This window comes from Mesoplodon mirus, assembly GCF_964341445.2.
Source record: "Mesoplodon mirus genome assembly, chromosome: 12".
NCBI classification, from domain to species: domain Eukaryota; kingdom Metazoa; phylum Chordata; class Mammalia; order Artiodactyla; family Ziphiidae; genus Mesoplodon; species Mesoplodon mirus.
Window position 1 is genome coordinate 21,366,879 of NC_138988.1, and position 111,814 is coordinate 21,478,692.

Below are 111,814 nucleotides of genomic sequence, written 5' to 3' on the forward strand. Positions count from 1 at the left end.
GGAGTTCCCTTGTATGTTATTTGTCATTTTTCCCTTGCTGCTTTTAATAATTTTTCTTTGTCTTTCATTTTTGTTAATTTGATTACTGTGTGTCTCGGCATGTTTCTCCTTGGGTTTATCCTGTATGGGACCCTCTGAACTTCCTGGACTTGGGTGGCTATTTCCTTTCCCATGTTAGGGAAGTTTTCAACTATAATCTCTTCAAATATTTTCTTGCGTCCTTTCTCTCTCTCTTATCCTTCTGGGACCCCTATAATGCGAATGTTGTTGCGTTTAATGTTGTCCCAGAGATCTCTTAGGCTGTCTTCATTTCTTTTCATTCTTTTTTCTTTATTCTGTTCTGCAGCAGTGAATACCAGCATTCAGTCTTCCAGGTCACTTATCCGTTCTTCTGCCTCAGTTATTCTGCTATTGATTCCTTCTAGTGTAGTTTTCATTTCAGTTATTGTATTGTTCATCTCTGTTTGTTTGTTCTTTAATTCTTCTAGGTGTTTGTTAAACATTTCTTGCATCTTCTCGATCTTTGCCTCCATTCTTTTTCTGAGGTCCTGGATCATCTTCACTATCGTTATTCTGAATTCTTTTTCTGGAAGGTTGCCTATCTCCACTTCATTTAGGTGTTTTTCTGGGGTTTTATATTGTTCCTTCATCTGGTACATAGCCCTCTGCCTTTTCATCTTGTCTATCTTTCTGTGAATGTGGTTTTTGTTCCACAGGCTGCAGGATTGTAGTTCTTCTTGCTTCTGCTCAAGCGTTTTTATACTAGGTTTGAAGAAGAGTGGAAAGTCATGGGGAAATGTGACAGGACAGAAGGGTATGAGCAAAGACAGTAAACTAGGGGAAGCTGAGCAAGGCCTGTTTGTTTGGATTCATCTTGGTCCCTCTGTTTTCAGAGGTAAGGATGTTCCTATCACAGGAGGGTCTTATGACCTGCTTCAGGGGTGAAGAGGAAGATCAAAGAGTCCTTCCTGCACATGCTCTTTCTCAAATTCCTTCAGCTTAAAATATTCAGTATGTCAAGGTGCCATATTTGGGGTAGCATGTTGTGAACCTCATCAAATGCAAAGTTTCCTAAGGTCTCTGAGCCTGATCTGTAAAATGAGTGGCTTGCAATAGTGCTGTGATTCTCATACTCATTTATAAATCAGAATCACCTAGAGAGCTTTCCAAAAATACAGATTCCTGGATCCAAACTTGAGAATTCTGATTTAGTAGCTTCTGGGAGGTGGGGGTCCCAGGGCATCCATGCACTTAATAAACCTCTGCCAGAGATTCTGATCTGTGATGCCCTATCTGGCTGTAAAAAAGTAAATCGATTATCCTACAGCTTGTTACTTTCTCTTGACATCATAGCTGGATTCTGATGTGAGAAGCTGCTGGGGTGGCCGGGGAACATCATTAAGAGAAAGTGCAACTAAATCATCTGTGTGTCAAATGAGGCTAATTACACCAGCAAAACCCGCCCTGTCAGCATATGCATGAAACGCGTAGTGGAAGCAGCTGGGAGAGATGTACCCACTTTCCCAACTCATTCAGCAAGATGGAAGTTAGCTGAAGCAGCACCCCTTACAGAAATTTCTAAATGTGTGTGATCATCAAAAACATTTGGTCACCAGAATAGAATTTGAATCTGAAAGTTTAGAAGCAACAATTCCGATCATTTTCTGAGGATAGCTTCAGATTTACATGCAAATGGTGGGTTTTCTATTTATACACATTTCCATCTAAAAGTCTCTGAGTTGCTCTCTGTAAGAACAGCAAGATTTTTTAAAGCTCTTTTGTTTATTGCTGTTAATATAATGGTTTCTGTCATGGAAGTGGTTTATTAAATGTATTACATTTTACAGTTGCCTTTGTTTTTCTTTAAATGTTTCTGTGGTCACCCATGAAATATGAGACTAGTAATATATAACATCTATTGAGGGTTTTACTCTGTGCCATGCACCATCCTACTTAATTTCCATATCTATATCTAGTTCAGTATCTATCTGTATCCTCATTTAGTTCCCTCATTAATTGAATATGATAAATATTACTGTCAGATCTCTTTTATATGATGAGGAATTTGGGTTAAGTTGCACAGTATCACATAGTTACTAAGGAGTGGAACTGGGGTTTGAATCCGGCAGACTAATTCCAGATCTTCTGCTTTTATATTTATATCAGTATTTCCCAAAGTATGAATTTTGGAAAGTAATTACACAGGGTATTAGTGATTTTTAAAAGAAAAAAACCCCATGAATTAACTAAATAAGTTTGGGAAATATTGAGCTAAATAAATTGATTTCTTTCACATACAATTTCTCAGAGTCTCTAAAAGTTCATGTGTTTTACAAATCTCTAGAAGACAACTGCAGAATATAACATTTCCAAACCTCCGTGTACACAAAACTCTTTTTGGTACAGTCTCTTTAGACCACTGTTTTGCAAGCTCAGTCTCTGAAATGATGGTCTGCAAATCAGTTGTGTAAAGTGGTCTACCTCGCTGCCTGCTGAGGCCAAGCTTTTATTTCCCTGTTACAGGACCAGGATGAAAGGAATCCTCACAGGGGAGAGGTCAATAGTAAGCTGTCACTATGCATCTGTGTTCTTTATTTTAAAATGATCATTCAAGTAAATTGGTAATATCTTTCTGGTGAATAGTTTAGCCATATATATGAAAAGCCTCTCAATCTTGGGGTGTTCAAAAAAACCACTGGAGTAGGAAGAAAATAGTAGCACGTCCAGTTAAAACTTCTCACATTTAATTTTTTTGCATATGTTTTGTTATATAGATGTATATATAAATTTAAATTCATTTATATTTATAAATGTTATAAATATATATTGAAGAATAAGTTGACATATACTGAAGAATAAGTTGACAATGTGTATTTTATATTTCTGTATAAATATAAATTATGTATAATATTGGAATAGTAACATATGTATATAATTTGCAAATAATTTAATATATATGTATTGGGGATGGGTAATAATAATATTGAGAGGATCACTTAGCCATACATGTAAAAAGCCCTTAATTTCCTCATATTCTTTGACCCAGCAATTTCACTTCTTGGAATATATTCAATTTATCCTAAAGAAATAACTTTGCATGTGTATTAATATTTAACTACAGGGGATATTTATTGAAGAAGTGCTTGTGAGCATTGAAAGCAGTCCAAATATCCAATAATTGGAGATTGGTTACATAAATTATGGTACTTCCATATAAAGAATCTTAACAGGGAGTTATTAAAAATTATGTAGTAGTAGGGCTTCCCTGGTGGTGCAGTGGATAAGAACCTGCCTGCCAATACAGGGGACACAGGTTCAATCCCCGGTCTGGGAAGATCCCACATGCTGTGGAGCAACTAAGCCGTGTTCCACAACTGCTGAGCTTGTGCTCTAGAGCCAGCAAGCCACAACTACTGAGCCCGTGTGCCACAACTACTGAAGCTCGCGTGCCTAGAGCCCGTGCTCCGCAGCAAGAGAAGCCACCGAAATGAGAAGCCCATGCACCGCAACAAAGAGTAGCCCCCGCTTGCCGCAACTAGAAAAAGCCTGCGTGCAGCAATGAAGACCCAACGCAGCCAAAAATAAATAAATAAATAAATAAATTTAAAAAAATTATGTAGTAGTAGAATATACTATAACCTAGAAAAAAAGCATGACTTTGTAAGTCAAAAAACAGATGACAAAAGATTATTGAGCTCATATGACTGGAAGAAGGGACTGACTGGAGTGATGAACCAAAATGTTGACGGTAGCTCTTAATGGTGCAATAAGGGGAAATTTTAAATTTCTTTATGCTTCCCTGTGTTATCCTAAGTTTTGTACAATAAATGTATATTTCTGAATAAGCATTATGTTCATAAGTTTCAAAATCTGGCAATTATAAAAGGGTATACAGTAACAAAGTCTTTTTTCCTAGTCCTGTCTCCCAGACAACCCATTTCTTTCTCCAGTAGCATCCATTGTTATTGGTTTCTTGTGTATCTTTCCAAGGATCTGTTGATAAAATCTGTATATATACATATATTCTTTTTACCCTTTATCACACAAAGAACAGCATACAATACACTGTTTTGTAGTTTGCTACATTGAATAATCTTGAGCACCTATTATTTCACCCATGTGGAAGTATATCTGTAGGATACATTCCTAAAAGTGGAATGGCTGGTCAAAGAAAAATGTACATTTGTCATTTGGATAAATATTGCCATATCGTCCTCTGAAGTTATGAAAAAATCTTTTCATGATTTCTTCCAGTACTTTAATGGTTTGGGTTTTTTTTTTAACATTTCAATTCAGATCCCTTTAAATTTTTATCCTGGCTTAATGGATACTTAATAAGAAAAACAAATTATTTAAAACATTAAACTCCTCACTCATAGTGGAAATTCAAGGGCTCGTTGTCCCCATCTGTTAGATCACAGGATCTAGATGCAAATAAGGACATCTTGCAAAGGTTCAGTTTACGCAGCGGGTAACATAGCCAGACCTCTGCTCGGCTGTGTGCAGGTTTATTTCCTTCCAGAGTCTCATGGTAGTGAAGAATCAAGCCCTGAGAGCTTGATTTCCACCTGCAAATGAATTTTTCACTTCAGTAGAACTCAGGTCGCTGTTTGGATTTTCCTCCTGAAATATTGTAAGTCGCTTTCATCATTTAGATAAAAAGAAGTGGCCTCCCCTTGCAGTACTGGGATATGTGTGTATGGGCTGCATGACTTAGTGTAGGACAGTGTGAGAGCACATAGGAAGAGAACTAATTTTACTCCTACAGGGATTCTGGAGACCTGTTACTCACTGGCAAACCTAAGCAGCTGTACTGAAATGTCAGATGGATTTGCACAGCTGACTCAAGTTGCCGAAAAGAGAGGAGCATAGTAATTCCATAAATTGACCCTCTCCAGCCAAGCCCTGCTTAATATAGTTACGGCTCGAGCTTAGCGGCAGTCACTCCTAGAGGCTCAGCAAACACCACTGGGGTTCTTGGGGGAAAAAAAAATCTCTCAAGGTGGTATTGACCTGGGACGCTTGGTAACTGGGGGAACTTCTTGAGAGTTTTTTCTTTTTTAAAATCTTCTTTGATTATTTCTCCTTTTCTAATAAAGTATAGAAAAGTATAGAAAAGAATCATGTCGGAACACAGCAGGAATTCAGATCAAGAAGAACTCTTTGATGGGGAGATTGATGAAGATGAAATCTTGGCCAACTTGTCCCCAGAAGAGCTTAAGGAACTGCAGTTGGAAATGGAGGTGATGGCCCCTGACCCCAGGCTTCCCGTGGGAATGATTCAGAAGGATCAGACTGACAAGCCACCAACAGGGAACTTCGACCATAAATCTCTCGTTGATTATATGTATTGGCAAAAGGCATCCAGACGCATGCTGGAAGACGAACGTGTTCCTGTTACCTTTGTGTCATCCAAGGTAACCGGGGATTTGTATACAACAGAGAAATGGCTGCCTGGGCTGGGCTGGCACGTGTCCCTGTTGTAACTGTCATTTCTCAAGACTCCATGTTTTGTCGACGTTTATAGATAAATCAGAATATTTCATCCTACGCCAGATGGGAACTTTCTTTAACACTTACATGGTATAATTGGGAGGAAAAAGTGGTAATTTCTTGTAAATATCTCTTTAAAAAAATTGCCACGGGGTTTCTTGTGCAGGAAAGCCTATATTCTGTAGGCATGATACTTAGTGAATTAACTCATAACCCAGAAGCATTTGTCCTTTATGCTTTTTTTGGCTCACAGAACCCTTTAAGAAGCTGAATAAGGCTCTCCGTTCTCTCCTTCCATCACATGCATACATATACAATGTTTCACATACAATCTCAAGGGTGTCACAGTCCCCCTGAAGTCCAGCCTCATGCTCTGCAATTAAGCCAAGTCAAATAATCAAAAAAATCCAGTATTACCACAGTGCATTGGATATCAGTGGTGAATATAGAAGTTGATGCTGTTAAGCTGTTTTAAAGATAGTTCTTTCTTTAAATATGTTCCTTATATGAAAAGTAAAATTGTGGTCCACTCTGTGGACTTGTATATCAGCACATTGTTTTAAATGTTTCACTTAAAAATGACTTGGCAAAAATAAGACAGAGATCCCCACAGGTAAAGTCTCTTATAGTTATGCCTGCTAATATTGATATATCTTGTCACATTACCATCATGCTGGCTATAATTTTAGGAAAGTTATAAACTGATTTCATGGCCAGGGGAATTTAAACATGTACTGCACTCAAGAAAATGAGTTGCTGGCTTGATCAGGTTAGAGTGTAAGGTACAATTTGCAGACGTTTTACAACTAGAGTAAAAGCCAGTTCTATATGAACACCAATTTCAGAGGAAAAAACAAATTGGGTACTTTTAACACTTTTTCTTCCTTTGGTATAATTTAAACAGCTTGATAGTTGGCTCCCCCTGCTGAGACAAATGAGAAATGCAAAGGTGAAGGCTTCAGAGTTAAGGTGTCATTTGTCAATTCCAACCTATAATGTTATAAGCAGTAAAATCAAGTTCTTATTTTTTTTTAATTACAGGTTTATTTTTTATTGAGATAACATTGGTTTATAACACGATGTAAGTTTCATGTGTACAACATTATATTTCTACTTCTATATACCCTACAGTATGCTCACCACCAAAAATTTAGTTTCCATCCATCACCATACAGTTGATCCCCTTTACCCATTTCATCCTCCCGAGATCAAGTTCTTGCTCAGATGAGCCTCTGTGTCAAACTGCTACATCAGCTTTCAAAATGACACCTATGAGGTACACATACTTTATGGGAAAATGTGCTAATTGATGTGCAAACATTTAATAAACATTATTGATATGACTGTCATTTTCCTTCCCAGACTAAGCAGTTGTTTCTAAATCTCTACTAATCCTGTCCCCTTTTGTAGCTGGCTTTGCCTCCTAGACACTTTCCTTCCAAAGGAACTGGACTATAAAGCCTGTCCCTGGAGTATCCAGGGTAGTTTTCCCAGAGCTGAGCAAACAAAAATCAAAGTTTAAGGGTTTTATTATGTTCCAAATATCAAACTGCTCTCATTTTCCCCACAGTATCTTATTTTCAGGGAAACTAGTTGTACACATTACATTAGATTGGCAAACATATTATGTAAATTTTGGTTAGGGCAATAAGGAAATTATTGTGTAACACAGAGCTATTGAATACAAAGATGCCTATTCAGCTATATACAAAATAAAGATTTCAATGAATGGATAAATCCATAAGGTTTTCAAAACAAATAATTTTTAACTGCTTCTGGAACTGAACCCCATCTTTAAAAACAATAGAGGGTCTGAAAACAAAATTAACTAGGCTTAATTTTAATATAGGGGATGAGAAAAACACAGCCAAAAACTGTGTTCATGCATGTGTGTGCCTATAAAAATTTATCTTTATTTTTGTTGTATTTGCTTGAAAAACTAATATGTGTACTTGGTTTTTAAAAAAACTTAGTCTAGAATTATATAATGTAAAAAGTGAAAATCCCCTCAATCCTTCCTTTTCTCAGTTATCTTAATAGTTACCTCTCTTCCTCAGAGATAAGTACTTACTTGGTAAACATTACAAGTCTGTTTTTTCTATACATTTATAAACTTTTATATAGTGTGTATATATGTATACACATAAATATGTAAACAAATGGAATATTATACCTACAGCTTATTTGCTTCCTTTTTTCACTTAGTAATAAATCTTATTATCTCCATTAGATACTTCTGCTCTTCATATTTCTATGTGAATAAACCCTCATAACATGTATTCTAACCCTCATAAACTTCTCTTTTAGGGAAAAACTCAAGAACAGCATGAAGAAATAGACAAAAGTAATAAAAATGTGTCCCAGTATTTAAAAGAAAAGCTTAATAATGAAATCACTGCACATAAAACAGAATCACAGGGCAGTGACAATGTCCAAGAAACAAATAATGACGATAATGAAGATGATGTGGAAGATGAAGAAGATGATGCAGAAGATGAAGAAGATGATTCAGAAGATGAAGAAGATGAGGGAAAAGAAGGCAGTGAAGAGAGTGATGAAAAAACAAAAAGAGAAGAGGAAGGTGAGGTAAAGGAGCAAATCAGAAATGGTGAGAACAACAGCCAACAGGTAACTGATAAAGTAACTGAAGAACAGAAAGACAGACCAGAGGCCCAAGAAAAAAGTGAGAAAAAAATATCAAAATTAGATCCCAAGAAGCTAGCTCTAGATACCAGTTTTTTGAAGGTAAGTGCAAGGCCTTCCGGAAACGAAACGGACCTAGATGGGAGCTTAAGGCAAGTGAGACAAAATGACCCTGACATGAAGGAACTCAACCTGAACAACATTGAAAACATCCCCAAAGAAATGTTGCTGGACTTTGTCAATGCGATGAAGAAAAACAAACACATCAAAACCTTCAGTTTAGCGAACGTGGGTGCGGATGAGAACCTAGCATTCGCCCTGGCCAACATGTTGCGTGAAAACAGGAGCATTACCACTCTTAACATCGAGTCCAATTTCATCACAGGCAAGGGAATCGTGGCCATCATGAGGTGTCTCCAGTTTAATGAGACACTAACCGAACTTCGGTTTCACAATCAGAGGCATATGTTGGGCCACCATGCTGAAATGGAAATAGCCAGGCTTCTGAAGGCAAACAACACTCTCCTGAAGATGGGCTACCATTTTGAGCTTCCAGGTCCCAGAATGGTGGTAACCAATCTGCTCACCAGGAATCAGGATAGACAAAGGCAGAAAAGACAAGAAGAACAGAAACAGCAGCAACTCAAAGAGCAGAGAAAGTTAATAGCCATGTTGGAGAACGGGTTGGGGCTGCCACCTGGGATGTGGGAGACGCTGGGAGGACCAGTGCCCGATTCTGGGACGCAGGAGTTCCTCCAGCCTCCTCTTCCTCTTCCTCCTCCTCCTCGACCTCCCAGCTCCCACGCAGTCCCCTTCAGTCGACAAAATGAAATGATGAAAAAGCCATCGCACACCCCGAAGTACAGGACGGACCCTGACACCTTCCGCATGGTAAAGCTAAAGAGGATCCAGCGCAAATCTCGGATGCCGGAGGCCAGAGAATCAGCCGAGAAAACCAACCTCAAAGACGTGATCAAAACACTCAAACCGGTGCCGAGAAATAGGCCACCCCCGCTGGTGGAAATCACCCCCAGAGATCAGCTCTTGAACGACATTCGTCACAGTAACATCGCCTATCTTAAACCTGTAAGTAGGAGGAGGGAGAAATGGTGAACACACACCACAATAAATGTCTCCCAACTCTCTTCCCTGCTCATTTTGACACCAGGAGATTGTCCCTAACTGAGGGAAATCCGTCAGCATGACCGGTAGATCTAAATGATTGGTTATCCTCAAAGACACACATCTATATAACTTCTGTAACGATGATACTAATAGCTAACATCTATTGGGCACTTACTATGGGCCAGATTCATTATGTGAATTAACTCTTACAGTCACTTTAACAACCCTGTAAGTCAGGTATTATTATTCTCCCTGTTTTATAAAAAGGAAACTGAGGATTAGAGATGTTAAAAAACACGTCTAGGAGAAACAGCTCAGAAGTGGTAGAGTTGACTTTGAAATCCAGTTCTGAGTCCAGGGTCAAGCTTTTATTCACTCCAGCCACACAGAGCTGACACAAGCAGAGATCCCCAGGGACCTGCTGCAGGAAAAAATAAGAGTGAGGCCTAATTAGGCCAGTGTTTGTAGATGAGTGTTTCCATAGTGCTTGAAAAAACAGTTCTTTTTTAGTAGATGAATGGAGACTATCTGCAATTGCAATTATACTCTTTATGTTTTAGGTGGGTGGAAAATAATAAACTTAAGATTGATATCTCCATGAATAAATGGAGCTTTAAAATATTTTACTATTATTTCAGTTTTCATATTTACTATGATTCACTATTACTGATGCTGATAGGTGAAAATGTTCTATTCCTTGCAGCTTAAGTTATAGAAATAAAGTTTTTTATAGTCATTACTATGGGGGCATTTATGGAGGCTGAAAGGTGCGTGTCCAAAGGCCACAGGTGGTTGATAATTAACTATTGTTTTAAAATCTAGTATGTAATTTAGCCAAGATATTACATTGACAAAATAGTCAATATATTATCTCATCATAGAGAGTCAGTTTTTGTCAAGATGTTTTGAACAGATTTCCATGTAAGCTTGTTCTTTTTCTGCTTTTAAAGAGCTTTATATTCTCAAACAATAAAGGGAATTCCCTGGCGGTCCAGTGGTTAGGACTCAGCACTTTCACTGCCGAGGGCCCAGATTCAATCCCTGGTAGGGGAACTAAGATGCTGCAAGCCGCATGGCGTGGCCACAAAAAAACAACAACAACCCAATATAATTGGTTCTTATTCATATATACACATGTATGTTCCTTATTCCCATCTCCTAGTAATGCACAGTTGACAACATTTCAGCATTTTATTCTTCTGAATCAAAGATGACTTTCAACTGTGATTTAGAGGGACTCTGATTCTTCTTGGGGCAGGGGTCAGGGTGAGAGCACTAGAGGTCACATGAGATCAGGCAAGAGACCTTTGCCTGCCCTTGGGCACAACATCAACACTTGTTGTACCTGCTCTTCTCCAGGCAGCCAGACCTCTGTAGGGGGTGGTTCAGGGTGTTGTTTTGAGAGAGGCTAGTGCTGTCACTCTTTAATCAGTTGTCAAGGCAAATCCAAGATGCCTTGGTGGCTAGACAGTCAGAAAATGACATTAGGAGAAATCTTTTTTTTTTTAGCGGTACGCGGGCCTCTCACTGTTGTGGCCTCTCCCGTTGCGGAGCACAGGCGCCGGACGCGCAGGCTCAGCGGCCATGGCTCACGGGCCCAGCCGCTCCGCGGCATATGGGATCCTCCCGGACCGGGGCACGAACCCATGTCCCCTGCATCGGCAGGCGGACTCTCAACCACTGTGCCACCAGGGAAGCCCAAGAGAAATCTTTTTAAAATCTGCATTAAAGGTGGCACGTGGATTCAGAGTAGACAAGAGAATGAAGTTTAAATGATCATCTGACCCCACTCCCTGCCTTCTGAGGGAATGTTCTGCTGAGCAAATCGGCTTTCCCTGGAGTTGGCTCCATTTTATCCATCTGCTTACCCATTATTGCAATAAATATTGGTGTAGTGCTGCCATGTGTCAGGCGCCACCAGCAGGGAATAGGACAGGTATAGTCTTAATTTCATGGAGCTTACAGTGTTGGTTTTATCATTTTTACAGTCAAGACACTCTGCCTTTTAGTCAAGTGAGAACACTTCAGCTTGGAGTCTAGATTCTAGAGCAAAAGGCATTAAGGTAAATTCATGATAATAATTACCAAAATGCCACACCCTACTAAGTAGTACATTTTTCATTTTCAATAAATTCTAAAGTGCTATCAGGGTTTTTTAAAATTATTTATTTATTTATCTCTGGCTGCGTTGGGTCTTCATTGCTGCGCTCAGGCTTTCTCTAGTTGCAGCGAGCGGGGGCTACTCTTTGTTGCGGTGCGCAGGCTTCTCAACTGCAGTGGCTTCTCTTGTTGCACAGCAAGGGCTCTAGGCGCGCGGGCTTCAGTAGTTGTGGCTCATGGGCTCTAGAGTGCAGGCTCAGTAGTTGTGGCGCACGGGCTTAGTTGCTCCCTGGCATGTGGGATCTTCTTGGACCAGAGCTCGAACCCGTGTCCCCTGCACTGGCAAGCAGATTCTTAACCACTGTGCCACCAGGGAAGTCCCAAGTGCTGTCAGTTTTGAGTTGTGTTTTGTTTGTTTTTAACGTCCGCTAAGGAAGAAAAATATGCAGCCAAGTGAACTCTGACACGGTTTGTGAATGGTGGTCTTGCATATCAACCTTTGCTTTGCAATGTCTTTTATCTATGCAAGGGACTGGCATCTTCTCCTGCTTTCAGTTGCCTGGCTTGGCTTGCAATAGACATCTCTTGATATGTATCTCAGATACAAAATGTCATGCAATTTCATCAACGTGGTCCTTTAAAATGCTCTGCAAGAAAAATGTGAAAATGCATTGTCCAACTGACAAAAATTCACTTGACTGACATCAATTCGCTCCCTACTGCTGTGTTTTTGTGCCTTGCTGCATACATAATAAATGTCTGCTTTAATGCCGACTCATAGTGTAATCTCTCTTAAAAGACATTTTTTATCTTTTAATTTGAAATCATTTGAGACGTGTGGAAGTTCAAAACAGTAGAAAGAATTCTTACAAGCCCAACACATTTTGTCATATTTGCTTTGTCATTCTTTAAAGGATAGTTTAAATGGCAATACATTTGCACGTGTGCAATTCCAACGGGGCACAGAGCTCAGTGGAAGTGCTAATGGTATGAAAAGCTATACTGTGTTTGTGCTCCCACCTGCAGCCAACTGTTGTAAAACACCGTCGACTGTAAGATGCTTTCTGATGTCAGGGCTATGGAAACATGGAAAAATATGCATCTTAGACTCAGTAAAATGCTGTAAACGCCATCAGTGGTGATATCACAAGATCCCAGCAGAAAGGGCTATTTTTGGCTGGTCAAATGAGACACATCCCCCCTCACTTGAAGGAGATGAAACTAAAGGTTATGGGGTTTTTTCCCCCAACTTGTGTTGGAGGATAGAGATGCTCTCTAAATCCCTGGATTTTCACATATGAAGTTAAAACCCAATTTGGAAATCTTATAATTGTTTTTACTGATGCTCCTAACTAAAACATTGAATATCCATAAATATACTTAGAAATTATTTATTTTTAAAGGAAAAATGATTATTTTTTTTCTCTCATGGACTTGGAGATATTATTTTTCTATTTTCTAGAGCATAGCTCATGAGGTAGTTTATATTTAAAATTTGTATTTTTTCCTTTTAGTGTTTATTCTCTCCCCATCTCATGCTTCTGGCTTGGGATCCCTGAAACGAAGTTTCTAGCAGAGAATGAAGGGAAGTCTATATACTTGCTTGGCTCAAATGCTACCTCTTCCAAAAAGCTGCCCATTTAATTCAGTTTAAGAGAGGTGTATTCTGGGGGCCAGGTATTGAAAATAGTGGACTGTAAGCCCGATTTGCAGGCCTGTTTTGTTTGGCTTGGGTATTGTTGTATGAGTTATAAAATATCACATGATAATATGCAGATATCTGGCAGCATTTGAAACATCAGATCCAGCCACAAGGGGCCTGCATGTGCATGGCACTAATAAGCTGGATCTGTATTGACTTCTCCCTTGAGATAGGTAATGGACTCTCCAGTTTTTCCTCAGTCTCCACCATGCCCTATTGCCTAATCCCTGGCCTTTTTCATTCATTTACATTACTTATTTGACTGCTGTAGAATTTTTTGGTTTGTCACATTGTTCTTATTGTTTTTAGCTATGTTTTAAAAGTCTTTGTCTTGTCTAACTGAATTTATTAATCGCTTATTTATTTCCCTCTGAGTTGATAACTCTGAGTCAAGGTGATGCCAGCCCAAAACAAAGACATTAGGCTTGTACAGGCTTATTCCTCCCTGGTAAGTGTATGATTTCCTTTCCTCTTTAAAAATTTGGTGGTCTGCTCACTGCCTACCATCCCAGATGAGTATCTGTACTTTTCATTGAGATAAAAATCTCATCTGCAGCAACTACTTAATTTACTGAGGTCAACTGCGTTTATATTATATGCAACTTTTGGTGCCATTCAAGCAAGGTAACTATTTTAACATTCAGTTAATTTTACTTTGGGCTCACCTATGTGTGTCTGGACTGGTTTCACCTCGGTGCCTAAAGACATGATTAAATTTCTCCTTCAGAAAGATTTCAGTATAATAACTTCCCGAGCAGCCTTAATTAGCCAAAAGACTCCGTGACACATTAGCAGTTGTTATGATTACAAAAATGTAAGAACATAGACTCCTGAGTCTTCATCTCTGGCCAGTTTTTCTTTGCCTCATTTATAAAATATCCTATTTCTTTTGAAGTAGGGTCTCTAGATTCTGTCCTTTTGCAGTTTTCTCCTTTTTCACATCTTAGCTTTTCCCTTTGTTTCAATTATCACATAATCTAGGACAATCCCCGAATTTCCCTTTCCCTTTAGATCACTCAGGGTTTTCTTAGTACCTTCATTCAGTCTGTCCCCAAACCAAGCTTTTCCTTTCTAGATCTAGTTGTTGTTTCTGGTTCCCAATTTTCCATGCTGTCTCCATTCTCTCACACATTCAAGTCTAAAGCCTCAGAGTTCCCTTCAGTTCCTTCCTTTTTTCTGTCCCTTTTTTTCCTTAAAAAAAAAAAAACCCCAAACCCAGGAACCCAAACCTATCAGAATCTCCAAGAACCAAGGCCAAATCTAGATCAGAGCTTTAGAAATGTTATACTCTTGATAGAGGGAGTCTCCACAGGAGAAAGCAATGTAACATTTCAAACTCATCTCAAAAGAGCATAAGTGGACTAGAATTATACAGACCAGGAACTTCCCTTCCCTAATACCTAGTGGAAAAAGAGTTTTTGATGTACAACTTTTCTAAAGTCTGTGATAGTGATTCCTAAATTTTAGCATGCATCAGAAGCACCTGGAAGGCTGAATACAGATTACCGAGCCCATCTCTAGAGTTTCTTATTCAGTAGGTCTTGGATGGGGCCTGAGAATTTGCATTTCTGACAAGTTCCTTGGCAATGCTGATGCTGCTCATTTGGAGACCACACTTGGACAACCACAGTTCAGTGACATCTATGGCAAACCATACCTCCTGAATTTTTCCCCTGAAGGACCTTCTTTTCCTCTCTCTCCACAACACTTTGCTCAAGTTACTTATTTTCTATCTCTGTCTTTCAAAATAGATCCAACAGGCTCGGCTCAAGTATGGCTTCTTACAACAAAAGAAAGGAAACCAAACATCAGTGGTGAATACCCTTCCTGTCTCTTTCTACTGCCCCTCACTTGTACCTCTCTTTCAGCATCTTCCACAGGGTTCCTTAGGTTGACAGCTCTTACAGGCACAGTGTAGGTCTCCTAGTGGATTCTGTGTTCCTCAAGGTAGGTCTTCCTCATCTATGTCCTGGACACCCATCGAGGTGTTGGTCCAGAGCAGGAACTGCAGTCGAGTGTGCTGAACTAAACAACCCCTGCTGAAATGGGTCTTCCCATCCTGCCCAATTGCTCCCAGTCTCTGTGGGTGTATGTATGTGTGTGCGTGCACTGTGTAACGCTATACACATGCACTTTTTTAAAAAGCTAATTTTAACCAACAGGTGAAGGGGGAACAGGGCCCCCCTAACAATAATGCGAGTTGATTCTTGTTTGTTGTAAGTTTTATATCTTTGTAACATCAGATCTAGCTATCTTTTCCTTTATGGTTTCTGTCTTTTGTGTTCTGCTTAGAAATGGCTTTTTTGAAACTTATTAAAATATTTGCCTATCTTTCTTGCTGCTTTTAGAACTTTTGGTTTTTAAAAAATATTCCATATTATAGATGAATTAAAGGGTTAGATGTTAGAAGTAAGTAGGAAGCAAGAAGTCTGCTATTTTATTTCTTTGCCAAGTAGCTAACCACTGATCATTTAGTGACCCATTCTTTTCTCCAGTGATCTGAACTGCCAGTTTGGGCATATTTTAAATTAGTTAATATGTCTCTGGGTTTACTATGTTGGGGCATTGCCACGTTTCACTTTTCGAAGTATTTTTATTAATTTGGAACCCTTCTATGCATATAAACATATATCAGGAATAACATACTATAAAATATTTTTTCCATTCAGTAATACAGAGAACACAGTTTTGACTATTTGTTACAGCTCTGCAGTTATTGTAAATAACTGGCATTATATATTTTGTTTATTGGTGGTGTTCACTGTTGGTGTTCTCCTTGGGTGACCGGTTACCGATCTGTAGTCACACCCCTCCTCTCCTGAAAGTCTGACACTAGGGAGGGAGAGAGTCAGAGCACATGGAGGACCCTTTGGTTTGAAGGCTGTGCAGGTAGCAGCAACACATCCAAAGTTCTCTCCAATGGGCAGGATGTTGGGAAACCTTTTTACGCAAAGGTTGTGGGCAGAGAACTGTCTAAGAGGGTCCATAGTAGATGGCCAAAATGGTTCCTCACGTTGGCAGGTGGACACGGGCCATAGAAGGAGAGACATTTTAAAGTCATTATTATACAAACTCTGAGTGTCCTTTGGACTCTGTCAGTGTTCTCTGAAAGGCACATCCATGATGGATGAGTCATCCTCCTAAAATATAACAGCACTTGAAACCCATTAAGAACTTATCTTATCTTTATGTTGTTCCTGTGAAACAAAGCTCAAAGTTGATTTGCAGTCAGACTTATGCTACTCTTTTGCAATTTTTTTTGCCCTTGGGCGTTCTCCAAATACGGCTGTAATATTTGGTGAGTATCACATTAGGAATGTGCTTTAAAGAGGAAAGACCAGTTCTTAAAAGAAAATACATTTTATATTCTTATGGTGGTATGTGTTTGGTGAGTATTTCAATACTCAGGAAGGCATTGAAATCAGGCAGATCTAGGTTCAAATCCAGCTCTGCCACTTCCTAGCCCTGTGACCTGAAGCAAATTGCTTAATCTCTCTGAGCCTGTTCCCTCTTTACAAGGTGGTCGTAAGATGAAATGAGGCAGTGTTTTAAAAAGAAGTGTTAATGTTGATTACTAACTTGTATTACTTAACCCTTATATTAGCCTTGTGAACAAGATACTGTTACTGTCATTTTATAGCTGAGAAAATTAATGCCCAATACCATGCAACTAGTAAGTGCTAGTTCTAGGATTTTAACCAGGCAGAGTCCAGCACCCACCCTCTTGTGTATGTGATAAGCTTTACCGTGTGCTCAGAACCCTTGGATCTGTCCCGGCATCAGTAAATGCCCACTTCATGGTGGCTGTGGCTATTATTGTTGTTTTATCATGATTTGAGGGGTCTCTCTGGCCAGAATTTCTAATCCGCTTTACACCCTTTGAGGCATGTACATTTTGTCATTTTTGCTGTAAAACACTTGAATATCTAGCATTAATTTTTCTCCTCTTTTCAAATGCTTAAATCACAGGTGCAACTGCCAAAAGAACTGGCATAAGAGGCAACAGAATAATCTCGGAGAAGAAGGAATTGACATAATGACTCTTGGATTAGAGTTTGGAGACTGTTTCAGCAGCATACTTCTGGATCCAGGTGGTGGAACTGGGAACATTGCTAACTGATACGCGTATTTTGTAAAAGGCTTGGCCCGTGACAAAATAGGGGCTGAAAAGGCAGGGGGAAGGAGATAAAATATGAATATTCAGGGCAAGATTTTCTACTTCCAATCAGTTGGAGTGACTTAGGTGAAACTGAGTCTTCTAGCAGAAGTTAATTTTTTCGTAAACATTTGCTTTATTATTGCTTTCTTCTGGTAAATAACAATAAATACTATAGCGGTGTTAACTATTATATTCCCATTTTTTTCTCCTTCCGTCTGTTCTGCTGTAATTCATCACACAGTATCTTAAAGGGAACAGAATATGTTTCACTCTGTGGAAATGTGAAGGGTGAATTGAACTCCAGGCCCTCCAGATGCTTTGAAATGGGAGAAATGTTAATTGCCTCCTCTTCTCTGGAGAATCAGTTGCGATTTCCGGTTTCCAACCCTGCCTAGCTTTCTCTCTTGGCCATTTTCCTGTGTGTTGGGATATACTTCTGATAGGGGTGCCTGTGAAGAGCAGAACGCTTAAGCCATGGGACGTGGAGAAAACAGTGTTTCCAGAAAAACTAACAGGGAAAACAAATGCTGCTTATATATAAAAACTTCCCTGTTTCCACACATATAGAGACAATGGGAGACAGCATGCTAGTTTTGTTAAAAAAAAAAAAAAAGAAAGAAAGAAAAAGAAAGAAATTATGAATAATATATTTACTGAGAAGCTTTTGGTTTTAGCTAAGTATGTATATATATATATACACACCTAGATATATTTTTAAGTTTAGTCTGTGAATGATCTTGATCTTGTTCTTCTAAAAAATGTAAGGGGGCTTCCCTGGTGGCGCAGTGGTTGAGAATCTGCCTGCCGATGCAGGGGACACGGGTTCGAGCCCTGGTCTGGGAAGATCCCACATGCCGCGGAGCAACTAGCCCCGTGAGCCACAAATACTGAGCCTGCGCGTCTGGAGCCTGTGCTCCGCAACGAGAGGCCGCGATAGTGACAGGCCTGCGCACCGCGATGAGGAGTGGCCCCCACTTGCCGCAACTAGAGAAAGCCCCCACACAGAAACGAAGAGCCAACACAGCCATGAATAAATAAATAAATAAATAAATAATTTAAAAAAATAAATAAATAAAAAATAAAAAATAAAAAATGTAAGGAAACTTGCTATAGGATTAACCTTGAATTCCTTATCTATCATTCAAGGCCCTCCATTGCCTGTTTTCAATTTAGTAATTCAGTCTTATCTGCCACAGATTCTTTATACTATTCTTTCACCTTTGTTTTGTTTTTTAATTTTATTGAAGTATAGTTGATTTACAATGTTGTATATATACTATTCTTTTTTAAAAATTAATTTATTTATTTTGGCTGTGTTGGGTCTTCGTTTCTGTGCAAGGGCTTTCTCTAGTTGCAGCAAGCGGGCACCACTCTTCATCGCGGTGCATGGGCCTCTCACTATCGCGGCCTCTCTTGTTGCGGAGCACAGGCTCCAGATGCGCAGGCTCAGTAGTTGTGGCTCATGGGCCCAGTTGCTCCGCGGCATGTGGGATCCTCCCAGACCAGGGCTCGAACCCATGTCCCCAACATTGGCAGGCGGATTCTCAACCACTGCGCCACTAGGGAAGCCCCTATACTATTCTTGATAAAACATTCTCATGCTTTTGCTTTCATTGACCCTCCTATGGAGTATCCTGAGAGACTCCACAAAAATCTTCCAGACAATTCCATCCCCAGTGTCCTTTCTTTTTCCAAGTTCCTAGAGCCCATAATTATCCATTCAAGTCTTTAGGTGCACAGAATCTGAAATTTTGTACTGAAGTGGCATGAACCTTAGAAATCAGGAAATCACACTTTGTTGCTTTTTCTGTCTTCATCACCTGAGCAAATAATTGGCACCTGCCTTCTTTCTCTTTTTATATAATCATAGGTGGTACATCACAGGCAAAACAGGCTAGGAGAGAATGGACTTAATGGGGACAAACAATATATTATTTTGAAGGACAAGCCATGGGAAAGAAATATGGTGTTTCCATTTTTTAAAGATAATTCAGTGGGTACAAAAGTATCCAAATTTAAATAGTTATAATTTTCAATCAAGTAACTAATTTTAGAATGCCCCAAGGCTGAGAGTTTTGTTTTCTCTTACTTTACCATTTCTATAAAGCATCCTTGCATACAAAGCCAGATGGTTTAAAAAACGCTGCGATAAATAAAACTTTTAAAGTGCCTAGCATATTCTGCGTTTAAGGTGCTAAACTCTGATGGGACAAAGCACTCTGAACATGTTTAAGCTTAATGTGTATCAGTGGTTGAAGTTCTGGAAGCTCTTATGTGTTTGCTTATACAGCAACAGTATTAATAAATAAGCCAGGAATTTCAGAAAGTGTGAATACTCCTGAAAGAGGACGTTACTTTTAGATGTGCAAAAAGAAAAGATGATCCAGATTCAAGTTTACTGCCTCATTACACAGGTTTTGTCAAGAAACAGGTGAAGCCATTCATATTATGCTTTTTTTCTATTCACCCACTCCCACCCTAAAAATCTTAACTGAAAATTTTAACTTGTTTTTAAAGTAAATAATTTATAGCATTTCCATGCTAGAGTTTTCTATTATATTCTGACCACCAACCATTAGTAATTGTAATGAGTATGTTTTTTTCATTCACGTCATCACTTTCTCCAAATTTACTGCATTTAGTCCACAGATTTCACCATGTAGAAAATGCGTCTAAAATAAGTATAAGCCCATGTCAGGTTTAAAAAAGGATTCCATTAGTATTCGGTTTTATTCTGGCTGGAAATTAATAAAGTATTAAAGTTTTATTAACAGTATTTGAAACACAAGCTGTTTTTTGCCGCAGAGAGAATATTTGCATGCTTATAGGGCTGTCACTGAGTTTCTCAGACATTTAACTCAGATGTACAGTAAATAAAATCTCACCCCCCCAAAAAAAATCTTTGATAAATTTTATTCATATTTGGCTGTGGGTACAAATTCCAGGCCATGTATGTGAAGTCATGGTGATATCGCTTTGCTAGAGAGAAAGGCTACAGGTTGGCTAAGAAATTAAAATGCAAGAAAAAAGCAGGAGCGGCATATGCATTGCTTCTTATTCTAGGATATGCAGGGTCTCTTCAATAAGTACTGCTCCAAACGTCTTCCTAATTCCATGCTAGGGAAAGCTAAATATTTTCTATTCATCTATGAAATCACTCAATTGGCAAGGAAAACATGTTGTATCATCTATTTCTAAATACATGGAAAGTGAAAGGAAGAAAGAAAATATAAACTCATGCTATCTTAATTCTAATGTCTAGCTATAAAAACATATAATTGTACCAAGTGCTATCTAATATTTTTATGAACTGCAGAAGCTGATGATCACTCCCATTTTTGAAGGTCTTTTTGCTTGGTCATCTAAAGATGCTTTTCAGATTTCAAAAGATCAGCTATTATTATCCTCTTTCTGCCCCTAAGGAATTAGTAAAATGCACGTTCATTTCCTTCTTTCTAAATGTTCCAGTTAAAAACTAAACAGTGAAGAAAAAAGGGAAACATTATCTTGGACACCTTTTTGTCATTATAACAACAAAAACTGTGCAATAGAAACTCAAGTTTTATTCTGATTTTTTTGTTTGTTTTTTAACAAGACTGTCAAGAATAATACAGGTTACAGAGCTGTAACCTCCTTAAAGAAGATGATATTTAGTTTGCAACAAATGCCTTCTAGTGAGAACATATTACTAGCACTTCAAAAATTTACAAAAGGTTGACAAAATATTCTCCTAAACAGCTAGCTTTATAGTTATAAACAAAATAGAAACAACTGGTTTATCCACTGCACATCAAACAGGAGGCAAAGTGATCGAGATCATCTTTGATTTTAAAGAATAATAAAAACTACTTTATACCCCACATATTATAATCCTAAGGAAGGAATATTTTTGAAGGATGCTGAGGGGGATTAAAACAGGCTAATGCATGATATCATCTCCTTCAGTAGTCTTTTCATTTACTCATATTGCCTTGATCCTTTACAATTACTTTTTTCCTACAAGACAACCATATTGTTGCTGTACAGTCCATAGCTCTTTTCTTTTATTCCCCTTAAGAAATAAGTGCGACCCATTTCCTATCAGCTTTCATAAACACACTTGAAACTTCAGACATAATAGGAGGGTGGTTTCTTTCAGTATGAGGCCTTTTCTCTGTAACAGCAGAGATGAGAACAGGGTGGCCTCTCCGTGCGTGCTGCCATGGATAGCTGGATGGTTTGTGCACCTCGTATTTCAAAAACACAAACGGAAAGTAGGTCTGGACAAGGACAAACTGCAACTCGATTTCTGCTGCAACCCTATCGGCAGGTCAGCTCTATTTACTCCTTCACTTTACTGATATAGTCAGTGAACTTGCTGATGTTTTCTTCCTGCTGTTCTAGGGCATCCAGGACAATGCCCATGGGCGTCCTCTTCAGACCGATTCCCTCCATTTTATTCTCCAGTTTGTTCTTGAGGTTCCGGAGTCTCAGCGATGCGTGGATAAACATCACTACAGGGAAGTGAAACGTGGTTAGCATCAAAGCAATGGTTCTCTGTTTCCCTTCACACTTGTAGCAAAAACTTTCTCTGTTAGCTACAGTCCAGTCTGGTTCTCTCATTGACCCAAGTCCCCACATGGATCCTTGGACTTTATATAAAGTATTCTTTATGTGTGCAGGAAAATGTTGTGTCCAGCAGGAAGGACCATAATCTGGCTGCCACTCTCTTCCCTTCACTCATGGATATCATTACCTTTCAGATGCTACTTAAATGCCCTGAAATTCCAAGTGAATCCATGCGATTCCAACTTCACTAAAAAGCAACTGAACACTAAGCTTTCCAGAAAAGAGCTCATGCTCAGTTCAGGGATTACCTGTATTTTGTCCCTGCAGGAGGCATGCAGGTGAAGTCCTCTTAGGAAATGTCTCCTATGGGGCAGTTTTCCATAGTGTTGGATATAGATGTCTAGATAAAAAGCTAAGGGTTTTATGGGCCTTATGTAACCTGGTGTTCCCCAGATTTGCCTGAATATTAAGAATTACCTGAGTTTGTTTATAAAGATTCTCTGGCCTCTCTCCTGGACCTTCTGAACCAGAATCTTAAACGGATGGTCCTGGGGGTCTGTATTTTAAACAGACACACTGGGTGGTCTGCACCAGCAGTTTTCAAACTTCTGTGTGCATACAAATCACCTGGAGAGACGGTTAAGTAGGCAAATTCCCAGTCTTCACCACCTAAAATTCAGACTGTTAAGACTGAGGTAGGATGCCAGAATGTAACATTTCAGTAATCATTGTGGATGCTTCTGACGTAGGCGATTTTGGACCTTCATTTTGAGAGGCACTGATGTGTGTTCTCTCTGGAGGCTCCTAATCTAGAGTGGCCATTAGAAACACTTGAGAAGCTTTCTAAAAATACAGGTTCTGTGGGCACCGCTGTGGACCCAAAGAATCAAGATCTCCAAGGGATGTAGCTGGCAAATTTATATTTTTAAAAATCATCCTGGATGATCCTCACAATCATCAAAGTTTGGGAATCACTGATATTGTCTCATTTCCTTCTGTTATAGACGAGTGAACTACAGCCCATAGAGGATCACTGGTCCAGATCACATGGCTGGTTTCCAGCAGGCCTAGGAATAGAAACCTGGACCCTTGACTCTTGACTTCTGATACATTTCATTACCGTGGCTTGTGTTTTACAAGCTGTGCATTTAAGCAGAATCACTGAAATACTAAGCCTGTAGCACATAAAGAAAACCTGAAGAGCATTTCAAAAAGTCTGAATTTACTGATTCAATTATTTTATCCAGTAAGGTATGAGATTCACATATAAATATTCTGGGCTTAATCTAACAAACCTTAAACAAGCAATTGATTTTATTTAATGGTATAGCGGCACACGTGAAATGCTATTAAAAGTTAAAGGGATATTCCTGTCACTTAATACACTATAATTTTAATCGGATTTCTCTTGATGAGACTGGAATTTTATCTGTTCTCTATTTCAGGCTTCAAGTGCTTGGGAATGTCGGTAAACAATGCATGTAGACTTTAGAAAATGTCTATTTCTCTTCACCAGAATTGGAGTACTTGGTATCTATATTCTGGGCCAACTTAAAAACTTTCAACACTAATTATGATCTTCTGAGTAAGTAGAGAGTAAACATCCATTTCTCTGTCACCACAGGATGCCTGGCATTGAATGACTGAGAACAGATATCAGAAAAATCTGGATTCCAGTGCAGGCTATACCACTTTCCTGCTGTATGACTTGCGATCCGTATTTGTTTTGTTTACTGTAGTTGTGCAATTAATGGACTATTAGGCCTTGATCTGCTGTTTCAGAAAATTCTGATAATTTTGTAGACCTGCCAACACACCTCAGAAACAGGTTAGGTTCTTCCCACTGAACGATCGCGCCTACCTTTCTTTATGATATAAGGAAAGGAAGACCCAGGTTCACTTACACAGCAAAGGAAAAGTGATACCAAACACAAAGACCATGACTCCCCCAAACATGGATATGAGGAAGTAGCTGGCTAGCATGACCACCATGACAAACGTTGTGGGGTACTGCTTCTTCATCCGGCGGAGGATGTCTTTATTCTGGGCTGCCCACACAAAGCCCGTGAACACCAGCACCACCACGATGCCTCCAAGAATCATGTTGAAGGGGCTCAGGAACCTGGGATATGAAAAAAGAGGGAGCCCAGGTCAGGAGGAAGAAGATGAGGAAGAGGAGGAAGAGTAACAACGAAGTACTTACTTAAGCCTTTTATGTAAGTTGTCTCATTTAATCGTATCTTGATGAGGTAGATGCTATCAATTTACTTCTCAAAGGAAAAAACTTAGGCACAGAGGTTAGAAAATGGTGGAGCAAAGATTCACACCGAGGCAGTGTGACTCCCACCAAACAGCCCGTCTCAATAGAGGCCCAGCATTTTAAAAGACTAGAGCCCCTCTCTTGGATGGGCTGTCTTTAGCTTTTATACATTCTGGGCTCTAGTACACGTTGATTGTATTTTCTGAGCTCCAAGGGCTTATTTAAATCCTCCTAGAAGCTGCCATGCTAGATGAATGTGGAGTACAGGTCACACAGTGGGCTCCATGAGCCCGATCCAGTCTGCAGTCACACTTGTGTTTGGACTGTGCAATAATTTTTCAAACTTTTACTTGAATCCCAATGTGTTTTTTTTTTTTAAATCCATAAATCTTGGGATTTCTTGCTTCTCCTGGAAACAAGAAAATCTCACAAAACTGGGCCCAGTTTCCCATGTCAGCCACTGGCTGGAGTGCCTTCTCATTTAGATAGAATAAATGCTCTCCATTTAGCCTCAGCCCTCACCCCCCATCCCCAATATCTATGGCATCTCTGACACAGAGGCCCCCAGTGAGCTGCCATTAATATTGTTTTTCTAATAGCTGCCCTGCACTGCTCTCTTACATAAGGTGCCTGGCCCATGGAGGCATTTGGGTTTATGACTCCTGGCATAGAGAGGCCATTATAATTCTTTAAAAGGCCCAGAGTATCATTAGGAGATGGGTCATCAACTGAGATTAACAAGCATAGAACCTCCAGTTTCATTGTTACATGAAGCAAAGGTTACTCTACTATTGATAATGGGGGAAACACATTATAAAGAGGAAATTTAGATCAAGTATTTCATAAGTGAGAATGACTGGGCATTGTAGCCCCACTCAGCCCAACCCTCCCACCCCACTGTGTGTACAGAATCCTTAACAAGACATTTGTGGTCAGCAAGTATGATGAATTACTAACTTTTTACCCTTCTAAGAGGCTAATGAGCATTTTGCTTGGGAAGGACAAGGAGGGTCAGTGTGTTATCATCATGCTCTGAATATTAACATCACTGATTTGGAAGACAGGATAATGAAAAGTGATGCCCAGAGCTTACTTCCTCTGAAATAGAACAGATGAAGGAGTCATATTCATATTGGGATGCATGTTTAGGACAATTAAGATTCTTTTTAAAAAAATGCCTTTAAATTTTAGCTCTGATTCTGCCTCCTGAAACACAAAAGCTATTTTAAATAGTTTCAAATAGGAGTGAAAGTATTGCATATCTTAATGGGTGAAATCAGGGACATAAGTTATGTCAAACTTCTTTGAAAAAGTAAAAAATTTTTACCAAAATGCATGGAGTTAAACAGTGGTAAAAGTAGTAGCACGTAACTTAAAATTAACCCCTACAATAATAAGTTGCTTATTTCATTCAGAACTCTTGCAAATACTTATACCCTTCAAGGCAAAAATCTCCTCTTTAGACTAGTCTAAGGAAGTGAATAAAAATGCAAAGACTGAATTGTAACAGTAGTCACACAAGTGGTATTTATGATTTATAACCTTTAGAAACAACCTATGTGGCCAACAGTTTACTAAATGGTGGCATATACAACTGTCTTCAAAAAGTCAAAGTATACTTAATAATGTGGGAAGACAATAATATATTGATTGGGTAAAAGCAACAATTTTCTCTGGTAGGTGGATTTAGCACCTACATTATATAACTCAGAAGTAGAAATTTTTGCAATTCGTGAATTATTTTGTAATCAGAAATAAAATGAACATATAAAAAATGAAATATAAAGACGTAAAAGGGGATCTCCCTGGTGGTCCAGTGGTTAAGAATCCGTCTTGCAATGCAGGGGACACGGGTTCGAGCCCTGGTCAGGGAACTAGGATCCCACATGTGGCGGGGCAACTAAGCCCGCATACCGCAACTACTGAGCCCGCTCACCTCAACGAGAGAGCCTGCACGCTGCAAGCTACAGAGCCCACGCGCTGCAATGAAAAGATCCTGCGTGCCACAGCTAAGACCCGATACAGCCAATAAAAATAAATTAAAAAATAAATTAAATAAAAAATAAATTTAAAAAAATAAAATAAAAAAAACTGATCTTTAAAAGAAAAAGAAAAGAAAAAAAAGACTATGGGATGGTTAATTCAAAAAAAAAAAAAAGATATAAAAGTAACTGCTCCTCAGCCCCACAACGCCGGCTTGGGACAGGCCAACTCCAACAGTCCAATCTTACTTTGCCTCATCTCTCCAATAACATTAATGCAATTTCAATTCATATGCACAGCCAAGCTCTTCCTTCTCCCATCCAAACCTTGGTTTCCTGCCCATTCTCTAGATCCTCTTGTAACCAATCCACCACCCGCCCCACAAGCTTTCCCACCATCCAGCACACGGGCTAGTCTATCTGTCCTCCTCCCTCAGTTTTTTATTATTTAGGTCTCTTCATCTCTTTGTTCTTTTTTCTTTTCTTTTTCACAGTTTTATCTGGCTTATACCCTGTCTCCAGCTTTGACCCTGGAATTGGTTTGGGAAAGACAAAAATTTCCTTATAGGTCTGGGGAAGGGAAGACTTGGACAGGGCCAAAACGAAATCCTCTTTACCAAGTGGTAGGGAGAGTGGGTAGAGAGGCTCAGAAACTCTCACCGATTAATAAATTTCAATTCTAGCACCAAAAAGATTCCGAGAGAAATGATACCAAAAGACTCCGGTAGTTATACTGGGTAATAGGATCATGGGTAATGTATTCCCATTTGCTTATTTCTATTTTCCTATTTTTTCAGTAGCCATGTATTACTTGAAAATTAAAAAAAATTGATATTTAAAAAGAAATGGGGGAAAGGTGCGTGGAGGAGACAAACCCTTTTACACAGCCTTGATGTTGACAAAATCAACATTAACTCAAAGAAGCACAGCAGAGGGTTCAAGTTTAGGAAACTCCTTTGCATAAGCTGCAAATAGGAGATGGCTGGTGGGTGGCAAAGTGTCAAAGGTCTCCGGCTCAGTTCTTCCTAGAATATCTGTTAAAACAATAATTCACGAGGTGTAGCATATAATAAAATGTATGCCAAGCTGTTTCTATTTTTCTCGGGATAAGTGAGGTAGATACCTAGGCTGAATGTCTAAATAAAGCCCAGGACAAAGAACAATGAAAAATCCAGGCCTGACTCAAGCAATTCCAAATTTGCTTTTCACCTGTTCCTGTTGCTCATGTTCAAGGGAAAAGAACAGAAGTGGTTTTAGCTTACCACATGCCCAGCCATGATCTGTAATTAAACCAAAGTTCCAAGCTGGAAAAAATGAACAAAGTTACTTGGAGCAGAAATGATTTTCTTCCTTACTCCGCTTAAGGGCAATTCCATTCTAAGAAAGGGTAAAATGCACACTACTCCCACTGCCCAGGCACCTCCCTCTATTTTGGAGCAAAATAAAAGAGACCACCCTCCAGAGATTAATTTCATTTTCCAGTGAGTGCAGGAGTTTGGGAACCAGTTCTTGACTGAGATGAGTAAAGCTGTTGGGTTCTTAGTGACGTCAGTCACAATGAAGCCCAGGGACCTTTAGGACAAAACTTCCATAAATGTGCCACCCCAGCTTTCATGTGGACAATTGCCATTGGGCTCGATGGGTGCCATTTCATTTTTTGGTAGTCTGTGAATGAGAGAGAGGGAGGAAGGGAGGAAGGAAGATAGAGGGGAGCAAAGGAGAGAGGGAGAGAAAAGAGAGCGAGATCGTGATTTTCTATCTGTTGAAAATAGGACCTAGTTTTACAAATCAAAAACAATGTTTTTCTATTGTGAGTTAAAAATATATACTTACATACATATGTATCCTATCCAATTAAAAAGTTGATAGATAAATGTAATAGTTAAAAATTCTGGTGGAATCACTGACAGTTGTATAAAGGTTTAGAATCCCATCACAGAATCCTGTAGCAGACTCGTCAAAGAGGAATCATCCCAGTCCCATTAAACAGATGCATAAACTGAGGCCCAGGGCAGTGAAGAAACATAGTCAAATGGATCCAGGGGGAGAAAAACAGTGCCAGTTGATGTAATTGTGACAGCAATTCATAATATAACCCATTCTGTGTTGTTAACCAGCTTCAGAGATCTCCCCCCTCAACCATTTTAGAACCCTATCCTTCCAGTTGGGGTAAGCAGCTAAGGATCATTCTGGGAAATCCATGAGCATTCTCCTTTCTCTCTAAAGGAAGGCAGCTATGAGCAGCTGTGGACACAAGTCCTAAACTTGCCAACATGACTCAGCTAGCTATAGCTATAATTTCAGCACAAGTTGCTAAAAAAAAAAAAAAAAAAAAATCTTGGCCAACCGCAGAATTTTAGAGCTAGGATGGATCTTGGAAACACACCTCATTCTACACAGAAGCAAGGTAAGGAATAGATAAGTTAATAAATTTGCCCCAAGGCCACCAATTGCAGTGCTGGTGATAAAAGTTTACCCAAACAGAGATCTTCAGATCGACTCAAGTGCACGTTTGGTAATGCCTGCCATGCTGTGATGCCAACAAGAGCCAAAGAGGTGGTGAAATGTTTTCTGAGCAGCAGAAGTAGCTTTGCACTGAGTTCCAATTTTCTAACCCAAAAAAGCTATTTTGGCAGTTTGGTTCCTGAGGAAGCCTGACTCACCAAGAAAGGGGGGAACAGTTTACTCACAGTGCACTTCTCTAAATTGGTGATGTTTTTCTGAGGTTCTTAAACAACCAGAGGGGTCACTGCCAATATGAATCCACCCATCCGTTTTCTTGCTTCTCATCACTCTTAGGATCAAAACAGGATTCTTTCCACATTCTACAAGGCCCCTCAGGGTCTGGCCCCTTCTTGCCTCTGCAGCCAGGGTATGTAGTTTGTACCTGGGACAATGGGGCTGAGCTGAGGGCGTAAATGGGGCCGGAAATTCAGGTCACACTTCACCCACCAAGCCTGCAATTTGGCTTAAGCTGCATCTCCCAGGACGAAGGGACAATTTTAATCATCAGTATAAGGGATGGCTAAGGGGTACAGCATCTCTGCCTGTCAGCTTTCTCATACCACCGCCTCCTGATCCTGCACGCCATCTGCTGGCATTCCTATCTGTCTCTAGAACTTACCCTGCCCCTGGCCATCACAGGCCCGAGCACAAGCCGTTCTTTCTGCCTGATTCACTCCTATCTTCTTCGAATCTCAGCTTAATCAGCTTTTTCTCAGCCTCTCTGACCACATCCTGGCACCGTCCGCCTCTTCTTCATGGCTCTGAACCCAGTGGCAGTTTGATATCTATTTGAATGAATATTGGATCAATGTCTCTGACTCCCATTAGAGACTAAGTGCTATGAGGGCAGGGACCGTGACATTTTCTCCCCAGCACTTGGCACAGTGGCTGGCACAGAGCAGGAGTTCAGTACAAATTTGTAGAAAGAAAGAAAAAGGGGAAGTAAGAATCTAGCACATTTTCATGTTATTTAAAGTAAGCTCAGCAACTTTCTATGGCCACGAATTAAGTGACAAGAGATTTATCTTGGACAAATCGCGATGATTCTCACCGTACACTAAGTATTACTGTAGAAATGGTCCCCGTCTTTGTACCTTCACAGAGTTGTGATGAAAGGAACAAAACAAAAACCGAAAGTAAGAAAAACTCCTATGCAAACATAGGAGATAATCAGATGAAATCACAGGGCCCTTGGGCGCTCTGGAAGGAGGAATCTTTGTAAGTTCTGTCACTAGTGCTGGCTGGGGGCCAGGAGGGAGAGTGGGTGGGACAGAGAGAGATTCATCCGCCTGCAGACCTGTCTATACAGGCCCTCTTGCTCTTGGATTCCTCAGATAATCCCAGCCCGTCTTCTGTGGTTATTTTGGTTTCCCAACACGGCTTCCTTCCTGGCGGCTTCCTTCCTGGCAAGAACTATCTTTGACTATAAAGGATAAATGGAAATGTACAAATCAGTTTTGAGTAAATGTGATCAGTGTCTCCTGGACCTAATGATCACAGGCAGTTAAGGTGGGGCAGGGGTCAGACTCTTTTGTCGCAGAAAGGTTAAAGTAACCTAACCTTGAGATTTTCCTAACCAACTGAATCGGCTCAGCTCATAGTATTTATTGTGTACTCGCTGTGTACTGAATACTTATCACACCGTGTGTATTGGTCCCATCAAACTAATCATATCCAAATGATCCACTGTCTTGGTAGCAGGTGGCATGTAAAAAGTATCCATTCTAAGACATATGAACCTCCGTGTTTTCTTTTGTATTTATCAAGCTCATTGCTGGCTTTATTTATTTATTTATTTATTAAAAAAAATTTTTTTTTGGGGGGGCGGTACGCGGGCCTCTCACTGTTGTGGCCTCTCCCGTTGCAGAGCACAGGCTCCGGACGCGCAGGCTCAGCGGCCATGGCTCACGGGCCCAGCCACTCCGCGGCATGTGGGGTCTTCCCGGACCGGGGCATGAACCCGCGTCCCCTGCAACGGCAGGCGGACTCTCAACCACTGCGCCACCAGGGAAGCCCTGGTTTTATTTTTAATAAACAACAACTTGGACCTGGGTTAGAAGCCATGAGTCTCACCCCTCCCCTAGCCATGAAGCTTCAAATAGTCACTATACAAGGAACTAATTAGGCTGCAGCAGATCCTTTTTAAACTTTTTTTACGGCAAATTTCTAAAGTTAGAGAGAATGGTATAATGAACCCTCATGTACATTGATCACTGCCTTCAACAATTAGGAACCCACAATAATCTCACAATAATGCTTTAGAACTCAAGGGGAAAGATATTTGTTTACAAACTGTTCTTTCTGAATGCTTTTAGTGGAGTTGATTAAATGGTTGTCACGTGGCAAGTTCTTACAGCACTGTGGAGGGAGGACAGGGCTTTGGACAAATGCTAATGAGCCTGGTGACACATGAACTCCCTTCCTACAAGCAGTTCCTGTCTATTTACCTACCACTAACCCCAATTTCTGCATTCCTTTTTGTTTCCTGCAGACGAGGACTTCACTGGTGGGATACAAAGCAAAGTAGTAGAAGCAGGAGCCAAAGCCCCAGTTTTCCACTTCAGATGGGCTTTCTGTCTTCCAGGTGTCTCCATTTCGCGAATGCTCCCCGGGAGAAAAGGCCAGGAAATCCTATCTATTTATGGTAAATGCTTGCAGAACGGAGATGCAGCCTACAGGTTTTTTCTTAAGATCACGGGCACGGAAGTGTTCCCTGAAACAAGAAACCAAGCTCATTACAAGAGCCAGGGGAGGATGTTATAAGTATTCTGAAGCTGAGTGATTCATTTGTCCAAAAGGAAAATAAAAAGTCTCCAGTGGTGCTGCTGAATTTGGTATAGGTCCAGTTCATCTTTTAGAATTGCAGTTCCTGTACAGAGCTCTCTGCCCCTAGTAAGGTGATTGAGAGCTTTTGTCCTCTTAGAAAGGGGAAAAAAGAAACCCCAAATCCACCTATTTACTTGAACATTTACCCAGAATCATTGTAAATCCTTATATAGGGAAAGGGGATAGAAACTACCATCTGCAGGAAATATTTTAAAAAATAAAGTGTGTATGGGGAGATGTTGAGAAGAACAAGGTTATACACATAGTGTCAGAAGATGATTTAACAAAAGAATTCTTACTTGAGGAAGAATTTTGAGATTAAAATTTCACTGAGTGTTGATAGACCTCTTAAAGTTTTGTACTCAGAAGAAACACATGACCCGCCCCAGAACGACATGTGCCAGCATGCCATGTGCCGTGCCTCAAGTGCAAATAAAAGTGCATGGAAGGTCAGGAAGAGATTAATTCTGGGAGGATTTGCGATGGCTGGGTGGACTTGTACTCCTGCTGGTATCCTCAGAGCATCAACAGTATCTGGCAAGTAGCAGGTGCTCAGTAAATATTTGTCCAACTGAGTAGAAGGTATCTGTGCTGCAGGTGAGGATGGTTCCATTTAATAATCCTTTCCCCATCCATATACTCAATGCCTCTCCCATTTTGACACCAGAGAGTTTTGCGATTTGGCATCATAATGTATAGGGGAGATCAGGTAAGTCAGGTTGAAAATGACGTGTGTTTATTATATATGTGTATGTTTCTGTGCACTTGTATAAAAATTAATTCTTACATGTTCAGCATCCTCTTGGTGCCTCTATAAACATGGTGAAGGCAGGAACCACAGCTGTCTCATTCTCCACTGTATCTACCAGCACGGTGCCTGAGAAATTGGTAAGTGCCTCATATTCTTTGTGGAGTGAACAAATGAAACAACACAAATAGAATAAGATTGTAGAATTGGCTGATGAATCTCAGAAACATTTCCACTAGGTTTCAGCATGTTTATGCAATTGATTTCATCTGCAAAGGTTTTAATACATTCCCATCCATCCGAGGGCTCTCTGATTCTTTTCTTCCTCTACCAGCTAGAAACTTGGTTTTTCTTCCTTTTTGCAGGAAAAGGGGCAAACAATCTGCCCATTTCTTAAAACCAGATGCTGATGGCTACCAGCCTAGAGCATATTATGGGACCACACTCATTTTTTTTAAAAATTATTTTTATTTTTTGGCTGTGTCAGGTCTTAGTTGTTGCACGCAGCATCTTTCCTTGTGGCATGTGGGGTCAGTAGTTGTGGCACGTGGGCTTAGTTGCCCTGTGGCATGTGGGATCTTAGTCTCCCGACCAGGGATCAAACCAGCGTCCCCCTCATTGCAAGATGGATTCTTAACCACTGGATAACCAGGGAAGTCCTGGGACCACACTCATTTTGAAAAGATTACAGTAATACTCTTTTCAGATAGAAGAAACTCCTTACCATCTCAAGCAACTAAAAGTAAAAAGTGGTAACTCTAGTTTCCACCCAGTGGTAACACCTCCATGGGCCACATGGAGATGAAGTATCAATACTTTAGCTAAGGAGAGACCTTCAAGACGGCGGAGGAGTAAGATGTGGAGATCACCTTCCTCCCGACAAATACATCAGAAATACATCTACATGTGGAACAACTCCTACAGGACACCTACTGAACGCTGGCAGAAGACCTCAGACCTCCCAAAAGGCAAGAAACTCCCCACGTGCCTGGGTAGGGTAAAAGAAAAAAGAAAAAACAGAGACGGAAGAATAGGGACGGGACCCGCACCAGTGGGAGGGAGCTGTGAAGGAGGAAAGGTTTCCACACGCTAGGAAGCCCCTTCGCGGGTGGAGACTGCGGGTGGTGGAGGGGGGAAGCTTCGGAGCCACAGAGGAGAGCGCAGCAACAGGGGTGCGGAGGGCAAAGTGGAGAGATTCCTGCACAAAGGATGGGTGCCGACCAGCACTCGCCAGCCCAAGAGGCTTGTCTGCTCACCCGCCGGGGCGGGGGGTGCTGGGAGCTGAGGCTCGGGCTTCGGAGGTCAGATCCCAGGGAGAGGACTGGGGTTGGCTGCATGAACACAGCCTGAAGGGGCTAGTGCACCACAGCTAGCCGGGAGGGAGTCTGGGAAAAAGTCTGGACCTGCTTAAGAGGCAAGAGACCATTGTTTTGGGGTGCTCGAGGAGAGGGTATTCAGAGCACTGCTTATATGAGCTCCAGAGACGGGCGTGAGCTGTAGCTATCAGCGTGGACCCCAGAGACGGGCATGAGACGCTAAGGCTGCTACTGCCGCCACCAAGAAGCCTGTGTGTGAGCATAGGTCACTCTCCACACCTCCCTTCCAGGGAGCCTGTGCAGCCCGCCACTGCCAGGGTCCCGCGATCCAGGGACAACTTCCCCGGGAGAACGCACGGCGCAGCTCAGGCTGGTGCAACGTCACCCTGGTCTCTGCCGCCGCAGGCTCGCCCTGCAACCGTACCCCTCTCTGCCCTCGGCCTGAGTGAGCCAGAGCCCCCTAATCAGCTGCTCCTTTAACCCTGTCCTGTCTGGGCAGGAACAGACGCGCTCAGGCGACCTACATGCAGAGGCGGGCCCAGATCCAAAGCTGAACCCCAGGAGCTGTGCGAACAAAGAAGAGAAAGGGAAATCTCTCCCAGCAGCCTCAGGAGCAGCGGATTAAATCTCCACAATCAACTTGATGTACCCTGCGTCTCTGGAATACCTGAACAGACAACGTATCATCCCAAAAGTGAGGCGGTGGACTTTGGGAGCAACTGTAGACTTGGGGCTAGCTTTCTGCATCTAATTTTTTCTGGTTTTATGTTTATCTTAGTTTAGTATTTAGAGTTTATTATCACTGGTAGATTTGTTTATTGATTTGGTTGCGCTCTTCCTTTTTAAAAAAATATTTATAGATATTTGTTTTTTTTTTCCTTTTTCTCATTTTGTGAGTGTGTATATGTATGCTTCTTTGTGTGATTTTGTCTGTATAGCTTTGTTTTTACCATTTGTCCTAGGGTTCTGCCTGTCCGTTTTTGTTTTTGTATAGTTTTTAGCGCTTATTATCATTGGTGGATTTGTTCTTTGGTTTGGTTGCTCTCTTCTGTCTTTTTTTCTTTTGTTTCTTTTTTAAATTACTTTTTAATTTTTTAATACTTTTAAATTTTTTTATTTTAATAACGTTATTTTATTTTTTTCTTTCTTTATTTTTTCCTCCCTTTTCTTCTGAGCCATGTGGCTGACAGGCTCTTGGTGCTCCAGCCGGGTGTCAGGCCTGTGCCTCTGAGGTGGGAGAGCCAAGTTCAGGACATTCCTCCACCAGAGACCTCCCGGCTCCACATAATATGAAACAGCAAAAGCTCTCCCAGAGATCTCCATCTCAACGCTAAGACCGAGCTCCACTCACCAACAAGCAAGCTACAGTGCTGGACACCCTATGCCAAACAACTAGCAAGACAGAAACACAACCCCACCCATTAGCAGAGAGGCTGCCTAAAATCATAATAAGGTCACAGACACCCAAAAACACAACACTGGATGCGGTCCTGCCCACCAGAAAGACAAGATGCAGCGTCATCCACCAGAACACAGGCACCAGTGCCCTCCACCAGGAAGCCTACACAACTCCCTGAACCAACATTACCCAGTGGAGGCACACACCAAAACCAACGGGAACTATGAACATGCAGCCTGTGAAAAGGAGACCCCAAACACAGTAAGTTCAGCAAAATGAGAAGACAGAGAAACACACAGCAGATGAAGGAGCAAGGTAAAAACCCACCAGACCAAATAAATGAGGAAATAGGCAGTCTACCTGAAAAAGAATTCAGAGTAATGATAGTAAAGATGATCCAAAATCTTGGAAATAGAATGGAGAAAATAAAAGAAACGTTTAACAAGGACCTAGAAGAACTAAAGAGCAAACAAACAGGATGAACAACACAATAAATGAAATTAAAAATTCTCTAGAAGGAATGAATAGCAGAATAACTGAGGTAGAAGAATGGATAAATGACCTGGAAGATAAAATAATGGAAATAACTACTGCAGAGCAGGATAAAGAAAAAAGAATGAAAAGAATTGAGGACAGTCTCAAAGACCTCCAGGACAACATTAAACACACCAACATTCAAATTATAGGGGTCCCAGAAGAAGGAGAGAAAAAGAAAGGGACTGAGAAAATATTTGAAGAGATTATAGTTGAAAACTTCCCTAGTATGGGAAAGGAAATAGTTAATCAAGTCCAGGAAGCACAGAGAGTCCCATACAGGATAAATCTAAGGAGAAACATGCCAAGACATATATTAATCAAACTATCAAATATTAAATACAAAGAAAACATATTAAAAGCAGCAAGGGAAAAACAACAAATATCATACAAGGGAATCCCTATAAGGTTAACAGCTGATCTTTCAGCAGAAACTCTGCAAGCCAGAAGGGAGTGGAAGGACATATTTACAGTGATGAAGGAGAAAAACCTACAACCAAGATTACTCTACTCAGCAAGGATCTCATTCAGATTTGATGGAGAAATTAAAACATTTATAGATAAGCAAAACCTAAGAGAATTCAGCACCACCAAAGCAGCTTTACAACAAATGCTAAAGTAACTCCTCTAGGCAGGAAACACAAGAGAAGGAAAAGACCTACAATAACAAACCCAAATCAAATAAAAAAAATGGTAATAGGAACATACATATCGATAACTACCTTAAATGTAAATGGATTAAATGCTCCAACCAAAAGACATAGACTGGCTGAATGGATACAAAAACAAGACCCGTATATATGCTGTCTACAACAGACCCACTTCAGACCTAGGGAAACATACACATTGAAAGTGAGGGGATGGAAAAAGATATTCCACACAAATGGAAATCGAAAGAAAGCTGGAGTAGCAATTCTCATATCAGAGAAAATAGACTTTAAAATAAAGACTATTACAAAAGACAAAGAAGGACACTACATAATGATCACAGGATCAATCCAGAAAGAAGATATAACAGTTGTAAATATTTATGCATCCAGCATAGGAGCACCTCGATATATAAGGCAAATGCTAACAGCCATAAAAGGGGAAATCGACAGTAACACAATCATAGTACGGGACTTTAACGCCCCACTTTCACTAATGGACAGATCATCCAAAATGAAAATAAATAAGGAAACACAAGCTTTAAATGATACATTAAACAAAATGGACTTAATTGATATTTATAGGACATTCCATCCAGAAACAACAGAATACACTTTCTTCTCAAGTGTTCATCGAACATTCTCCAGGATAGATCATATCTTGGGTCACAAATCAAGGCTTGGTAAATTTAAGAAAATTGAAGTCATATCAAGTATCTTTTCCGACCACAGCGCTATGAGACTAGATATCAATTACAGGAAAAAATCTGTAAAAAATAGAAACACATGGAGGCTAAACAATATAGTACTAAATAACCAGACATCACTGAAGAAATCAAAGAGGAAATCCAAAAATATCTAGAAACAAATGACAATGAAAACACGACGACCCAAAACCTATGGGAGCTCCAGAGATGAGCTCTAAGGTTGTCCACTCTCACCAGTATTCTTCAACATAGTTTTGGGAGTTGTAGCCACATCAGTCACAGAAGAAAAAGAAATAAAAGGAATCCAAATTGGAAAAGAAGAAGTAAAGCTGTCACTGTTTGCAGATGACATTATACTACACATAGAGACTCCTAAAGATGCTATCAGAAAACTACTAGAGCTAATCAATGAATTTGGTAAAGTAGCAGGATACAAAATGAATGCACAAAAATCTCTTGCATTCCTATACACTAGAGATGAAAAATCTGAAAGAGAAATCAAGGAAACACTCCCATTTACCATTGCAACAAAAAGAATAAAATACCTAGGAATAAACCTACCTAAGGAGACAAAAGACCTGTATGCAGAAAACTATAAGACACTGATGAAAGGAATTAAAGATGATACAAACAGATGGAGAGATCTACCATGTTCTTGGATTGGAAGAATCAACATTGTGAAAATGACTATACTACCCAAAGCAATCTACAGATTCAAGGCCATCCCTATCAAACTACCAATGGCATTTTTCACAGAATTAGAACAAAAAATTTCACAATTTGTATGGAAACACAAAAGACCCCAAATAGCCAGTGCAATCTTGAGAAAGGAAAGCTGGAGGAATCAGGGTCCCAGACTTCAGACTATATTACTATACTACTTCAGACTGTACTGACTACAGAATCAAGACAGCATGGTACTGGCACAAAAACAGAAATATAGATCAATGGAACAGGATAGAAAGCCCAGAGATAAACCCACGCACATATGGTCATCTTATCTTCGATAAAGGAGGCAAGAATATACAATGGAGAAAAGACAGTCTGTTCATAAGTGGTGCTGGGAAAACTGGACAGCTACATGTAAAAGAATGAAATTAGAACACTCCCTAACACCATACACAAAAATAAACTCAAAATGGATCAAAGACCTAAATGTAAGGCCAGACACTGTGAAAACTCGTAGAGGAAAACACAGGCAGAACACTCTATGACATAAATCACAGCAAGATCCTTTTTGACCCACTTCCTAGAGAAATGGAAATAAAAACAAAAATAAACAAATGGGACCTAATGAAGCTTAAAAGCTTTTGCACAGCAAAGGAAACCATAAACAAGATGAAAAGACAACCCTCAGGATGGGAGCAAATATTTGCAAATGAAGCAACTGACAAAGGATTAATCTCCAAAATTTACAAGCAGCTCATGCAGCTCAATAACAAAAAAACAAACAACCCAATCCAAAAATGGGCAGAAGACCTAAATAGACATTTCTCCAAAGAAGATACACAGATTGCCAACAAACACATGAAAGGATGCTCAACATCACTAATCATTAGAGAGATGCAAATCAAAACTACAATGACGTATCACCTCACACCGGTCAGAATAGCCATCATCAAAAAATCTACAAACAATAAATGTCACAACTGAAGGGGAGGGCACTTTTTTTGTTCCAAATTATGTTTTACTAATAAAACAAGTAAAAACTGATTTATCAATCTTCACATAGTAGAGAGCAGAGATGGTGCTAAACATCCTACAATACACAGGACAGCCCCCTACAGCAAAGAATTCTACGATCCACAATGTCAGCAGCACCCAGGTGGAGAAACACTACAGAAGGGTATTTCACCAAATTTGCAAGGGCAATATGAATTAGCGAAGAGTCTGAATTCTAAGCTTTTTAAAATTGAATTTTTCCACCATAGTAATCCTAACCAATACGTAGTAAGCACTGTCAGTAACGACCCAGTTAGAATCACTCCAGGAGCATGTTGCTGTTATGTGCTGGCATGCTGCTATGTGCTTCAAAATAATTTATTCCGTTAAATATTGCCCCCGTGATCATGTTGAAACCTTATGTTCATTTATTTATTCTTTGCATTTGCCAGCTAAACATCTGCTGTATTGTAGGCCTTGGGGATACAGGGGATAAAAATAATGCTAACCACAACAACAAGAAAAAGAAAAAAATAATCGCAAACAAAACCCACAGGGACCTCCCTGGTGGTCCAGTGGTAAGACTGCGCTCCCAGTGCAGCGGGCCTGGGTTCCAACCCTGGTGAGGGAACTAGATCCCGCATGCATGCCGCAACTAAGAAGTCCGCACACCGCAACGAAGATCCCTCATGCTGCAGCTAAGAGCTGGTGCAGTCAAATTGATTGATTAATTAATTCATTCATTTAAAAACCCACAGTCTCTGGCCTCAAGGACTCAATAGTGCAGATTGAAGACAAGTGAAGAGACAAATTAAAAGCCTGTGGGGTCAATACCAGACAAGATGTGGGCACACGTGTGGGGAGTGAGGGGCAAAATCCTGTAGGGGAAGCAGGGGTAGATGAGTAAGTTGGGGACTGGTGTTTGGGTGGATGGAGCTGCTGGGATACAGATGCTATCTGTGTTTCTCCTTAAGTCAATGATAACACCAACAATGATACAAATAATAATGAAAACTCCAAAATAAATTTCGTGAAGCAAAAAGTAGGAGCCGGACACTCTTCTAAGAAACTTGCCTATATTAACTCAGATAATCCTCAGAAAAGCCCTACAATGAAGGTACTATCATTAGTCTCATTTTACAGATGAGGAACCGGAGGCAAAGCGTGGTTCAAGTGACCTACCCAAGGTCACATGGCTAGTGACTGGTAGTTGGGATTCAAAATTTACTTAACCAGGCTCTGGTGCTGAAATTCTAACTACTACTTTCTACTCTGTGAAGAGCCAGAAGATATGGCAACTGTCCCCCACAAGGACTATTAGCTAAGAGACTTAGACTTAATCTAAGAGGCAGAATAGATCTCCTGAGTGGAAGTCATATGCCTGGGAAACCATGCTTTTAGGATGAAGACCAAACTTCTAACCATGGATTACCAGGCCCTGCCTGATCAGGCCCTCAAGCACAGATCTGTCTCTATCCTAATCCCTCTTGATCTCCATCTTGGTCTGGGCAGCCCTTCCGGGTGTTTTGGAGCTGGATAATATCCACTTGGTCCTCCTCCTCCCTTCCTGCAGTCTTCATGAGCAGGCTTTCTCTATCCTTACCCGAGCCAGTTTTCAACTCAGAAGTCTTCAGACTTGAGGCTAGAGCCCTCCAACAATGACCTGGCGGTCCCTTCTGTCCAGAAGGGGACGGCACCATTGAAGAAGACACTTCCAACACAGTCCTTTCCCCGGGAAACACCCAGGCCACATTTTCATACACGCTCTACCAAGATATCATGAGATGCCAGATATCAGATGCCAGTGGAGAAGCCAGTCAAACAGCCTCCAGCACTGTTCTGACCCTCCCATCTACTGACATCACCAAAAGAGGAGAGTTGTTTAGAATGAGAAACATTCGGGCATCAACTAAGCCTCCCTGACCCTGAAGACATTTGGTTTCTTCCACCTTTAAGATATTACAATTCCAAACCTCATGACTCATAGGAAAACAGCATAGTAATTAAGAGTCTGGGGTTGTGACTTTGAGCAGGTCATTTCAACTTTCAGAGCCTCAGGTCTAATAATAACAATAATAGTAATGCAATAATAATGTCTCATCTCACTGGGTTGTATGAGGGAATTTGCTAAATTACTTAGCAAAGTACCTGGCACACAGAGCGCTCAATAAATGTTAACTTTTATTATTATTAAATTATAAAGGAAGAAAAGTGCAATCTGGAAAGAACTACAGGCTGTGCATTTGTAGATGCATAGGAAACAGCTGAAGATGTCACACCAGGTTTTACTGGGGTACAAAGGGAATCCCACACTTGGCACACAATTTTCAAAACAACTTACTAGCCTGTATCTTTTGTAAGTTTTTAAAGATAAGATTAATTAAAAAATGAAATGGCGGGTGGGATAGGGAGGGTGGGAGGGAGACGCAAGAGGGAGGGGATATGGGGATATATGTATACGTCTAGCTGATTCACTTTGTTATACAGCAGAAACTAACACAACACTATAAAGCAATTATACTCCTAAAGACATTTTAAAAAAATGAAATGGCTACTTTTCACTTTCACTTTCAAAAATTTGACTGCCAATCCCCATCTCCTATTTGAAAAGGGAAATAGGAAGGGCCAACACCCCGAACTGCCTGAGTTAGTAGGCTAAGACACCACAATGAAGGAGCTATATTTAGTCAGGGCATTCATAGTGAAAAATGAATTCCATCAAGGTAGCAAGGCTGCTGGAGCTTGTGTCTGATCTGGGCAGTATATCTATTTGAAAAGCAAGTTTTTTTGTTTTTGTTTTTGTTTTTTTTTCTGTACATTTGATTGGTCTCTGTCAAATCTTGCCCTATATCTAGCTTTGGGGGAGTGTACCTCAAAAAAAAAAAACAAACAAAAATGACTCCATAGCTAGACGACCAGGTAAGATGCCTTTACAAAGAAAGAGAAAAGAAAAAGAAAGCAAAACAACAGAGGCAATCCTATTTACCAGTGATTTTGTTTTAAAGAAATTTTTTTATTGTTCGGAGAAATAAGCCTTAAGCATAAACCTAGGGGAAGGTTCAGAAGGCAGCTGCTCCAGGCCTGTCTGACTCCAACTAATTTTAACTTGGCTGCCGTATAATTCAGAGTCGGTTCAGAGCCCATGCTGTCCACACACCAAGCCATTCCGAGTTGGAAATTCCTTAAGCAACACATCATGAGGATCTGTGTAATTGTCTATTCAGTCTCACAAATGAGAGTCCACTTCTGCATGGGGGCAAATATTCTGAGCCACACCCAGAAACTGTGAACTCTCCCTCTCCCCCCTGTGCTGGGTATTTGGCCCTACATCTTCTCAACAACTGTCACGTGCCCTTTGGTCAGGATTCATGTGTGATTGATCTTGGTATGCCCAAGCTTGGCACAGAGAAGTGACTCAATAAATATGCCAAAGAACAGCAAACCAACTACAGAAACCACCCTATTTGCCCTTTCCGACACCTTACAAGTTTAGATTTTTCCTTTCTCCCAGGCCAGCTTGCTTTTTCCCTCTGTGTTTGCTTTCAAATAGAAATGCCAGACACTTCTTTAATGGCAAGTGGGTTTCTTTATAAAGTCTGAGGGTGCTTTTTTTCTTTAAAGATGCATGGGATCAGCAAGATCTAGAATATCACCACCCCATCTTGCAAAAGTGAGTGAAGCATTTCTTAAAGGGTGAACTACAAGAAAAAGTGTTTTCTAGAAGAACAGGTGTTGTGTGAAATCGCATATAACAGAGGACACAATTTTAAGATCGGGTGTGAAGATAAAGAGACCATGCCTGGCAACTCCTGGAAGAAAAAAGAGCAAAAGGACACCGTTTCTAAAGTCATGGCAGACTTCACCCCACACTGGGAGATGCGCCACCAGGCTACACCCACCCTTTTGCTCCCAAGCTCAGCTCTCCCGTACAATGTGGCAGGCATTAGGCAGAGAAACCTATAAAGAGAGACGCCTCTCTGATGCCCCTTCTACACTAACACCGCAGAAGGCAGAGTCCGGATCCACACCCCGGCGTCCCAAGCCTTCCAGGGCGGCGTCCGCCCCAGCCAGCCCCAGCATAAGGTTACGCCACTTTCCTCTTTCTTCTTATTTTTAAGAGACTGGGGCGCTACAAATATCACCCCCAGCAAAAGCGTAATTGGGGCACAGAGGGAAAGAAGTCATTTTTTTCTTGCCTGAGGTTGGCAACATTTCCTCACCCCGGGACCCCCCATCACTCTTCAGCCCGAGGCGCGGAAAAAAAAAAAAAAAAAGGACCCCCAGATTGCTGCGGCCCCGCCCTGCGAACAAGTTTCCACTGGTTTGGCCGCTTGCAGTTATCGGGACAGGAGCTGGTCTTGGAGAGCGTTTACGCATCCCGGGATCTTGCACCAAGAGCCCACTCGGTGCTGACCCCGATCAGTGCCCGGGAGGGGACCCCACTTACCCCACAACGGAAATCATCATGGCAGCCACCACCAGGTAGTTGGTCTGATAATAGAGCAGGTTGCTCACCACGCGGTTGTTCCATTTGGAAATGTCCCTGAAGTCCGGCCGGGCGAAGCGGTCAGAGCCTGGGAAGAAATCGTCCCAGGCGCGGAGCGGAGCGATATTCACGTCCATGTCTCGCTTCCCAGCTTCTTGTTCTTTGCTTCTGGAATCTGGCGGCGGCGGCGGCGGCAACCGATCAGCTGAGCTGGTTTGAAGATGACAGCGGCTCTGGCTCGGTCGGCTCTGCGGTTGGTGGGCAGAGAAACAAAGGAAATTGGGAGCGGGCGGGCGTTTCTTCTCTTCTTTACTTATTGATTGGTTCTAAGTGGTTGGTTACAGGAAAACTGGGGGCCCGCAACAGAGCAAGGAGCAGAGTGCAAAACAGAGGCGAAATGACAGAAAGAAATCGGCGGACATCCCCTGTCTGAAGAGAAGTGGCAATGCCTTCCCGGGCAGTCCGAATACAGCCTGCTTTAAAATACCCCTTTTGAGGGTCTAATCTACGAATGTTGTCTGGACTTTAAGGACAATTTTTGCAGCTGTTCAGAAGCCAATCTAAGTGAAAGGCAACTATAGTGTTTCTGGAGGATGAGCTGGTTTTGAAAATTAAGTAGTTACTAACCTTTGCACATCAGAATGCAATTCACATGTTTCTCTGTCTCACCATGAGTCACTATGAGTGAAATCAGACTGGCAAAATGGGAAAGAAGGACGTGTAGAACGGAAGGGCTGGTTTGTTCTTTCACTTTTCTTCTTTGTTCTCTATCTCTGTTCTGTGGGGGCAAAATTATACAACTACAGTGCTGGTCTGATGAAGTGGGCACTCTGGTCACTTCAGCCCTGAGCTGAGCATGTTGTTTACGTTTGAAACCAAACAATGATCTGCAGTGAACTAATTGTTCTGCACCCAGTATTTTCTGGGCAGAAACGTGGATTCGACTCCAGAAAAAGCTTTCTTAGTTTTTTTCTTTCTTTTTTTTGGCTGCATTCCGTCTTCGTTTCTGCATACGGGCTTTCTCCGGTTGCAGCAAGCTGGGGCGACTATTTGATGCGGTGCACGGGCTTCTCATTGCGGTGGCTTGTCTCGTTGCGGAGCACGGGTTCTAGTCGTGTGGGCTTCAGTAGTTGTGGCCTGTGGACTCAGTAGTTGTGGCTAGCTGGCTCTGGAGCGCAGGCTCAGTAGTTGTGGTGCACGGGCTTAGTTGCTCTGCGGCATGTGGGATCCTCCCAGACCAGGTATTGAACCCGTGTCCCCTGCAATGGCAGGCGGATTCTTAACCACTGCACCACCAGGGAAGTCCTGCTTTCTTAGTTTTATCCAAATATCTGTGAACATCTCTAAGGGAGCACAGTATTTTAATATCTACGTGATAGCTTTGTATCTCAGCCCAAAGAACTGCCAAGAGATGTATTAGTTGTAAATTTCCTTCTAGGGGTTCTGAAGAGTCATCTTTTTTTCAGTTAAGGGGCTGGTTGATAAAGTAAACCTCCTTTTATCAAGATGCATAAGAATAAAGTACTTTGGTTAATTTGGTTAATTGTGTGGTAGGCAGATTTCTAAGATGCTAGCATGTAAGATAACGAAGTCTTTAAACCTTCAAGTGGTGCTCTTTTTAAAAACTGAATTCACTTTCCTCAGACTACCAATTTTCAAAAAATTGGAAAGCCATAAAATATACGTAATGCAAAGTCTAGAAGACAATATGATTTCCCTTGATGATTCAGAAGACAGTTAAGAAAATTTCAATGACTCTAAGAAATTACTCCTGCCACTGGTTATTAGGAAAGTTTGGTGATAGAATCCAATCACTAAGATATAGCCTAGATCAGCGGTCCCCAACCCTTTTGGCACCAAGGACTGGTTTTGTGGAAGACAATTTTTCCATAACGGAGTGGGGGGATGGTTTCGGGATGATTCAAGCGCATTACATTTATTGTGCACTTTATTTCTATTATTATTACATTGTAATATGTAATGAAATAATTATACAACTCACCATAATGCTGACAGGAGGCGGAGCTCAGACGATAATGTGAGCGATGGGGAGCGGCTATAAATACAGATGAAGCTTTGCTTGCTCAGCTCACCGGCTACTCACGCCCTGTAGTGGTCTGTGGCCATTAGATGACGCTTTTTAAATAAAGTTTAAAATGTGAAAGTGTTCCTAAGCTCTCACATTTTCTTGATTCTGGAAAAACAGGAAGGTTTAAAGTCAGAGAGAGCAAAATTAGAGTCCTAGCTCCCTCATTGCTGGTGAATGACTTTGGAGAAATTACTTATCTCCTCCAGCCTCAGTTTCTTTATGCGTAAAGTGGGTGCAATAGAAACGTCTGCCATACAGGTGAAGATAAATAAAATACTGGATGGGAAGTGTTTAGAGTATAGTGATTGCACATTGTTAGATACTAGTGTTACTGTTATTAATCATAATACAGGACTTGATTCATCTGTATGGTATTAACACTGCTTTAACCTGAGTTGTTTTCTACGCTGCTATAGTGAACATTCACTGACCTTTCTCTATCTAGTTGCAATTTTATTGCTATGGTTGTATCCGGATAGACTTGATAGCAAAACAAAATGTTGAAAAATTTCACTAGGACGCCAACAGATATTTTGAGTCCTTTCCAGGTGAAAAAGGTGAAAAGAATGCAGTCTTCTTGTGCCTTCAAGGATCTTGCAATGCAGTAGAAACCTAAACTTAAATACAAGACAGTGAGAGGAGTACTAGATAGAGGTGTGCCAGGGCTTGGTGCTTAGTTACAGGAAGTCAGAGGGTGGTGAAGAATTCCTTGGGGCTTAAGAATTTCAAGAAGCTGTGCTATGGGCAAGATGAGTAAACGATCTTGGTCCAGACCAGTGTGGGAGCCCCAGTAGGACCCCATTAGGAGCTGTGACCAAGAACTTTTACGTTCCAATGGCTCAGGACCACATGACCATAAGTTGTCAAGTGAGTGTTAGTAATAATAGCATTACTCACTGATTATAGGCAAATGATATCCACTAAACCTTTGTTCAGTGTTTTTTAATTTATTTGTTTAAACCTCCAAAGAGGTTTAAAAACAAAGAAATGAAAAAAATCTGGATATAGCTGTGTATAGCATGATCCCTTTCTTCCTCTCTCCTAAAATATTAACCATCCTTCTCTCTCTGGTTTAGCTATGAGAGACTTTTTTTTTCCACTACACATTTCTACCTTTATCATAAAATTACTTAAAATAAAAATGAACACATGTGGAGTCCTTACTTTATTTCAGGCTCTGTTTGAAATGCTTTTAGTCACAGCTCTTTGTCATTGTTCATTCAGGGAGACTGGATTCAACATAGAGCCTTTCTGGGGCTCTGCTGTCCAAATCTGTGCTTCTAGATAGGACCACCCAGGATATTTATCTATCTGTATATAAACCATAGTGGATAATCTAACAGTTTGTGCTATAGTCCATTTAAAATGAAGTCTGTTGCAAGGTTTTGCTTGCATGTCTCTGTTACTTTCATTAGTGGCAAGGACAGGTGGCTATTTCTTATCTGTCACTCTGAGCCAGTGGGAGTGCCTGGTGTCATCTATCAAAATACCACCACAGTGAGTCAGGGTGTTAGTCCCAAGGCACAAGCAGAGCCAGATGCCTTTGCAGACCTCTTCCTGGGCCAGCCCCTTTCTGTTCATGGTGGGCCTCAGCTTCCTCCTCACGAAGTATGTGGGTTTGGACTAGGTGATCTCCAAGGCACCCTTTGGTTTTTACCACTTGAGGGGGTTGTGATGCTCACTGCCACTAATAGAAAGGTCTCCTAAAAGTAGCATTGCTGGGGACCCAGCACACATGAGCCTGTTTTGAAAAAGAACCTTAGTAGTTTCCATCTGCGGAGGAGTCTAGGCAAAAAAAGAGGTTTCTTAGTTGATGTTGAGACATGTGACCTGGAGAGAGGCTGGTGTTTCCTATTAAGTACTGTGGACTGTGAACTCTATCCCTCCTTTTACTGCCTGGCACTGACTTTCAGCTCAATGAATGCTATTGACTTAAACCTGATTGGGGGATAATAAAGGACAAAGAGGAGATTAAGTATCATAATTTATTAATAGCAGCTACATTTACTGAGTGCCTATAAGGCTTTATGCATTCATTCCACTTCAGTGATTCTGAAGCTTTCTTTTGCACAGAATCATCCAAAGCTTAGTAGAAGATTGGGGGTGGGGCCTGAAAATTTGCATTTGTAACAAGTTCTCTAATGATGCTGATGTGGCTGATCCGGGTTTATATTTTGAAAACACTATGGATTTCATTTAATTCCAGTCTTACAAGGTAAACATTATCATCCCCAGTTTACAAATGAAGACAGAAGTGCCCAAGGTCTCATAGTTAATCAGTGGAGAGTTAAGGATTTAAACTGTTTCTTCTGACTCTAAATCTCATTCTTGTCCCACTCCAAGAAAGGATATGCATATATATGTACGCACACAAGTATTTTTGAACATGGTTGTTTTTCTGTATCCAGCCATCCAAATAAGCACACGCATGCGCGCGCGGGGACACACACACACACACACACACACACACACACACACACACACACACCCCTATCTATCTACCTACATATCTACCTATCTATCTCTGACTCTGGAAGAAAGTATTCCAAAATTCTATCACCATTTATCTTTAGGTGATGAGATGCTTTGCATATACATAAATTGTTTAAACAAATAATGTATTACGTCTGTATTCTCACACAGCATAACATTATACACTAGTTTTCTCTAATTAAGTGTATTTAAGCAAGATTTTAATTACAAAGAAGTCTTTGAAGCCCCGGGAGCCTGGCACAGGCAGCCCCACTAGCCCCGCCTCCTCCCCTCCTTCCCCGTCCTCTCCCCTTCGCTGGCCCCGCCCCCTTCGCCGGCCCCCGCCTCCTTTGCCGGTCCCGCCTTCTCCCTCCTGGCCTTGCCCCGCCCCTTCGCTCCTCCCGCCGTGGGGGTTCCTGGGAAGAGGCGGAGAACAATATGGCGGATGGCGAGCAGCCGTAAGTACCCGGGCTCTGCAGGCGCCCCGGGCAGGGCTGGGTTGTGAGAGAGCGCGGCGGTGGGCGGTCGTCGCCTCCACCCGGAGTCCCCCCACCCTCCGCCCCGTCCCCTCGCCCCTCATCCCCTCGCGGCGCCCAGTGTGTAGCGTGATGCTGACCCTTCTTTTATTCTCTCTTTCTTTTAGGGAGAAGAAAAGAAGGAGAATAGAGGAGCTGCTGGCTGAGAAGTTAGTGCTGCCGGGAGGCCGGGGCCCTCTCCGGGGACCCCCGCCTCCCCCCACCCCAGGCCAGGGGACCAGCCGCAGCGGGCCCGGGGGGCTGGGAGGGGGGCACCCGGAGCGCAGGCTGCGCCGCCTCATCCCCCGACCCCCGCCCGCAGCCCCAGGGGCCCGGCGGGCCCTCCTGGTCTCTGTCTCTGGCGGGCGCCGGGCCCGAGTAGCGCGCACAGATCCCGCACCTGCCCGCCGGGGTGCTTGACTTAAAGGTCTTGCGGAAGGACCCTTGCGCCCCCCTCTTCCTCCATCCCAAATTGTCAGAGCCGTGACCTTGTGAGAAGGGAATCTTACTAAAACACATGAAACGGACACTAGGCCGTTTTGGGCCTTTCGTAAACACTGAGACAATAGTATTAATTGCAAACTTTTTATGAGAACTTTATGTCAGGTATTGTACTAAGCACTTCAATCATTTGTGCAAAATCATTGGCTCTTAAAGGAGAGTGTTGACTCCAGAGAGCTTATTTTCTCCGTTAATTACACACCTTATTTCATATCAGATGCTTAGTTTTGTGCAGGTGAGACAGGTTTAAACGAAGTGTTTTCCACCCTGGGCAACACCACATATTTTTCCTTCCTCCTTACGTGGAGGGGAAGAAAGTACTCTTGCAGTGGGCGTGGTGAGTTAGTATTAATTTCTGGGCCAATTCCCAGTAGCAGGGCCTTAGAGTCTTTAGGTATCTTCCTCAGAAAGTTGAATTTCAATTGCAAGAGGACTTGGAACAAGTTTAGTTTCACATTTCTTTCCACCTTTCATTTCCTCTCCACTTTAAAATGACAGCCACAATTTGAATATTTACTGTATATCAAGTATTGTACTAAGGCGTCTATGTGGATTATCTCTTTATCCTCATTCTGACCTTAAGAAGTAGGTACAAACAAGCTACAGATGAGGTTTATGACTGTTAAGTAATCTGCTCAAGGTCAGAATGCTATTAATTGTGGAACCAAACGCAGCTGTGACATCAAAACGTATGGTCTTTATTGCTGGGCAATACTTGGTCCCTTTTGTAAAAATTGGATATACTAATATGTTTGAAGGTAGAAATTGTGGGATTATAGGAAATTTGAAAATTAAAAATAATCACAACGAAACATGATCTTGCAATGAGTAGAAAATACATGTATTTTGTTAGAGGAGCCCCTCGTTACTCGATTGTATATTCTAAAAGATTTCTAGGTGGTAATGCCTATCTGTCACATAATTATAACCTAAAACATTCTTTGTGTTTAGTGGCAACAGAAACCACTTCATAGTCCTGAGAGATTCTTTTTTGAAAATTAGGACCTCTCAGAGAAAAATGTGTTAAAGTTCCTCTCATGAAAAATAATCTTCAAGTCTCACCTTTCAGACTTGGAAAGGACACATGAATTGTGTTAGATGTCAAGCATTAGGATTCTGGAAGTGGAGGGTTTTTTTGGATTTTGTTTTTCCTTGTAGCTTATATTTCCTGTTCCAAGTGTGTTCATAGAACAGATTGGGCAGTTTGCAGTGATCTTTAGTAAATTCCACATGTTTAGAAAGCCCATTTCTCACCGATTGACCAGTATCCCAAGTTTTTTTTTTTTTGGTTGGGGGGTACGCGGGCCTCTCACTGTTGTGGCCTCTCCCGTTGCGGAGCACAGGCTCCGGACGCGCAGGCTCACGGGCCCAGCCGCTCCGCGGCATGTGGGATCCTCCCCGACCGGGCCACAAACCCGTGTCCCCTGCATCGGCAGGCGGACTCTCAACCACTGCGCCACCAGGGAAGCCCCAGTATCCCAAGTTTGATCTTAGGTTGTTTTAGGAACCCAGAAACATGTCGACTGACCGATTTCCTCAAACGTGCAGTTCTTACCTTTAAATAAACTGTATAATAGCAAGAAAAGACATTAAAAGCATAAGCATAACCACATGGAATATTACCCTTTTTATTTGAGCAGGTCTGGTGTGGTTACCTTTTCATTTGGGGAAACCATAATAGTTGTAGGTGTGGCTTTTTCATACTGATCTTTGCAGCTGAATTTACTGTGTTCTGTGCAGAATGGCTGTTGATGGTGGGTGTGGGGACACTGGAGACTGGGAAGGTCGCTGGAACCATGTAAAGAAGTTCCTCGAGCGATCTGGACCCTTCACACACCCTGATTTCGAACCGAGCACTGAAGTGAGAAACGTTTATTTTTAAATAACTCCTCTAATAGTTTTATGTTTCAAAAACAATGAAATGCTTCCTTTTTAATTTACTCTTATAATAAAAATACTAATAAAATTGTGTAAGTTATCTTGAAATACTAAATGGAATATTTGCAACTGATTTTATTTGAATGACTAATATTTGAGTTGTTTTCACATTTCTCATGTAATATGTTGAAATTTTTCAAGAGTAAAATTACTTCATAACCTCATTTAAAATTCTAAGTTATACTTCACTTAAAATTCCAGTTTAAAATTACTTTTGAGACACACCTTTTTAGCCCTGCTATGAGAAATTTAATTTTCACAGGAATATAGATGTGCTTGTTTAAATTTTGAAGTTTATTTGAAATGAGCATCTTTGCTTAGAATTGAATATAATTAATTGCATGTTAAAAAGTATAAAAAATATGTGACTTCTGTATAATAGAGGAATAGAATTTGTAACTGGTAGTGTCTGACTTAAAGCAAATGTTAGTTAGAAACAACTTGTTTTTTATTACAAGGTAGGAAATATTCATTTACAGTAAATTTTACAGTAAATTTTTATGTCCTTTTGTATTGATGAAGAGATGTTTTGAAATAGAAGTATTGTGCTGCTCCTAAAATTAAGGTTCAGACTCTTGGGTTTGACTCAGTGTCTTATCTGAATAACTCTTCTTTCCTTGAATCTTGGACAGAATTGACAGTATTCTCCATTTCTTTGGATAATCCAACATATTTTCTTGTGCTTCTGAATATTTTTTTTGGCCTAATAATTTAAGATACTTCTGTTAAGAGGTTGTTTCTGCTGATAGGCAATATTCTAAGAGCTTTGTCTCTTTTTTCTTCCTGTCATCTCATGTTTTGTAAGTTTAACCCACTGTATTCAAAAGCAGCTATTATTCTTGCCTTTTTTTTTAAAGACCTCTAAACACCTTGTGCAGTGCTTGATCTTCAGTTCTTACAATTTTTACACTTTTCTATTTTTAAGAAGTCAGTTAAATAATTGAGTTTGATGCTTTCCATCCCTTTCGAAGTTAAAAAAAAAGACAACTCTTAACTAGGCATAGTTTTTCTTGTTAGAAATACCGTTTTAATTTCATACAATAAAAGTCAATTTAAAAACATTAAAGTTGGAACTCTCTGAAATCATTAGGGTTATAGAATTTCTGGTTCTACCTTCATAAGTTTAATATAATTTGCTAACTACAGAGGCTGTTCTTTATCATCAGTTGCATTTTTCATGGAAACCTTAGAGGCTATTTTATGGTTTGTTGCTTTATTGATTCTACTTAAGGTTTTTATCAACTAGATTTTAATATGCCTTTTCGTTCTTTACAGTCTCTCCAGTTTTTGTTAGATACGTGTAAAGTTCTAGTCATTGGAGCTGGCGGCTTAGGATGTGAGCTCCTGAAAAATCTGGTAATATAACTATATAATATGAAGTTTTTTCTTTATGATAATTAAACCTTTTTCCTTTTCTGTCATTTCTTTGTTATGATTGTTAACCGTTTCTCCTGAGCCTTTGTTAGATAAGTTTAGCAGGTCAAATTCCAGATAGTAATTAAAACGATGATGTAACTTAACTTTTTAAGCCCGAAAGTCCTCGGCTATAAAGTTGTTAATAGAAATTCTTACTTCTCTTTTCTTCTCTCCTTTTTATCCAACAAATCTTTGTGCTTCCTCTTGCAGAGAGCTCATTAATTCAGTGAAGTAAATAACAAAACTGGTAACTCATATTTAACATGTAATTTCAAAGAGTTTATTATTTCTTTTGTCCCTCAAAATGACCCACTTAGGTGCATGGGACACTGTCTCATTTTATGTAGAGGGGAGACACAGGTTCAGGGATGTTAAATGACAAGTTTTTTCTGGATTATGGTGATGTACCTGGAATCCAATCCAGGCCATCAGTTCTTAGTCAGGTGTTTCACTGAACCATTAGGTCATTACATGATCTAATCATATAGTAATTTTTTTAAGACCATATGGTAGTATATCCATAAAATTTGGGGGAGCTAAACCTTTTTTTTGGTCAGTCTGTTTTAAATGACTGTTATCTTAAGAGGGGGTACTATTTAGTGAACCTGTTTCTGTATACTGGTTGGAAATACATACTTTGTGACTTAATTAGTTTCACTGACTTTTTAAAGTTAATTTATTATTTATTTTAGGCAACATTGGGTCTCCATTACTGTGTGCGGGCTTTCTCTAGTTGCGGTGAGCGGGGGCTACTCTTCGTTGCGGTGCGCGGGCTTCTCACTGCGGTGGCTTCTCTTGTTGCGGAGCACAGGCTCTAGGCATGCGGGATTCAGTAGTTGTGGTGCGTGGGCTCAGTAGTTGTGGCTTGCGGGCTCTAGAATGCAGGCTCAGTAGTTGTGGCACACGGGCTTAGTTTCTCTGCGGCATGTGGGATCTTCCTGGATCAGAGCTTGAACCCCTGTCCCCTGCATTGGCAGGCGGATTCTTAGTCACTGCGCCACCAGGGAAGTTCCATTTCGTTGACTTCTGATAACTACAGTAGTAGCTCTTTACAAGACTTTATCAGTTTATTGAGCAAAAATGGATAAGGGAAGAATTGATGTGCAGCTGTTGTATGCCAGCCTTATGATTAGCATGTGGGAAAGTGGAAATGCTAGAGTAGGCTTCTTGGAAAATGAAGCAGGTAACAGCCCGATGAAGGACCTAAAAAGTCAGCCTTGGGACCAAAGTTTAAATATAAACAGCCACATTAATTTTGCTAGGAAACACTAACATCGCTCCTAGTGAGACTGCAAAAATTAATACGCTTCATGGTAGTCACCTATGCTGGGTTCTGTGGGCATTGTAAGCCATCATGATCTGTGTCCTTAATTTTAAATATCATTGGGAAGACAAGTCTCTCACAAAATAAACAGCAGCATGTATGATATACTCTGTGATAGGGTGCCAAAATGACAGTACCTTATCAGACATAAATACCCTTGCAGCATCAGAACCAAAGGATTTATGGAGCATGGGCAGTGGTTTTGTATGCACAAATTGTGTGCACAAATCCCCTAAATAGTTAACTTTTTCCAAAGCTGTTATTTGAAAATGTGATAGATACCAATTTTAAATGTAAAGTAATTTGAAATTAGATCTGAGGAGTAGTCATCCAGCAACTTTAGGAGTGGCCTTGTTATTTATTGCATTGTAATAACCTCTTACTCAAAAAAAGAAGAAAACTAAGTGTTTTCAGTTTTACCACTTGTTACTTTGCTTGTTTCACACATAAGTACAAAAGAGATATACATACATGTTTTTTCTATTGATTGTAAGCCCCCAAAGGCTCATTCTAAAAAAAAAAAGGTATGACATTAATATTATTGATTGAGCAAATATTTATTCAGCCTCTTTCTCTGTATAACAGGTACTATTTTAGATGCTAAGGTTACAGCATCAAACAAGACAGGTGTTTGTATTTGTGGGGCTTATGTTTTAATGGAAAGGAAAAGACAAGTAAACTGTGTAGTATGTCGGATGGTAATAAATGCTATGGAGAAAGGAAGGATGGAAGGTATCAATATATAGCCTGGTGGGAAGGGAAAGGGTTCACAACAAGGTGCTATTTGAGCAAAAAGGTGAGTAAGAACATTCTAGGCAGAGGGAATATCAGGTGCAAAAGCTGTGAAGTGGGAGCATAACTGTTTATGTTCCAGGAGGACAAGGAGGTCATTACAGCTAAAGCAGAAGTGAGGAAGGAGGGGCATTTTCTAGGAGGATATCAGAGATAATGGGAGGGGCTTGGAGTGAGTATCCCAAAAGGCTTGAGGTGCTACTGTAAGAAGTTTGCCTTTTACTCTGAATCAGGAAGTCATTGGAGAGATTTAAACAGATGAGTTGACTCGGTCTGGCTTTAACTTGAATCACTGTGGCGGATGTGTTGAGAACAGAGAAGGAAGCTGAGAGGCTGGTTAGAAGGTGCAGTCATCTAGGCAAGAGGTGAGAGTGACTTGGAACAGGATGGTAGTACTGCAGGTGGTGAGACGTGGTCGGGTTATGGATATATTTTGAAGATGGAGTCAGCAGGATTTGCTGATGGATTGGTGTGGGACATAAGAGAAGGAGAGGAGTCAAGGATGACATGATAAGGTTTTTGCCCTGAGCAGCTGGAAAGATGGCGTTGGCATTCACTGAAGTGAGGGGGGCTGGGCAAAAAACAGATGTGCAGGTTCCGGTGAGCAAGAATGATTGGCTTTGGTTCTGGAAACTGTAAAGTTTGAGATACCTGTTAGATGATGCTTTATTTTATGAGAATGTCTGAAATCACCAGAACTAATAAGCGCAAGGGCGCTCCAAATTCTGGCCAGTAAATTTGGAGTAAAACTCATGAATGTGGTGAATGGGAAACCAATTTTTAAAAAGTGTTCATATTCTCATGAGTGGGGTGACCAGGTGAAGAACGTGTTTTTGGGAGGGGAATTGATCCACACCCTGCCAGACACTTGAGATGGGTCATGTCAGAGAGACTGAGAGCTGGTCATTGGAGGTGGCAACGTGGAGCTCACTGATGAGCTGACAAGTGTGGTTTTCGGTGGAGTGATGGGAGTGAAGGCTTATTTACAGCAAGTGCAAGAGAGGACTTTGAGGAAGAAAGTATGGACAACTCTTTTGAGAGTTCCTTGCTATAAAGAGGGGCAGAAAAATGGGGAAATTATTGCCAAGTGATTCAATTTGATTACATAAGTAAACTGACCAAGACCAGAAAAGCATAATTGATTATTGAGATTTTTTTTTTTTAATCTTTAGCTTCTGCTGGTAAATTTGAACACTGGTTGTACTGTTAAAATATGTGGCATTATCACTGAAACACAAGAGTTTGTTGCTTTTCTCTAGCTGTTTGCTTGCTCTTGACTCTGCTTTTAAGATATTTCTTTTACATGTGCAGTGTATATACATATGTGTGTGTGTGTTTATAATATAATCTTATAGTTATTTCTGAATGGCGGCATGCTTATGTAAACTAAGATAAAGCTTGTAGGAATATTTCAACAATATTCTGAAAAAGAATAGCAAATAAAGTTAAGTAGTAAGACTAGTAAAATTAAAATATCTAGCAGCAGCAGCAGCAGGAAAGCAACAAACTTTACAGACGTGTTTATGAAACAACTATAGAAATTTTGAGTTATTCTCTTTTGGATATGGACTATTTAAAACTGAGCAGTTACACTTTTTTGACCTTTACAAGAACCCTGAATTTTATATATCTTGTAAGACTCTTTAACCATTGAAAACGATTGTGCAGAATTTATTATTGAGAATTTGTAGATTTAAGACCATTGAAAAGAAATTTTAAAATTTCAGATGTGAGGAAACTTCTGCTTAATTGGATTTTTTTTATTCCCACAGGCCTTGTCTGGTTTTAGACAGATTCATGTTATAGACATGGACACTATAGATGTTTCCAATCTAAATAGGCAATTTTTATTTAGGTAAGTTTTAATATCTTATTTTAAAATTGTGATAATCATTTGAACTTGAGTACACTGCAGTTTAATAATTTTAAAAACCACTGAGAGGATAACACAAGTTTTATTAAGAAAATAACTACACTCCCATCTTAGGTAAAATTTTGCAGCAAAACTTTGGGCATTCTGGTGAAAGCAGTTTTGTAAGCAAATATATGTTTTTGTTGTTTTTAAGGAAATCTACAAAAGGTGTATGTGATTTTGGGGTGATTGTGCCCTGAAGACAATGAGTGCAGCTCTTTTCCTTCTGTTGATTTCATAAGAGAACCATAACTATATATTAGGCCCTCGTGAGATATATTGGTGGGGACTTATGAGCCAAGATTTGAGTGGTGACTCTGGGGCAATGAAGTTGTGACAGAGTTTGAACTTTTTATAGAAGGTGAAAGAAAATGGTGAGTTAAGGAGAGAAAACCCAGAAGCAAGTGAAATGGAACAAAGAGGGATAATTACCTTAGGCATACATGATATACAGAAGGCAATCTAAGAGCAGCTTGTTTGAAGTGACTTTAAAAACTGGAAGTAGGCCTTATATGCAGATATGAGGAAAAGTTCATTAATAAATTTTAGTATGTAGCATTTAGGGGCTTGAATGGCTTAGATAAATGTATCTATTTGTTAATCAAAGAATTATAGATACGGAGAGATAGGGACTTCTTTCTCTCTCTCTAGTGCTTATAGAGTACTGACAGAAAGCACTCAAATAGTCCTAGGTATGCAGGATGAGGTTAGGTTAGCAGAAAAGATAAAATTAAGTTTGTGGAAAATCTTAAAGAGATTGAAGGATGGGTTAAACTAAGTCAAGTTAATAAAATATTGTAATTGTGTGAACCCTACATTTAACTTTTAAGGTTTTCATTTGTTTATTTTTTTAAACCTCGAAATTTCTCTTCTCTTGATAGAAAAAGTTTGTGGGCCCTTTCTAGTCTGACAAATTTTTAGTGTATGACTGCTCTAAAAAAGACACTACTGATTGGGAGATTGGGATTGACATATATACACTAATATGTATCAAATGGATAACTAATAAGAACCTGCTGTATAAAAAAATAAATAAAATAAAAGTCAAAAAAAAAAAAGGAAAAAAAAAGACACGACCGAATTGATTGGTTATTGATAGTAGGCCATGCCCTTTAATTTCAGGCTGAAATAATGATTGAAGATCATAATGACAGTTAACATTTGTGGAGTGCTTAGGATATATTAAGTACTTTCTAAGCTCTTTATCTATATTACCTCTTCTAATCTCAGAGCAAACCCCAGGGTAGGTACTTGTTTTCCAGGTTAGGTAATTAGGCCACAGTGTCCTGCAAGGATGATGTATATAAAAGGCCATTTTGCTCAAAGTGCAGTTTTTAGGTGGAGCAATCTAATCCCCTAATTCTGGAATGATAAAGTAGCAGCTCCCACAGAAACCATCTAGGAGTTCTTTTATTGGGGATCTATTATGAAAGCACATACAATGCAGAACCTAAAAGATTCTTGAAACTCTATTTTATCATCTTTACATACCTAAACAGCTCTGTCCAGAGTAGGTGAATGCAGTACTGAAATCAAGTTGCTTGACTTATGCTAGAGCCTCTTCTATTGCAAGTTAGGACAAAGTCAGAATAAAACTCTTATCAGAAGTTTTGAGTCAAAAAAGCATACTGCTTTATTAGAGAGGAGAAAATTGACCTGTTAAAGCATTTTTTAATTCCAATTTTAAATAAAATATGATTTCTATTAGGCACATTGATTTTTTAATATTCGTTTATTTTTAAAGTGTTTACTCTGTGTTTAGTAGGAAGGAGTACAAAGAGGTAAGAATACGGTAACTTCCAGTTGTTCATAGTCTAGTATGATAGACCTATGTATATAACCAAAAATATGTTGTGAAAAAATAGTAATGAAGAACTTGTTATGTATACATGAGGGAGTGATTTGTTTCTGTGAGGAGAATGAGGAAATATTAGGAAAGAAAATACCATTTGTACTGAGGTTAGAAGAGAGAATTCCTGTCCTTTCCTGTCTGTAGCTATGGTTATTATCTAGGAGTGGCCTTTTGAGGTCTTTTAATTTTTACCTCCTCAAAAATATTGGTAACATTTGCAATTGTACATAATGCCTTTGGAATTATTCCTTCAAAAACATGGTTATGGCTTCTTATGGGACACAAAAGTTACTACTTAATCAGCACACATGGGAAGAAGGGGATAAATGAACATTCTTGCATCCCTAGGACCCCTCGAATTTATTTCAGCCAAGACCTGCATAGTAACACCTTGAAGTTCTGGGGTTTAGGGCAAATACTTGGAAATCTCTGGATCTGGGATAATTTTTTACATTGGGAAACACAACAGTGAGAAGTGGCTAAGAAACATGCTGTTATTATGCTTTACCTTAAAAAAAAGCACTGTTTATATTTTTACTTAAATACTTAATTAGACTTGTCAATACTTGTAAATACTTAATTTGGAATATCAACAAGGTTGACATTTAGTGTTGAATGACTAATTTTTCATCAGAAATACTTAGGTAAAAATATTCCTCTAAATAGCCTCCAAATAAACTCACCGTGGATATTTTTATGTGTGAAAGTAGATTATGTAGATAATCTAGATTTATATTGTGAATGATAATTTAAATATAATTTTTCCTGTAGGCCTAAAGATGTTGGAAGACCTAAGGCTGAAGTTGCTGCAGAATTTCTAAATGACAGAGTTCCTAATTGCAATGTAGTTCCGTATCCTTTTGACAAATAAGTTACTTAATACTTAACTTTTTGAAGCTTTTTATTATTATTATTATCATTATACAAGAGATGTTTAACATAGAGAATACAGATAAGCAAAAGGAAAATAAGCAGCTGCAGGAAGCTTATTACTGTGATACCTGCTGGTAACACTTAGTTTAATGTCCTACCAATCTTTTCTTTTTAAGTTTATATAAATTTTATAAATGTAGCCAGTGCCATCATTTATTTTGCCTTATTGCCCTTAATTTCAGTTTCAGTTGCATATCTCCTCTACTAGAGTTCGTAGGCTGGATCCCATTAATCTTTTTTTTTTTAAATAAATTTATTTATTTGATTTTATTATTTACTTTTGGCCGCATTGGGTCTTCGTTGCTGCGCACGGGCTTTCTCTAGTTGCAGCGAGTGGGGGCCACTCCTCGCCGTGGTGCGCAGGCTTCTCATTGCAGTGGCCTCTCCCATTGCAGAGCACGGGCTCTAGGCTCGTGAACTTCAGTAGTTGTGGCTCATGGGCTCTAGAGCACAGGCTCGGCGGTTGTGGCACATGGGCCCAGCTGCTCCGCAACATGTGGGATCTTCCCAGACCAGGGCTCGAACCTGTGTCCCCTGAATCGGCAGGCGGATTCTTAACCACTGCACCAGCAGCGAAGCCCCCCATTAATCTTTGTGTCGCCTTACCATAGCAGGCAAAGTAAAGAGTCAGTATATTATTAGTTAAATGGAAGGTGTGTCAGAGTAAATATATTTTTATAAGAAATATGTTTTAAAAAAGGACTGTTCACACTTTGTTGAGTCCCATACCTTTAGATCCAGGGAACTTTTAGTATTTTATAGAAATTTAGGAAATGGGATTTTTTATGTTGGAAATACCACAGGATACAAAAATCATCATACAAAAATCAATTGTATTTCTCTGTACTAGCAGTGAACACATGGAAAGTGAAATTTTAAATACAGTGCTATTTACAGCCACTCAAAAAAAAGGAGAAATACTTAGGTGTAAACTTAACAAAATAAATATGGGTCTTGTATGCTGAATACTGCAAAATGCTAATGAAAGAAATCAAAGGAGATCTGAATAATGGAAAGATACTCCGTGTTCAGGAATTGGATGCTTCAGCATACTAAAGACGTCACTTCTCGGGGCTTCCCTGGTGGCGCAGTGGTTGAGAGTCCGCCTGCTGATTCAGGGGACGCGGGTTCGTGCCCCGGTCCGGGAAGATCCCACATGCCGCGGAGCGGCTGGGCCCGTGGGCCATGGCCGCTGGGCCTGCGCGTCCGGAGCCTGTGTTCCACAACGGGAAAGGTCACAACAGTGAGAGGTCCGTGTACCACAAAAAAAAAAATAAATAAAAATAAAGACGTCACTTCTCCCCAAATTTGTATACAAGTTTAACATAATTTCTATCAAAATTCCTGCAATTTTTTTTGTTTCTCCAGATGGGATTATTCTAAAATTCATAGAGAAGGGCTGAGGAACATCTAAGATAATACTGAGAAAGAATAAAGTCAGAGGAATCACTAGCCAATTTCAAGAGTTATTATATAACTTCAATAATCAAGACTGTGTAGTATTGCCAGAGAGATTGGCACAGATCAACAGAACAGAATAGAGAAACCAGAAATAGCCATGAGCTAATATGGCCGATTTATACTTGACAAAGGTGCAAAAACAATTCACTGGAGGAAGGATAATCTCTTCACTAAATTCTGGTGGCAAAAAAATGAATCTCAAACATCAAAATTACAAAAATAAACTCAAAATGGATCATAGGTTTAAGTATAAAATGTAAAACTGCAGAACTTTGGAAGATAACATAGGAGAAAAATCTTTGGGACGTAGGGCTTGATGAAGAGTCCTTAGACCACATTAAATCATGATCCATAAAAGAAAAAAAATGGTAAATTGAACGTCATCAAAATTAAGTTTTTACTCTGTGAAGGATCTTGTTAAGAGGATGAACAGATAAGCTACACACTGGGAAATACTTAGGAAGTAGTTATCTGACAAAGGACTCATCAAGAATATATAAAGAACTTTCATAACTCAAAAGTAAAAAATAAACAGTGCAAATAGAAAATGGACAAAAAATATGAAGAGATATTTTGCTAAAAAAGATAACAAAAAGCCCATGAAAGGTGTTCAGTATCACTAGCTATAAGGAATCCAAATTATGATCACAATGAGATATTACTACACACCTATTAGGGTAGCTGAAATGAAAAATAATAATAAATGCTGGCCAAGATACAGAAAAACTGGATTATTTGTACATTGCTGGTGGGAAATATAAAATGGTATAGCTGTCTGGAAAATAGTTTGGCTATTTCTTAAAAATTTGAATATGTACTTTATATACGACTCAACACTTTCATTCCTGGGCATTTACCCTAGAGAAATGAGTACTATGTCTACATAAAAACTTGTTCTCAGATGTTCATAGCAGCTATATTTGCAGTAGCCAAAAACTGGTAACAACCCAAACATGTATCTATAGGTGAATTGTTAAACTGTGGTACAGTTAATACTGTATATACAATATACAATTATTGTACTCAGTAAAGCAGTAAAAAAGAACTAACTAATGAAATACAACTTGGTTGGATATCAGGAGCATTATGCTGAATGAAAAATGCCAATCTTAAAACGTCATATATTGTATGATTGCATTTTTATAGCCTTCCTCAAATGACAAAATTATGGAGATGGAGAACAAATTAGTGATTGCCAGGGATTAGGCATGGTGGAAGGGATAGGTGTGACTATAAAGGGGTAGCAGGAGGGAGATATTTTTGGTGATGGTATAGTTGTTTATCTTCATTGTGGTGGTTACACATATCTACATGTGTTTAAATGAGAGAACTTTACACACACATTGTACCTGTGTCACATTTGTGGTTTTGATATTGTACTATAGTTGTACACGATGTACCTGTTGGGGGAAACCAGGTGAAAGAAATATGGGACACCTGTGTACTATCTTTACAAAAATAAAAAGTTTAAAACTGCAAAGTCAGGTCCTTATAGGGAGAAAGTGGGGGGGGAAAGTGTGCACACTCTTTGTCTACCCCATTATTAAGATCTGGGAAACTTTGGGTATTTTGTAGAAACCCAGGAGGTAGGATTTCTTGGTTTGGCTCCTGTGTCTCCTATTTTTGTTCTTCCAGTGTTTGCTCTGGTCCCCTTTTGACCTTTTCTAGCTATTCTAGCTGCAGCTTATGCCTTTTGTTTGCCTGGCATTCAAAAGGAATAGAGGTCTGAGTGGGTGAGGGCTAGAATTGAATGTATTTTTTATAACTTTATTTGTAGGCGAGAATAAAAAAAATCTAGGGCAAACATATGTATTGTCCCTCTTTTCTCCATTTTGCTTTCTAAAATATGTAATGCATGATTTGTTTTAGGGGAGTGTAATTTATATGTTATTAAACAAAATTGCTTCATTTGAAAAATTAAAAAAAAATTTTTTTGGCATATATATGCTGTTCAAATGTTAACTACTATGATTCACACCCACAGCCAATTTTGAATGGGGTTCCCTTGGCACCCTCCAGGCTGGGGAAGCCTGCAGATGTGGTGTGGGTTGGGTAAAAAGAGAGTCTTGGAAAACTGAGTTAAATGAGAGAAGAAGAAAATTCATCTCTCCCCCTCTCCAAAGGAAAAAAAACAATAACAAATCATTAGCACCTGAAAAAGCTATTGGAAATGTTTTCTAAAAATTAGCTTTGCAGTAACATTTTTTTTAATTGACTATATCTGACATACAACACTGTATAAACTTAAGGTGTACAGTGTGTTAATTTGTGCAGTAAATTAACTTCTAAGATCCCCTTTCTAAATGGGAACTATAATGTGCCTGTTCCCTTCACTAAACAAATGTTTATTGCCTCTCTGCTTGGTGCTGGTGGTTGAAGGTACACATTCTGTTTTCCCAGGGCTTATGGCTTTATATAAGAACTGAAGCAGAGTAGAGAGTATAACAGAGACACAGTTATAATGATATGGAGGTTTGGAGATGAGAGAAACTATGTGGTTATGGGAGAGTAGTGTTTAGAAAAAAGGTTTTTCATCGGGTGGGATTGTGTTCATTGTGTCAGATTCCTGAATTCCCCTGCTTTGAACATTGATGACTTATGTCTTGTTTTAAATATACATTTATAATTTGATCCTTATGGAATTGTTGAATTCATTTTACAAGTTAAAAATTTAGCAGCTTAAGTTCCTTTACTTATGTTCAGACATTTCAACAAGATTCAGGATTTTAACGACACTTTCTATCGACGTAAGTTTTCCACTTGAAATTAAATTCTCACTAAATTCTTATTATTTTTTAGTTGCTATCTGTTTGAAGATTGCTAGCTATTTGAAGGCTGTTTCTTTATTTGCTTTCATTTCTTGGTGTTGGCTTTTCAGGAATGTTGCTGACTGAAAAGAGAATGGCACCGTTTTAATTCTTAGTTGGCACCATTAGGTGCATTTTTATATGCTCTCTTGAGTAAGGATTACTCAAGGACTAGAAGCTGTGTGTGTTTGTTTTATAATGAAAAATGGTTTTTTGTTTGTTTCTGAGAAATGGTGAATTATTTTTTTTGTGCAGCAGCATTTTAAAAAACGTAACTTGCATTTTTTTCTCGTAGAATTTCATATAATTGTATGTGGACTGGATTCTGTCATAGCCAGAAGATGGATAAATGGCATGCTGGTAAAGACTTAGTGTTTTTACAGTTCTCTGAAGTTCTTCCTGCTGCTCTTAACGTACTAAAAATGAGACTTTTGAGTCATACTTTTGAAAAATCAGAGTTTATTCAATTTTCAGTAATAGGTATAGTTCACTGTTTATTGCCAGTCATTAATTTTCAAGTGAGGATGTAAATTGCTACTAATGTAATCCCTTGGTTTGTTATATTATTACTCAATAATGTGATTGACTTACAGAATTACTAGATAGCATTTCCCTTTTTTTGAATTCTTATCCCCCTCTCCTTATAAGCCCTTCAAATAATTTTCCTAGATATCTCTTCTAAATTATGAAGATGGTGTATTAGATCCAAGCTCCATTGTCCCTTTGATAGATGGGGGGACAGAAGGTTTTAAAGGAAATGCCCGGGTGATTCTGCCTGGAATGACTGCTTGTGTTGAATGCACACTGGAACTGTACCCACCACAGGTAATCACAGAAGCACCCACATCTGTTTTATAGTATCTTGGGGTAGAATAAGGGTTGAATTATTAAGACTAGTCAATATTTAGGTTTTAAAAAAAATTTATTTATTTTTAGCTGCATTGGGTCTTTGTTGCTGCGTGCGGGCTTTCTCTAGTTGCCCTGAGTGGGGGCTACTCTTCGTTGCGGTGCACGGGCTTCTCAGTGCGGTGGCTTCTCTTGTTGAGGAGCACGGACTCCAGGTGCGCGGGCTTCAGTAGTTGTGGCACACAGGCTCAGTAGTTGTGGCTCCCGGGCTCTAGAGCGCAGGCTCAGTAGTTGTGGTGCACGGGCTTAGTTGCTCTGCGGCACGTGGGATCTTCCCGGACCAGGGCTTGAACCTGTGTCCTCTGCATTGGCAGGTGGATTCTTAGCCACTGTGCCACCAGGGAAGCCCTAAGATTTTTAATTAGGGGTCCAGGATGCCACCAGGGAAGCCCTAGGATTTTTAATTAGGGGTAACCATATTTTAAAAATCATGCTAAGAAGAAAGATGATAAAATATGAAATTTTGCTCTGTTTGAGGAAAGATATAATATAGACTGAATATCATCATTTTGATACTGTTCTCATAAGTCATTTGTATTATTTTTTTATTTGGAGAGTAGAGATCAAGAGATCAATTACAAAGTTATATGTTGGGATAGAGCTGTAATCTATTTTCTTTGGTCTCTGCCTGTATTGTTTCAGGGAGATAAAGATACCAGGGATAAGAATGATATTTCTAGAGATGGGGCTCTTTAATTTACATACCCACTTTAAAGGGCATTTAGAATTTTGATTTATAAATATAAATAACTTTATTAGTATCTACTAGGAATTGATTTAACTGTGAATTTGTTTTGATTTTGGCTAATTTTACATCTTCAGATATGAATATTAGGTAAACATAATAGAGTACTCATATTTGAGAATTTATTCAGCCCTTTCCTTCCCATGTTCTAACAAAGCTTAAATTTATATACTTCGTAAATATAAGGCAAACCTATTTTTTTAGGCAGATCAACTTAAGTGAAGTGACTCAGATCCTCTGTGTTAGTTTCAGAAGCATTCTTAATGGTATAAAATGTTTTATTTCTGTAAGTGGAAGGCTAAGATGAATTATAAGAAAGTGTTACAAACTAGATCATAACTAGAAGTTACATTTTAAAGTAATTTCTTGTTTAAAATCCACTAAAAAAGGCAAACTTGGTTTTAGGTTAATTTTCCTATGTGCACCATTGCGTCAATGCCCAGGCTACCAGAACACTGTATTGAATATGTAAGGATATTGCAGTGGCCTAAGGAGCAGCCTTTTGGAGGTAATAAACCTAATTTCATAATCCAGAATTACATAAAATGTTTGTCTATATTATTTATTTGGATAATTACATTAAAAATAAGTTGATTTATGTTGACATGTTTCTGTCTTCCCTTCCTTTTTTTCTCCTCTGACAGAAGGGGTTCCATTAGACGGCGATGATCCTGATCATATTCAGTGGATTTTCCAAAAATCCCTGGAGAGAGCATCACAATATAACATTAGGGGTATTACGTATAGACTCACTCAAGGTAAGTTAGTGAATTGTCATAAATTATGATCTTAGGATGATCCCTTTTTCAGGAGGTGGGATGCCTTGGGGGAAATAATTGATGTGATTTCAGATAGTACTATCCATTTGAGATTCAGTAAAGGTGCCCCAAATTTGGTAGGAGGGAACTGAGTTTACTAGAATCCATACTACTTCCTAACTAGAAGGAATTTAGTAAAATCATTGAATCTTATTTACTTAGGGTTGGAAGAGGCCCTAAATCATCCAGGTCGAAGCATTTATTCACTTCATCTTTTGCTGAAAAGCAATTTATCCCTTCCTGGGGCAGTCTATTTCACATTTGGACAGTATTGTTAAGACAATTCTTCTGTACATTGAGAAGAAATCTCCATCTTTAGTGTGGTCTGAGTATTGTCCCAGAGTATGCCGTATATACATTTAATTCTCTTTAAAGTAATAGCCCTTAACGTATTGAACCCCCCAAATCATTATCACTCCCATCAACCTTCCTAGTTCCTTTAATCCTTTGACAAGTTTCATGACTCAAGTTCCCATCATGTTTTTTTCTAACCATATTTTAGTTATCCATACTTCTTTTAAACTATCCAGGTGAGAATGCAGTGCTCTAGGATGGGTCGTATAATAAACTTCTGATCATTGCTGCAGTCTTCGAGGAGAGCAGACTTTTTTAGTTTTTGTTGTTGTTTACATTGATGCTCTACTTTTGATTCTTTCAGGTTACTGCCTGCTAAAATCTGGAAGTTTTCTCCACATATACAATTGCTAAGCCACATCTCCCTATTACAGATTTGGCAGTTATGGGGGGTGTTAGTTTTTTCTTTTATACTCAAGTATAGGTCCTTATAAGTTTATTCTTAAATTCAATGGGCTTTTCTCTCTTTATATATGTATATTCTTTTATGCCTGCCAACTTGTGTATTTTTAGCTTCATATCACTTGTTTTGATAATCATATCCTTTTATCTCTTTTCCAAATAATTAATTTAAAATTTTAACAAGACTAAACTAGCTGAGAACAGACATCTGAATCATACTTCTGGTCAGGCCCTTTTAGATTTATCTCCTCTGTTGATCATAGCTTCTTGAGTACCTCATGTTTCTTTGTCTTGTTCACAAGGATGTCATGAAAGGCCTTTCCAGATGCTCTGCGGAAGCCTATCCTCCACATTTCCTTGGGTTGCAAAGCTAGTCACAGTTACTAAATGACATAGTCTTGTGACTTGTCTCAGTGAACAATTATAATGCTCAGTTTTAGTGATCAATGTTTCCTAATGTAGATACTCTGAGTTCACCCTTCCTAGAATTTTGTCCAAGATCATCAAGTTCAGCAGAAAGAGCTTTGTCTTTGTGAAAATCTGCCATTTCTCTCCTGTGATTATTTCCTTATGTTTACTAATGTTCTGGTTTGTCATTTGAAAATTCCATTCTTATACACTCCTTGTTGCTCTTATTCACTCCTCGTTCCCCTCTTCTGACCTGCTTTGATCCCAAGCATGATCCCACCTTAGAGCTTTAATACTCCTGATCCTAACACCTGGAATGCTCTTCCTTGGATTCCCCTCAGGGTTGGCTGCTTATCCCTCAGGTATGAACTGCACCATTTCCTGATCATTCAACTGAAAATGACTTCTAAGCCATTCACTATTTTACCTTTTCATAATTGCTCAGAACTAATGGTAACCTTGTTTTTCTATGCGAAGAATATTTCATACTTACACTCTAATTCATCCCTGTTCTGGGGGCCTTTGCCCTTGGTGTTTACTCTACAGAATTGCTCTTTCCCCAGGTCACTGCATGGCTGGGTCTTTCTCATGTTTTAGATTTCAGCTCACATTATCACCTCCCCAAGGAGGTCTTCCCTGACCATCCCGTCTAATGGACTCCTCCATCACTGTAAGGGCAGATAATTTTTTTTTATTGCTCCTCTGTTCAACACCTGGAACAGTGTCTGGCATATAGTGCACATTTATTTGCTAATTATTTGAATTTAAAAATGTATTCTCTTTGTCCTGATCAGGAACTATATAAACTCATTTCAATATGTAGTTTGAATTATCCTTCCATACCTTTTAGCAAGGCTTGGTGTGTACTTCTCAGCCTGAGGATGGAGGGCCTTGACAAGGAGTACAGAAGCCAAATTGGAGGTGAAGTCCAGATTTTTTGAAAAGGGCTGGGGGACAGGGGCTTATCTTTATCATTTTCACATTGCTTTTATTGGACAGTGTCTCTTCATCTCCTCCCTGTTTGTGACTACCTGTTGCTCCTTCCAGTACGTCCTGCTCTATGTGGTTCACTGGAGAGCTTCCAGTAATCATGAGGTTAGCTCCTCCCTATTTCCCCTTTGAGAATTAACTTTTTAAAACAGCTTTCCAAACTTAACTCCCTTCCTTTCGCGCCTTCTTAGATATTTCCCTTTTTTTGAATTTTTTAAAACCTGCCTACACCTGAAGTCTTGGGAACACATCTTTCAGGGCTGTCTCACACTCTAAGATAATATGGCTACTTTTCTCTGAATTTTTGTTTTTCTAAAATGAACAGTACAAATATAGTTACAGAATGTTTATTTTGTACTTAAAAAAATGGTTTAAGGTGGGGCTTTGTTCATTCCTAATTTGTGGATACTGATATGAAGAAAGTGGGGTAGAAATAGAGAACTACATTTAATATTTTGTGTAGTCTATATTGTAGAGTGAAACAAAATGATTAGGCACAGTTTTTGTTTGTTTTAAATTTTTGTGACTAGAACAGCTAAAACTATTAGATGAGGAAAAATTAGGTAACTGTTATTCTCCTACTTTATTTTACTCAAAGCTTACTGAGTATAGTATAGTATACTGTATCGGTTAAGATTATGCACTTTAGGGCAGAGCTGGGTTCATATACCACCCTATCGCTTATGAGGTGTATAGCTGTGGATGTTGTTAATTTCTCTCAACCTCATTTTCCTTATCTTTAAAATCAGAGTGATAAGACTAACATGATGTTATGAAAATTCTGTAATATTTTATTTAATCTTCATACTGTTCCTGGAACAAAATAAACACTCTAATTTTTAGCAGTTATTAATATATTATTGTCTCATCTTTATATGAAACAGTGTGAAGAATTTACTATTCTTTCCTACTGTAACTTGCTTAAGATTCTGAACATGATAGAAAATAATGTGAATGTGAAAGAAGGTTGTTTCATTGTTAAGCTTAAGTCTATTTTCTGACCTGAAATCCTGAAAAATCAAGTTACGGAAAATGATACTAAATCATCATATTGTCTAATTTAAGATACCTACTTTTTAAAAGAAATGACCATATTTTAATCAGTATATTTTTTCAGGGGTAGTAAAACGAATCATTCCTGCAGTAGCTTCCACAAATGCAGTCATTGCAGGTGAGGAAAAATGACCACTACTTAATTTTGTTTTCTTTCCTTCAGGTTTTGATTCAATACCTAAATTGATATTTCTGCAGCTACTTGATCTCAGAAAACTGGTGTTCTTGGAATTTGATTATCTCCTTGGGTGGATGGTGGTATAATCAAGCTGCCCCCAAAACCACAAAACAAGCTATTGGACCCTGTATATATTTTTTCTTACATTATATCATAGATAAAGTACTCTGTAATAAGGGGACATTTTAGTGCCATTTCTTTTTAATCAGTATAACAGGCTGCACAGTAATCTGAAGAAGAGGGAGAAAAACATGAGGTGGTACTCTATCATTTGGAGTAAACAAAACAAATATAAAATGTTACTTTCTCAGTTTTTACAAATAAGAGTGTTTATATATGTATTTTTCTATCTACTTATTTTGTAATCAATAACCTTGTAAATTTATCTGTACTGATTTATAACTGACTTTTTAAAAACTTCTAATTAGACATTTAATGTCTAATTTTCATTGAGTTAAAGCACCTTTATTTTCTCTCCGCTTTAGCTGTGTGTGCCACTGAGGTTTTTAAAATAGCCACAAGGTAATGGGTTTCATTTTTAATATATTTGTAAATCTGTGTTTTGATCTGGCTCAATTACATAAGAATGAACATTTTTTCATTACAGTGCATATATTCCCCTTAATAATTACTTGGTATTCAATGATGTAGATGGACTGTACACGTACACATTTGAAGCAGAGAGAAAGGTTAGTAATAGTATACTAATGAAAACTTTTTTTTTTTGCGGTACGTGGGCCTCTCACTGTTGTGGCCTTTCCCGTTGTGGAGCATAGGCTCCGGACGCGCAGGCTCAGCGGCCATGGCTCACGGGCCTAGCCGCTCCACGGCATGTGGGATCTTCCCAGACCGGGGCACAGACCCGTGTCCCCTGCATCGGCAGGCGGACTCTCAACCACTGCGCCACCAGGGAAGCGCATGAAAACTTTTTTGATCATGCATATTTTTATTTATTTATTATTTTAAAAAATTTATTTATCTTTGGCTGTGTTGGGTCTTCACTGCTGTGCGCGGGCCTTCTCTAGTTGCCGCAAGCGGGGGCTACTCTTAGTTGCGGTGTGTGGGCCTCTCATTGTGCTGGCTTCTCTTGTTGCAGAGCACGGGCTCTAGGCACGTGGGCTTCAGTAGTTGTGGCGCGTGGGCTCAGTAGTTGTGGCTCGCGGGCTCTAGAGCGCATGCTCAGTAGTTGTGGCGCACGGGCTTAGTTGCTCCGCTCTGCGGCATGTGGGACTTCCTGGACGAGGGCTCAAAACCATGTCCCCTGCATTGGCAGGCGGAGTCTTAACCACTGCGCCACCAGGGAAGTCCCTGATTTTTAAATATTAATTACTGGCTGGAAATGTGAATGAAATTGCCCATACCCTTTCTAAGTATTTTCTAACTTCCAGAACCCTACTTACTGATACATCTTTTGTAATACTGTATCCTGAAATAAATACTGTATAGCAAAATAATTTAGGAAAAATGGCCCTTTAGGAAAAGCAGGTTTTAAAACATAAAAATTTGTTCCTAGGGAACATGCATGATTATTAAAACAACTTGATTTTCATTTCATCATTATAAAGAGACTGTTATTGGTACATGTGCCACTGTGATTTGTGTTTTATTTTGTATCTAGGAAAACTGCCCAGCTTGTAGCCAGCTTCCTCAAAACATTCAGTTTTCTCCATCGGCTAAACTGCAGGAGGTTTTGGATTATCTAACCAATAGTGCTTCTCTGTAAGTGTTCAAGACTTTTGTTATGTTGTAGAAGAATTTTTGTGACTTTAAAGCTTTAAAAACTAGGATTGTTTTTTAAAAAGTGATCTTTGATTTTGTTTTTCTTATAATTTAGGCAGATGAAATCTCCAGCTATCACAGCCACATTAGAGGGAAAAAATAGAACACTTTACTTACAGGTGATCAGTGTTCAGTTTTTATTTTTTTCCACAAAATTATATTAAAAGTTTAATTTCACTTAATGTGCTTTACATTATTGTTTTCTAGTCAGTAACCTCTATTGAAGAACGAACAAGGCCAAATCTCTCCAAGACATTGAAAGGTATTTTAAATGGGTATATTTACTAATACTAATCAATTTCTTCCTTTTTTTTCCAGTAAAAGTAATAAATGCCTCTTCTAGATTTGCTCTTAATGCTTTTAAATGGTGCTGCCATCCTACTTATATCTTTAGCAACATTAATAGAGTTTATTGCTCTTTTAGTAGAATATTAAAAAATCTCTAGGAAATCAAATATAATACTACCTTGATTAAATAAAGAGAACTGGATTTTGATGTTTATCTAGCCCATGATTCTTTATAGTTTGTATATGTGTGTATTATCTATTTTGTTGAGTTTTTTGCTTGGGTTAATTGTACATTTTTTCTTTTAGAATTGGGTCTCGTTGATGGGCAAGAACTGGCAGTTGCTGATGTCACTACACCACAGACTGTACTGTTCAAACTTCATTTTACTTCTTAAGGAAAAGAAATCTGCACATAATAGAAAACTCATGAAAATATCATACTTCTTGGATGCTAAGAAATTTAATAGATGTCATTTTTAGCATTAGTGTTGCTGGAATTTGACTTTTTTTTTTTATAATGAGCCACTGTTTTTTAACTTTATAACTTTCCCTTGAAGACAGAATTTTGGGGTTGGTGCTTGTCAGCATTTTCATTAGTAATATGGAAAATGGTGCCTGGAGAGAGAGATTATGAGCAAATGTATTGCTTCTTTTAGAGGAGGAGGCAAATGCCCTCTTGTATATGGATTTTGTTATGGTCAAAGAATGCATTCTTCAGTTTTCATTTGAGCACCCACATATACAAAATATGTCCCTTTTAAAAAATAAGAAAATTAAGTTTTAAATAACATTAAATACTACAACCTGACGTCTAGAGCATATTGAACATAGCCTACTTTTTGCTTGATCTAATATTCACTTAATCGTGGCTGTCCAAATGAATATTATTGCAAAAGTTATCTTGTCCGTAATAATTTGTAAATGGTGTTATAGCTGAATACCTGTGCATGGAAATGGGAAGTATTTTCGTGTGTTTACTTGCAGTGCCATAGAGGCCAGTATGCCCAACATTAAAGCCAAGACATGGATGTTTAAAAGAATTTAATGTTTAAACAGTTATCACTGATGCTTTCACACTATTTATTAATAAAATCATATATTGTCTATTTTTCTCACTGAAATTTTTTAAAGTATATTAAGGATAGTAAGTAGTTCTGTAGTAAGGTAGAAATAATTTTTAAATATGTAGCAGATTTACTAATACGAAAATTTTATGGTACTTGAATTACTATTTTAGCCACAATAAGTATCTACTGATTTAATTTTCTCTAACATAATAAGGTAATGAAATGGAATGACTATATTTTTATATTAACACCTCTTAAAATGCTTTTTTCCCCCTCCTAAAAGACTAAGGCTTAAAACAAAGTTAAGCATAAATACTGAAAATGAGTTTTAGTATCTTAGTGTGGGAGCATGTCGTACATGTTCTCTGTTTTTGACTTGGATGACAGTTTTCTATTTAAAAGCTTTATGATTACATGTCAGTGGGTTAAATTTTCATTTATTTTTATTTCTAGCTCTATATTGATAAATAATTTGTTTCATTATAAATCATATGGCATAAATGTATATGCTTTCCTTAAAAAGTTACAGATTACAGGTGCTATATACAGGTGCTACAATAATTCTCAAAGTAGCCTTGTGAGAAGGTGATAATATCTTCATCTCAGAGCTGAATAGTTTTAGAAAGTTTAGGTCATTTACCTCAAGCTGTACAATTAGAAGTCTTGGAGCAGGGAGGGATTCCAAGCCTAACCTGACCTCCTCTTCCGGCTACTTAGCTAAGCTGTTTGAAGTTACCTGAGTTACTTAGTACTACTGTGTAGATTACAAAATTGTAAAAGTTTCAATATGCAAATTTTTGCAGAAGTTAGATAAAAACATCAGAGGATCATAACTTCTCAAGGGCAGAGTTTAAATATGGCTAAAAATAATAAAAATAATTCCTTTATGGCATGGTTCCTTGCAGTGGGGTAAAATACTTAAGTGTAGGGGAAACAGGTGAGGTAAATAACCACATTAGGAAGAGTGTACTTAGAATAGTGGGGTCTGTGACATTGGAGTGAAAATTATTAGTCAAAAGTGGCAACTGCTGCAGCTGAATGTTGCATGTTGGTGTACATATTTTTCAAAATCAGCTGGATGTCTGGATTCTTCTGTGAAATCTAGCTTTTAAATGTTGGTAGAATTTTAATATTATGGGGGCCAAACCAAACAGCTGCTGACTAGATTAGGAAGGCCACCAATTTGATTTGTTTGAAGAGCACATGCAAAAAAGTTGTATTTTAAATAATATGCACAGTACATATTAAGAGTAATAGTTGTAATGCTTCCCAGGTTTGTTTTGACTGAGGCCGACAGTGGACCTGTATCTTAAGGAGGAGATTGTGCCCTTGTCCTGATTTCTCGTTACTTATTGTGGAAGACGGCTTTTTACTTGCTTGCATCAGGTGGGCTGGATCAGGTCCTTTTATACGATGCCCGGTAGTTTTAGACACACCCAAACCCAGAGTTCCTTCTTAAGGCCAAGTTGCCACAGAACTGATTAACAGAGGAGACGCTAAGTAAGAGAAACGCAAGACCCAAACTTCCCTGTTCAATTATATCTGGCAAGGCTCTAGCTCTTAATACAAGAGCTATTTTCCAGGAAGGAACTCATTTCAGAACTCGCATATTCCTCCCGGAGGAATCAGCCCCTGCTGATACAGCCACAGAATTCCTCCCAGGGCCGACAATCGCCGCACTACGTCTGGAATCAGTTTCGATAGGAACCGTTCCGCGTTCCTCCATAACTACGGGCTATCCTGGGCCCAAGGAAGTGACGTCAACGTTGTTCTTCGGTTCTTCCGTCTGTCGGCGGAAGTTTGGGCTCCGGGACTTGCCGGTTGTGTACGTGGAAGCAGCCAGCGCCTGCGCAGTCTGAGCCTTCCGTCTCAGCTGTGAGGAAAGCGCCAAGGGTAACGTCCCCGGCTCGGGGGAGACCTGCGGGGTCATGGCTCCCCGCTGACAGGGCCCGCCGAGTGGAGAAGGGGGCGAGGCTCTCCGTGGACCCTCCGCCGGGTCCGCGGCAGTCGACTTGTCCCTCGGCCTTCCAGTTCGGTGTTGCCGCTGCCGCCGGCGGCGGCTGAGGAGGGGATATGAGCTGGTTCAACGCCTCCCAGCTCTCCAGCTTCGCCAAGCAGGCCCTGTCTCAGGCCCAGAAGTCCATCGACAGGGTCCTGGACATCCAGGAAGAGGAGCCGAGCGCCTGGGCCGAGACCATTCCGTACGGAGAGCCGGGTAAGGGCGCAAGCGGCGGCGTCATTGCGCTCCCGCGGGCGTCTCTTCCGAGACCGACAGGTGAAGCGGCGGGGGTCGGGGAGTGGGGGCTCCCGCCTCGCTGAGCGACGGACTTTCTGATCAAGTCCTGGTCCCCAGCCCGGCCCCAAACCCTGCTCTGGCCTCTCAGTTGGTCTTTGCTCTGGTCTCGAGGGAGAACCCAGCCCTGGGTCCTTCCCTGCCCGTGGCCCCGGGTGGGGGCTGACGGGGACCTGATTCGGTGGTCGTGGCCCCGCGCCCTCCTTCCACGTCGGCCGCATCACAGGCCCTCGAACCCGGGCCGGCTGAGCGCTCGGGACGCTGTCCGAGCCCAATATCGGAATCAGTCCGCGGGGACGGGAAGAACAGTCGCGAACACTTAGCGGGTGGTGCGCGCCTCCTGGGCTCTGTATGGCCGTCTCTCCTGAAACAGCTCCTCGAGTTCTGGCGCTGCCCTCCGTGGTGCAGAGACGGCGCGGTCCCTTCCTCTGGGCCACTCCGCCCGCGGGAGGGTCGGGGGGTCGCGGCCCGCGACTTCGGGTCGCGTCGCGGTCTAGCCTCCTATCGCCTCGTCTCTCTTAGAGTCCCTGGGCTTCACTTTTCAGGGATCTTCAGCTGCTTTTAGCTCTAAGTCTAAGCAACAGTTTATCCTTTTTGGTGTGTGGAGTCCAGATTGGCCCGACTTTGGGGTTGTGAACCTCTGGGAGAAAGAATAAGTTATTCCTCACTACTCCTTTCTGGTTTCTGTTCCTCATTTTACGTCTTTGAGATGTCAGGACCTAAATTTGAGGTGCATTGTTTTAAGACATTTTGGCTCATGTGTTTATGTCACCATCTTGTTACTTTTTCCAAGATGTTATAGGATCTTGGTGGGAGGAGCTCCACTTCCTTTTTTCAGGCTACCCCACGTTTTGAATGTCTTAACTGTAAAAGAGACAATATAAGTTGTAAATGTAAGGATACTCCTTTTATGAAATCCGGGGCTCGAATCCTGCTCTATAATTCTTTTTTTTTTATTTTATTTTTTATTTTTTTTCTATTCTTTTTGCGGTATGCGGGCCTCTCACTGTTGTGGCCTCTCCCGTTGCGGAGCACAGGCTCCGGATGCGCAGGCCCAGCGGCCGTGGCTCACGGGCCCAGCCGCTCCGCGGCATATGGGATCCTCCCAGACCGGGGCACGAACCCGTATCCCCTGCATCGGCAGGCGGACTCTCAAACACTGCGCCACCAGGGAGGCCCTATAATTCTTTTTTTAAAAAATATTATCCAGAATAGACTCAGGTTTTAGTGAAATGCCATAAATGTTGACTGACCACCTATGTTTTATGTCGCCGTCACTCAAAGATGACCAGTCTTCATAATGGAGTGATTTAAGTGGATGTCACATAACCCTGCGATTTATATAAAACTTTCTCCAACAGGCAAATTTGACTTCTGTCATTCGTTGCCATGACAATAAATTAAACTAATCAGAAGATTTAATTTTGCTTGTTCCTTTGTGTCTTTAATTTTGTTTTTCCCCCTTTTTTCACCGTTCTGATATACTGAACAAATGGATGTAAAACTGTATCCCCAAGCTAAAATTGCCTAGTTATCTCCGAAGTCATATTAAAGGATAGAATTTAGTATTGGGCTTGTTAGCTTTTAGGAGCTTTTAGGTACTTGTGCTCTGCCCACCAGTTTTTTTTTTTTTTTTTTTTTTTTTTTTTTGCGGTACGCGGGCCTCTCGCTGTTGTGGCCTCTCCCGCCTCTCCCGTTGCGGAGCACAGGCTCTGGACGCGCAGGCTCAGCGGCCATGGCTCACAGGCCCAGCCGCTCCGCGGCATGTGGGATCCTCCCGGACCGGGGCACGAACGCGTGTCCCCTGCATTGGCAGGCGGACTTTCAACCCCTGCGCCACCAGGGAAGCCCTGCCCACCAGCTTTTAAGTGTTTGGGGTTTGTGATGATTCTGCTCAGCCACTTTTGAATTTAGAAATGGAAGAAATTCTTTTAAAGAAATGCTTTTAATATTTTAGAAAATATGCCATTTTTTGTTTATCATTGGGCTTTTCAGTAACATATTATTTGTATGACGGATAGAATTACCTTTTTTGCTCAGAAGATGGTTATTTTCTCCCTAGTGTTTAAAAAAAAAATCCTAGTGTAAACTGCTGTCTTTGTCAAAAAGCAATAATTTTTTTAAAATGTGCATTTTTGAAATTCATATGACCTTCTATAATTGCTAACATAATTTGGAATTTAGCAAGAGAACAAAACTTTCTCAGAGTAGGTTTGGAGAGTGGGACTTGGAGAATGAGCTTGTCATTAAGTGGATGAAAATGAATTTGCCCTTTAGAAGTTACTGTTCCCATCAGTTTACTTTGATCTTTGAAAAAGGACATTTGTCACCAGTATTTTGGGTTCAGTTTTTGAGTGTTGCCATCTGTGTAGCTGGTAACTATGTTTTATCATTGATATTACAAGAATAAAATTAATATGGAACTAATTGTATAGAAGGTAGATTCTATTTGCCATGACTACACATGACCTGTAAGTGAAGATACTGCCTGTTATTATGAGATGCATCATATGTATCTTGGACTTAGCATTGGTTATTAACACATACCATTACTTTATTAATTTGTTGTAGGAGGGAATAACATACTTGCTTCTGGTGAGCCAGGTTCAGTCTAGTCTTTCAGCTTTGCTCCTAGTTCCTCTTGGCAGATGCACACCAGTTTTCCTTTTTAAGGCCCAAAGTTAAACGATGAACTAATTAATTACGTAGTAAGCAAGGACTTCAACATGTCCCAATTACGGGTTGTATTCTGTAGGGTTTTAAAAAAATATAGTTATGTTGACTTATAGTAATGAGTGTAATTTAAATGCTTTACATATAGGTATAATTTTTTCTTTTTTAATATATATATATATTTTTTTGTCAAAGGAATAAGTCCCCCTGTCAGTGGAGGATGGGATACTTCAACCTGGGGGTTAAAATCCAACACTGAACCTCAGAATCAACCGGTAGCCTCTCCTAAAGCAATTACAAAGCCAGTTCGGAGAACTGTGGTAGATGAATCTGAAAATTTCTTCAGTGCCTTTCTCTCTCCCACCGATGTCCAGACCATTCAGAAGAGTCCAGTGGTATCAAAACCACCAGCTAAATCACAGAGACCAGAAGAAGAAGTGAAAAGCACCTTACAGGAGTCCTTGCATGCTGGACAGTCAAGAACAACTGAAGCGGCTGAGTCCAAAGTAGAAGACTCTCCTCCATTTGTATCGGGGGAAACTCTGGCAGCCAGTACTCTGTCTCCTAAAACTGAGGGCAAGCATGAAGAAACTCTTAATAAAGAATCTGATACAAAGGTGTCAGCAGTACATTTAAAAGTATCTGAAAGTGTAATTAATGTGAAAACAACTAGGGAACATGTATCTAATATGCCTACACAGCCTCTTACAGCGGAAACAAAGGACATGGCTTTGGAATCTAAGGAGCAAAAACATGAAGACAGACAGAGCAATACACCTTCTCCTCCTGTTAGTACCTTCTCATCAGGTACTTCTACCACTAGTGATATTGAAGTTTTAGATCATGAAAGTGTAATAAGTGAGAGCTCAGCAAGTTCGAGACAAGAGACTGCAGATTCAAAATCAAGTCTGCACTTGATGCAGACATCCTTTCAGCTTCTCTCAGCATCTGCTTGTCCTGAATATAATCGTTTAGATGATTTCCAAAAACTCACTGAGAGTTGCTGCTCATCTGATGCTTTTGAAAGAATAGACTCGTTTAGTGTACAGTCATTAGATAGCCGTAGTGTAAGTGAAATTAATTCAGATGATGAATTGTCAGGCAAGGGATATGCTTTAGTACCTATTATAGTTAATTCTTCAACTCCAAAGGCTAAAACAGTTGAATCTGTTGAAGGAAAACCTGAGGAAGCAAATGAAACATTAATTATGCCCACTGAAGAAACAGAAATGGAAGAAAGTGGACGAAGTGCAACTCCTGTTAACTGTGAACAGCCTGATATCTTGGTTTCTTCTACACCAGTAAATGAAGGGCATACTGTCCTAGACAAGGTGGCTGAGCAGCCCGAAGCTCCTGAAAGTGAGCCAGAAGCACTTTCTGAGAAGGAAGATGTATTCAAGGTAACTATAGGAAGTGGAAGGGGATTTTTTGATATGCTTTTCAGAGATTAAATCATTGGTTTATTTTTAATATTCAGTGATGCCTAATGGTTTGTACTGATTAAAAAAGACAAGCATTTTGCATTTAAGTGTGGTGTTAAGGATCTTAAACTTGAAGAATTATTGATGCTAAATTATTTGAAATTTCTCGGAGACAAGTATGGTAGCATAAGTTGATAGTTCAGTATAACTAAGCATAAAAAAGTTTCCATCTTAGACCTTTACTGTTGAGTCCTTATCACCTTAATATTCTCTTTTGCTGGACTCATTAATTTATTAGTTTGCAAGGGACTATCTTCTTATGTAAACAGATACCTTCAACTCCTTTGCAGATAGAGGTGCTCAAACCTAAATATTATATGATTTTTCTTATATCAAAAAAGTTTTGCATGTTCACATTATTTGTAGCAAATCTTGAATGAAAAATTTGGTCTCAGATCATTGGTGTTTTTCTGTTGTTATTAATTGCTTGTTTGTTTTTTATGTTGTTTTTGATATTTCCTATTGATAGCTATCTTAAATGAATAAGAAAGGGAAATGTCCAAGGATCAAAAGTGTTGTTTAGGAATGACAAATTGCTTTTACCTAATATGTAAACAAGGAAAGTGGTGTAAATTCTTTAACATTAAGTCACAGTTTTCGTTTTTCCTATGATTTTTAGCTGTAGAAATTGAGTTGGATCTGGCATCTTTAATAGACTCTTCTGAGATACAGGATATCTTGAAGAAATGTCCTCTAAGTGTCATGTATTGAATTATTTAAAGTAAAAAAAGTGCCAGATTCTGTTACCTAGGTTTAATATTATTCACAAACAAAATGCCATGCTCTAGCTATAATAGTTTGAATTGCTAGAAACCAACACTATTTATTATTAATAATATATTTTTGAACCATTGTTAGAAGGTAAGTGATTTCTAAGTTAATCTAGACCTAAATCAGGTAAGACTTTATTTATTTATTTTTTAGTACAAAAGGCACCATTCCTCCCCTCATACACAGTGTATCACTGCTTCAGCAGGACCTAAGGAATAAGATAGTCTAACCATTCCTTTTTGCTTAGCTTTATACTAATATATTCTGGAGATTTAAAAATTATATGCCTATCGATTTTCTAAAGTTAATTTCATTTTTTAAATGCAATGTATCATGCTAAAAATGTTGCATGTTACATGTTTGGGTTGAAGAATAATATGGAGAAACAAACACTTGTATATCCAGTACCCAGATAAGATAGAGAACATTAGTAGAAGCTTTGAAGCCCCTCTTTGATCTTTTTGATTGCATCTCATCTCCTTTCTTTTTTTAGTGGTCATGTACCCTCTTCCCACATTTTTGCTATTGCAAACAAATTGCTGTAAATGTTCTGGTACACTTATGAAAGAGTTTTCTCCTCTGAGGTACACCTAAAAGTAGAATTTTCTGCATGAAGGGGTATGTAGATCTTCAACTAGATATTGCTTAGCTGTTTTCCAAAGCGTTTTACCAAACCACCAACTAGGTGGTTGTAATACTAATTTATACCCTCCTACCCACTGTGTGTGAGTTCTTGCTCTTCTGTGTCCGCTGTGTTCCCAGTTTTGTTTTTAATTCTTTTTATGAGATAATGCTGTTTTATTTATTGCAGTGATTCGGTGGCCTTTACTTTTTCACCTGCATGTAAAAATGGTCTTTTAAAGTTAAATGTTGGACTTTTGTGTATTCTTCTTATCCAGACAGTTGAATTTCTGAAGGAGAAACTGGATAAAAGGGAAGCTCAGTTATTATCTCTTAGTAAAGAAAAAGCACTTCTAGAAGAAGCTTATGATAATCTGAAAGAGTAAGTACTTTACAAATGTGAGGAATTTTACACATTTTGTAGTGGTCCATACACTTGGTTATTACTTAAGAATGTTTTTTAAATTAAAATGTTTTATATTTTAACTTGTTTATAATTATTGAGAATTGAATGGTATTTCCATTCTACCCTTAGAGATTACTTTTCTCCTCAAATTATCTTACTCTTTTACCACTGGCACTGAAGAAAAGTGTTTTGCAAAACAAAAACAAAAAAACCTCTTCCCCTTTGTTATTAATAATCTGTTAGTATTAGAGATTTAAAAGGTATATTTGGAGAAAACTGAGATTATAGTTTTAAAAAATACTGAGTACTAGTTTGCTTTAAGGAGCTGATTAGTAAAATGTGACACAATTAAGATTTAACAGTGAAAAGTTTTAGTTACCTTTTTGTATTTTTTACATATCATGTATTGGTGACATTTTCAATTTCTAATGGGTTTTCTTTGAAGTGTTTTAAAATAAATTAAGCAGGTAATTTTTGTCTTAAAAGTTAACAGGCCTAAAATTACTCTATTTTAGTAAAGTGTATGTTGAAGAGAATGTTAGTTTTGTTTTTTTTTTTGCAAACTGAACTCATCTATTAACTTTAGAATATATAAACAAGTATTTTCAGTCTCAGTATTATTTTAAATTTAGTGAAATGATCAGAGTGAAAGAAGAGAGCAGCAGCATTTCTTCCTTGAAAGATGAGTTTACTCAAAGAATTGCAGAAGCAGAAAAGAAAGTTCAGCTAGCCTGCAAAGAGAGAGATGCTGCTAAAAAGGTAATGGAAGTTTAAAATAATATTAAATAAACTCTACAGAGACATATTTTTTTGAGGAATGCATTATTATTTTGGTACGGGAAAAACGAAGTAAGGTTAAAAGGATACCACGTAGTATATTAACACTTAGATTTTAGATTTTTCGCATCTCTAGGATTACAGACTTTTGATACTTTGAAAAAAATCTAAGCCAGTATTTGTATAATTTATGTGTAAGTCCTTGCAAGATACATAGCAAGGATCTTTAGAATAATTTTTATAAATGATAAGTCCATCAAAATAAATAACACTTAAATCTAAATGGCACTCTATAAATTTTAAAAATTACCATTACTCTCATTTGTTATTTTTCCCTTCCGCTTCAAACACACACACACATATATATATATATATACTCCTTCAAGTCAAAGTAATTTTAAAATAAAAATTCCTAATGATTAGTGACATTGAATATTAGAATAAAATGTTGATTTATTCTAATGTAGGATTTCTCAACCTCAGCACTACTGACATTTTGGGCTGGATAATTTTATATTGTATGGGACTGTCCTGTGCATTGTAGGGTATTTACCAGCATCCCAGGCCCCTACCTACAAGATGCCAGTATCACCCTTCCCTCCTCAACCCCAACCTAATCCCCCCTCAGTTGTGATAATTGAAAATGTTGCCAGACATTGCCAAATGTCCCCTTGGGAGCAAAATTGCTCCTGATTGGGAACTATTTGTTCTAATTCTTATAATTTGGAACAGTTGGCTGTTTCAGATATTGGTAACCAATCAAGGTTAGTAATTATTGCTTGTATCCCAAGTATTATAACATTTCTCAGTATTTGCCCTTCTGAGGTTGTTTTCCCCCTTCTTGACGAATGTCAATGTTAATATTTATAATTTTTCTCTATATATTCTTACAGAAAAGAAATATGATATACTTCTATCTGCTTGGTTGCTTTAATTAGCAACTTTAATTAGTATCATTTTAGACACTAATAATAACCTGAGACTATCTAACCAACTTAACTCTTTGTGTTCTTGCTCTATTCCATCTGAATACAGTACAAAAAGTAGATTTTAAGTAATGTTTGTTTTCTGTAGTGCACTTTGAATTATAGATCTAAAATAGATCTAAACCATTAATTATAGCTGGAAAAAACTTGGGTCCTACGTTTTAACACATTTTATGTGTACTGCCATGTATGAACCCCCTGCTTAGGATCCATAGGAAATTCAAAGGTGAATTTAATTACCTTAAGTGAAGAGTTTGCTTTTCTACTGTTGGAAGACAAATAATGTCAACAAATGTATAGTAGTAGGCAGTTGAATAAGCACTTTGAAATGGTATCATGGAGGATGAATTTTGATCAGAGGAACTGAGGAAGATTTCATGGAAGACATGACATTCTTACTGGACCTTTGATGGATGAAATTTTGACAGTTGGAAATGGACATCAATGTTGTGGATAGTTCAGAGCATGGGCTTTAAAGATTCACAGACCTGGGTTTAAGTTATGACCCTACCACTTTATAGCTCTCTGACCTTCAAAGTTTACTCAGGCTTTCTCAGTCTTAATCTTCTTATTTGTGTAGTTGAATAGTACAAGTGCCTCCCTCCCAGGATTGTTGTAAGGATTAAATGATAATGGATACAAAGCATGGTTTAAATACCTAATAAATGTTAGTTTATTTTAGCTATTTTTAGTTTCAGAGCATCGTAAAAACCAAGTTTAAAATCATAGGACACTTTTCATATCACCATACTTCTCCATTGTAGTTTTAAAAGATAAAATGTCTTAACATGTTTCTGCTGAATCTCTGCTTTATTAAAGTAGATCGAACCTTATGAAATTATGTTTTTTCTCTCAGTTCACAACATGTTTGTAAGTGCAGTGAGTTTCAGATGAGGAAAAGGAATACAGTGAAAAATGGAGATACACTAGTTGAATGTTTCAAAAATAATGCTTAACCTGTAGAAAATATGTGTAGAGATACTCAAAAAGAGTATTGTAAGTTAACTTCTTCTCATTTCCATTTCCATATTAAAACCTGTTTTATGTCTGAATTCAGGTCTTCTGTCATTTTCAAAGTTGTTCACTTACTCTTAATTAACCAAGGTAATATAAACTCAGGTTAACAGTACAAAACTTATGGATTCTTACTGAGAATGTGATTATTTGGATATGGAAAAAAATGGAAAAATATGCCCAGAATGAGAGTAATGCTTTATGTTACTCATATTCTTTCTTTTTTAATTAGGAAATCAAAAGTATAAAAGAAGAACTTGCTACTAGATTAAATAGTAGTGAAACGGCAGACCTTTTGAAAGAGAAAGATGAGCAGATCCGAGGGTTAATGGAAGAAGGTATGTAAAATATTTAGTTGGTTATGAAAAATATTGTGAGAACAGGAAGATACCACGTGACTAGCTGCTGCTTCCTAATGAAAAAATATTGGAAGCAAGAGCGGTTTGGACTTAAACCTCAGAAATGGTAGGCAACAATTCATGGAAGAACGGGGAGCAAGCTGTAGAGAGGTGGAGGTATAATGTATGTAGCTTTTTGTTTCTAGGGAGGTAAGAAAATAACTCCTTGAGAAATAGAATTTTGTGCTTCCCTAAGAAAGCTTCTAACAGGTTTTAGAGCCCTCATTTCAACCAAGATACTTGAAAGTTAATTCTGGAGTTTATATAGTATCTGAATCTCTAGCTTGGGTACTATGTGCTATCATTTTATTGTTCTGGCATTTGATAGTGAATTTTTTCTTACATTCATGTTTTAATTTTTTAGTTATTAAGTACTTTCTCTATGAAAAGATTCATAATTAACCGGGTTATAAAAATTAAAGATTCTTCATGAGATAAAACATTACAGTTGGACATTGAATTAATTTCTTTCTGTAATGTCATAGGAAAGAAGGTAGTTTTGGAAAGGATGGTTAAATAAATTTTTCTTAAAGTTTTTTAGTTATAAGAGTAATGCTTGCTACTTGCAGAAAATTTTGAAGTTATAGGAAGTATATGAAGAAAGAGAAAAAATAGATCATAATTCAATTTTATAAGGAAATATTAATTTCTTCTAGTTCCTTTTTAATGCATTTTATTACATTTTTAAGCATAATTAAGATCATACATGTAATTTGCAGTGTTCTTTCTTTTACTGTTCCCTATGCCGTTAAATTTTTTTTTTTTTTTTTTTTTTGCGGTACACGGGCCTCTCCCGCCGCGGAGCACAGGCTCCGGACGCGCAGGCCCAGCGGCCATGGCTCACGGGCCCAGCCACTCCGCGGCATGCGGGACCCCCCAGACCGGGGCACAAACCTGCGTCCCCTGCATCGGTAGGCGGACCCCCAACCACTGCGCCACCAGGGAAGCCCCGTTAAATGTTTTGATACCAATATTAATGGCTGTGTTAAAGTCCATTATATGGATATATTATAATTTGTTTTACTCTTCCTAAGGTTATACATTTATTTCTAAAATGTTAATATTACAAATAGTAGTGGGATGAACATTTCTGTACTTAAATCACTGCACTTAAGTCCAGAGTAAGTGTTTGAGGACAATTGGAAATAATCACTTCATTTGAAAAAATTAGTTTTACCCAATTTTTCTTTTTCATTTATTCAGCTAAAATTTAACAGTTAATGTCAGATATTGTGTTTGATATAGTAATAAATATGACACATTCCCTGTCCTTTAGGAACTTATAGTTTAATGAGAGGGAAATATAGGTACACAGATAATTATAAAGCAATCTTAGCACTAAAACACATGAAACACATAATTGTATCTCAAGACATCTTGCAGTCAGATACTGTCTTGTGTTACAACATTAGAGACTGAGGGGACGGCTAAGTACATGGTTTCATAATTTTTAAAAATTATTAAGAATATTAATATCAAATTTCACTTTGAATTTACTAATTTAATCAGGGAGTGAGCTGATGTTTTCTTTTGCTTAATGAATTTCTTTATATAGAAAATAGAATGATTTCATCTATGGGTATATTCACATACTGCTTCTGTATACCCTAAAAGTATTTTTTAACTCAGAGCTGAAGAGCTGAAAGTCTCAAGCTGAGAGTGCGTTACAGTGAGTAACTGATTACTTCATTACCTAGAGTCATCAACTGTTAACATCTAGCCACACCTCCTCCGTATCTTTCTGCACACGCATATACTACCCTTTTGCCAAACCACTTGAAAGTAGGTGATAGATATCATTCCACTCCTAAATTCTTTTTTTATCCAGCTTTATTGAGGTATAATTGAGAAATAAAAGTTGTATGTATTTAAGGTGTACAATGTGATTTTTTATATATGTATATATTATGAAATGATTACCACAATCAAGCTAATTAATGTATCAGTCACTTCACACACTTTGTAATGAGAACACTTTTAAGATCTACTCTTCTTAGCAAGTTATGGGTGTACCATACAGTATTATTAACTTTAGCCGTCATGCTATAAATTAGAGCTGTAGAACATATTCATCTTACATGATTGAAACTTTGTACTCCTTGACCAACATCTCCCCATTTCCGCCACCCACTAGCCCTTGGTAACCACCATTCTGTTCTCTGCTTCTACAAATTCAACTTTTTTATATTCCACATATAAATGAGATCATGCCATATTTGTGTCTGGTTTCTTTCATCCTCTAGGTTCATCCATGTTTTCACAAATGGCAAGATTTTTTTTAAAGCTAAATAATATTTTATTTATATCTATATCTATAGTTATATCTTACCTATCTATCTATCTATCTATCTATCATCTATCTATCTATCTGTCTATCTATCTATATATATATAGGTCTATCTATCTGTATCACATTTTCTTTATCCATTTATCCATTGACGGAAACTTAGATTGTTTCCATACCTGGGCTATTGTAAATAAGGCTACAGTGAACAGGGGTGCAGATATCTCTTTGAGATACTGATTTCATTACTTTTGGATATATATATTCAGAAGTGGGATCAGTGGATCATATGATAGTTCTATTTTTAATTTTTTGAGGAGTCTTCATACTGTTATCCATAGTGGCTTTACCAATTTACATTGCCACCACTAGTACACAAGGGTTCTCTTCACATCCTCTCCAGTATTTATCTTTTGTCTTTTTGATAATGGCTGTCCCAACAGGTGTGAGGTGACATCTCATTTTAGTGTTGATTTGCATTTCCCTGATGGTTAGTGATGTTGAGCACCTTCTTGTATACCTGTTGCCCATTTGTATGCCTTTTTTGAGAAATGCCTATTCATGTCCTTAGCCCATTTTCAAAATTGGCTTAATTGTTTTTTTGCTATCAAGTTCTGTGATTTCTTACATATTTTGGTTATGAATCCCTTATTAGTGTACAGTTTGCACATATTTTCTTCCATTCTTCATACTGTCTCTTCACTTTGTTTCCTTTGCTGTGCAGTAGTTTTTTAGTTTGATGCAATCTCATAGGTCTGTTTTTGCTTTTGTAGCCTATGCTTTTGGAATCATATCCAAAAAATAATTCCCAAGCCTTACGTCAGAAAGCTTTTCCCTTATGTTTTCTTCTAATAGTTTTACTGTTTCAGATCTTACATTTAAGTCTTTAATCTATTTTGAGTTGATTTTTGTGTATGATGTGTGATGGGGTACCATTTCATTTTTCTGAATATGCATATCCCAATGCCATTTATTGATGAGACTGTCCTTTCCTCATTGTGTGTTCTTGGCATCCTTGTTGAAGACAACTTGTCTGTAAATACATGGATTATTTCTGGGCTCTCCATTTTGTTCCATTGGCCTATATGTTTGTTTTTATGCCAGTACCATACTGTTGATTACTATAGCTTAGTAATATGTTTTGAAATAAGGAAATGTGATACCTCCAGCTTTGTTCTTGCTCAGGTTTACTTCAGCTATTTGAGGTCTTTTGCAGTTCCATTTGACTTTTAGGGTTGTTGTTTCTATTTTTGTGAAAAGTGCTGTTGGAATTTTGATACGAATTGCATTGAATCTGTAGTCTACTCCTCAGTTCTTCAGTCTGCATCTCTCAAGGACAAGTACATCTTTTTTTCTTGACGAGCACAACATCATAATCACACTGAAGAAAATCAGCATTAATTCAGAAGTGTATTCCAGCATGTATTGCACCATTTATCTCAATTGTCTCTAAAAATAACTCTCATACCTGGTTATTTGTTCTGCCCCAAAATCCAATCAAAGTTTGTTCATTGCATCTGGCCTTTATGTTCTTTTAGTCCTCCAGCAATCTAGGATATCTTTTTCATGATATCAAAGATTTTGTAGAGTCCAGTTGTCCCATTGAATGCCCCATGTTCAGGAATTTGTCACTTTCTTCGTGATTAGATTCAGATCAGATTTCTAGTAAGAAATATAATAGGTGATATTATGCACCTACCACTCCACCACATCAGTGGACTCATAATGTCAGGCTGTAGCACAATTAGTGATGTCAAAACTGAATGTTTGGTTAAGATGGTGACCAGGTTTCTCTATTGTAAGAGCACATTTTTTTCCCTTTGTAATTTATAATATGTGGGAGTGATTCTTTAAGACTGTAAATATCCTGTTCCCACACCATCCTTCTACCTAGTAATTTTAGCATTTATGGCTTATGCTGTCCAAATCAGTTTAACATTGACTGTTACAGCATTGTGATTTTTCAAATATTCTGTCATTTTATGTCACTGGTTAGTTAAAACATTCTATTCACTTTCTTAGAGAATCATCATTATTTGAATTTATACTTTTTTGCCATTGCCAGGAGAAAAACTTTCAAAACAGCAGCTGCATAATTCTAACATCATTAAGAAATTAAGAGCTAAAGACAGAGAAAATGAAAATATTATTGCAAAGCTGAACAAAAAAGTTAAAGAGCTAGAAGAAGAGTTACAACATTTAAAACAGGTGAATATTAACCATTCTCTGCACATATATATTGTTATTACTTCCAGTATGGTTTGTAAAACATTTGGGATGATTTATTGAGGTATATCATTTGGAAAGAATTTTTCAAGCAATTTAATAGTGAATGTTGGGACTTCCCTGGCAATCCAGGGAAGCTGCCGTGCTTCCACTGCCGGGGGCGCCGGTTTGGTCCCCGGTCAGGGAACTAAGATATCACATACCCTGTGGCATGGCCAAAAAAAAAAAAAAAAAAGAAGAAGTGAATGTTAAGATTCTTCTTCGTTATTATAATACTTGAGATTCGTGGAATACAGTTATTTCCTGTGGTGTTTTTTATTGAAAAATACGTTTGTTTTTATAATATAGGTCCTTGATGGCAAAGAAGAGGTTGAGAAACAACATAGAGAAAATATTAAGAAACTAAATTCTGTGGTAGAACGCCAAGAGAAGGATCTTGGCCGACTTCAAGTAGACATGAATGAACTTGAAGAAAAGAACCGAAGTATTCAAGCTGCTCTTGATAGTGCATACAAGTAAGAAAATGAACAAATGTGCAACTCACTTAAAATCAGTTATCAGAGCAGGATGTTGGAGAAACACTTTTTTCATTATCTGATCACTAGTAACATTTATAAACTTACCTATATATGAACTTGTGACCGGTTAAAGCAAATTCGACAGAGAGTCCTCACTGTAGTCACTGTTTATTGTGTGAACTCTTCCTCATTCTGTAGATCTCATGGAAATCTACCCGGAAACTTCATTAATTTGGTCATGTAATTAACTATATTATTTTAACTTAAAAATCATCTATTTAATTTTTTAAGAGAACTTACTGATCTCCACAAAGCCAATGCTGCAAAGGATAGTGAGGCCCAGGAAGCTGCTCTAAGTCGTGAAATGAGAGCTAAAGAAGAACTTTCTGCAGCACTGGAGAAGGCCCAAGAAGAAGCCCATCAGCAGCAAGAAACATTAGTGATTCAAGTAAGCATTAGATGAAAAATTAGTCTTTAAAATCTTTGTGCTTCTGCAAAATAAAGAATCTGTTAATTTGAATCAAACCTTATGTAGTGGCACATGTGTTACATTTTCTTTATAATCCTGTTGGGCTTATAAATCCTGTTGGGCTTATTTTCTGAGAGTACTGGATTGTGCCAAGCTTAATCAATTGTGTTTTTTTTAAACTGTTGTTAAAGTGATGCTTACATTATACCAGTATTGCTTATTTTGGGGGGGGAATTTCAGACTTATTTGAGGACACTGTGAAATCTAGGGATGTTCTTACCAGGGAAATGCATGAATGCAGATAAATACTAAACATTGCATATAATTTCAGGAGAATCTGTTTAACTCCTGAGCTCATTCATAGCATCTGTGGGAGTCCATGGACCTCAAATGAAGGAAGAAAACCAACATTTGTCAGGCTTTGTCTTATAAAATCATCATTTGATATATATTTGGGTTATTTACACTTTTAAATTTTATTTATTTATTTTTATTGAGGTGTAGTTGATTGATGTACAATATTATGTAAATTTCAGGTGTACAACGTAGTAATTCACAATTTTTAAAGGTTATACTCCATTTTTAGTTATTATCAAATATTGGCTATATTCCCTGTGTTGTACAATATATCCTTGTAGCTTATTTATTTTATACATAGTAGTTTGTACCTCTTAGTCCCCTACTTCTAATTTTCTCCTCCCCACTTCTCTCTTCCCTCTGATAACCACTAGTTTGTTCTCTAAATCTGAGTCTGTTTCTTTTTTGTTATATTTACTAGTTTTATTTTTTAGATTCCACATATAAATGATATTATACAGTGTTTGTTGTTCTCTGACTTATGTTACTAATCATCCATGTTGTTGCACATGGCAAAATTTGAGTCTTTTTATGGCTGAGTAATATTCCACTATATATATACCATATACTATGTATGTATGTATATACACACACACCATATATATATATATATATATATATATATATATATATATATGTATGTATGTATATGTATGTATATATCTCCATTCATCTGTTGATGGACACTTAGGTTGCTTCCATATCTTGGCTATTGTAAATAATGCTGCTATGAACATTGGGGTGCCTGTATCTTTTCAAATTAGTGTTTTCATTTCCTTTGGATATATACCCAGAAGTCTTTACACTTTTTGGTTATTATGAATAATGCTGCTATAAACATTAATTTACAAATTTTTATGTGAACACATATTTTAAATTCTCTTAGATATATACCCTTGGGTCATATGGTAATCCGTTGTTTAACTTTTTCAGGAACTATCAAACTTTTCCACAGCTGCTGAACCATTTTATGTTCCCACCAACCATGTATGAGGGTTTCAGTTTCTCTACATTCTTGCCAGTATTTGTCATTGTCTTTTTTTTTTTTCATTATAGCCCTTTTAGGGGTGTAAAATGGTATCTGAGTGTGGTACTGATTTACATTCCCTTATTGATTAATGATGTTGAGCATCTTTTTATGTGCTTATTGACCATTTATGTATCTCCTTTGGAGAAATTTATTCAAATGTTTAAATCCTTTGCCCATTTTTTATATTATCTTTTTATTGTTCATTTGTAAGAGTTCTTTATATATTCTGCATATTAGACCCTTATCAAATGTAGGATTTGCAAATATTTTCTCCCATTCTATAGGTTGTCTTTTACTTTCTTCATAGTGTCCTTTGATACACAAAAGTTCAATAAATTTTGATGAAGTCCAGCTTACCTGTTTTTATTTCTGTTGCTTGTGCTTTGGGCATCACATTTAAGAAACTGTTGCCTAATTCAACATCATGCAGGTTTTCACCTGTTTCTTTCTACAGTTCTTATAGTCTTAGTTCTCACATTTAGATCTTTTACATGTGAATATCAAATTGTTCCAGCACTACTTGTTGAACAGACTGTTCTTCCCTCATTGACCTCAGTGCACTTTTGATTTAATTTCACAGGGATATGTAAAACATTTACATGATTCCTAAGTGTGAAAGCTGTATAACAAAATATATTAAGATAACATTTACTTCCAACTTAGCCCCTCCCTACTCCCTTTCTTTGCCTGTAAATAACCATTTCATTAGTGTTTCTATTTGTAAATGCAAGAAAACATACATATCTACATTTACTTATATACCCCCCACATATATATACACACCTACACTTATACACACATTTGTTTGTATCTCTCTCATCCTTCCTACATAAAATATAGTTTACTATTTATACTGTTTTACAGCTTGCTTTACTTACCTAATAAAACATCCTGGTGATCATTCCATGGTAGAGCATAGAGCTTTTTAAAAAATTCCTTTTGGGCTTCCCTGGTGGCGCAGTGGTTGAGAGTCCACCTGCCAATGCAGGGGACACGGGTTCGTGCCCCGGTCTGGGAAGATCCCACGTGCCGCGGAGCGGTTGGGCCCGTGAGCCGTGGCCGTTGAGCCTGCGCGTCTGGAGCCTGTGCTCTGCAATGGGAGAGGCCACAACAGTGAGAGGCCCACATACCGCAAAAAAAAAAAAAAAAAAAAAAAAAATTCCTTTTTATAGTCTTATAGTATATCATTGTGTGAATATACCATTCAGTCAGTTCCTATTAATGGATATTTGGGTTGTTTCTGATATTTTGCTGTTGTAAATTACACCATGGTCCATACACCCCTTGTGCTTCTGCCACTCCCTCACTGGGATAGATAAAATATTAATATTTTAAATTAAAAGTACTCGAACGTAATAAAAAATTGTGGGAATGGGAGATAGAGAGTATATGGGGTTACCATTCAAAAAATCATCACCTTTTACAAGTCCTACCAGTTTTGTGTATTAACTTCTTGTCCTTATCTCCATGTACATATTTTTTATAATATATATATAATTTTATAGTTTTTTCATTTAAGATTAAGTTGTACATTTCTACGTTTTTTATGTTCATTTTAATTTTTATTGGGTATATTCATGTTGTATCCACATTTATAAAAATAAATGACTGCTAATAGATATTAACAATATTTCTTGTTTTGTTTGTTTTTGTTAGTCTAGCTAACAGTGTAGAGAACATCTTTGTATGTTTACAGATCTGCTTCCATAGAGTAAATTCTCAGGACTAGGACGATCAGATGAAAGAATGTAAGAAGTTTGATGATTATGTTGCCATAACGCTTTCCAAAAAGGCTGTAGCAGTTTACAACCTGTGCAGCTGTGTATGAATATAGCAACTAGTTTTTATAGCTCATATAGCTCCTATCACATTCTGCCTTACACTACAAACGTTTATGGATGCATTGTCTTTCCTCCTATACTGTATGGCAGTGGCTGGGCCTTGTACATATTTATATGCTTTGTGTGTGTGTGTGTGTGTGTGTGCCTTATTGAGCTTTCCTAAGTACATATTGAATACATATGGCTCGGGGATTGCCTGAAGAATGGGATGTGTGGTAATCATACGTAAAAGCTCATTGGATAGTAAAGAGTATTATACATGAACAGTAAGTCAACACAATAAAAAATATGTAGTTAGCAGGAAATTATAGATAATATTGTGATATTGGTTGTGATAGTGTTGTTGGTTCTCCTAATACAGGTGGGGGACCTTAGGCTGGCACTGCAACGTGCAGAACAAGCAGCTGCCAGAAAAGAGGATTATTTACGTCATGAGATCAGTGAACTCCAGCAGGTACTGTCAGAGTTTCCCTAAACACAAATCTGAGATGCGTTTTTCAAGAAATAAAAAATGACTCAGTGAGGTAATGTTCTTAGAGTTGAGAAGATTACTCCCATACTTATCATTTGCTGTATTTTTGTGGCTTATGTGGATAAAACCAGAGTGGGCACCTTAAAAATGTATAAGAAAAGCCCTAATTTTGTTTTCTAGAAAATAATTTTATCATGATAGATATGTAGTATATTCAGTATTGTTTTTTCATTTGTAATGGCCGATTTATTAATTATCAGTCTGTGATTACTGTGGGGCAGATAAGCAATGCCTAGTTTTTATGCTACTGCTCTGTTAATTTCAGTCAATGAACATGTACAGGAAAAGGGGGAGAAAATGCCCCTCAGATTGATTTTTCTGTTTTTATAAATACTTAGAAATATTTGGATGAGGAGGCAACTACTGGGAGGTTTGGATGATACTCTTTATTATCTTAAGGTATTCAAAGGCTGTCTTTATCTTAGAAATGCTCTGTAAAGAAGCATTTATTTAGTTACTCTGTTGCACAACTTAACTGTAACTTAAGGCTTGAGTAGTTAGAAAATAATTTAATAAAAAATCATTTTATCTTGGAGAAATAGTTTTTCCCAGAAATCTCTCATAAAGTTTCTTTGCTAGCATTTTTAGTGTTTTTTTTGCTGTCAGTAGTAATGACTTAAGAATGTCATGATTCAGAGACTCCAGGAAGCAGAGAATCGAAACCAAGAACTGAGTCAAAGTGTTTCATCAACAACAAGACCATTGCTTCGACAGATAGAAAATTTGCAGGCAACTCTAGCGTCCCAGACGTCATCATGGGAGAAGTTAGAGAAGAATCTTTCTGATAGACTTGGTAACTGCTTTAGTTCTTAAGGTCAATGTAGAAGCCCTTCCATCTTGTTTTAGAATTAGGGTAATGGTATGAAATTGAAATTCACTTGATCTCATGGTTTCATTTTGTGTCTAACTTGTAGATTTTTACCTCTTCTCCTCTTTTACATTTATTTTCTAATACCTTAATTGACTCTTTCAAAACATTTCTTACACGATGTGTCTGGTAGTGTCTAAAATACTTCCATGTCATTCTTACATTCATTTTTACAAACTATTGTGCTCAACTGTTTTCTTGTCCATTGCTAAGTCTGACCTCATTCTAGCTTGTCTGCAGTAGTGTAGGAAGTAGGGATCAGACATGATTCTAGTCAGTGGTAGAATTCCAAGAGCAGAGCTAGGTCTAAGTTAGATTAAGGTCAAATTCTAGTAGACAGATGCTGTGGAGTCTTAAGATTCCATATTTTACTTCTTTACAGAAATGCTCTAGGTTGCCCTTCTGTGCTGTTAATAAAAAGAAAATTATTCTTCTAAGATACTTATTCAAGCACAGAAGATGTACATATTAGATATCCCAGAAGCTAGCAAATGGTGAAAAATTCCTGTGTCCATTCTATGCCTAAAATTAACTGTAATTTGAGAGACATCATGGTGTAGTGATAAAAGCAGACGTGAATGGGTGTCAGGAGACTTGGACTCAGGGTTTTTATGTTTTGTTTTGAATCACCCAGTCAGACAGTCTGGAGCAAGACACTTACCTTCTCTGGACTACACCCTGAAAATCATGAGGGGTGAACTAGATTAGTCACTTTCAAACAGTATTCAGTAGATCCCTTGTATGTCTTAGGGCTGGCTGTCATGGTGAGAGGGAAGCTTGATAAGTAAGCTGCTGGGCTCCCTCCAGGCTGCTTTAATGAAAGTAGTGCCTCCTTTATCTTTTTCTTTTTTTTTTTTTTTTTTTGCCCCTTGTAGCTCCATGTAAGATTTTGTCTGGAAATAGATTTATCTGCTCAAAAAGAAAAATCACTGAACAGATGAACCTTCATATATTGTTTAATTTCTAGGTATGAATTTTAGGTCTATTATTTATCTTGGACCACTTTTTGAGACCCATTTGTTATGAAATATGAGATATCTGAAAATGACACCTTCTGAAACAAATATTTATTTAGCAATAAAATGAAAGCAAGAAGCCATTATTTTTGTGGCTTTTAAACTGGAGCCTACACAGCCTCAGGGATATGTGGTATTGTACTGGAATGTAGGCAAAGCCACAGAACAAACATACTGTATAATGCTATAAATAAGAGCATAGATACAGTATAGAACAGAATTTATAATGTAAAATAGAGATATTGTTAGGTCTACTTTGGTGGGAAAAAATATGAAAATTCTTGCCTTTGTTAAATCTCAGAATTTTATCCACTAGTCCTTTTTTTTTTTTTTTTTTTTTGCGGTACGCGGGCCTCTCACTGCTGTGGCCTCTCCTGTTGCGGAGCACAGCCTCCGGACGCGCAGGCCCAGTGGCCATGGCTCATGGGCCCAGCTGCTCCGCGGCATGTGGGATCCTCCCGGACCGGGGCACGAACTCGTGTCCCCTGCATCGGCAGGCGGACTCTCAACCCCTGCGCCACCAGGGAAGCCCCACTAGTCCTTTTTTTTAAATTGTAATTGTCAGTTGAGCTAACTGTAGGTTCATATGCAGTTATAAGAAATGATATAGAATGGTCCCTTGCATGCTTTCCCCAATATCCATATGTTAACACTTCGCAAAATTATAGTAGAATATCACAATCAAGGTATTGACTTTGAAACAACCTTCTGATTTTATTGATTTCCCCAGTTTTACTGGTACTCACTTGTGTGTATGTATGTATGTGTGTCTATGTATGTATTAAGTTTTATACAAGTTTACCACTTGTGTAGGTTCATGTATCCATCACTACAGTCAAGATATTGAATAGTTCTAACACCACCAAGATCCCTCATTTTGCCCTTTAAAATCATACTTAGCACCCTCATGGCCCTCCCTCCCTGTCTCAAATCCCTGGCAACCACTAATCCTCTACTTCTAAAATTTTGGAATTTCAAAAGGTTATGTAAATGTGGAACTTCCCTGGCAGTCCAGTGGTTAAGACTCCGTGTTTCCATTGCAGGGGGCACGGGTTCGATCCCTGGTTGGGGAACTAAGATCCCACATGCCGCACGGCACTGCCAAAAAAAAAATTTTTTTTTATGTAAATAGAATTGTATAACATGTGACATTTTGGGGATTGGCTTTTTTTGCTCAGTGTAATTTCTTGGAGATTCATACAAGTTCTTGTGTGTATCAATGATTTAGTCTTTATTGCTGAGTGTTTTTGCTTTTTAAAAAAAAATATTTATTTATTTATTTTGGCTGCACTGGGTCTTAGTTGAGGCATGAGGGCTTCTTAGTTGCAGCACGTGGACTTAGTTGTGGCATGCAGACGCTTAGTTGCGGCATGCACGCGGGATCTAGTTCCCTGACCAGAGATCGAAACTGTGCCCCCTACATTGGGAGCATGGAGTCCTACCCACTGGACCACCAGAGAAGTCCCTGCTGAGTGTTTTTCCATGTATGTAGCACATCTTGTTTAAACATGTACCTGACGAAGGATGTCTGGGCTGGATCTAGACTTTGTATGGATAAAGCTGCTGTGAACATTCATGTACAGGTTTTAGTGTGAACTTAAGTTTTCATTTCTTTGGATAAATGCCCAAGTGTGCATTTGCTGGGTTGTATGGGTAGTTGCATGTTTAGTTTTTTAAGAAAATGCCAAATTGTTTTCCAAAGTGTCTGTATCTATGAGAATAATCCAGTTTTTCTACATCCTTGCCAGCATTTTCTTTCAGTGTTGTCCCTATTTTTTCCTTTAGTCATTCAGACAGGTGTGTAGTGATGCCTTACTATGATTTTAATTTGCATTTTCCTCATGAAAGATGGTGAATGTCAGTTTATGTGCTTATTTTCCATTTGTACATCCTCTTCGGTGAAATGTTTATGTCTTTTGCCCATTTTCTAATTGGATTGTTAGTATTTTCACTGGTGAGTTTTGAGACTTCATTATGTATTCTAGGTGCTAGTCTTAGATAACATGGTTTGCATTTATTTCCTCCAAGTCTGTAGCTTGTATTTTCATCTTTTTCACATAGAACAAAAGTTTAAAATTTTGAAGAAGTCCGGTTTATCAGTTTTTCTCATTATGGCTCATGCTCTTTGTGTCAAACCTAAGTACTCTTTGCCTATCCCTAGGTCCTGAAGATTTCTTCTGTTTTTTTTGAAAAGTTTTATAGTTTTTTTTTTCAGTTGAAGTATAGTTGACTTAAAATATTATATCAGTTTCAGGTGTACAACAGTAATTTGACATTTTTATAGATTATACTTCATATAAAGTTATGATAAAATATTGACTATATTCCCTATGCTGTACATTACATCCTTGTAACTTTTCTATTTTATACCTAGTAGTTTGTACCTGTTAATCCGCTTCACCTGTTTTACCCATCCCCTCATTATATTTTGTTTTACACTTAAGTGTATGATCCATTTGAGTTAATTTTCATATGCTCTGTGAAGGTTAGTTTGAAGTTCTTTTTTTTTTTTTTTTTCTTTGACTATCCAATTGACCCAGCACTGTTTGTTGATTCACTACTCTGTTGATACATGACTCTACTTTCAAATTAAAATATTTTGGTGAAAAAAGTGATAAAACACATATAAATTAAGATTTTTTTTGTCTCTGTAGTCAGGCCTGCCTTAGTCAATGAGTACTTACAGTTTTAAGTGTGGCTATTTGCATCATTAAAAGTTTGAAGTCAGAATCTACTTGTCATCTTGGCCTCTTGAATGTATGTATATGTGATTTTTCTTTTTTACGCTACAATCAGGTGAATCCCAGACCTTGTTGGCAGCAGCAGTTGAGAGAGAACGTGCGGCCACAGAAGAACTTCTTGCCAACAAAATTCAAATGTCTTCCATGGAGTCACAGAATTCTCTCTTAAGACAAGAAAATAGTAGATTTCAGGCCCAGCTAGAATCAGAGAAAAATAGGCTAAGAAAACTAGAGGATGAAAATAATAGGTGAGCATGTTTCTTGAGTGTTATTCTTGATAGTTTCATGACATTTTAAAGCACTTTAAAAAATGTGTTATTGGTTTTTAGCTTCATTGCACTGAGAACTGAAAATACATATTTTTAGTGTTTAAAGTCAGAGTCATTAGTAATAGGATATTATACCAAGATAGGACCGGGGTTCAATGAACCTTGCATAGGCTCTCGAAATTGGGTGGCATGTTCTGAATGTATTTGCATTTTCCAGAGAAAGGATTCATTGCTTTAATCAGATTTTTTAAAGGAGTCTTTTACCACAAAATAGTTTGAAGACCACTCACTGGAGTTATTTTTATATTACAGGGGTTTAAGTATTGTTCCAGTCTTTCTAAATAAAGGTCTGGGCTCTTTGGAAACCACAAGCTATAAAATCCATCTATGTGAAGTTATATTAAGGCTGTGATTAGGGGTTTTATCCTCTGAGTTCTTCCTTGGAATTTTACTTTAAAAAAAAAGTAGTCAAGTAAAAATGATTCATGAAGTAAAATATATGAACTTTTGCAGACATTTTCATAGACCTCCCTAATAAGCCTTTGTAGAATCTGAACATATTGTAGAATGGTGGTATTCAAAATTCTCTTTAGAAAAAACGTCTCTTTTTAAATGAAATCTTAATCCAGAGAACCAATAAATAAGATACGTGAAGTAGTAGTTCAGTTTTTGAATAAAACCCAAGTCATCTGGAAAATTCAGTTGGAAAATAAAGCTGATAATAAAAATGACTACTAAGTATATAACTGGAGTTAATAAAGTAGTGAGTTTTTAATAGTCTGTACTATCATCTTTTTTGTTTTAATTCCCTTTGGCTTAATAGGTACCAGGTTGAATTAGAAAACCTAAAAGGTGAATATGTAAGAACACTTGAAGAGACAAGGAAAGAAAAGGTATTTCGATTAGTGTTCGCTCACCTCTTAGGGCTTCCATTAGAGAATGGTTGGGGATGGTAGCGAACTAATGAGATGACAAGATAAAATGGGTGATGTTTCTGCTTTTGGAACTTGATCTTGAGTAGTGAAACAAATAGGAGTGTATACCTTATGTTCCTAAACTTTGAGATTGACTTATGATGATGACTTAGTATCACAGAAATTATCTAACTGTATCTCTCTCTCCATTAGACACTGTTGAATAGTCAGTTAGAAATGGAGAAAATGAAAGTTGAACAGGAAAGGAAGAAAGCAATTTTCACTCAAGAAGCAATAAAAGAAAAGGTATTAAATTTTGTTTTCTTTTTGATGTAACCAGTTATAGCTGTTGTGATTAATCATTAATTGTTTTGTAATTTTAGCTACACTTTATAAATACCATTTCTTATGTCTAAAATCAATAGAGTGATGAATTCTAGTAGTATAATCAGTGTTCTGCTCAGAGTGGATCCAAAGTAATTTGAGGGCTTCCCTGGTGGCGCAGTGGTTGAGAGTCCGCCTGCCAATGCAGGGGACACGGGTTCGTGCCCCGGTCTGGGAGGATCCCACGTGCCGCGGAGCGGCTGGGCCCGTGAGCCATGGCCGCTGAGCCTGCGCCTCCGGAGCCTGTGCTCCGCAATGGGAGAGGCCACAACAGTGAGAGGCCCGCGTACCGCAAAGATCAAAAAAAAAAAAACAAAGTAATTTGAGTTTATGCAAAGATATCTGTGATTTCTAGGATTTGAATTACAGAACCTCTTGCCCCTTTTAAAATGAATTTTTGTGGTCTCTCACTGACACTGATGCACCTCATTTGGCCCATAGGCACCTTGGGAGTGAAACTGGTTTGTTCACTTTCTTTCTGGTTAATGAAGTTAATTTTTCTGAAGTGAGTTTCCTATATTTAAAGGATTGGAGTATACTCAGGAGTAAGCATAATACATTAAAACTACCTGTATGTGCATTGATTGAAATTACCTTTTGAATTTATTTGGTTTAAAAAAATACAGTAAAAATAAAATGGATAAGCCAGAAACTTTATGGTTTGTAAATCTCATTGGTAATCTTATTCTAAAGAACAGGTTTAATTGGTGGTATGTTATATAATATGAAACAATTAGTTCATATAATTGTTCCATTAAAAACATTCTCATTCCATTAAAAATAAACCAAATTATGTTGTTATAATATAAATGAGATGATTTGACCAAGTTTGTCTACACTTTTAAATTACTAAATATTGTGCCTTTGATAAGACTTAAGATATCTGTAACATTTTATGAGGAAATTAGAATGAATCTTTGTTGTCATTGATCGTAGAAAACTTTCTTGCTTTTTTATTTATCATTTTACTCTTTAATCTGAACTGAATTTTTTTTTTCTTTACACCTTAAGGAACGGAAGCCATTTTCTGTTTCTAGCACTCCCACAATGTCACGCTCAAGTTCGATAAGTGGAGTTGATATGGCAGGGCTACAAACATCTTTTATGTCTCAGGTGATGTTTTATTTCTTACACGTGTTTAATTCTTAGACTGAATAATGATAAAGAGAATGTGCAGATAGCAGTTCAACTCTCACCGTGATCTTGCTATTCTATAGGCAATTTATCTGCATATTTGTAAGGGAGTGCTAATTGCACTGAGGAAATAGAGATGGTTTTCTGCCTTTGAGAAAGTCATAGACATTTTAAAGTAAGAATTGACCAAACCATTTTGTTTGACACTTACGAACAGTCTGTAGTAACTGAATAACTATATATGCTTTCTTTAATTAACACAGGATGAGCTTCATGATCACTCATTTGGACCAATGTCTGTGTCAGCAAATGGAAGCAATCTTTATGATGCTGTAAGGATGGGAGCAGGATCAAGCATTATTGAAAATCTACAGTCTCAGCTAAAGCTAAGGGAAGGAGAAATTACTCATTTACAGGTATTAGAAAAATTAAATGTGCTGTAGAAGTAAATGACATTTTGAGGCCCAATGAGTAGCACCCTTCATTTCCACCTGTATTCTGAACAAATTGAGAAATAAAATGAAATAGTGACACCTGAAGCCCCAAGTAAATCATATATATTAACGATAAAGGCTGGTTGGAGAAATTAGCCAAGAATGAAAGTTCAGTGGGCCTTCTGAGTGCCAGAATTTGGGAGACTGTCACAGGAAATGCTTGGCTGGAGTAGGCCACCCCATGTGCGACAGCCTGCCATGATAAGACTTAGAGGCATCTAGGAGCAGAGAGCTCCTTGCAGGCAGCTTTTTCCAAACACGAAAAAAGGGAAGTTGCTGAGCTGAGCATAGCCATTCTATTCTTCCCAGATTCTCCGCTTAGGTAAGTTGCTCCAGCTCCCCGTATGAGGAGAGAGTAAAGGTGATGAGAGAGATTAGGACTATAACATCCTAGACATGAAAGGAAACATGGTGAGTGGAGCATCCTCCCATCTTGCTTTTCAGAAACTTAATGCGGTGACAAATGTTAAAACGTTTTACCTGTTTTCATTGTTACACTTGATACACTCGAAAGTGGAACTTTCCTCTTCTATTTTTATTATATGATTTTAGTTGAAAATATTACTGTATTAAAGAAGATGTCCTTGAATTGGAAGAAAATAGATCAGAATAATCTTATTACCTGTTATGTTTGTGTAGCCCACTGTTAATGCTTAAGGGCACAAATGAACTTCTTTGGTAGTTGATAGATTCTACCAATGTGACCTACATGGTTGGCACTACATTAAAGTTTGTTTTTATTTCTCTGGGTTTTTGTAGTAATTTAGCATAACTGAAATATATGCTATTTCCTTAGAGAAAAATGTAGAGTTGCCTGTTTCAAACAGATGATTAAATTTTCTTCAGTTCTTTATCTCTCATAGTAAACCCTATAAATGGTATACTTTTGAGGAAAGTTGAAACCGTTTTTGTGCCTCTGTTTCCTTTTACCAGGAGCTAGCTTATGGTTATATGTTCACATATCTATTTCTTAAAAAATAGCACATTAAATATGGTTATATTAGTGGGATTATTAAACAAGATATATTTTGATTTAAATCACTTCCTGGTAATGTTTCTCAGCTAGAAATTGGCAATCTAGAGAAAACACGCTCCATAATGGCTGAAGAGCTAGTTAAATTAACAAATCAAAATGATGAACTTGAAGAGAAAGTGAAGGAGATACCCAAACTTCGAACTCAGCTAAGAGTAAGTATTCTTCACTCTTATTTTTAGTTTACATAAAATGCATATGTATATGTTAGTGTTTTCTTTGATAATTAAAGAGTATTAATATTTGAGTGAAGAACTTTAAAAATGAATCTTATCTTGTCACATCACACATTCAGAGTAATGTTCACAATCATGTTTAGGAACTAGATTTCATTTGGCCAAGGCTCATTAATAATCCTGCACTTTTGCATGATCTGAGTAGTATTTTATTGATTGATGTTATATGTATCCTCACAATTAGCATATTTGGTATTGGAAGTTGCTCTTAAGCCATATATGAGAATAGATTTTCTTTTGACTTTTCTTGGGTAAATGCCAGGTAATACTTAAACCACAGTGAACCATAGAGACTGAAATTTCATCAAACATGCTGAAATTACTGGGAGAAAAGACAGATTAAGCTATATATGGGGAGAATTGTAGATTTAGTGAAAAGATATGTTAAGATTAATAGCCATCTGGCTTATTTTGTTTTTTTTATTCTTTTATTCCAACAGACCGAGGTGTGAGTTGAATTTTTATGAGAGATGACTATATACTTTTATTTAGATTGCAAGGTCTTTACTGGTGGCTCGTTTATGATAATATAAATATAATATTAAAGATTTTCTGTACAGTTACTTAAAAATTGTAAACAAATATATTTTATAGGATTTGGATCAAAGATACAACACTATTCTGCAGATGTATGGAGAAAAAGCAGAAGAGGCAGAAGAACTTCGATTAGATCTTGAAGATGTAAAAAATATGTATAAGACTCAAATAGATGAACTTTTAAGACAAAGGCTTAGTTAACTTCTGAAAATTACATTCCCATCGAACTGAATGTAAACATTTAATATCTAAGTACAGATATCCAATAAATTCTTTTATAGAATTAGAAAGTGGAATTTACTGTAGCACTCAAAAATTGAAAAAAATTGTTTTATAGTATATAGTAATATTTCCAGTTAAATTATTTTGTGCAGTATTTGAACTTTATTTTTAAAACTATTCTTTAAAGATTTATTTTTTACAGTCTTTTTTTTTTTTTTTTTTTTTTGCCTTGACTAGCACAGAGATTTATTACTTTATCCTCATGTCAATATGGTTAGGGAAGGAGAATGGTGTTATATATTGTAGATATATAAGTAATGGTGTCTATAATTTATATGTTTTTGTATATATTGAGAACATTTAAAGAGTGATAGTAACATATTGACACTTTGAAATCTTTCACACTTAAGTCTTCAGTACGTCTAATTACTATTTATGAAAATGGACATTGTGTTCAAGTAAAAAAATTATTAAACCTGCAGTTATTAAATCTTGAACTCATATTTTTCTTTTGGAAAAAAATCACTCTCTGAAGTTTAAAGGATAAATAATTTAAACTTTAAAAGTTTTGTGGTCTCAAATTTTATTTCACTCACAATTAAGTCTGTACAAATTTTGGTACCTATTTGGAGAAAGCTATAGCTATTCAAAGTTATCTAGGCATAATTGAATAGTGGAAAAATCTACTTACAGTCATTTTGTGATGGTATCATTAACATTTTAGTAGTTTTGAAGATGTATTGTTTTACTACCCTATAAAATGAATCAAAAGTAATTAAATTACTAATATAATTTTCTTTTTAAAAATTAATTGTTCACATTTTGTAAAGCCTAATTTTTTGCGCATTAAAAGTATATGTTTGATATTCATAATATTCGTAACAAAATAGAGAAATTATAGGAGTTAAATTTGGCATTTTGCAATTTTCTGTGGTTTATCATTTAATTTTTTTCTTGAACCTTTAAGCTGAAAAATAGTGTGGAATAGCTGAAAAAAGTTAACTATGCCTTCCTCTCAGCTGTGTTTTAGACTTGTGAAATATTTTGATACATTTTATTACTGAAAGTCATTTAGCTGCCTTTACTTGAAAGTAGGAACACTCACTTAACTTCTAGTTACATTTTTTTTTTTTTTTTTTTTTTTTTTTGCGGTATGCGGGCCTCTCACTGTTGTGGCCTCTCCCGTTGCGGAGCACAGGCTCCGGATGCGCAGGCCCAGCGGCCATGGCTCACGGGCCCAGCCGCTCCGCGGCATATGGGATCCTCCCAGACCGGGGCACGAACCCGTATCCCCTGCATCGGCAGGCGGACTCTCAACCACTGCGCCACCAGGGAGGCCCTAGTTACATTTTAAACACTAGAACTTCAGCTATAGGTAAGCCATGTTGAAGATTTTGGAATGCCTTTCAGGGCAATTCAAGTGACCTCATTTTTGTTCTTTTTGCATTCAAGACAGTATTTCTGTCAGTGAATCTCTGATTTGTAGCATTAATAAATATTCTTTCCGTGTGAGCCAAATTCATAAAAATAATTTTCTATATTTTAGTGGTAAAAAGCAGTTTAATAGCTTTCTGTCAGCTTTTTTTTTTTTTCCCAGGGGCTGACAGAGAATGACAAAACTGATAGCAATAAGAAATGTACAGAATTAGAAAATATAGGAAACTTAAGTTGCAAATTCTGTCAAGTGTTTGAAACTAGAAGTTTAGGAATTATGAAATTGTTCTTTTAACATATCCATTAGTGAGGAAAAAAACCCAAAAACCCTTCAGTTGTGGAGAAAAGATTGAAATAAAATTCCTTTACCTTTCAATTTCATAATATTATACATTCTCTTAATCCATATTAACATTAATAAAATCAACTCAACTTAAAATTTTAAAGTGTTCTCAGTTTATTTAATTTAAGATAAACAGCTATTTAATATTTAGGTCTTCGGCTGTATATTACAGTATATTGTTCTTTATCCACAAATTAATAGCTGATGTTCATACAGATCTTATTTTATTATGCACTTAGATTTCTCAATACATTTGTAAGTTGAGAAGGTGTATTGAATTGCTTTCTTGAAAAACTCCACTAAGTGGCAGAATACCTATTGAATGTTGGTTGCTGTATTTTGCTGTTTGTCATTAAAACTTATCTGTCCATATTCTAGAAAATATTTATATTTTAATAAAGAAAATAGATCGCAGTCAGATGTTTCCATTCTTGAAAGAAAATAGGTAATATAAATGATAACAATGTAAAGAATATAAACAAAGAATAGAGGGGTTGTGAACATTGTTGTTTCATATATAGACAACTAAGCACAGACTGTGGGCATCCTTCTAACTCTTGGGAAGTTGAATTGAGAGTACCATTTCTTTCTTTTTCTTTACCTCTTTTTTGAGAACTTCCAGTTGTACAGTGTTTAACATATGGGGATGTATCAAATATATCTATACTTTGATTTAAGATATTCTAAATATGGATAATTTCTAACCTAGGAAAACATGTAGTTTAAGTAAGTGAAAAGAAAAGTTCAGGAAAATTTTTTTCTTGTAATCCTTCATTTGGCATTTGATTTATTAATTAAAAGTTTTATTTAAATGCTTATTAAAAGTATGTGATTTATAATATATAGGAAATAGCCACAAGAAAAAATAGAAAATTACTATATTTTATCTTGTTCTACCACTCTTTGTCTAGTATGTATACATGTATGTTCTAATGTATCATAATTTTTCATTTTCATTTAAAAATCTAATGTCCCCAATTCTATTCAGTTTTAAACTATTACAACTTTAACTTCATATTTTGTAAAGGGCTAAAAGTATGATTTAAACTACAGATGGATATAATATTTTAATCCTAAATGAAAGATAATGGAAATAATAAGCATGGATCTGATTTGAATAAAGATTTTAAGATAGTAATAATGTATTTCAGTTTTAACATAATTTAGAGTGGTCAGTACCAATGAGTGAAGATAGTTTTCTTTTATGAAGATAGATATAATTTTGGAATTCTTATTTTAAGAAAATAAGGATAAGCCGAAATTTTTGTGAGTTCTATTACTAAGTGTTTTATTAGAATTAAATATAGTTTTTCTAATGAAGACGTGTTTTTGGAAAATATAATTCTAAGAACTAACTTCTTGTAACTAACTGGTATAATTACTGTAATGATGATTTGTGTCTTTTTAGAGTCTTAAACAGTATCGATATTTTCTAAAAGTCATAAAACATTTCTATATTAAAATAATAACAGATAAAATAAGTTCTCCTCTATTTATAAGTTACCTTGAGTTCATATTGCTTGTACTGTTGAACTCTGCAACTTTGATCCTTTAAAGTCCTTTTAAGCTATTGCCTTTACACATATCCATTTAACTTTTAGCAAATCAAGACCCTTTAACAAGATAGAGTAAAAATTAAATGTATCTTTCTTCTTAGTACTTATTTTTTTTACATCTTTATTGGAGTATAATTCCTTAACAATGGTGTGTTAGTTTCTGCTTTATAACAAAATGAATCAGTTATACATATACATATGTTCCCATATCCTCTCCCTCTTGCGTCTCCCTCCCACCCTCCCTATCCCACCCCTCCAGGCGGTCACAAAGCACCGAGCTGATCTCCCTGTGCTATGCGGCTGCTTCCCACTAGCTATCTACCTTACGTTTGGTAGTGTATATATGTCCATGCCTCTCTTTCGCTTTGTCACAGCTTACCCTTCCCCCTTCCCATATCCTCAAGTCCATTCTCTAGTAGGTCTGTGTCTGTATTCCTGTCTTACCCCTAGGTTCTTCATGACATTTTTTTCTTCTTAAATTCCATATATATGTATTAGCATACGGTATTTGTCTTTCTCTTTCTGACTTACTTCACTCTGTATGACAGACTCTAGGTCTATCCACCTCATTACAAATAGCTCACTTTCGTTTCTTTTTATGGCTGAGTAATATTCCATTGTATATATGTGCCACATCTTCTTTATCCATTCATCCGATGATGGACACTTAGGTTGTTTCCATCTCTGGGCTATTGTAAATAGGGCTGCTATGAACATTTTGGTACATGACTCTTTTTGAATTATGGTTTTCTCAGGGTATATGCCCAGTAGTGGGATTGCTGGGTCATATGGTAGTTCTATTTGTAGTTTTTTAAGGACCCTCCATACTGTTCTCCATAGTGGCTGTACCAATTCACATTCCCACCAGCACTGCAAGAGTGTTCCCTTTTCTCCACACCCTCTCCAGCATTTATTGTTTGTAGATTTTTTGATGATGGCCATTCTGACTGGTGTGAGATGATATCTCATTGTAGTTTTGATTTGCATTTCTCTAATGATTAAAGATGTTGAGCATTCTTTCATGTGTTTGTTGGCAGTCTGTATATCTTCTGTGGAGAAATGTCTATTTAGGTCTTCTCCCCATTTTTGGATTGCGTTGTTTTTTTGTTATTGATCTGCATGAGCTGCTTATAAATTTTGGAGATTAATCCTTTGTCAGTTGCTTCATTTGCAAATATTTTCTCCCATTCTGAGGGTTGTCTTTTGGTCTTGTTTATGGTTTCCTTTGCTGTGCAAAAGCTTTTAAGTTTCATTAGGTCCCATGTGTTTATTTTTGTCTTTATTTCCATTTCTCTAGGAGGTGGGTCAAAAAGGATCTTGCTGTGATTTATGTCATAGAGTGTTGTGCCTATGTTTTCCTCTAAGAGTTTGATAGTTTCTGGCCTTACATTTAGGTCTTTAATCCATTTTGAGCTTATTTTTGTGTATGGTGTTAGGGAGTGATCTAATCTCATACTTTTACATGTCCCTGTCCAGTTTTCCCAGCACCACTTATTGAAGAGGCTGTCCTTTCTCCACTGTACATTCCTGCCTCCTTTATCAAAGATAAGGTGATCATAGGTGTGTGGGTTTATCTCTGGGTTTTCTATCCTGTTCCATTGATCTATCTTTCTGTTTTTGTTCCAGTACCATACTGTCTTGATTACTGTAGATTTGTAGTATAGTCTGAAGTCAGGGAGCCTGATTCCTCCAGCTCCGTTTTTCTTTCTCAAGATTGCTTTGGCTATTCGGGGTCTTTTGTGTTTCCATACAAATTGTGAGATTTTTTTGTTCTAGTTCTGTGAAAAATGCCAGTGGTAGTTTGATAGGGATTGCATTGAATCTGTAGATTGCTTTGGGTAGTAGAGTTATTTTCACAATGTTGATTCTTCCAATCCAAGAACATGGTATATCTCTCCATCTATTTGTATCATCTTTAATTTTTTCATCAGTGTCTTATAATTTTCTGCATACAGGTCTTTTGTCTCCTTAGGTAGGTTTATTCCTAGATATTTTATTCTTTTTGTTGCAGTGGTAAATGGGAGTGTTTTCTTGATTTCACTTTCAGATTTTTCATCATTAGTATATAGGAATGCCAGAGATTTCTGTGCATTAATTTTGTATCCTGCTACTTTACCAAATTCATTGATTAGCTCTAGTAGTTTTCTGGTAGCATCTTTAGGATTCTCTATGTATAGTGTCATGTCATCTGCAAACAGTGACAGCTTTACTTCTTTTCTGATTTGGATTCCTTTTATTTCCTTTTCTTTTCTGATTGCTGGGGCTAAAACTTCCAAAACTATGTTGAATAAGAGTGGTGAGAGTGGGCAACCTTGTCTTGTTCCTGATCTTAGTGGAAATGGTTTCAGTTTTTCACCATTGAGGATGATGTTGGCTGTGGGTTTGTCATATATGGCCTTTATTATGTTGAGGAAAGTTCCCTCTATGCCTACTTTCCGCAGGGTTTTTATCATAAATGGGTGTTGAATTTTGTCGAAAGCTCTTTCTGCATCTATTGAGATGATCATATGGTTTTTCTCCTTCAATTTGTTAATATGGTGTATCACGTTGATTCATTTGCGTATATTGAAGAATCCTTGCATTCCTGGAATAAACCCCACTTGATCATGGTGTATGATCCTTTTAATGTGCTGTTGGATTCTGTTTGCTAGTATTTTGTTGAGGATTTTTGCATCTATGTTCATCAGTGATATTGGCCTGTAGTTTTCTTTCTTTGTGACATCCTTGTCTGGTTTTGGTATCAAGGTGATGGTGGCCTCGTAGAATGAGTTTGGGAGTGTTCCTCCCTCTGCTATATTTTGGAAGAGTTTGAGAAGGATAGGTGTTAGCTCTTCTCTAAATGTTTGATAGAATTCACCTGTGAAGCCATCTGGTCCTGGGCTTATGTTTGTTGGAAGATTTTTAATCACAGTTTCAATTTCAGTGCTTGTGATTGGTCTGTTCATATTTTCTATTTCTTCCTGATTCAGTCTTGGCAGGTTGTGCATTTCTAAGAATTTGTCCATTTCTTCCAGGTTGTCCATTTTATTGGCATAGAGTTGCTTGTAGTAATCTCTCATGATCTTTTGTATTTCTGCAGTGTCAGTTGTTAGTTCTCCTTTTTCATTTCTAATTCTATTGATTTGAGTCTTCTCCCTTTTTTTCTTGATGAGTCTGGCTAATGGTTTATCAATTTTGTTTATCTTCTCAAAGAACCAGCTTTTAGTTTTATTAATCTTTGCTATCGTTTCCTTCATTTCTTTTTCATTTATTTCTGATCTGATTTTTATGATTTCTTTCCTTCTGCTAACTTTGGGTGTTTTTGTTCTTCTTTCTCTAATTGCTTTAGGTGCAAGGTTAGGTTGTTTATTCGAGATGTTTCCTGTTTCTTAAGGTGGGATTGTATTGCTATAAACTTCCCTCTTAGAACTGCTTTTGCTGCATCCCATAGGTTTTGGGTCGTCGTGTCTCCATTGTCATTTGTTTCTAGGTATTTTTTTAATTTCCTCTTTGATTTCTTCAGTTATCACTTCGTTATTAAGTAGTGTATTGTTTAGCCTCCATGTGTTTGTATTTTTTACAGATCATTTCCTGTAATTGATATCTAGTCTCATAGCATTGTGGTCGGAAAAGATACTTGATACAATTTCAATTTTCTTAAATTTACCAAGGCTTGATTTGTGACCCAAGATATGATCTACCCTGGAGAATGTTCCATGAGCACTTGAGAAAAATGTGTATTCTGTTGTTTTTGGATGGAATGTCCTATAAATATCAATTAAGTCCATCTTGTTTAATGTATCATTTAAAGTTTGTGTTTCCTTATTTATTTTCATTTTGGATGATCTGTCCATTGGTGAAAGTGGGGTGTTAAAGTCCCCTACTATGAATGTGTTACTGTCGATTTCCCCTTTTATGGCTGTTAGTGTTTGCCTTATGTATTGAGGTGCTCCTATGTTGGGTGCATAAATATTTACAATTGTTATATCTTCTTGGATCAATCCCTTGATCATTATGTAGTGTCCTTCTTTGTCTCTTCTAGTAGTCTATTTTGTCTGATATGAGAATTGCTACTCCAGCTTTCTTTTGGTTTCCATTTGCATGGAATATCTTTTTCCATCCCCTTTCAGTCTGTATGTGTCTCTAGGTCTGAAGTGGGTCTCTTGTAGACAGCATATATATGGGTCTTGTTTTTGTGTCCACTCAGCCAATCTGTGTCTTTTGGTGGGAGCATTTAGTCCATTTACATTTAAGGTAATTATCGATATGTATGTTCCTTTTCCCATTTTCTTAATTGTTTTGGGTTCGTTATCGTAGGTATTTTCCTTCTGTTGTGTTTCTTGCCTAGAGAAGTTCCTTTAGCATTTGTTGTAAAGCTGGTTTGGTGGTGCTGAACTCTCTCAGCTTTTGCTTGTCTGTAAACGTTTTAATTTCTCCCATCAAATCTGAATGAGATCCTTGCTGGGTAGAGTAATCTTGGTTTCAGGGTTTTCTCCATCATCACTTTAAATATGTCCTGCCAGTCCCTTCTGGCTTGCAGAGTTTCTGCTGAAAGATCAGCTGTTAACCTTATGGGGATTCCCTTGTGTGTTATTTGTTGTTTTTCCCTTGCTGCTTTTAATATGTTTTCTTTGTATTTAATTTTTGACAGTTTGATTAATATGTGTCTTGGCGTATTTCTCCTTGGATTTATCCTGTATGAGACTCTCTGCGCCTCCTGGACTTGTTTAACTATTTCCTTTCCCATATTAGGGAAGTTTTCAACTATAATCTCTTCAAATATTTTCTCAGTCCCTTTCTTTTTCTCTTCTTCTTCTGGAACCCCTATAATTCGAATGTTGGTGTGTTTAATGTTGTCCCAGAGGTCTCTGAGACTGTCCTCAGTTCTTTTCATTCTTTTTTCTTTCTTCTGTTCTGCAGTAGTTATTTCCACTATTTTATCTTCCACGTCACTTATCCGTTCTTCTGCCTCAGTTATTCTGCTACTGATCCCATCTAGAGTATTTTAAATTTCATTTATTGTGTTGTTTATCATTGCTTGCTTCATCTTTAGTTTTTCTAGGTCCTTGTTAAATGTTTCTTGCATTTGTCTATTTCCAAGATTTTGGATCATCTTTACTATCATTATTCTGAATTCTTTTTCAGGTAGACTGCTTATTTCCTCTTCATTTGTTAGGTTTGGTGGGTTTTTATCTTGCTGCTTCTCCTGCTGTGTGTTTTTCTGTCTTCTCATTTTGCTTATCTTACTGTGTTTGGGGTCTCCTTTTTGCAGGCTGCAGGTTCGTATTTCCCGTTGTTTTTGGTCTGTACCCAGTGGCTAAGGTTGGTTCAGTGGGTTGTGTAGGCTTCCTGGTGGAGGGGACTAGTGCCTGTGTTCTGGTGGATGAGGCTGGATCTTGTCTTTCTGGTGGGCAGGTCCACGTCTGGTGGTGTGTTTTGGGGTGTCTGTGGACTTTTTATGATTTTAGGCAGCCTCTCTGCTAATGGGTGACGTTGTGTTCCTTTCTTGCTAGTTGTTTGGCATAGGGTGTCCAGCACTGTAGCTTGCTGGTCGTTGAGTGAAGCTGGGTGCTGGTGTTGAGATGGAGATCTCTGGAAGATTTCCGCCGTTTGATATTATGTGGAGCTGGGAGGTCTCTTGTGGAACAGTATCCTGAAGTTGGCTCTCCCACCTCAGAGGCATAGCACTGACTCCTGGCTCGTCAATTTGGGATGATTCGTTGTCTATTCATGTATTCCACAGATGCAGGGTAGATCAAGTTGATTGTGGAGCTTTAATCCGCTGCTTCCGAGGCTGCTGGGAGAGATTTCCCTTTCTCTTCTTTGTTCTCACAGCTCCCGGGTCTCAGCTTTGGATTTGGCCCCGCCTCTGCGTGTAGGTCGCCTGAGGGCATCTGTTCTTCACTCAGACAGGACAGGGTTAAAGGAGCAGCCGCTTCCGGGACTCTGGCTCACCGGGGGGGGGGGGCACGGAGTGCGTGGCGAGCCTGCGGCGGCAGAGGCCGGCATGACGTTGCACCAGCCCGAGGCGCGCCGTGTGCTCTCCCGGGGAAGCCGTCCCTGGATCCTGGGACCCCGGCAGTGACGGGCTGCACAGGCTCCCCGGAAGAGGGGCGTGGACAGTGACCTGCGCTC

At 38.2% G+C, this 111,814-nt stretch overlaps 4 protein-coding genes across 6 annotated transcripts; 3 read left to right on the top strand and 1 right to left on the bottom strand.

Moving 5' to 3' along the window:
- Window positions 1-5,123: 5,123 nt before the first annotated feature.
- On the top strand, window positions 5,124-17,059 carry LMOD3 (leiomodin 3; the record flags this gene model as incomplete). The annotated part of the gene is made up of 3 exons (XM_082638720.1): window positions 5,124-5,417; window positions 7,801-9,222; window positions 17,033-17,059. 3 exons carry the CDS (start codon window positions 5,124-5,126, stop codon window positions 17,057-17,059), a joined length of 1,743 nt encoding a protein of 580 aa, XP_082494846.1.
- A 2,857-nt stretch (window positions 17,060-19,916) lies between these two features.
- On the bottom strand, window positions 19,917-43,269 carry ARL6IP5 (ARF like GTPase 6 interacting protein 5). Its single transcript, XM_082639424.1, has 3 exons — window positions 42,804-43,269; window positions 23,675-23,892; window positions 19,917-21,715 (listed from the first exon to the last, which is right to left on the bottom strand). The coding sequence occupies exons 1-3, from the start codon at window positions 42,977-42,979 to the stop codon at window positions 21,543-21,545; spliced, it is 567 nt and encodes a 188-aa protein (XP_082495550.1). The 5' UTR covers window positions 42,980-43,269; the 3' UTR covers window positions 19,917-21,542.
- Window positions 43,270-47,803: 4,534 nt separating this feature from the next.
- Window positions 47,804-71,881, top strand: UBA3 (ubiquitin like modifier activating enzyme 3). Of its 3 annotated transcripts, XM_082639421.1 has the most exons (18): window positions 47,804-47,861; window positions 48,047-48,088; window positions 50,160-50,280; window positions 51,633-51,713; window positions 55,662-55,744; window positions 58,425-58,505; window positions 62,751-62,794; window positions 63,150-63,214; window positions 63,524-63,679; window positions 64,911-65,013; window positions 65,150-65,263; window positions 68,595-68,648; window positions 69,194-69,230; window positions 69,316-69,397; window positions 70,327-70,427; window positions 70,543-70,606; window positions 70,695-70,749; window positions 71,082-71,881. In XM_082639421.1, the coding sequence occupies exons 1-18, from the start codon at window positions 47,842-47,844 to the stop codon at window positions 71,168-71,170; spliced, it is 1,392 nt and encodes a 463-aa protein (XP_082495547.1). In that variant the 5' UTR covers window positions 47,804-47,841; the 3' UTR covers window positions 71,171-71,881. The 3 variants fall into 3 exon arrangements, with proteins under 3 accessions (XP_082495547.1, XP_082495549.1, XP_082495548.1); XM_082639423.1 differs by lacking the exon at window positions 63,524-63,679; XM_082639422.1 differs by lacking the exon at window positions 48,047-48,088 and having other exon boundaries at window positions 47,818-47,861.
- A 1,803-nt stretch (window positions 71,882-73,684) lies between these two features.
- Window positions 73,685-104,558, top strand: TMF1 (TATA element modulatory factor 1). The gene is made up of 17 exons (XM_082637418.1): window positions 73,685-74,057; window positions 77,004-78,208; window positions 79,960-80,063; window positions 80,720-80,846; window positions 83,097-83,202; window positions 87,612-87,754; window positions 88,121-88,287; window positions 88,582-88,738; window positions 92,349-92,441; window positions 93,156-93,312; window positions 97,200-97,392; window positions 98,237-98,306; window positions 98,541-98,633; window positions 99,723-99,824; window positions 100,109-100,261; window positions 101,402-101,527; window positions 102,203-104,558. The coding sequence occupies exons 1-17, from the start codon at window positions 73,916-73,918 to the stop codon at window positions 102,344-102,346; spliced, it is 3,282 nt and encodes a 1,093-aa protein (XP_082493544.1). The 5' UTR covers window positions 73,685-73,915; the 3' UTR covers window positions 102,347-104,558.
- Window positions 104,559-111,814: the final 7,256 nt, after the last annotated feature.

What these genes read in the sequence shown, in the direction of transcription:
- TMF1 (XM_082637418.1), top strand. Translation starts at nt 73,916, where the DNA reads ATGAGCTGGTTCAACGCCTCCCAGCTCTCCAGCTTCGCCAAGCAGGCC. An exon ending in GCTTATGATAATCTGAAAGA is followed by an intron (nt 80,064 to 80,719) that starts GTAAGTACTTTA and finishes TTTTAAATTTAG; the next exon opens with TGAAATGATCAGAGTGAAAG. An exon ending in CTAGAGGATGAAAATAATAG is followed by an intron (nt 97,393 to 98,236) that starts GTGAGCATGTTT and finishes TTGGCTTAATAG; the next exon opens with GTACCAGGTTGAATTAGAAA.
- ARL6IP5 (XM_082639424.1), bottom strand. Translation starts at nt 42,979, where the DNA reads ATGGACGTGAATATCGCTCCGCTCCGCGCCTGGGACGATTTCTTCCCA. An exon ending in ATGATGATTTCCGTTGTGGG is followed by an intron (nt 23,893 to 42,803) that starts GTAAGTGGGGTC and finishes TTCATATCCCAG; the next exon opens with GTTCCTGAGCCCCTTCAACA. An exon ending in TATCACTTTTCCTTTGCTGT is followed by an intron (nt 21,716 to 23,674) that starts GTAAGTGAACCT and finishes ACTTCCCTGTAG; the next exon opens with TGATGTTTATCCACGCATCG.
- UBA3 (XM_082639421.1), top strand. Translation starts at nt 47,842, where the DNA reads ATGGCGGATGGCGAGCAGCC. An exon ending in TAACGACACTTTCTATCGAC is followed by an intron (nt 62,795 to 63,149) that starts GTAAGTTTTCCA and finishes TTTTTCTCGTAG; the next exon opens with AATTTCATATAATTGTATGT. An exon ending in GATGGATAAATGGCATGCTG is followed by an intron (nt 63,215 to 63,523) that starts GTAAAGACTTAG and finishes TAATTTTCCTAG; the next exon opens with ATATCTCTTCTAAATTATGA.